Genomic DNA, 144,179 nt, shown 5'->3' on the forward strand with positions numbered 1-144,179 from the left:
GAGATGTGTGAGTTTCATGGTAATGTCAATGGCATTATGAAGCAACGTTAGTGGGCGGTTGTAGTGTGGAAATATCGTGCAGTTATACGAGGCTGAAGAGAGTAGGTGAAAGAATGTTGTCCTGAGTAACACTGTTAGAGAAGCTTCCTGTTCATGATGACGTATCCTGGAGTAATCCATGTGCTTGTCTTCCAAATAAGAAACTGGCAAACCAGCATTTTGTGTTGCTCTTCATGTCTATGTTATACATTTTTAGCGATTAGCCTGCATCGAGGGATGGCATGAAAGGCTTTACTAATGGTTGTTGTTGTATGAAATGAACTTTCTTTGTGTCTCACGGAGTTGATGCATCAGGTGCGTGTTGTGTGAGGTTGGTTACTAAGGCGTTTGTTAAGGTCAGTGCTCTAAAGACGTACTGTGGAGAAACAAGCAAGATAAGCTGAGATGTGACATGGTTAATAAAATAGACACCGAATAATCTTGGATGGCGTGCTAATTGGTGTTACGGACACTGATAAAGAAGGGTGTCTTTAAAAAGGATAGTGATGGTTGTTCCACGTTTCCGGCTGTTGGGAAGGCTACAATGTGCGTAACAGTTGTTGTGGATGTTTGTGATAGCCTAGAGGCTGTTTCAGATGTAGATTGTTGATGTCATCCGGCCCTGTGCTTGAAGAGTTTTGTTTTCTTAATAAAATTACTTGTCTGTTCTGGAGTGATGGGTGATACACTGTGGTCGGGTGGAAAGTGCTGCCAGCGCAGAGATGATTGATTTTCTCAGTGCGTGTTGGTGTTAGGTCACATGCTTGTTTAGTGGATCACGTGTATATCTATTTTTTTTTTAAGTGATGTGTTGGTGTTGGAGGTGATGGTGGCATTGGTCTGGGAGGTGCTCTTTGTAATTTAATGATACTTTTGTTTTGTTGAGCCAAGAGGGATCAGTGTAGTGGGTGATTGTTGCTAGAGAGGTTTTCTGTTTTTTTTTTCTTTTTTATTATTAGTTTTATTGTGTAATTGGTGGAACCTTCTAATAATGTCCTTTGTATGTGAGCAAGAGAAGCTGTTTGAGAATGTCGCCTTGTTTTATAAAGCGAACAATATCCGGTGAAAATTTTTCTTTGCAGTGTCTTCTGTTTCCTCGTGGGATGTAATGTTTGGATGTGCCTGTCAGCGATGCTGATGAATGTGTTGTTAAGCTTGCTGAACTGATTGTTCTTTCTTCAGTGCATTTTGTCCAAACAACTTTCTTGAAGTGTGTGTTACTGATGTGTGATCGCTCTGGTTTCTCGTGTATTCTTGTAGTGATGCTGATAGGGATGTGATCTGATCTGGGATTCCGTCCGCCAGGTGGTGTGTGGGAGAGTGTGGGCGAACAGAATGTGTTGTCTGGAGAGGAGGAGGAGCACAGTGCTTGTTGAGGGATGGAGGTGTACTGTGTGGCGTCAGTTTCAGAATGTACATGCCGTCGACCTGAGCTGCATATCGTCTGGTGTCAGCTGGAACAGATTAGTGGAGATGCCTTGAATATGAATGGGTTAACTATCAGAATATATTCATTAGATCCTTGCAATAGAAATGCATTTGGTAAATTAAGGAAACCATGCCTCAGATTATATTTCTAAGGTAAACAAAACAATTCTGACTTTCCTTCTAGATGGCTGGTGATGTACAGTTCATGTTCGACCAAGAACAAGTGAATATCCTGCACGTGAAGAACACTGCGCCGACCAGGAACACCTTCTACTATATTTTTCGTCACCTTGGCCAGAGAACCCTCCTTGGACGTCTCCCCCTCCTTGAACGTCCCTCCACTGACATCGGGCGAAACTGTAAGTTCTAATTGTACTGTTTATTAGTCACACCAGAAGGGCAATCAGACAATGAAAAATGAGGCTATACTTAATATTTGACCAAATAGAATCACCTAAGGGCAGAGTAATATATTAAGTCTGTCACCTTAACAGATATTAGCCAACAAAGGAAACTGAAAAGCAGAAGAGGTGAATTACTAATCTAACATACAGTATATACTTCTGTTAACCCTCTTCTGCGAAATGATACTTTAATGCAGAATGACACCTTATTTTGCTTTTGATTATTTGGGATTAAGTTAATTTTTACGCAGTTCAAATTAAACTCTTAATTATTATTGTTTTGTGTTGTTTTCTTCTTTTACTGCCTTCATTGTATTATTATTGTTGTTCTTGTTTTCTGTTTTGGTCTTGTGTTATTTCCTTATTTAGGTATTGTTCTTTATATATATATATATATATATATATATATATATATATATCATCCGTTTGAGTATCCACTGCAAGACCGGCCTATCCCGACCGAAGTCGGGACGATACAGCCAATGTATCACTACCAAGTGGCTTAGGCTGTCTGGTAGAGATTGTATGTAGGGTCAGAAGTGCTTGTAAGTGTTATTGTAGTGTTGAGTGGTTTTGGATGTGTGCGTAGTTGTGAACCAAGTGTAATCGGCCCGCGCAAGCCAACTGGATGCAAGCATACTTTATAGTAAGCGACACTGGTTCAACCAGAGCACTCCTTGTGTCCGCCAATTCAGTACGTGGCCAGGTGATCACTACCGAAGTTTACTATCCTGGCGGGGCGCGAACCCTGGTTCACCTGTGTACGAAACGCACACTCTACCACTGTACCACAGAGGCTCCATATATATATATATATATATATATATATATATATATATATATATATATATATATATATATATATATATATATATACATATATATATATATATATATAAACACCTATTCTTCCCCATCTACTGTCTTGTGCAAGTGAACCCTAACTGTACTGTACGCAGTATTTATTATGTCCATACTCAACAGCAACCTGGGAAGCTAAAAACTAATCAAATGTAATCTTGGGTAAACAAATGAGCTAAACCATAAACGACTAAATTATTTGCACTGAGATGGATGGCTATTTGGAGGAAATCCCATCTTGCTGACTGTTTCGTTATCCATCAACTACAGTGATGAGCAAGTGCAGTTATAATCAATAATTTAGCTCAGTCTGAACAGTGACATCAACATATATGATGTAAGACCAGAGCAAAAGATAATGAAATTATTTTAGCTGTGTCAGTCCTATTGGAACCGTGTAGGGATTGGAAGTCTCACAAGGCAGGATGCTAGTCTTTTTACATTATTGTCCTGTTTCATCTATTTCACTTCGTTCAGTGGCAGAATAAGACAATACTGTGGTTCTATATCCCTTCTATAGCGCCTTTTCATAACTAGCATCACATTCTAGCGTAAATCTCTTGCTGCAAATCGGCATTCAGGATGGAGAAATGGTAATTTTATACCAAATTAGAGCGAAAAAGGTATAGTCAAAAAATTCCATTTTGCAATGCTGATAGGCAATCTAGTCAAGTGACAGATCCAGTAGCGCCTTATCGTGAGAACCTGGAGTTCGTACGTGAGGCGTTTAAAATCTTGTGGCGAATATGTGTCTCCTTAGATTCACAGGGCTCTCAATATAGGGGGAACCCAGATGCAGTCAGTCTGATTCTTCTTCTGGTTGTCCGGCAGGGGTGGCCCACGCTGATGAGTGTTTCCTCCTATTCAATGTGTCTATTTGGCTGACCTTGGAGAGGGAGGACGACCTGCGCATGAGAGACATCATCACCACACTCTGGACCAACTTTGCGGCTACTGGGTGGGTTCCAAATCTTAACTGCTTTTTTTTTTTTTTTCCAGAGACAGACGCCTCTCAGACATTCATGATATCCAGCTTACTCACCAAACAATCCTAACGGGGTTTTGTCCATCAATATTTCAACAAAACAAATTTCTGTCATTTTTGTAGTTCAGCAAAGGATTCTTTAATCACCAGGTGAAAATTTTGTGGTGATGAGTAGTTGTAAATATGCAATACTCACCGACCAAAGTTGCTCCCGCGCCACCGCAAGGGCATTCCCCGCCTCGTGCACGCGAGCAAATGGGTATGTTTTAAGCTCTGTCTAGTCACAAGAAATAAAATCTTCATTCCTCTTGTGAAAGGAAAGTGGAAGACACGGTTGGAGAGAGGCCGGCCAACGAACAGTGGCCGATTTAGTAATGTCATCACGCTTCAGTCCGTCAGAGGTTCATTAACTGAACCTCAACCTAACAGCAGCATGAACAGATATATTGAAGTTTAAAGCATATCCATTCAACAAACCCTCGGCCTACGATTTTCACTTGCAAAGATGTAATATGATCCTTGCTGCTTTGTTTCCTTCCTGAGTCGAGGGTTGGACGCTCGAGACATATTTTCGAGCAAAGACGAGATCGCAGAAGGCCCAGTCGAACGTCTGTACACAAATACAGGTATGCGTGAACTTGTAATGGTGCATGGACGAGTCTGATATTACTCCCAATACCTCATTTCCATATCCTTATTTTTTTCCTCTTCTCCTAGTGTTATGTTGCTTCCTGTACCCACAAAGTAACGCTGGCTGTGCATTGCCACGTGGACAGGTCGAACATTCCCTAAGCCCATTATTTCAGGCTTCATTCCACAACATCCCTGCCTCGATCTACTGAGCCTATCCTCGATCCAGAAAGTCTGCATGTAGACAACTCATTTTTTCTTTACAGGTGTGACCACATTGTGAGGTTTACTTCACTTTGAGTAGAGTTGTGGGCTTTTTTTTTTTTTTTTTTTTTTTTTCATTACAACTTCTGCTGGTATTTGGTTTAATTCCGTTTCCTTCACTTGGTGACTAACTCACACATTACCTACATCACTGAGCAAACTTACACAAGGGTGACTTTTCATTCATTTCCAGTGTTCTTTGACAAGTTTTCGAAAAAGTATGTCACTGCACCCTTCCAATTCATATTACTGTATTATGGTTACTACTTATTTCTGATCAGTGCCTCCTTGTTTTCCATTCTTCAACCTTTTCACAGCTGATGCTCCCATCAGTAAAGTACACCCCAGATGCAGGTTAACCTGCACTGACCATAACCATATTAACTACCATAATAACTTTGATTGGCTAGATGACTCAGACATTACACCAGTTCTACACACGAATAGGCTACACACAGACTCCATTCCAGAGCTAGAAGTAACAACAATAACATATGTAATTTTTTCATGCAGTATTGGACTGGCATGCAGTGTTGGACACTGACAGGTTACTCATTCTACAGGAATATATACAGTTTTGTCTCCTAAACACCAATAGGATTATTTTTCCTCCTGAATATCCGTGCTCCGAACAGTTTTTACTTTGCGGCACATTGTTCAATTGGTAACCACTTGCGGCTAACTTAAGTAATATTTGTCATGATAAGTGCCAGAATTGCTTTTCTTTTTCTAACAAATGATGAAACGATTCAACAACAGTTTAGTGTATAGTACCGTTTACTTAATGTATTGAATATTCTTAATGTTCAAGGAATTTGCAAATTTTTGAAAAACACATTATTTTGAGGGCATGCAATGATACACATCTCCTCACTCCACATGGGATAATTACTCATTAGACTATTTTACCTGAAAAATGTAATCTCAGGTAATTTCATCGATACAGGTTATTAACTGAACATATAGAACAACATTTATATTTCCAGAGACAATTGCAATAAAATTTTTGATTGAAACTTCCTTTAATAACTATAAATAATGATAATGTTTTTCCCGGAAAATAAATATATATGATATTTTCTAAGAAAATTAAAGAGAACTTGTGCCTGTTTTGAGGAACACAGGTGTTTAATGGCTGGTTCTGTTACATACAAAAACTCACAAAGTTCCTCATTTAATAACTTAAGATATGATTTTTTCTTTGTTTATGCTGTAAATGTTAAAGGTGATAAGCTTACTTAACACAAATTATGTTGCTGGAAACGGACACTGCATGTCAACACCACACTCGGAGATAGCTGGGTACTCTCTTTTCAGTTTTTCCCCAAAATAAGAGTATGTCTAAAGGTACTTCACCGAATATAAGTTGGAGGTTATGATCACTCGATATCCACAAATTCCTCTCGTGCCGTCTACGAGATATAAACAACTGATGCTTCAACTGCTGAAGCAAAAGGTTCATGACTGAGTAATACTGTTCTGTATATCGCAAGAGTTCCCTATCACAATATTCCTTTCCGAGTGGACAACCCATTATCAGTTTAAACTTTTAAACAAATAACTCATACACATCAGCTGCCAAGTTTCCTCTATAGACACGAGTCTCCGGGGACAGGGCGCATCACACTTACTGTCACACACATACTCCAAACGTTTTACCCATGTCCAAATGAGACAGTTCCTGCTGACGAATTCGTAATTAGCCTACTCGTATTTAAAAAAAAAAAAAAAAATACATGAAAAGGAAAAATGAACTCTAATACATCCGTTTTATTAATCCTAGTAGTAAATTGTATCTCTCATGTTCATTTATATTATTTTTAAATTACCATATTTGTATCTGATTTACCGCAGCACACAGGGAAAGTTTTGGCAGCACCCGTTTTTTTTTTTCTTTTTTCGGGTATAATTGGGCATCCAGTCATCTTGGCACCGTCAAAACAAGTGCCTCGAGAAAAGACACGGCAACGTCGCACCTTCGTTATCGCTTAAAACAAATTAAACTATTATGGTGGGTTAACGTTAAGTTATACCTAATTTGATTAGGTATAGGTTGATTTAAAGTCAAAACACAGCTTTTCTGATGATTTTGTGGTTTGATTAGCAGAATTATTTCAACTACTCCCGAGTGAAGACATGACGTGCCGAATCACTTCTCGCTAAACTCGCTCCGACGTTGCAAATATGACAGGATGCATGTGTATCCAAAAATTTTAACAGAGATAAAATAATGCTTGTGGCAATCAGTTTGTCGCGGCACACCGGTTGCAGAGCACGGCTATAGGCTGCCTTAAATGTGTACCGGACACAGTTTGTTGATACAGTTTACAGGATATGATCCTGCCTGTTTAGTATACTGTCAAATTTGCAAAATTGCAGTCGTGTACATAACTATATTGTCTTTACTCAAACTTGGCCCAAAATTGAAAGCTCTCCATCTTGACTGCCGAGTTGTAACATTTCATTGACACTAGAATATAGGGCTGTTTAGGAACAGTATAGAAAAGGTGTAGTCATAGGTTTGTCTTTTTCTGCCACTGAGGTGAGTGAAGTGAGCTGCAAAAAAGAGGAAAATCTGGAATAACTCGGAGTAAAACTGCTACACTCGTTACATTGGCGGTAAGAAAAACTCTGCATTAATGCAATCATCACTACCCAGAGGTTGAGTACGTGTAAATTTAATTTTCTAATTCCGTTGATACTTTTCACATAAAATATGGAAATACGTGATGATGGTCTTTTTAGATATTTGCTTAGACATTACCTGATAGAACTAGTGGATGGGAAGAGTCTCTTGGTTTGATTCCTTTATATTGAACTCAAAGAATTGATAACACGGCAATTCCTAGTCCAAAGTATATATATATATATATATATATATATACAAGGCCCATAAGTTAAGATGCCTTTATTTTGCCTTCAACTCCATGTACCTTTCCTTTTTAATGTTTCAATATTCTCACCACAGGAATCCAACTCCTGATGGTTCGCTGGGCTTTGTGTGGCAACCCGCCAGTCCTGGTAACCTGCAGTATCTCGCACTCACGCTTCACCCCAAGATGGAGCCCGACACAAACCAAGAGGTATTACTTTCAGTGCCTGGGAGAGGTATTTAGGGTGGGCTATGATGCTTCTCGTTATTCAAAGGTCATCTTACGAGAGAGAGAGAGAGAGAGAGAGAGAGAGAGAGTACTGCAACTTCTCTTCCCATCAAACACGAAGTCTGTCTGCCCTCTGGCCACACGGCCGTTGTTGGAGAGGCTCGCTCTTAGGGCCATTATTTGCCTGATACTGGAGTCTTCGTGTCACCTTTTCTTAAGCGATTTGTTTTCCACATTACACCTGAACATTCTCCTGTATGTTATTTATACATTTTTAATATTGGGCTAGTTTGCAACGCTAATATCAGGAGGTTATTGAGAAGTAAGGTACAGAATAAATCGCTAAGACAGAGGTGTTACAAATTTCCGGTGTTAACTTATAAGACGACCCTGAACATCAAGCCCCCGGAGCACCTACATGTCTCCAAAAACAAGGGGCGTGTTCCGCCTGCAGAAGTCCCAGTGGCTTGTGGTGCAGCTGTCTTCCCTCAGTAATAGTAATAAACATTCCCTTCAGCCTCCTTGTCATTATAGGTAAGTGCTGTACACTGTGTTTAACTCGGCCCAGGTGTTCATCCTTTTGCAGCTTATTTCATGTAGCTCAGTGGCAGAGACATTACTACGGCTCTACATCCTTCCAGAGCACTTCTTTATAACTAACATCATATTCTAGTGCTACTCTGTTGTAACATTTTTGAATTAAAGATAGAGAAATGGTAGTTTTAGACCAAGTTAGAGTAAAAAGACTACATTAGAACATTGGAGTTAATCAGGTCTAGGTGACCCCTCTCACTCATGATGATTCATTTCAGACAGGGGTATTCCTAATGATAATGATAATGATGGTGACGATGATGATGATGATGATGATAATGATGGTGATAATTTTTCTGAGTCATGGCTTTCCTTGATGATTGACTTCAAACAAGTTTTTTTCTGATGATGACGATAATGATGATGATAATTATAATTCATCTGAGACTTGGGTTTTCTTGATAATGATGATTTATTTCAGAAATGTTTTCTTTTCCCTAATGATGATGATGATGATGGTTTATATGAGATGTTTTCCTGATGATCATGATGATGATAATGATGAAGATGATGATGAAGGTGGTGGTTTTTAATGACATGGGTTTCCCTGATGATGATTATGATGAAGATGATGGTTTATATGAGATGGGTTTCCCTGATGATGATGGTGATGTTTGATCTAAGAAAAGGGTTCTTTAACAATGATGATGATGATGATGATAAGGATTTATTAAAGACATATTTTTTTTTTTCCTGATGATAATCTTCACACACGTGTTTTCCTGACAGTGATGATGATTTATCTGAGAGAGGGTTTTTCTAAAGATGATGATGATGATTTATTTTAGGCGTGATGATTTATTTCAAACACGTTTTTTTCCTGGTGGTGATGATGATGATGATGATAATGATGATTTATTTCAGACATGATTTATTTCACACGTTGTTTCATGATGGGAATGATGATGATGATGGTGATGATTTATTTCTGACATGGATTTTCCTGATGATGATGATGGTTGTGATTTATTTCAGACCCGGGCTTTCCTGGAGAGCCTTCTTACCAGGACAAACCTGCTGCTACACCCCGATAAAGTGATATATAGGAGACAACCCCTTCATCCAGCCCAGCACGGCGAGGTCGACAGTGCCCAGTCAGACCCCGGCCACCACCACCACAATGACCTCTGAGTGTGTGTGTGTGTGTGTGTGTGTGTGTGTGTGTGTGTGTGTGTGTGTGTGTGTGTGTGAACCCATTTTATCCGATGACCTACTTCCACCTGAGTCGCAAGACCCAAGGTAGCAGAGAGCAATGCTAGCTTACCTTTTTGTTGTAGAATACCTTTGGAATGCACCTTTGCTACACTCGAGTCATTGAACCTATAACACGCGTTTTAACAGGGTATAATTCCGCGGCCTCTCCCCATCCCCTACCATAGATCAAACTCATACTGTCAACTTTTCTTTTGTCTCTGCCTTTTTTTTTTTTTTTTTTACCTCCCCTCGTCAACAACTTTCATTCTTGGAAAATATTTTGAAATAAACCTTCATTACACTGAAACAACTACTCCTGCAACACTCATTTTCACAAGGTGTACGAGAATTTTCCTGAGTCAGTCTCACTGTTACCCAAATTAGCAGGTCATCCCACCCATTCTGACTCCGTGTCTTTCTTACCCCTGTTCAGCTGTTGACTTAATACGGGGGTTTTCTTCGCCCATGTGGAGCGCTCCCCACATACAGCTCTTTTCATCAGGGTGGAGTCAAAGGATTTCCATCACAACTCGCCTCCTCTTACTGACTCCTTTCCACCTCTTTCTCTTAGTCACATTGTTGCATCTTTATCTATAGCTGCATCAATGGTCACTGCTCCTCTGAACTGCCTGATGGATTCCTCCTTCATTACAACAGGCGTGTAGCAAACGTCTGCTAGCTCTCCAATGAAAGAGTTAACTACTAATCCCAGTCCTTCATGTATGCAACTGGTCAACCCCAGAACCGTCTTCTTCTCTCTGTATTCCCTTCTGCCTATGACCTCCGGTCTTTTAAATAAAGTGTGGCCAGGCATCTCAAAATGAACGTATCTTAAATTTGGCTTTTTTTTTTTTTTCACGGAGGGGGGGAAACAATTTCTCCTGCTTCTAGCCATTGGTTGTTTCTTCCTTACATTATAAAAAAAAAAAATCTTTTGCTTGCCATGTCCATTTCTTTACCCCTCCCTCAGCTGGTTCCTTAGTGCGCCGTTGACGAATTCCCTTGTTTGGTTTATTCTTGACACCCCCAGGCAATTATACTGTACTTTTTTTTTTTCACTTTAACTTGGCAATGAGATTCAACCTTCTATAATATATTCCACGTTCCCCAGTGACAGAAAACAATATTATGGCCTCACATTCATTCCACAGCACTTCCTCATGACCAGCATCATATTTTCGCGTTAATCTGTTGTCACAGTCCAGTACTGAAGATGCAGAGATCAATTTTAGGGCCAATCAGTGTATAATCCGTTTCCTTCAGATCATTTAAGCCAAGCTTGCAATAATAATGACAAAATATAAAAATTATGGCAAAAATACTAGTAATAATGGAAAAAACTTGTAATAATAACTATGCCAAAAATGGTACATAATTGCAAAAAATACTAATAAAACTGGCAAAAAATAGGAATAGTAATGACAAAAATAATAATAATAATGACAAAAATAATAAAAACGTAGTAATAATAATGACAGAAAAAGTAATAGGTCAACAACAGTAATAATGTCAATAATAGTACGGTAATAATAATGGTAGAAATAGTAAATAATAAGTTAAAAATAGTAATAAATATGGCAAAATAGTAATAAGTTAGAAATGGTAATAGATAAAATTGTAATAATAATGGCAGAAATAGTAATAATAATGACAAAATAGTAATAAGTAAAAATAGTAATAATATTGGCAAAAAGTGTAATAATTTTGTGAAAAAGGATAACAATAGTAATAAACAGTAAATAAAAGCATTAAAATAATAATAATAATAACAATGGCAAAAAGAGTAATAATAATAATGGCAAGAAACAGCAATAGTAATGAGAAAAACAGAAATATTAATGTAAAAAAAAAAAATTGTAAGAAAACATACTGAAGACATTAGCTCCTGCAGTACTTTAGCACCGTGACGTAAATTTTAAGCTTATTCTTGCTATACCCTCCACCAGCCAGCTTGTTTCTCAGGCCCCGCCCCTGCTCACCCACTGGCCAGGGAGTAGGTGGGGAGAGGTGGGACCATGGCTTCAGGAAGGAGGCGGGGCTTACGAGACAAGGTGTCTGGTGGTGGGTATACTATTAGACTATTTTATTCAATTTTGGAAACACCTCTCACAATGGGAGGCCTAATGGATGCTGAATTTTACCTATTCGGTTTGGAATGCCTCTCCAGAAGCTAGAATTATCCGACTGAATGTGTTAAGTTTCTTCTTGTACACAAATTCAGTGCTGGGTGTAGAAACCTGGTAGAAAATATTATGTTAGTTATGTACCGCTGTGGTAGAGAATGAATAACTGTGAGGTTAGGGTAAACCCGGAAGAGACGATGTATCTATAAGTCACTGTGGATATGTGCCAGGTAAAGAATATGTAACTTGCAAATCACTGTAAATATAACCACCATAGAACGAATTGGGTATATATTACTGTACGAACCAGGCAGAAAAAGTGAACACTAAGTATCACTGTGAATACAAGTTTATGTTAAATCAGGGAGAGAATCTGTTGGCCATGAAAGAGTGTGGATATAAACATAGCGAATATAATCTATGTATCACTATGGATATGAGCGCTGTGCAAGTTATATAATACTGTGGATAAGTTTTGGCAGAGAATAAAGTTTGAATCAAGGTTGTTGATATTTTAATTATTCTGGACTATCGATTTCCTCTACCATGTCTCTATTTCCTTTACCTAGCTTCTTCATCGTTGAAGATAAAAGGCAGAGAATGTATATGCCATGTAGGCCCGTAGAAATCTTGATTATTGTTGACTATAGTTTTGTTGTGTGAGGCTTGGAGTTCCATTAATCAAACGGTTTTATGGATACATATACGAAGCGACTGCATTACAGTCAATAAAACAATTATGCTCTTCTGTGCTTTACATTATGAACTAGTGTAACTTGTTACCTGCGAGCATACAGATTACCATTTCATTCTTTTTTTTTTTTTTACTAAGTTTCACAAGTTATTTACTAAAGTTATTTATCAGCTTCAACTCTGAAGCTTTCAAGATTACCAGATATGCAGAAACCCATCGGTAAATGACCATTATATGCAGTCCCATTTAGCACTAGACGATGCTTCGAATATGTCACACGATACAGGTATTTAGTTTCATATTTGGTGGGCAGTAATTAGGGGTATTTAGTTTCATATTTGGTGGGCAGTAATTAGCGAAAGCTATTATTTGCCCAGTTGACCCTTGTGCGGTGTGGTGCGGTGAGGATCTGTCCGTTCTCCCCTTTGGGGCTAAGATGCGAATGAATGTGTTTGAATGGATGAGTAAATGGAGAGTGAGTCATCCTGTCTCGGCTACCTCCCTTTCCTTGGGGGAAGCAGCCTAGGTATATAGATAGATAGATAGATAGATTATTTTGTGAGTAATTCACTGTCGCCCATTATAATAAAGAGTAGTTAGTGTTCCTACTTTCTTGTTTTCCTTTTTTCTTGTTTAGTGGATATAAATTAGCGAAGTGTGTTTTGCTGTTCAGGGGTAATTGTCACCCATTGTATCCAATAAATTTTATTTTAGTGTTCTTGCTTACATGTTTTGGTCGACCTGGTTTCTAGATAATGATAACGATGATGATACTGTAGTTTTCATCAGCCTTTACCATTGCTATAACGTTTTTACTCTAACTTGGCCTAAGATTGCCATTCCCCTCCCCCATCCCCCAGTCTTCAATGCTGAGTTGCGGTAATAGATTAGCACTAAAATATTATATTAGTCACGAGAAAGAGCTATGGAAAGAACATAGAGCTATAAAATGTACATCTATAGCGTCACTTGGCGGGTTGGTAATTCCACCATCCATTCACATTATGTAGTCCTGCCCTAGTTCTTTGCATTGAGTGACAAGGCAAATGTTCTGTAGCCCGAGAAACCTTTATTTCTCCAACAAGAGGTGACGCAGTAGGAGACCCGATCACCTTCGGGCTGCAAGGTTATGGTGTGGTTGTATTACTAATCATCGTTTTCCCGATCGATTGTTGGAACCTTAGTGTGCGTATCATCAGGAGCCCCCCCCCCCCCCGAAGGTGATGTCCCGTTGTAAAAGAATAGTTTTGTTTTTGTTTTTCCTCATGAATGTAATGGGTGTCTGTGATGCTAATATGAAATTTACAGTTTAGCAGTGAATTGGGCAGGCAGTGCACATGATTCAAGGATTTTTTCCCAAAAGCAGACTATCTACATACTGGAGACAAGTAATTACAGATATTTTCTTGTAGGTGACAGTAGCTATGCTTGCCTTTCTATTAACTTCATTTTTGGCTCCTGCTACTGATACAGAAAAACGTTACAATGCCTCCCATGCTCTAACAAGAAACTTAATAAGAAAGTACTTTGGGGATCTCAGGAAAAAGGTTTGCTGTATTATGGAAGCCAGTCCGTACCAAATTAGGAACCGCACAAAATATATATTAGTTTGCTGTATTATCGAAGCCAGTCCGTACCAAATTAGCAATCGCACAGTATATACAGTATATTTTAGCCTGTGCGGTTCTGCCTAATAAAGCGATAATGAACTGCCTTCCTCTTGATGAGCCACAGAAAATTGGTGCATTAGCTCTTGAGGATCCTAAATCAGTACAGAAAATAACCAGGCAGGTCAGCAAAGTAGGGCAGATATTGTTGACCGTTTCTTTTGGAAGATATGTTGAAACATAGTAATCTCATGTCAGTATGACTGATCAGTGAAAACTGTTTTGCACATCTGTCAGTTTGACTGCTTAGTGCAAACTGCTTTGCACATGGCACTTGTAAATATTTATAATTTCTTTTACTCTAAATCCATGTTTGAGAGTAGTGGTCAAAAAGCTTTAAGTCCACATGCACAAATTCCCATGTAAATGTGTTTCCTCCACCGGTAAACAAAATTTTGAACTACGAACAGTTCTTCTACTGAAAGTGTAATGCTAGGTGTTTTAGGTTCGGCTTCCCGTCTCGTAAACGCCTAGCGTATAGCGGGGCTCTCTTTCGAGACCGGGGTTAGACAAATATGAGAGAGGCAGGACACAAAAAGTCCAGGCAAAAACCTTACACGTGTATTGCTTAGTTGGGCAGGGGAATAAGTAGATGTTACAGGCACAAGTATACTGCGCAATTATAAACTCTTAGGTCTAGATATGGTTAGTAGTATCTCGCAGAATACTGTTTTGAGTCATAGTGAATAGCATTTGAGGCAGAGCGTTCTTAATCAGGGAAGTCCAGGGTCTCTATGCATGTGGAGTTGTTAAGGTTATTTCTCACTGGGGAGGGTTGTGTAAGGCACTGGGGTCCGATTACGATTTTAGTATTACTAGATAATTTCTGATGGTAGCGTATTTACTTTGTTACCCTCAACTCATATTTTGCTTTTAAACAGTTATTATCATTTACTCCACCACTTTCATATTTATATTATTACTGAATTATTCTGTACACTGTTCACTGTATCTATTCTTCTCTCCGACACTTTGGTATTGTCACTGACTTCCACTAGAGGGTCAATTCACCATTCTGCCAAGGCACTTCTTGATCACTGACATTGCACAATTATAGTCACTCCGGTTGTATCTGGCATCCGGGGCGCGGGCAGAGGGGCGGATACAGCTCCGCTACTGACGGGGCTGGGCACCACCAGGGGCCTCTAAAATGCAGCATAGTGCCCCTGGAACACTCAGCCACCCCCACAAGGAATACAGCATAGTGATCCAATGAACTCCCGGACACCCCCACAAGGAGCCCACAGAGGAGCAGCGGCAGCACGCAGGGACTCGGTGGGACAACGACCTAAGTCAGCCCAGGCCGCACACCCCTATGACCTGAAGCCCACCCGCCATCGCCATAGCAGGAATACTGTACTACCTTCTGGGCGAGCCTTCACCAACTAGCTAAGGGATGGAGCTGCCCATCCAGCTCCCACCAGCACCCCAAAGGATACAGCCAGTAGCCGCTCCTGCCTTCGTCAGGAGACAGCCAGTAGCCTCTCTGAAGGTTTCTTCCTCCTTGAGACGGCTGGTAGCCGCTCGCCCCCTGCTAAGGAAATGGCCAGTAGCAGTCCTGAGGGTAATCAGGAGACGACCGGTAGCCGCTCACTCCTTCACCAAGAGACGACCTGTGGTAGCTCTGAAGGTGTCCTTCCAGAGAGGGCCAGTAGCTGCTCCGAACCCCTCCTGAAGGAGTCGGCCTGTAACCACTCCCACGTTCATCAGACGGCCTGTAGCCGCTCCGAAGGTGTTCCCCCTGAGACGGCCGGTAGCCGCTCACCCCTCCTGAAGGAGATGGCCGGTAGCCGCTCTGAGGGTAATGAGGAGACAGCCAGTAGCCGCTCCGAAGGTATTCCCCCTGTGTCGGCCTGTAGCCGCTCTACACCCCTCCTGCAGAAGTCGGCCTGTAGCCGCTTCCACTTTCGTTAGATGACCTGTAGCCGCTCCGAAGGTGTCCCTTGGTGTGCTAGCAGTCACTCACCCTCTCAGGCCATGGCCAGTAGCCGGGCCTTGGCTGCTTGCAGCCACGCCCCTAGGAAGCCACAGCCAATAGCCGGGCCTTGGCGGCTGCGCCCCTAGGAAGCCACGGCCAGTAGCCGGGCCCTATGGCAGGAAGTGGCCAAGAGCTGCCCTGCCACCTAAGCTTGACACCTGTACCCCAACCCCCAGCGCAGAGGGCGTAGAGGAGTATTGGAGAGGCCCTGTAGTCTCCCCCGGCCTCTGCTCCCTATGATTGGCTCTGGAGGAGACCCACCTGACGGACCCTGATGCACACCAGTGTCGCAGCCCCCTCCTGTCAGCACGGCCCAGCCCTGGGGACTGCAGTCCTCGGGAACCCCAGACCCTCCCCAGAATGCCCGGGCGGGAACTCCCTACACCCTGCGCTTGATCCCATGCCCCCTGAGCACGGAGTCTCCAGGTGGTGCCCAGCCCCATCAGTAGCGGAGCTGTGCTGCCCCTAAGCTGCACCCTTGGCGCCAGATGAACCATAGTGACTGTGACTGTGCCATAATAGTGATCTAGCAGTGATGAGGTGGAATAGTGAATTAACAGTGATAGACTAAAGTGTTAGCAAGAAGAATAGACACAGTGAACTACCATACAGTAATAAGATAAACACCAAGACAGTGGAGTGAGTAATGGTAATTGATCAAAAGCAATCTACGAGTGGAAAATAACAAAGTGAACACACTACCATTAGACTCTCCCTCATACTACCATAAACATAATCAGATCCCAGTGGCTTACACCCCTCCCCCCAGTGAGATATAGCCCTAGCATCTCCACTCACTTAGAGACCCTGGACTATACCAATTTAGAATATTCCGCCTCAAGTGTTGTTTTCACTGTATTCCCAAACAGTATCCTGTGAGATACTATTAACCCTATCTAGTTATAAGAGTTTATAATCGCCCAGTATATCGTGTCTGTAACATCTGCTGATTCCCCTGTCTGACTGAGTAATACATGTGTAAGGTTATTGCCCGGAGTTTTTGTGTCCTGCCTCTCTCCTACTTGTCTAAGTCCCGGTCTTGAAAGAGAGCCCCGCTACACGTTAGGCGTTTAAGGAACGGGAAGCCGAGCCCAAAACACCTAGCATTACAGCTTCCATACTCAGAGGGCACGGGATCACACGCAGGGGCGTCCGTTCTCATCCAGGGCTGTGGGTGGCGAAGGGTCCCGCCCTCTCAGGGCTGGGGACAGGAGTGTGGCCCTTAGGACTGGGGCCGAACAACTGCCTGAACCGGTCGTTCAGGCTCCTGACGGAGGATGAGGACCTCTGCCATCGAGGTGTGGGGATTTTCCCCCCCGGGAGTTCTGGGGGCGGTCGGGGGTTCCCGAGGGCTGCGGTCCCCGGGGCCGACAGGAAGGGGCTGCGGCACTGCTCTGCGTCTGATGGACAGGTAGAGAGAGAGAAAAAAAGAAAATATCGATACTGAAAAGGACATAATTATACAAGATACCATAACACAGGATGGCGTAGTATGCAGAAAAAATCACCAAGGAACAGGTGTTTGGAAACATTGTAAGCAGAAAAGAGGAACGGGTACTATGAAGCATCGTAAACAGAAAAAAATTACGAAGTAGGGAGTCAGTCGTAAATATACTGGAGAATCCCACCCGGGTTCTGTACCTAGGCCGTATTTTGGGAGGATCAGGAGGCCTTGTAATACGCCTTTATTGTTGATTTATTTTTTTATGTGCACGAATTTGGGTATAGACTCAACAGCCCGTTACCTGAGGCCTGTCTCTCTTCCCACGTACTGAACACCTCCACGAACACCTCCACAAGTCCCCATATTCTGCCTTAACGAGAAGAGTGTATGTGAGTGAGGTGGAGAGAGGAAGAGGAAAGGGGAGGCCAAGGATGAGATGGAGGGATGGAGTGGAGAGGTATATGAAAGAGGGAGGGTGAGATGCGAGCAGGGCAATGAAATGGCGGGGGACAGGGTGACATGGAGGCGATTTGTTTGTGGCCACCCCTTAAGGGATTAATGCGTCTGGCAATAGATAGAGATATATAGACAGAACAATTTTTGAAATGAATATATATCATTCTCATCATGTTCTGAAATAATAACATGCAAGATACAGAGGTCCAGTGCATAGAATAACTCACTGAGGAAAAGGTGTTAGCCAAAGCCTCCTGGAGTGCCGCTGTCACTCTGTATCACCTTCCTGTTGCATCAGTCACACCGCAGATAATGTCTGTCTTGTCTAGAGCCCAGCTGTCTCATCCGACTTTGGTGTTTACTGGAGTGGCTGCTGAGAGGGTTTAGGCGCTCCAGTCGAGTGGTGGAGGACTGGTTGGTGTTCATTGCTCAAATAATGCCACTCAGGGACAAGCGAGGCTGGTCGTTATCGCTTTAAATGTCGGGACTGAGTAACGTAGTCCTTGGCCCTTACGTTGCTGATGAAGCCCAGAATGATTGGATAAGAGAGAGAGAGAGAGAGAGAGAGAGAGAAGGGTAAGTAGAGAGGTAGGTTGGTTGGCATGTAGATAGATAGACAGATAGATGGGTAGATAGACAGACAGGTAGACAGATGGACAGGTAGGAAGATAGACAAGTAGACAAAGAGACAGACAGACAGATAGACAGACAGACAGATTAGTGGACAGAGAGACATATATTTACTTTTAGGTTATTCTCATTGCCAGTAGATTTCGTATTCCCTCTTCCTTTGCGATTTATTTTGGTTATAAATTATCCTTTTGCTACAGTCAGCTTGATCGTTGTGAAAGCGTCGCTACTGAGCTGGTTACGTGTTATTTAATGGCAGAATAAGCGGGAGAGGGAGGGGGAGACCGAGGATGAGGTGGAGGGATGGAGTTGAGAGGTATATGAGGGAAGGGGGAGTGAGCTGGAGGGAGGATAGTCAAATGGTGGGTGACTGAGAGACTTGGAGGCTTTTTGTCTGCGAACACCCTTTGCTGGATTAGGGCGTCGTATATGAGGGAAGGGGGAGTGAGTTGGTGAGAGGGCAGTCAAATGATGAGTGACAGAGCGACTTGGAGGCGTTTTGTCTGCGGCCACCCTTTGCTGGATTAGGGTGTCGGGCTATAGATAGATAGATAAATAAGATAAAACCACAGCCATGCATTATTTCCTTAATTTTCATCATACCCTACAGCATTATTTTATGTAGTTGGTTGCATTCAGTTGAACGAGATTTGGTACTGAGGTAAGAATGAGTCTCCTTGGTTACTGTACAAAAAAATGGCTACTCGCACCCATTAATACTCAGTCATGGTTGCATTAAGTTCAACGAACCTTGGTCATGAAGTAAGATGATTCTCCTTGGTTTCTAGTAAAAATAAAAATACTTGGCTACCTACACACATGAATACTGAGTCGTGCTTGCATCCTGGGTTATGGGATGGAAATGAGTCTCCTTGGTTACTAGACAAACCAAACCTTCCGTCTGGCTACAACTGGCCATTAACTGAGCTGAAAAAGGCTAAGGTATATTTGTCAGGAAAGAGTAAATGCTTAAAACCTGTCTCCTTTAGCAGACCAGCATTTGATATCGAGCAGCAATTATCTGTCAGGTGAAGGTAATCCAAAATCCAAATTATGTCCCCATTTAACAGGTACAAAAATCATACATGGCAATATGAAGGTGTCACGGGCAAAACAGAGGCGTGTTTTGGAGGGATTTTTAAGTCAGAATACATTTTGACCAGTCTTGGCTTTACTGAATATGAAGTGTGTCGCAAAAACAGAAATCAGCTGATGGTGACAGGTTTCATTTTATTACATCATGCCGTATTGATTGGGCCATCCGTACCACTTATATTACGCTGATGTCCACTTAACTGTTTACTTCACCACAAGAGTCTGTATTTCACCACAAGAACCTGTATTTCACCACAAGAAACTGTATTTCACCACAAGAGCCTGTATTTCACCACAAGAAACTGTATTTCACCACAAGAAACTGTATTTCACCACAAGAGCCTGTATTTCACCACAAGAGCCTGTATTTCACCACAAGAGCCTGTATTTCACCACAAGAGCCTGTATTTCACCACAAGAGCCTGTATTTCACCACAAGAGTCTGTATTTCACCACAAGAGCCTGTATTTCACCACAAGAAACTGTATTTCACCACAAGAGCCTGTATTTCACCACAAGAGCCTGTATTTCACCACAAGAGACTGTATTTCACCTAGGAAGCTGACATGCTGCGTGAATTTACAGTAAAATTTAATATAAAATCAGTATATGTCAAAATAAGTCAGGAGCATCATTGACTAACATTGATTATACTCTAAACTAACTTGGCCTATAACTGCTATATATCTATCTTGAATGCTGCGATGTAACCACAAACAAACACAAAAATATGGTGGTAGTCATGAAGAAGTGCTACAGAAAGCATGTAGAGTCGTAGCACTGATTTTTTCCCATGCCTGTACCTTGTGAAATAAGCTGCAAGAGGACGAAAACATGGGCCAGGTTAGAGTAAATAGAGTCAATTCATTTTCAATGCTGACTGTCGGTGCACGCGAGAACAGGGATCAGCACGATAGTCAATATGGGTATCCAAGAGTAGTCGAGATATCTTGACTTTTAATACGCAAAAAGCCTCCTGAAGTCGTCAGTGAAGAATTACTACGAAGTCTGCTATGACAAGGATAAAGTTGTTTTGTGTGTTTCCGTACGACTCTCACATTGCATTACCATTCAGATTGTCATAAAGATTGCAAATCATAATAAGATAACGCCCATATCCGCCACAGCGTCATTATCTCACCAGACCTACAGCATTATCACTTGAGTCACAGTTCGTTGTACAGGTAAGGTCTAAATTCGCTTAATGAGTCTACCTGTTATTTCCCCATCAACACTACTATTTCCTCATCAACATATTTACGATCGATTCTTGTCGCTACTTAGATTTATTTTAGCAGGACAAAATAAATTATATATTTTCTCATATTTTATACATGCGTCTTGCAGGAAGAACAGGAATCATAGGAAGAGACCAGCATTCACCTAACCCTTCCTGTGAAAACAATTTGCAGTTACGACAGGGATATGATCGTAAGTATGTCTGAGAATCCTTCCCTAGACTCTAATGAGCCACACCCAGTTGGAGCGCCCTAGCCCAACAGACCACCAGGAGTCTAAATAAATACATGAAGGCAATGGCACTAACGCAATACGTCAGTGCAGCAAGGAGGTCCACACTTTCTATAATTACATGCGCCACACGACTGTCACATCAAGTGCAAAGTCGACCGTGGGTGCAGCAGTAGCAACCCAGCAGCAGCAGCAGCAGCAGCAGCATCCCAGCCGTAACGGTAGCAGCAACAGCGCCCAGCAGCTCAGCAGCCCTGCAGCAGCAGCAGCAGCAGCCCAGCAGCAGCCACAGCCCAGCAGCAGCAGCAGCAACAGCCATCCTCCCCTCTCAACATCGCACCTACGAAGTAATTCGCCTATTTCCCTGACGGGCTTCATCTGCCCTTGTCCATATTAAAACTTTTAGATGAACGAATCTAAACCAACCAAATGAAGTCCCCAAATGCGCCAGGGTTAAAATATGAATTGTCACTACCAGCTGAAATACGGCATAAAACTGAGACCCTAACCTTACGAATTCCTCTCGCTGATGACATTAATGTACCTTGCTATGTCCTAAATATATTCACAGTTATCCGTCCTTCTATATCCATTTTTGTATTACGTTGATCTCATTTATAGCACTGACTTATCTTTAGAGGATTCAGATAACATTCCCTTTTTTTTGTTTTTTAGCTGTGCTTGATGCTAAACTGGCAGCAGATGAAAGGTGCGGTAGGCAACTAGCTGAGAATTTTCAACAGAATAAGAAAATGTTCTGGAAGGAAGTGAAAAGGGTGCGAAAGGGAGAGTCTGGGAAGGAAGAGCGTGTAAAAGCAGAGGATGGAAGGATGTTAACTGAGATGGATGCAGTAAGAAAGAGATGGGCAGAGTATTTTGAAAGACTGTTAAATGTAGAGGAGGAAAGGGTGGCTGAGATTGTGGCGGATGGAAGAGTGCAAGGAATAAATGTGCTGGGAGAGTTGAATGATTCTTTGATCACGAAGGAGGAAGTGGGGAAGGCAGAAAAGGAGATGAAAACAGGGAAAGCTGCAGGTATGGATGGGTGTGCTGTGGAATGCCTGAAGGGTGGTGGAGTGACTATTGCTGACAGGTTAGTAAGATTGTTGAATGTGTGCTTTGTGAAAGGTATGGTGTCAACTGACTGGGCAAGTGCTTGTGTGGTCCCGTTGTATAAAGGCAAGGGTGATAAGTATGAATGTACAAGCTTTAGGGGTATAAGTCTCTTGAGTGTTGTAGGTAAGATGTATGGTAGAGTGTTAATTATGAGAGTTAGAGAGGGTACAGAGTGAGTGATTGGTGATGAGCAATATCGCTTTAGGAGAGGGAAGGGATGCGTGGATCAGGTGGTTGCTGTGAGACAAGTGTGTGAAAAGTATTTAGCGATAGGCAAGGATGTGTTTTGAGCATTCATGGATTTAGAGAAAGCGTATGATAGAATTGATAGGGTGGCTTTTTGGACTGTTTTAAAATTGTATGGACTTGATGGTAGGTTACTAAAAGGAGTGAAAAGTTTTTTAAGTAAATAGTAGAGCGTGTGTAAGAGTGGGAAATGCTGTGAGTGATTGGTTTCCCTTGAGAGTGGGGCTGCGACAGGGATGTGTGATATCACCTTGGTTGTTTAATATTTATATGGATGGTGTTGTAAGGGAGGTGAATGCAAGAGTGTTAGGTGGAGGTCTAAGTCTGGTGAATGTTGATGGTGGAGAGTGGAATCTGCAGTAGCTGCTGTTTGCAGATGATACTGCACTGGTGGCTGATTCAGAGGAGAGATTGAGACAGTTGGTAGAGGAGTTTGGAAGGGTGTGTGAAAGGAGGAAATTGAAAGTAAATGAGAATAAGAATAAGGTGATGAAGTGTACGAGGTTGGTAGATGGTAGGGGGATGAAAATAGTTTTGAATGGCGAGTTGCTTGAGGAGGTAGAGTGTTTTAAATACTTAGGGTCACATGTTGCTGTGGATGGATGAATAGATGCACAAATGAAGTTTAGAATGAATGAAGTAGGAAAGGTGCTAGGAGGAATGAAAAAAGTGTTTAGATGTCATTCACTTATAATGGATGTAAAGAGAAGGTTGTATGAGGGTGTTGTGTTACCGACTGCGTTATATGGGGCTGAAACATGGAATATGGGTGTAGCAGAGAGAAAAAGTTTGAATGTAATGGAGATGAGGTGTCTGTGGAATATGTGAGGAGTGACGCGTATGGATTGAGTGCAAAATGATGAAGTGCGAAGGAGAACTGAAGTTGTTCGGGAGATAGCTGGTAAAGTTGAGCAGAGGCTGTTGCGATGGTTTGGGCATATGGAGAGAATGGATAATGAGCGATTGGTGAAAAAGATAACTATATCTGAAGTGAGATGTGTAAGGCTGAGAGGGAGACCACGAATAGGATGGATGGACAGTGTGAAGAGAGCGCTGGATGCGAAAGGGATGTCTGTTGAACAAGGAAGAGTGGCTGTGCGTGACAGAAATAAATGGAGAGAAACTGTGAATGAATAAATGATGCCGTAGCCCTGAGGGGATATTTTCCCGCATTTGGTCTGATCAGCTAGTCAGGTCAGGTGCGGGCAAGGGGATGGGTCTATTATGATGTGGCAGGGGTAAACCAGCTCTGCTGTCGGGCCCTGCTCCGCATGTCACTGATTGCACTGCGCAGTTGACCCTTGTGCGGTGTGATGCGGTGAGGATCTGTCCCTTCTTCCCTTTGGGGCTAAGATGCGAATGAATGGGTTTGAATGGATGAGTAAATGGAGAGTGTGTCGTCCTCTCTCGGTTACCTCCCTTTCCTTGGGGGAAGCAGCCTGGGTGTGTAGATAGATCTTTGCTTCCCTCAGTCACATCTCGAGAAGAGTTATCTTCGTTTCGTCGCCATGAGATTAGCCTCGCTCTATCTAATTTTGTTTATCATGGTGGGCGAGTGAGTGTTACTAAGCCAGTTGAGGGGATGACACCAAGAGTCCTGGCCACTTTTCTTAGCTTCACTGGGGTAGGGGGTGTGGAGAATGCAGACTTGTATTATAAATTTACTGCAGTTAATCATCGTATTGCATAAAGGACTTGAGACTGTCGAGGAAACTGTGGTGAGGACTCCCAGCAAAAGGTACAAGAAAGAAGAAGAGCAGAGTCATCGTTACCCAGCAAGGCGTTCAGACTGGCCAGGTAGCTTCGGAAGTCGAGTCAGTGTCCATTCAGCCTCGCACTTCACACTGTCAAGAAAGCTCGTCTGTGGACTCCTAGCAAGAAAGAAGTAGGCGGAAAATGTAGAATAAAAGAAGAAACAGCAAGTCACTTTAGACAAGCCCTCACACTCTCCCAGCAAGTTTGAAAGCCTGATCACTGTTCAGTTACGCTTTAGACTTCGCACTGCTGAAAACCCGCCTTTGCACTTCTAGCAATAAAGAAGACAGAAAAAATAAAATAAAATAAAATACAAACCCTAAAATTACAGAAGACTTCACACTCCTAGCAGGTTCGGTATCCTGATCACTGTTCAATTACGCCTCAGATTTTCAAGAAAGACTGTCTTTGGACTCCCAGCATGAAGGAAGGCTGAAAAAGAAGAAGAAAAGAACCTCACTCGCCCTACGCAAAAGACATCACAGTGGAAAGAAAACTGGTGAAACGCATAGCAAACTTCAGAATAAACAAGACTAGCGGCGAAGGTCACATTTAACGAGCAAGGCAACTGAACTGAACCGATCTGTTGTAGCAGCTTTGGAAGTCTCTCCTCACTTCGACTCCTCTGAGGTCTCCAGGAGGTAAATATTAGCTGACTGTAAACCAAGGCTGTATGGTGTGTTTTATTTTGCTTTACAATTACAACCTTTCACATTAAGGACTTAACTTTAATCCTTCCCATCTCTATATGCATTCCGTCTGCACTAACCCCTCCATCTCTTCATTAACCCCTCCATCTCTTCATTAACCCCTCCATCTCTTCATTAACCCCTCCATCTCTTCATTAACCCCTCCATCTCTCCATTAACTTCTCCATCTCTTCCTTAACCCCTCCATCTCCTCATTTACCCCTCCATCTCTTCATTAACCCCTCCATCTCTTCACTAACCCCTCCATCTCTTCGTAAACCCCCCCTTCTCATCAATAACCTCCTTACCAACAACTCTGAGAGAAAGAGAGAGAGAGAGAGAGAGAGAGAGAGAGAGAGAGAGAGAGAGAGAGAGAGAGATGAATAAGAAGACTGGGGCTACGTGTGCTGTTCCCGCCTCTGTCTTGTCCCTATAGTTTTGGGCAGTGTGTCATCGTCATAATTTCACTAATTCTACAAATCATAATTTTACTCTTCTTTCTCTAGTTCTTATGTCTCTGGTTTGTGTAGTTACCAGGGTTTTTGTATGTTTTTGTTGTTTTTTTTTAAGTTGAGAGCCTCATAGTAGTCTATCTATCGATTACCAGACGCCTTAATCCCGTAAAGGATGGCCACAAACAAATCACCTCCATGTCGCTCTGTACCCCGCCATTTCACTGTCCGGCTCCCAGCTCACACACCCCTCTCTCATATACCTCTCCACTTCATCCCTCTATCTCATCCTTGGCCTCCCCTTCCTCTCCCCCCCTCCACCTCATTAAAATACACTCCTCGTTAGTCTCTCACTTTCCATCCTCTCCTTACTCTTAGTAGTAAAAGAACTAAAGAAGTGTCTGATTTACCCCTACCAGTATTAAAAGTCTCTCCTGAGCTGCATATATGAGCAAAGAGTTCATAATAAGATGCGACGCCCACATCCTACGGTCTGTCTACGCGCCGTGTGTCTGGTCATTTCGGAGACATAGTAACGCCTTTTCCTTAGCGATTGTTTTGCTATATCTTTTTTTTTCCTCTTCTTCGTGATCGCAGCAGACTATGTCGATATTCAAACGATAAATAACATACAAGAGAGTGCTAAGGAGTAATATGCAAACTAAATCGCCGTGGAAGAGGTGCTACGAAGCGTTCCACATAGAAGACGGGCCTAAAGTGGAATCTCTGACTCTTCCTGTCCTGTGATTTTGGTCTAGACTAATTGTTCTGAAGCTAATTACTCCATCATTGTCTGTCCCTTCCCTCCATTAAGTTTGGCCCATATTGGATCCAGTGTTTAAGTTGACTTTGCCCCATGACTATGGCGTTTGACCTATTGTTCTTAAAACGAAATTACTTCATCCATGGCTGACCTTCAGCCCTTCCCCAAGTTTGGTCTAAATCAGTGTTTCTCAAACTTTTTCATTTGGGATCTTTACATCCTCGTGGCGCCCCTTCAGTTTTCTCTCAAGCCCCTCACAAATAATGATGAAGAAAAACAAAAACTGTTTTGGTGTTCTCCAATTATTTCAGTGCCTACAGCTATCAATCAGACTGCATATTTTGTTGAGTATCATGGGGTGGATGCCACTGCATTCAGTCAGTCAACTAATTCAAGGCTGAGGCACTGATAACGCACATCTCATATCGGGGTCCACATCCAACCGATTTCTGCCTTCACTTTCTATGTGTACAAGGGTGGAGAAACGTGATTCACTTAAATATGTTTTGCAAAATGGCATGACGACTCTAAGTGCGATTCCACAAGACACCCTGATTTACTACTTACACTAGTCCCCTATGCCCCCCCCCCCTTAAAATCCTTCCGTGGTTCCCTTGGGGTCCATGGCTCCCAGTCTGAGAACCACTGGACTCTAAATGAAGTAAAAATTGTTTGAGATAAAAAAAAAAAAAAAAAAAAAAAAAAAGAGATGAAACTTTGACCCTGCCTTGTGACCTTTACCTTCTACCCGTTGTTCTGAAAACTAAATCACTTCATTCTTTCCTTGCCTTCATCCCTGCCATCAAATTTCGTCTAAATCAGCCCATACCAACTTGAGTTGGACTTGCGCCGATTTGCCGATTTATGACCTTGATCTTTGGCTAATAACGCTCAGGAATCATACTGGCCAGAAAATAAAACCCTAACCACACACACACACACACACACACACACACACACACACACACACACACACACACACAGTAATTCAGTCATACCAATTACGAGGTAGAGCGCTCTGAGACAAATGGAGAATGGAGATAAATATGGAGAAATAGCGTATCGGATTAAGTGTTAGAGTTTTGGTGTTGTGTTAGTTGATTGGGGATAACTTTGGGTACACAGAAACTGAATAACATAGCTAGGTTTATATAAAGGCTTAAATCATCAGTGTTTGCCAGCTACTGTTTTTATTCTTCTAATGGTCGCGTCACAGTCATGCCTACGTAGTGTTTGGTATGTTTGTTTTCATTCACACAGATACAGTCGACATCCAAAGTTCTCTCGCCTCTCCTGCTCTTTCCCCATGCTCTTTGAAAATCAGTGTGGTGACTCAGAAGCAACCGATACTGATGACACCCATGGCCTCAAATCAGTGTCATAAGCGTCCTTTGCTAGCATGTATTCAGTATGGACGTTGGGTGTTAGCGCCGAAGTGGTGACATGTGGAGGTGTGGGAGGACTATTGGGCCTTGGGATAGGCCTGGAAGCCTTTGCCCAGAGTCGGACAAATCAAAAAAAAAAAGAAAGAAAGAAAAAGAAAAAGAAAAAAAGGCAGGAGAAGCGACAGAAATTTGGCTGTGTACACAGTCACTCTATCTGCGATAATAAATAACTCATATATACATTTTGTCCTGCAGATTGGTAATACGGTATTTACTCTGATAAAGATTGGTAAGCCCTTATTTAGTGGCCTAGTGTAGTCAGATTGGAGGACTGGTAGTTATGCCAAGTGAGAAGAAACCGATAGGGTAACCAAGGAGACTTATTCCTACCTCACAGCCCAGGTTTATTGAAATCCGTACACCATAACATACTATTCAACTTGTGGGAGTTGCCCAGTTCCATCAGGCGAAAAGAAACCCACTGTAGGTTTCTCTTTAAATAAAGCCCGTACAATCAAAGAAACAACTGTCTTCCCAGCTCCGTCTTAAGAATATTTACAACTGGCGAAATACAAAGAAAACACTATCTCTGTTAGTATTTCAGACGGTTCGATTTGTCAGCCATGTATTCGTCAGATTTTGGGACGATGCTTGGATCTGTTTGTACATGAACTCCAGAACGTATCGTGCAGGAGGGCCTCACCGATAACCGAAATTATCTATACTGCTCGAGATAACCCCCAAAAGATTAATATGTTATCATCTGAAGAATTATATGATGACATTGACGAGTAAATGTCAACAAGCAAGTTATATTATGCATCTCCATGAAAGCAGGTTTACCGAGGAAGGGTAAAATTATGGGATATTCAGAAGTGGCTATCGCCCGTGGTGTCACTGTCCCGCATGAAGTGTGTACCGACTGAAGTAAGAGTACTTAACAGATCTAGCAGGACCCAGTGATACCACATATAATCGTGATCTAGCGTAACATGATGACCCAGGCTTGTTTGTCCATCGCAGTGGTTCTTAGCTGTGGAGGTCATGAGTAATTTCCAGGGGGGACTGAGGGCAAGAGGATGTAGGTAAAGTGTAAAGAATGGCTTAAACAGATGTGTGTATGACGTGACGAACCTTTTATTTATGTGGCTACGGTCTTTATTTTGTCCTCGCTTCACCCTTCCAAGCACGTTTTTCTTTATGCCCATATGATGAATTGGTTACATTATAGCTCTCTATTTGTCGCCTGGTTTCCATTCTTCTCCCTGTCTCCTTGCTCTGCCATCTCAATAGAACGACAAAAATCTCATGAATTTGATAAGTACCGAGCGATAACGACACCAAGGTTTTAAACGTCTCAATGTCAGGGTGATGCGCTGTGGCCAAACTTCATTTTCTATTTCCCAGTCATCATATAAATCTGGTCATCAATTTCCCTTTTCTTTTCCCTGCTCAAGAAGTTTCTATCGTATGTCAATAATGTCACAGTTCTTGTAATTACTAAAGGGCAAATGTGTTTCCAGCGTTAGTGAATTCCTTTATAAAGAATGGCGCTTTTGAGAAACAAAAGACTTATTATTGTCGCCATTAAGCTTCGCCATATAAATGGTGAAACTTATTGTTTTGTTCATTATTATTATTATTTTTTTCTTTGCACTTTTTTCTTAGATCTTGACATCTTCTACATGAAGGTAACCTAGGGTAATCCAAGTGCTTATACCAAATATAAATGACCCTGACCTATTTTTGAAGATCATATAATATTTTATTGCTAAAATCGCATATTTGTAATTGAAATATCTCAAAAACTAATTGTATTTGGTCGAAAATTCTAAGATAAAAAAGTTTGCTAAGAAATTTGGTTTAATATTTTTCCATTTAGCCTAGCGGATAGTTCCGAATTCAAATCTGCTTGTTGTTTAATTGTCGCACGTTTTAGAGAAAACCACAGACGCTGTAAAGCTGTAACTTTGTATAAATATAGCAGTGGCCCCTCTTATGATCAGAAAGGAATATGGTTACAGTTTAGCATACAGTTAGCCAGTTATTGAAACATGTAAAATGTACCCATGCGTTCTTCCACACCTTTGTCTTCAGATCTTGTTGATATTACACAAGAAGCTTCCTTAGGTGTATCTAAGCAAATGTTCTGAATATGAATGACTTTGAACTACTTTTAAAGGTCACAGACTTGTTTATGATGGCAAAATTTTATACCTTACACTGCTATAAATAGTCATGGCGGGACTTCCTTATTGTGGCTACACATTAAGAACAGGTAACTATAGCTAGTAGGACTCGCGTATGTTTGCGGCTGTGGTGTGGCCCGCACCTGTGTACAATGGTGCCACGTTTCCCCACCTTGCGATGTGAAACGGAAGCTATTTATGTACAAGGCATCACAAATTCGATAAATTCAGATGAATAAAACTTACACTTGTGTATTTTGATGGATGAATCAACAGTAATCTTATTATGCATAAAATATTTATACAGTAACACAGAAACATGGCATTCATATTGTACAGTGTTGCTAAAAGAAATTGTAATCACTTTTAATGGTTTTTAGCGTAGTTTTATGGTGGGTAATAATATCACAGTTATGGATATAAGATAATGAGCCTGAAAAAAGAAGAAATATGCCAATATCCAAAGTAAAAGAAATAATTCATGTAATTCTTGTGAGTGGCAACACTTATACACCCAGTCTGGCCTAAGATAAAGTACGTACCCCTCCGTAGACCCAAGCATAGCTTGTACAGGTGTTGCTAGGGAAAAATGCTCACATTTACTGGCTTTTACCATAATTTTAAGGGCGAGGAATAATCACATTTATAATCATAAGCTAATATGTAGGACAAAATAGTAGGCATATGCCAATACCAAAGTAAAAAAAAAAAAAAACATTATTTACTCGCGAGCGGCAACACTTCCACACCCAGTCGGTGGCCTTGACAGCATAGCTTCCTGGCGGTGACCTCGTGTCTGTGAGAGATAGAGGAATAGACCTATTGGGGACACCTCTTAAAAAAAGCGCGCCAAGACAAATACCTCAAGGGTGGTGTGGAAATGATGTCAAATTTACAATATATACAATATTATATAAAAGAAAATATCAAAAATGTCTCTTGCAATAAAAGAGAGAGAAAGAGAGAGAGAGAGAGAGAGAGAGAGAGAGAGGCAGGAGAGGGGCATGCATTGAATGCATTGTCGGCATCACTAAATATAACAAAACCAAATTAACAAATGAAAGCACAATTATAAATAGCTTATAAAAGAATCAAAAGTACTCAGGGTGGATCACATTTCCGCCAGGAGAGAGAGAGAGAGAGAGAGAGAGATAACAGTATAGAAAACGTGGCAACACCGTACACAGGTGCGGGCCACACCACAGCCGCAAACGTACGCGAGTCCTACTGTTATTATTATTATTATCATTATTATTATTATTATTATTATTATTATTATTATTAACAGATTAACACTAGAATATGATGCTAGTCAGGAAGATTTGCTGTGGAATGGATGCAGAGTTATAGCACTATTTTGTTTTAACCATCTAGCTACATGAAATAAGCAGCAGAAGGACAAAAATCTGGGCCATATTAAGGTACAATTAGTGTAGTTAACAAGCTTGCTACTCTTTATTTATATAGCAGAGTGTCTCAGGGTCAATGGTAGCCAGATATGAAGGAGCTAAAAAGGAATTTATTTTATGTTTGGGAGAAAGTAAAATAATTTCTTCTTACCGGTATTTCTAAATTTAAAATGTCAGTATACCTGTTGCTAGTTAAAATAAAATAAAAAAGATTCAGTTTGACTACACATGTCCATCAACTCAGCCGAAAGAGGACATGGCTTTTCATCAGATTAGGGCAAACGCGGTATATTTAAAAATTTCCGTAATCGTTATCACTGGAAAAATTGCGATCACTATGCAGGAAGGTTGAACGTACTCGAGGGTATGTTATGAAGGGAAAATGTTACGGAGCACCGAACCGGAAAAACCCACATGACTATGATTAAAGATTTGAATTCCTCTGTCAGGTAAACATTGCTTAGCTATATAACGTCGTCATCATCATCATCATCACAAAGACATCTCATTTCACAATGAGGATCGAGGTAAGGTCCTGAAAGCCAGAAAGAACCTGACAGAATGAGACACAGGCCAAAGTCTGTATGACTAAAAGAGCCACACTCCAGTTCATTCACCACTCAAACCCCCGGAATCCTGGCCCCACCTGTCAACAGTGTTAATTTTTCGGTGATTAAAACAGAAGTACAGGACAGTGTGTTACACAGAGATACTGCTGATCATTATTGCTGTTTTATATTTAGGCTATAATCCTCATGGCTGACATTAAAATTGTTCAGCTGGTGTTTTTTCTGCCATCACTGGCCTCAATACTAACAAGGCATATGGACCTGATGAGTCCCTCCTGTTGTTCTCAAGAACTGTGCTTCTCTACTTACACTCTGCCCAGGGTAAACTCTTTCGCCTTTGTATGTCAACTTGTACCTTTCTTTCTTGCCTAAAGTTTGCTCTCTTTCAGCCAGTCCCAAAGAAGGGTGACCATTCCCAACCCTCTAACTATCGCCCAATTGCTTTAACATCCTGTGTCTCAAAAGTTTTCGCGTCTATTCTTAACAGAAAAATTTTAAAGCATCTTTCCCATCACAACCTTCTTTTTGATCGTCAGTATGGGTTCCGTCAGGGAAGTTCCACAGACGATCTTCTCACCTACCTTTCAGACTCCTGGTCATCCTCCTTTCTGGCCTTTGGCGAAAGCTTTGCCATTGCACTTGACATCTCAAAGGCTTTTGACTGAGAATGGCATAAACCTTTAATTTCCAAACTGCCCTCTTACGGTTTCTATCCTTCTATCTGTGCTTTCATCTATAGCTTCCTTTCTGGTCGTTCTATAGCTGCTGTTGTAGACGGCTATCGTTCTTCTCCTAGACCTATCAAGAGTGGTGTTCCTCAGGGCTCTGTCCTATCACCAACTGTCTTCCTTTTATTCATCAATGACCTTCTAAGCTGTGCTTCTAATCCTATCCACTCATACGATGATGACTCCATCCTTCACCTTTCCATTCGGTTCCCACAACGTCTGTTTCAGCAGTTCAACAAATAAGGGATGAGGCTATGGCACACCTAATATCTTACTTCTCTCGTATCTCTGACTGGGGTAAGAGCAATCTTCTTGTTTTTAATGCATCAAAGACTCAGTTCTTACACCTGTCAACACGAAAACATCTTCCACAGGAGTACCCACTAATGTTTAATAATATCCAGCTTAATCCTGCATCATCTTTAAAAATACTTAAGGTGTCATTCTCCCGGGATTTAACTTGGAAAGATCATATTACATCTCTTGCAAAATCTGCTTCCAAGAGATTAGGTGTGCTAAGCCGACTCCACACCTTCTTTACCTCTGAACAGTTGTTGACTTTATACTCGGGATTTATTAGCCCCTGTGTTGAGTACAACTCTCATATGTGGGGAGGCTCCCCACGTACAGCTCTTCTCAACAAATGGAGTCAGGGGCTTTTCGTCTCATTAACTCTCCTCTTACTGGCTCCCTTCAACCTCTGTCTCTTCGCAGCACTGTTGCATCTTTATCTCTTTTCTATCGCTACTTCAATGGTCACTGCTCCTCCGAACTTTCTGCTTGCAATCCTCCACCTCTATGACGAGCTTTCTCATCCCTTTTCTGTCCAACTCTCTAATGGAAGCGTTAACCATTACTTCCAGTCCATCATTTATGCAACAGGATAACTTTGGAACTGTCTCCCTATGTCTGTTTTTCTTACTTCCTATGAACTCCAGTCTTTCAAATGCACCGTGTCCAGGCATCTCGAAATGAACGGATCTTGAATTTGGCTCTCTGTTGTATATTTTTTTTCTCTTGGACGGAATGGTTTGCGGCTCCTGGCCTTTAGTTCCTTCTTCCTTGCTTTATATCTCTATATATATATATATATATATATATATATATATATATATATATATATATATATATATATATATCAGGAGGGTGAATCTTATGAGAACGGAAAAGGTCATCTTATATCGATCTGACATTCAGAATAATTCCCTATATAGACAACTCAGTCTTTATTTCACTTTATTTCACTCTGCTTGTAGACGACCTCAGTAGGGTAGACTTTACCAACTAAGGCGATCTTGTACAGGGTGGCCAATATATAACGCTCCACTTCCACTCTGCCCGGGGATTTCTCGTATGTTGAGAGGACGGTTCAGTGTCATCAGTGTCTTGCAGGCGAGGGTTCAGGAAGGAGGGGTGGGTAGGCTCACCCGGCTGGCGCCACCCAGTTTGGCTGCTCAGATAAGATTGTCAGTATGCACATATCTAGGAGATAAATGCGAGGACAAGAGAATGTTTTCTTAAGTTTTCACTACCCCGCGAACGCTGGACGTAATTATTACACAACTCGCGTATGCTCGTGCCCTTGAGGCCTTCTATTTATTATGTCTACGTTGTATATCCCCGCGCTTGTTTTTCCTGCAAGTTGATACTGTTTGTTTTGCTTGGGGATGTTTTTAGTGAATATTGTCTAGTAAGACGTGAAGTTGACTAAGTATTTTTTGTAGCGAACTGGCCTGTCACGTGACCAGCGTCTGGCGGGAGAGGCGGAGGCAGGAGGTGTGTTGCCATTATAATTTATTTTCCTACATATTTATTTACTTTGAGTTGCTTACTCATTTCACCAGAAACTATTTTATTTCACTTTGCATTAACATTACCTTTAGTCATACCCCTTTGCCTTGAGGGGGCTAAGGATAAATATAGTTTGTTTTGTACTTCTGGCAAATGCACTCCTGTGCAGTGGGAATTATTATCTATTATTATTAAGGGGAAGGAAGAGCGAGTAAAAGCAGAGGATGGAAGGATCTTAATTGAGATGGATGCAGTAAGGAAGAGATGGGCAGAGTATTTTGAAAGATTGTTACATGTAGTGGAGAAAAGAGTGGCTGAGACTGTGTCGGATGGAAGGGTGCAAGGAATAAATGTGTTGGGAAAGTTGAATGATTCTTTGATCACGAAGGAGGAAGTACAGGAAGCAGTAAACGAGATGAAAACAGGGAAAGCTGCAGGTATGGGTGGGTGTGCCGTGGAATGCCTGAAAGGTGGTGGAGTGACTATTGTTGACTGGTTAGTAAGATTGTTGAATATGTGCTTTGTGAAAGGTATGGTGCCAACAGACTGGGCAAGTGCTTGTGTGGTCCCATTGTATAAAGGCAAGGGTGATAAGTATGAATGTACTAGCTTTTGGGGTATAATTCTCTTGAGTGTTGAAGGTAAGGTTTATGATAGAGTGTTAATTATGAGAGTTAGAGTGGGTACAGAGGGAGTGACTGGTGATGAGCAGTGTGGCTTTAGGAGAGGGAGGGGGTGCGTAGATCAGGTGTTTGCTGTGAGACAAGTGTGTGAAAAGCATTTAGCGAAAGGCAAGGATGTGTTTTGGGCATTCATGGATTTAGAGAAAGCGTATGACAGAATTGATAGGGGGGCTTTGTGGACTGTTCTAAGATTGTATGGACTTAACGGTAGGTTACTAAAAGGGGTGAAAAGTTTTTTATGTAAATAGTAGAGCGTGTGTAAGAGTGGGAAATGCTATAAGTGATTGGTTTCCCGTGAAAGTGGGGCTGCGACAGGGATGTGTGATGTCGTCTTGGTTATTTAATATTTATATGGATGGTGTTGTAAGGGAGGTGAATGCAAGGGTTTTAGGTGGAGGTTCAGTCTGGTGAATGTTGATGGTGGAGAGTGGAATCTGAAGCAGCTACTGTTTGCAGATGATAATGCACTGGTGGCTGATTCAGAGGAGAGATTGAGACAGTTGGTAGAGGAGGTTGGAAGGGTGTATGCAAGGAGGAAATTGAAAGTAAATGAGAATACGAGTAAAGTGATCAAGTGTACGAGGTTGGTAGATGGTAGGGGGATGAAAATAGTTTTGAATGGTGAGTTGCTTGAGGAGGTAGAGTGTTTTAAATATTTAGGGTCACATGTTGCTGTGGATGGAAGAATAGATGCAGAAGTGAAGTTTAGAATGAATGAAGTAGGAAAGGTGCTGGGAGGAATGAAAAAAGTGTTTAGACGTCGTTTGCTTAGAATGGATGTAAAGAGAAGGCTGTATGAGCATGTTGTGGTACCGACTCCGTTATATGGGGCTGAAACATGGAATATGGGTGTAGCAGAGAGGAAAAGTTTGAATGTAATGGAGATGAGGTGTCTGAGGAGTATGTGTGGAGTGACGCATATGGATCGAGTGTGAAATGATGAAGTGCGAAGGAGAACTGGAGTTGTTCGGGAGATGGCTGATCGAGTTGAGCAGAGGGTGTTGCGATGGTTTGGGCATATGGAGAGAATGGATAATGAGCAATTCGTGAAAAAAATAACTAGATCTGATGTGAGAGGTGTAAGGCTGAGAGGATGGATGGACAGTGTGAAGAAGGCGTTAGATGCGAGAGGGATGTCTGTTGAGCAAGGAAGAGTGGCTGTGCGTGACAGAAATAAATGGAGAGTAATTGTGAATGAATAAATGATGACGCAGCCCTGAAGGTATATTCTCCTGCATTTGGTCTGATCAGCTGGTCAGGTCAGGTGTGGGTAAGGGGATGGGTCAATTATGATGAGGCAGGGGTAAACCAGCTTTGCTGTCTGGCCCTGCTGCGGATGTCACTGATTGCTCTGTGCAGTTGACCCTTGTGCGGTGTGGTGCGGTGAGGTTCTGTCCCTTCTCCCTTTTGGGGCTAAGATGCGAATGAATGTATTTGAGTGGATGAGCAAATTGGGAGTGTGTCGTCCTGTCTCGGTTACCTTCCTTTCCTTGGGGGAAGCAGCCTAGGTATATAGATAGATAGCATAATGGGGGAATTAGGGTCGATGAAATGAGTAAAAATGGATCTGGAACGGTTCTGGAGTGAATACCGAGATTATAATTTTGCTTTACGAATGCTAAGTTGTGTGTGATTCCGGAAGCACAGCGACAAGCAAAACAGAAACGGCTTAGTGGCATGTGACGCTAGAAGGAGCAGTGGAAGAACAGAGGAGGCGGCGTGGGTGGATTTAAGAAAGAGGGTTAGTCGAAGGCATGAGGGAATACACTGAAAGTAAGAACACCTGAACTATAGAATAATAGGAAATGAGTAAGACGTTGTGAAAAACGAGAAAAATGCAACTGAAATACTGGAAAAAAAAAAATAAATAAATAAAAGGAATTTTTCTGGTAAGAAAAAGTGAAAATGTAGATATAAAGATGAAAAGGTCATAATGTGGAGACTGGAAGTGGAAGTCCATAAATAAATTCAAGCAAACTAAGTAGCTGACTGACAGAATATACCAACAGGCTGGCGAACGGGAATGGTGAAAGCAGAGCAGAAATAGACATGACTGATTAGATGACATGCACAGAAGGAATATAACGTTTAAGAATGTGATTTTGAAAGAAGTGGAATAATGTTGTGAAATATTAGAAGAATGGGAAGAAATTAGGTGTTGATGAGGTATATGTGATGATAAACTGCAGTAGATAAGGCGGAAAGATGTGTATGTTGGAATGATGTTAGAAAGTTTGTATGATTGAAGTTTTACCTTTGTAGTGAGAAAAATGTGTTTGTTGTAATGTGCAGATGAAAATGTAATCGGAGTACAAGAATTTTTCCAGGATAAGTCTGGCGAGTGTTGTATAGGAAAGGTATAGGAGGCAATAATGGTAAATGTAGGCTATATATATGGGTATCTGGTGAGTGATGAAGGCGGAGGAAACATGTGAGAAGGTAAGTAAGATGTTTATGGTGTTACGGAACAGAGAAAACTGTCCCGCAAAGTTCAAGGTTCAAAACAAAAGATTTAGGTAAAATTAGAAGTTAAAGTTTAATGCTCAAACTAACAACAAAACATTCAGGACTCATAAGGATAATGTAATGGCAAAAAACAGGTTAAATATATGGTTAACTGCAATAGCCTCTATTAACACGAAATTAGCAAGAGTAAATTTATCTAAGTCAGCCCTGATAAAATGAGAAAGCCGGATAATACTCAGTGAATGCAAGATATATTAATACAGATACAAAATATTATCAAAAATGAGTGACATAAAAACACATGAATCACAAAAACGTTACCAGGCCCAAGAATTAACACATTATGCTACACAGTACAAGAAAAAATGCAATAACAGTTATACTCAAATTACACAGCTGCTAGATGGTTGGAGACTTCCTGAGCACTCACAATAATAACAACTGTACAGGGGAGGACAGAGATGTGAGCAAAATGAGGAGTAGATCTAAGTGGCAACAATGCAGAGACCGAGCTCATCATATAGGGGCCGGCAGAGCCCGACACAACCTGCAAGAAGAACGCGCAAATGAAGCCATGGGGACAAAGAGTTGACAATCCTGCTCTGAACAACAGAAAGAACGACTCACTCCACTACAAGGGAGGAGGGGGGGAGTGAGGCAGAACACGCTCGTGATCAAACATGCAGCACACTGTACGTCAGAATTCCACAAAGGATGATGAAATCATAGGCTATGTAACATCTCCCCACAAAGAAAAAGAAACAATCTGTCTAAAGTCTAGGTAAGCAATCTGCAATAACATTTTCTTTCCCCTTGACATGTTGTATGTCTAATGAATACTCCTGAAGAAGTAGACTCCATCTTGTCAATCTCTGATTTTTATCTTTAAACTTACTAAGGAATTTCAGTGGGTTATGATCGGTATAAATGACTATGGGGTCAAAACCAGAACACAAATAAAATGAAAAATGCTGTAAACCCAAAATCAAGGCCAAAAGCTCTTTCTCAATAGTTGAGAAGTTCTTTTGAGGTGGAGTGAACTTACTGTAATAAGATACAGGGTGTTCAATACCCTGATCATCCTCTTGCAGCAAAACAGCCCCAGCTCCTGTATCACTTGCATCAACAGCCATCTTAAAAGGCTTAGCAAAATTTGGAGTAGCAAGCACTGGCTGACTTAATAGGGTAGCTTTAAGTCTGCTGAAAGAGGATTCACAGTTATCGGTCCAGACAAATTTAACTCCCTTTTTCAGTAGGTCTGTAAGTGGTGATACAAGAATTGAAAAGTTAAGAACAAATCTCCTGTAATAACCTACCATTCCCAAAAATCTTTGTAGCTCTTTCCTACTTTTAGGTCTGGGAAGATCACTTTTAACCTGAACCTTAGCTCCTGGTGGTGCAACATGTCCATCACCAATTACGTACCCAAGGTACTGAACTTTAGCTTGACCAAACTCACACTTTGATAAATTAGCTACAAGATTAGCCTGAACCAAACGCTCAAGAAATTTACTGACATGGGATAGGTGATCTTTCCAGTTGTCACTGAAGATTAATACATCATTAATATAAACAACACACCCTGCCAAACCCTCTGTTACAACATTCATGAGCTTCTGAAATGTGGCTGGTGCATTCTTCATACCATATGGCATTACAGAACATGCAAAAGTCTTTCCTAGTGTTACAAAACATGAGATCTCCCTAGCACGTTCAGTCATAGGTACTTGCCAGTATCCCTTTAACAAATCAAACTTACTTATGTACCTAGCCTTTCCGATCTTGTCTATGCAATCTTCCACACGAGGGAGAGGGTAAGTGTCTGTTTTGGTTATCTGACTAACACGTCTGTAGTCGATGCAAAGCCGCTGTGACCCACCTGGCTTAGGGACTAGAGTGACAGGAGAACTCCACTCGCTCTGACAGGACTCAATCACCTTGTGATCCAACAGGTAGCCAAGCTCCTTCTGGATGAGAGGAACTTTCACTGGATTCACACGGTAAGGAGGCAGTTTAATTAGCTTTGCATCTCCAACATCGACATCATGCATCAACACAGTGGTTCTTCCTGGAGTAGCACTGAAAACTTGCGGGTACTCCTGCAGTAATGCCGAAAACTCCTGCCTTTCCTCGGGAGGTAGATGAGAAAGCTTAGTCTGGAGATCATTCATGATATCAGGATTCTTCCCCAAACTATCACTCAGGCTCATACTGCATGGGAGAACTTCACTTGCAGACTCGGGTGGAACAGCTACAGTGCAGACTGGGTTATTTTCGTCCCGCCTGTGATATAACTTTAGCATGTTGATGTGACAAAGTTGCTTGTTCTTTCTACGATCTGGTGTGGCGATGACATAGTTGACATAACTGAGTTTCTTCTCCACGAAATAAGGACCACTAAACTTGGCTTGAAGAGGTTGCCCATGCACCGGTAGCAGAATCAAAACCTGATCTCCTGGCTGAAAGTGGTGTAACCTGAACTTCTTATCATACCAAGTCTTCATCTTCTCCTGAGCAGCTCCTAAATTCTCTCTCGCCAGCTGTAAAGCAGTGGACAGCCGTTCTTTGAACTTCATCACATACTCCAGCAGGTTGATGTCATCTTCCTCCGACAGCCAGCATTCCTTGAGTAGCTTAAGGGGTCCTCTTACTTCATGGCCAAACAGTAGTTCAAAAGGTGAGAAGCCGAGTGATTCATTTGGAGATTCTCTTGTGGCAAATACAACGAATGGAAGACCTTTATCTCAGTCTTTCTGATGTTCCAAACAGTATTTCTTGAGCATCGATTTGAGTGTTTGATGATATCTCTCCAACGCTTCTTGGGTCTGGAGATGGTAAGCTGAAGACGTGATCTGGGTGATGCCCAACTCTTTCAGAGACTGCTTGAAAACATTTGACATGAAATTACTTCCCCGGCCTGACTGTACCTCCTTGGGCAGACCAAACTTTGTGAAGAACCCCAGCATTTCCTTAACCACGTTCTTTGCTGAGATATTTCTAAGTGGAATGGCTTCAGGATAACGAGTAGCCATATCAATCAGGATCAACACATAAGAAAATCCTGAAGAAGTCTTAGGAAGAGGGCCCACAATATCCACCAACACACGGGTGAATGGCGCCTCAAAAGGAGGAATGGGAACTAGAGGTGCAACCTTTTCGGTCTGATTACACTTCCCCCAACTTGACAAGTGTGACAAGACTTACAATACCAGGAAACATCCCTGAAGATACCTGGCCAGTAGAAGTGTTTCAAAATGCGTGCCAGTCTTCCTCACTCCAAGGTGTCCTGCCAAACTGGAATCATGAGCCACTCTAATGATATCCTGCCTACAAACACGAAGGATGAGAACTTGATGTACAACCTCCCACTCACAGTCGGCTGATGCTGTTGAGGGTCTCCACTTCCTCATAAGTACTCCTGACTTTATATAATAACAAGTAGAAGCACCAGCTGACTCTTCCTCACTGCAAGCAGAGTTAGCTAGACCTTTCAACTCAGGGTCAGCAACCTGCAACTCAACCAACTCTTGACGAGACAAATTATCAACACTACGGGGTACTGCCTCATCTGGTGAGTGGTCCAAATTAGCAAGAAAAGTGTCAGCTAGGATAACACCATCATCATCATTATCCTCTAAGTCACCAGTAACTTTAGACTTAGCCCTAGTGACAGCACATGCAGAGAACGCATCAGGGACATGACAATCCTGGGTCGCAGCCACTGGCTCACTAGATAACTGAGGAGCTGGACACACTTGACTTCCACCAATATCATTTCCAAGTAAGAAAGTTACACCTGACATTGGGAGTGTCTCAATCAACCCAACCATAACGGAACCATTAACAAAACCAGACTCTAAATTCACTCTGCACAGAGGGACAGAGAAGTAATTATTCCCTATACCTTGTAAGATTACAGTTTCATCAGAGGAATTAACATTAGAGCCTAGAACACTGGTCAGCATAAGGGATTGGCAAGCACCTGTATCACGATATATTTTAACTGATTTCCTGTCATTACTGTCCAGAGGACTGACAAAACCATCAGACAGGAAATTAGCACATGAACTCTTGAGAGTGTCACCCATGTCACTGCTCAAAAGAGGAGCTTCATCATGAGGATTTAATTTACCCCTTAAAGCAGGTTCAGTTAACTCAGTTAAAGAATTCTGGGAACTCTCAAGGGTGGACACTAGACCAATTGACTGAATATTTAAAGACTCCTTTTTGTTCACATCACGCTGTCTCCTGAAACATCTCTCCGTAGTATGACCAAGCTTACTACAATAAGTACATTTACATTTCTGAAATCTAGAGGTGAAGCTGGTATTTACTTCCTGAGAAACATCATCTTTATTCTCTTTCCTGTTACCTGTACTCTGAGTAGAGGCAACGTACTTACTCTCAGTTTTCCTTTTTTCTCTAGAATATCTCTTGTGAGTGAGAACATATTCATCAGCTAAAACTGCAGCATCAGACAAATTATCTATTCTTTTCTCATCAAGATATAGGCTTACATCTTTATTAATACACCTCTTGAAGTCCTCCAGCAAAATCATCTGCTTAAGTGTGTCAAAATCAGAATCCACATTCTTAGAATTTAACCACTGCTCTAACAGATCTTCTTTGATTTTTGCATACTCAACATGGGATTGCTTATCTTGCTTATAAGTTGTCCTAAATTTTACTCTATAGGCTTCAGGAACAAGCTCATAGGCCTTAAGAATCAAGCTCTTAACTACATCATAATTATCAGACTGATCCTGAGGCAAAGATGCATAAATTACTTGAGCTTTACCAGTGAGAACAGTTTGAAGGAGTACTGGCCAATACTTTTTAGGCCAATTAAAACCTGTAGCTACCCTCTCAAACAACTGAAAATACTTTGTTAAATCAGATTCATTAAAAGGAGGAACAAGTTTAACATTTTTAGCCACATCAAAATCATCAGAGCTAGATGATCCAGTTCCACCTTGTTTCATGCGATACTGATGGTCTGCCTGAATCCTAGCAAGTTCAATTTCTGCCTGAGCCTGTATCTGTGCCTCCTGAATACGAGCCTGAGACTCCGCCTCCTTAGCCTGAGACTCAGCCTCCTTAGCACTTGCCTGAAATTCAGCCTACTTAACACGAGCCTCCTGAAGGGCTAGCTGTAACTTAGCTATTTCAATCTGCGTTTGCCCATTTGGAGGAGTTACATTAAACAAGCTTTTATTAATCATGCCAACAATCTGATCTTTAGAATGATGAGAGTGAACTGCAATTCCCAATTGTTGAGCAACAAGCTTAAGTTCATTCTTTGTTCTGTTTTCTACATCACACACTGTTTGCACATTTGACAAAAAATCTTTGGCTTCATCAAGAGTAGTAATAGTAGACATCATGAATAAATCACAGTCACAAAATATCAAGCAATATCCTTATGATAATATCCTGAATATCCTGATAAGAGGTCGTCAAATTTATGTTACGGAACAGAGAAAACTGTCCCGCAAAGTTCCAGGTTCAAAACAAAAGAGGTAAAATTACAAGTTAAAGTTTAATGCTCAAACTAACAACAAAACATTCAGGACTCATAAGGATAATGTAATGGCAAAAAACAGGTTAAATATATGGTTAACTGCAATAGCCTCTATTAACACGAAATTAGCAAGAGTAAATTTATCTAAGTCAGCCCTGATAAATTGAGAAAGCCGGATAATACTCAGTGAATGCAAGATATATTAATACAGATACAAAATATTATCAAAAATGAGTGACATAAAAACACATGAACCACAAAAACGTTACCAGGCCCAAGAATTAACACATTATGCTACACAGTACAAGAAAAAATGCAATAACAGTTATACTCAAATTACACAGCTGCTAGATGGTTGGAGACTTCCTGAGCACTCACAATAATAACAACTGTACAGGGGAGGACAGAGATGTGAGCAAAATGAGGAGTAGATTTAAGTGGCAACAATGCAGAGACCGAGCTCATCATATAGGGGCCGGCAGAGCCCGACACAACCTGCAAGAAGGACGCGCAAATGAAGCCATGGGGACAAAGAGTTGACAATCCTGCTCTGAACAACAGAAAGAACGACTCACTCCACTACAAGGGAGGAGGGGGGGGAGTGAGGCAGAACACGCTCGTGATCAAACATGCAGCACACTGTACGTCAGAATTACACAAAAGGATGATGAAATCATAGGCTATGTAACAATGGCATGAATGGATCAGGAAAACGTGAACGACAAGATACATAAGGTATGGATAGAACGATGATGAACACTGTATTGATTTATGACGATGGTTGTGAAGGATCTGTATCGGAAACGTTTCTGGACTGGTGGGTGATATCTACACCACACACACACACACACACACACACACACACACACACACACACACATACACACACAGACACACACACACACACATACACACACACACACACACACACACACACACACACACACACACACACACACACACACACACACACACACACACTCACACACACCATTAAAATTATCCAGAAATAAATTGAAATATTTTCAGTTTGAGAAAGTCACAAAAAATAATAACAATGTAGAGGATTTGTTACCCATGTGATACGGAAGCAAGGATGCCCGTCTTTGAACAAAAAAAGTCCTGAACTTACTAATGAATGAATGAATTAAGCTAAGTATCGTTGACAGGCTAGCTCGAAACAAGACAACAACGAATTACAAATTTAAGGTGCATTGCTTTGTAGATGATTAACGAAGGTGTAAATTCACAGATGAATAGAGTCTTTTAGTTCGTAAATTTGCTCCATCGTTGCTGATATGTAAAACTTCTGAAATCGCCCACATTGCAAGAATGACCCATATCAAAACAGTGACTCCTAATCATACAGAACTGAAATAAAATTAAAAAAGTATAATTTCATCATATTTTTCAAAGGATTTTCATTCTTTTGCTTCTCAAATGTTTGAAGAAGCATTTGGTTTTGGTCTACGTTCTTTGTTGTAGTCCTGGACCAACTTCACACCACGTTCATCAGCATCGTTGACGCATCTGATCCCTTGAATGATTTCTTTTGCCCCTCTGCATGCTCGTGTTGCTGTCCAGTCCCGCATACCATCGTTCTCAAGCACCGGAATTCCTAGCGGGCCAAATGTCGATTTTGTTTTTTTAGAAACGAAATCTTCCAGCTGTAGTTGTTTTTTGTCCAGCTTCTTGTCGTTAGGGGTCACCATTATTGTTTTTTTTTTTTTTTTTTTTTTTTTACTCATCCCTGTTCAGCGCAGTTCTCATTGCCTCTTTTTCTTCTAGGGCAACTCGATCATCGAAAAAGGCAAATACAATGAGCTCTTCCCCGAGGTACCACAAATGTCTTTTCAGGGCGATGCTTGCAAGTTTTAAGATGTCTGGACTGGGGTACTGACCGAGGTCTTGCAGGAAATATAAGTCGTTGAAAGCAGCCTGAATGGTCCGTGGAGCCATGAACCAATTCTTCATGTAAAGGAGACCAGCTAATTCACAGATCTCTTCAATGGCTTTCGTTTCTCTGGCTGTGATTTGAATTCATCTGTCAACTGTTTCCGTAACAAATACATCTTCATATAGCACAGCAGCTGTTACATCCAACGAGCTTGGTGATATGCCCCTGGTCCTCGTTGGTTTTTCCTACAACAGTTTTTCCAAGCATAGCATCGATAAATGAAGTAATTCGAAGTAGTCATCCCGTGCATGACTCTCTTGAAACTGTTCTCTGGCAAAACATACTGATTCATCCTTCCACTTCAGAATAACATCTGGACTGTCATCAAGTATGAGCTCCGTTATGAAGTTGTACTTATCAATTTGACCCCAAGCCTTCTGGAAAAGTTTGAACACATGAACATCTGGACCTGTGCTTGGAGGAAGAAAGTGAGGCAACACATCGTTGAGGATTATTTCCATAATATGACGGTGACGACTGAGATTAAGGAGATGCTTCCTTAAGATTCCTTCCAACATAAAGCTTCGCTTCGACGGCCGGTGTTCACACTTGTAGTGTCAAAACAACATACCCACAAGATGTTCAGTTACATTCCATTTTTCTTGAACCTTCGGTGTTGCTTGCGCAACTGATTCCCCTGATGCACTTGCCAGTCACAGAATATCAGTCATACTTCATCTGTGAAAAAACAAGAGAAATGATTAACATTATTATAAATGATTAATATTAATATCAACAAGTTAACACTTAACTGGGAACGGGAAAAGTGGACGAGTGGGCCGTACCCCAGGGACCCACAGAGGTCAAACCTCAACTGAAGTTCGTGGACCCTAAATAAATTCGAATTGACTTCAGATTTTGCTTGGAATACTTTTTCTCACCTTCAAACCAAATGGGAACCTTGGAGAAAAAATTTAGCACGTTGTAATTTTTGGACCACCCTAATATATATATTATAGAAAGCTATACTGCATAGAACATGGAAGTAATATATGTTCGAACACAGTGGTAAATTCAAAACATGATGTCTCAGCAATATTAGAATTCGTGACTGCACAAAATGATATCACATTGTATGACCGTGATGCAATCCGATCCTCTTTAATTCCCAGTCTTGTGTGTGTATATGGATTGTTGGGAAGTGTAGGTAAAAGGGTCCACTGAACTGCAACATCTTTACTGTGGACAAGCTTTGTACAGGTAACGGGCGTCGTGAGCTTCACTTCTCAATTGCTTGAAAAGCTGGCGCGCTCCATTACTGCTATCTCCCGAGGCTACGAGGTCAGCAAAACCGTGGTGGTGCCACAAAGGTCAACGATGTCAGCATGCATTCCATCACGTTCGCCACTCATGGTTACACATTACTATATAATACAGTAACATACATCAACATTTACACAAGACTGAGCAAAGAGAAAAAAATATTATAATGCCTAGTTTACAACAAAGAATATGTAACATGTGCACCTCACCCTCCTGTCTCCCTCCCTCATCCCTAGCCCGTTCTATCACAGAGACACCTACTGTAAACCCGTCTATCATCTATATTAGTTATAGTAGGTCAATATGACTTTGATCAGAGTTAAATAAAAGCCAGGAAATAGTTTATTGCCTTTTAGCCAAATGAGATACTATGACCGTAGTAGGCAATCCCAGTTACTCAATTTGAACTATAGGAACTTGAGACTGATTTCTGTCCACTGAAGCATTGCATGATAACAGAAAATATCATCGAGTAGAATGCTGAGTGAGGGCTACTGGAATTAACAGCTAGACAACACTGTAACCTCGCCTGTCCTCCCATTCCTTCCATCTTTAATCCCTGAAACCTGAGTGACATACTTTTTGGCTTACTCTTACGTCTACCAGGCGATAATATTCAGTTTGGGAAAGGTATTTCATAGTAAAGGGTTTATTAATCCTCCAGTCTAAACATTCCATCCTAAGTTGAATAAAAGAAAGAATAAAATGAAAAGACGTCTCCGAATTCAATGGGTCAGCTAAACCCATCACCACCAGACCAACTGTGTGTCAGCCCTTTAAGTACGTTGGCGTCTTTAGTTTGCTACCATCAAGCGGCTTTGCTCAACATTCATAAGACTTCTCATGCATATGTGATTAATTAGAACAATTATTATCTAACCCCTTCAACTCTGAAAGTTTCTCCTGTGATCAATATAATCGTCCTGAGATAAGGCAAGATTAAGGTACATGTTGTCACTTGTCAGTGCTAGTTAGGTCTTTTCTCCATTTTTTCCATTCTTCTAAATTCTTTCTCAACTTGGAGCCATTCCTTTATTTCTTCAACAATTCCATTCAGACTTTGCACCATTATTCCATTGGCCCAAGACATATTTTTTTATTTTTTTTTTATTTACCCATTTTTGAAGAATTTATAAAATCTAACGTGAAATTATATAAGCATGCAAATTTTTTGATCTTGTGGTTTTGTACGTTCATTTATCGTCATAGCAATTTGCACAGAATCATGCTGGTGCAATGTCCTTGTGTGGAGACCATCTTGCATTCCCCTGGTTATCTTGTCATTATTGCCTTTTTTCCATCTTACTGCAGTTGCTTTCCTAGTTGTGGTATGCAGTGAGGTAAGGGAACAATGGATGGATAACGTATCATAAAGCGGATGTACACACACTCAAAAACGTATCGTTACACCTTCTGCGCGATACAAACTGACACCACGAATGAAACGTTTGATAACACACTTCCTCCAACCCTGCCGAGACAGCTGGAGTGTTCAGTCTGGAACTCATCGGACCCCCTTTAATGATACTTTTTTGAGTGTGTGTACAGGGTTAATCGTCTGACATAGGATCAAAGCTGCGTAGCTAACACCGGGAAAACATTGATAAGAATCGCTATTTTATTACATTAGCGTTTGAGCTTAGTAGAATGATGTTATGTTTTGCTAGACGTTGTGTGTGTGTGTGTGTGTGTGTGAACAAAATAAATTAATTTTTAGCTGATTCTAACCGTATTTGGTATAAATGTTGAGAGTCAGACAAAAAACTGACCTATTGCTTTTGGAACAATTAATCAAAGGTCAAGGTCATAAGGCTTGGTCAAAAATTGCACTAAAAAGGTCTTTCTTAATCTGTTTTTATATGACATCGGCCAAAGCTAGAATGGCTGAGAATAAGGCAAGAACGAAGGAGTTGCTTTTAAGGATAAGCAAAGGTCAAGGTCACAGGGCAGGATCATAGTTATCATCTTTCGGTCTGTGTGTCTGTGCGGAAAAATTTTTGATCTGATTTCGAACTTGGTTAGTGGAAAGGTTGAGGAGCAGCCAAGGAGCTGAACTATTGTGGTTAAGAACAATAGGTCAAAGGGCAAGTTCACATAGTAAGGTCAACTTCAAGTTCTCATCTGATTTAAAACAAACCTTGTGGAAGGGCTTAGACTTGAGTATAGCAAGATCAAAGGCATCCAGTTTTGACAACAATCAACCAAAGGTCTAGGTCAAACAATAAGGTCAACTTAAACCGTTTTGACCTGATTTGAGCCAAGGTTAGTGGAAATGTTAAAGGTCGGGTAAGAATGAAGTTATTCCATTTTTAGAGCAATTGGTGGAAGATCAGGTTTACAGGGCATAGTCAAATGTTTGGTCCTTAGCCCAGTTTATGACCAAGGGTTTTCCACTCTCCTTGTTTATTTATTTATTTAATTAAAGAGTAGAATTGGGTAATCCGAGAGCTGCTGCGGTGGTGCTATGTGGAGAGCTAGAGAAGCAGATGAGGACGATCATGAGCTTTGTGTTTTGTGGACGTGGATATGCAAGAAAGTGTTTTGAGAAGTACCATGAGATGGTGTGGCCAAGAGGAGAGAATGGAGAGGGACAAACTGACTGGGAAAGTACATGTGATTCTGGTGGAGGTGGAGAGCGGGTGAGGAAGACCAGGGCTCAGATGGAGGGATGGGGTGGAGTTGTATTGATGAGGGTGGTGAACACTTGAGGAAGAGAGGCCTGATGGCAAAGAATAGGGCGACATAGAGGCGATGTGCTCGTGACCATCCACTACGGGATAAAGGCATTTGGCAAGTAGAGGCTTCACCAAACCCTGTTTCAGAGGTCTGCCACCAGGTGGTCTAGCGTCGCCCAGCCTCGATTAAATATTTTTGCTGGGCTTTAAAGACCTGTGAAATTGTACCTAATATTAAGTTTATAATAATATTGCTATTTATAAGAATCTTTTTTCCTATTCAGTGCAGCGCATACTTATATACCTAGAAAGAAAAAATAACCAGGCTCTCATAGAATCTTAGCTTGAGGACTAAAATAGTGTGCTGTCTATTTACATATATTTGAATAAATCGTGTGCATTTAGTAAAAGGAGATTACCTTCAGGACTTCTGATGTGTGTATTTTAGCATGCTTTAAAAAAGTAAGCAGTTTCACTGAAAATAATGTATTGAACGATTGCTTAGTCGGTGAATCAGCCATATTAATCCAAACAAACGGGAGTAAGGTACGACACTATAACCATAGCAAAGTACGAGGAGTTGAAGTGTAAACTTACTAAACTGTGCAATGAAGCCAGGGAAACATTTAAAAACATTATTGATGTCAGAATTTAGGTACCAAGATGGTCAAGACGTCTAACAGGTTCATATTATTATGAAAAGTCATACGTCAGGCAGGGCAGTATATCGAAAGGTGCTGCTAACCTGCGGCAGCATATCTACTTTCTTTTGTGGATACTAACGAATGACAAATATTTTAATCACTGTTATCCTGTTTTATGGATGACTAGTAAAATTGCCTAGGTTTCGTCTCTATGTTATGTTCACAGAGATGAGTAAACTGACGAAAGTTGAGGTTACACAATGACACCTATAATACATTATATATAATCAAAAGGCTCCCATACTGTAATTTCTTTGTAGCATATCATGCCAGCTCAGTAATTTCATCAGTAAAATCTGTTTTGGGGTGTTTTACTTTGTGTCAAAATTAAAAAGAAATTACGCACTGGCTTTTTCAATGCCTACCCCGCATCAGAGCTGGGCGAGGGAAGCGAACCTAGTGGCAGATTTCTGAAGCAGGATTTGGTGAAGTGTCTAATTGACAGACAAATTCAAAAATATGAAGCATGAAAACGTAAACAGTGACCATCTCCGCTACGCATCAGACATCTGTTACTTCGATGTGATGGTGAAAATTAATAATGCTTATCTAGTGTATGTAGTGCAGAAATGACAAGGCACTGATAGAAGAGTCTGACGTTGTCCTTACGGAAAAAATTCATATTGAACTCTTTACTGAAGAATTAGTTAAAAAATTATATTTCGTCTGAAAATTGTTTTATTTAGATGCTGTTTATGTAATTTTCTGTTATCAGTCTAAAATGTTAGAATGTAATGCATTTGGCGGATGAATATTCTATCTATCTATTGCCAGACGCCTCAATCCCGTTTGGGGTGGCCACAAACAATTCGCCTCCACGTCGCCCTGTCCCCCGCCATTTCACTGCCCTGCTCCCAACTCACACCCCCCTCTCTCATATACCTCTCCACCCCATCCCTCCATCTCATCCTCGGCCTCCCCCTCCCTCTTCCCCCCTCCATCTCACTCACATACACTCTCTTCGTCAGTCTCTCACCCTCCATCCTCTCCACATGGCCAAACCACCTCAGTGTGTTCCTCATAACGCTTCCTATCACATCCACATCCACACCACAACGTTCCTTTATATCCTCATTCGTCAGCCTGTCTCTCCATGTTTCCACTGCTCTCACTCTTGACTTGTGTCCTTCCAGCAACGTCCAAGCTTCACTTCCACATGTTAGAGTTGGTATCACAATACTGTTATGTAGTAACTTTTTCACTTCCATGCTCACTTCCCTGTTTCTTATCACTGCTTTCAAGGAACCAGCAACCTTTCAAGCACTTCACCCTCCAAACCTCCATCCTTACTCATCACACTACCCAAGTACTTAAACGTACTCACATTTTCCAATTCCTCACCATCCAACCTCGCTGTACATTCACTGACTTCACCTCTCTCAAAGACCATCATTTTACTCTTCCCTACATTCACCTTTAGATTCCTTTTCTTACACACTCTCCCAGACTCATCCACCAAGCCTTGCAGCTTCCCTTCGTCTTCACTCAACAACACAGTATCATCTGCAAACAACAGTGCAGGGATTTTCCAAACACTATCCTCTCTCACCAGGGCCACTCCAACATCCACTACCCTGCCTTGTACCTCTTTTATTACCCCATCCATGTACAGATTGAACAACCATGGAGACATGACACATCCCTGTTTCAACCCAACTTTAAAGAGAAAAATTTACTTAGTTCACCATCCACACGCACTGCAGCCTTAGCACCATCATACATACTCTTCACAGCATTCAACAACTTCCCATCTACTCCATATATTCTTAATACTTTCCACAATCCTTGTCTATTCACCCTGTCATATGCTTTCTCCAAATCCATGCAAGCCGCATACAACTTCTTTCCCTTCTCTAGAAACTTTTCCACTAAAGATCTAAGAATGAATATCTGATCTACACAACCTCTTCCCTTCCTAAATCCTCCCTGTTCTTCTCCAACTAATTCCTCTGTTCTTTCTTTAACTCTGTGAATAAGTATCCTACCATACACTTTTCCTATTATACTAAGAAGACAAATGCCCCTATGATTACCAAACACTTCTTTTTCCCCTTTTCCTTTGTACAAGGGAATAATTATACCTGACTTCCAATCCTCCGGGACCCTACCTTCCTGCCATGCCAATCTGCACATCTGCCACATCCATTCTACTACTATCTCTCCCCCATGCTTCAGCATTTCACCACACACTCCGTCATTTCCTGGGGCTTTCCCCAATTTAACTTTCTTCATTGCTTCTACAACTTCTATCCTACTGATGAATATTGCTCCATTTAAACAAAATGCTTTTAACTCTAGAAGAGGATAATCCGGTGTTTAACCCGCCCCATCCCGACCACTTTTCCACCATTGACTCCCCCCAGTCCGGACCATTTTTTGAAAAAAAAAAAAATGGCTCAAACCTCCGCTTTTGGTGAGAAACATCGAAAAATCATCGAGAAATCGCTCACCTGAGGTTTAAAATAATACAGGTAGCAGAACCTCCTCACTTTACTGTGTTTTCTATCAGGATGGCTCCAAAGAAAACGAGTTCTATGGGAGGGTAACCATTCCACACCACTCATAAACGGTATTTATTTATTTATTTGGTACGAATTTATATGTAGTACGAGAGAATATTGGTTTTCACACAGTAATATAGGCAATATAAGCATTGTTTCACTCACGATACACATCAACATACCTGACTTTTTTTGGCGACATTGCCTGATCATCATTTCTGACTGTTTCTTCCTGAAATGTTATGTAAAGCTTGTCCTCCACATTGTCATCGATTGGTGAATCACTCTGGTTATCGATTGGTGAATCACTCTGGTCCTGAATCTTGTACCGTGGCACGACATGTCTTTACTGGCCAGGTCACTGGTAACAGGTGCAGAGACAATGGCGTCTGGGAGGGGGGGAGGTCATGCTGGGTAAGGTATTGTCCCTGCCTGGCATCTTGTAGAGGAAGGTGTCCCGTGTATACGTACCAAAAATCACCAGCGAAAATTGAAAATTGTGCAAATTAGGGACCTTGCAATTGATTCGCGTTTATGTACAGTTATGGACATATCAAACAGAAACACCCCGTCCACCAGCGAGGTGGTGTAATGCTCTCAGCATCTGGTAACACTGATTTCTATGGAACTTCACCAGGTTTCGTTCAGTCACGAGGACGAACCGAACACGGCGATCATTGCCGTTGTGCTTAGTTATTGGTGATAAAACATGAGCACTGTTCCGTCAGAAAATATACTGTTGATAGCAAGTTTTTAAATATTATGTCACACAATACACCCTCAACATAATGGAAGTTATTATGAACTACACGGATTTCATGAGTGCTTTAGTTTCGAGTCATGAACCATGTAATAGTTAATAATTTTTCATATAAGTAATAGTTATCAGCTTCCCCACAACTATCAGTGAACAGAAAATTATCGTGAAGCCCATCCTCCCTACCTTGAACCTGACATTGGTAGACCTCTGAAATCGAAGCAAGTTCGCTACATACAGGAGATGGCTCCACAGGGTGCAACAGGGTGGGGGTGGGGGGCCTGGGAGACAGAAGGAGTGAGGTGGATGAGGAAGGGGACACTAGTGTTCGAACTGGGGGCTAGAGGAGAGAGGTGATGGGGTAGGGGAAGGTGGACTTTGGTAGACGACAGGAGCTACAGTGGGAGGGATAGATTACATGGTGATGACTGGGCGAAATCAGTGTTTCATGGAAATATGGAATGTTTTAGTCGGACCATGAACCGTTATGTTGGCGTTGCCAAATGTTGTTATTGACCGTTTTGGTTTGTAATAATTCACGACACACTTTCCACTGGGTGCCTCAGTAGGCCTACCCTTGTATTATGGGTATGGTGACTATTTGTTAATATGCAAATATATTACACGTCCCTACAGTTTGTCAACTGTTACAGATGTTGTCATAGTGATTGGGAATTACCCTTGTAGCTTATTACGTGGTATCATCATGGATGACGACTGATATCGCAAACAGAGTAGGGATAGACCTATGTAGATTTTTCCCTTATCACCGGTAAATATAAACAGTCTGACAGTAATGATGGTCCCTATAGCTCTCATTAATGTCTGTAAAGCACCAGTGTAAAATAAAGGTGGATTTACTTAACCCAGGTACTGTATAACTGTGTTACCGTTTTCTATATGCCATGTTTGGCTGTTGATTTTACAGATTTGCCAGTGGTTATTAAATATTTTGGTTCATATTGAGCAACTGTCGTACGCCATAAACATTCCTTCAAAGACCCTCGAGCCAACAACGGTGGAACAGGGTTGTAATGTCTGCAGTTATCCAGTCTGAGCACGTACATATTACATCAACTATGCCATTAGTTACAGAAATCGCTTGTATTAAGTGCAAACACACACTTCATCTGCATTGTGTTTTGTCATGCTAGGCAACCGAGTGGCGTTCGCACTGTATGAAACAGTCAGGATAAATATAAATACAAGACCATTGCCCAGTTCACGGAGAGCAACTACTGAGCCACATATCTCAGCGGTGTCCGAACATGGAGCTGTTGCCCTGGCTACGTAACTGTGTATATTGCAATCCACTAAAGAAAACAGGTGAACCACTGAAGTTGATGTATAAACATGTGATTTGCGGTTCATAGTGTTGCAGTCAAAACGGCCATGTCCCCTCCCCGTCAGTACCCATGTCTGAGTGCATGCAGATGTCGGGAAGAGGGAAGGGGGGGACAGTAAACTGGATACTGAGATTGTAAATCAGATTGTTTAACAGTTACACGTCCTTTTCATACCACATTTATTCTATCACTCTAGGGTTAACAGTACTCCGACATAAAAATCATATAATACAGCTGATAAGGCATCTCTCTAACCAACTATTAGCCTATCGCAGTATCACCACCTATTTTCTGGGACCCAGTCCATCCCCCCCCCCAACTTAATCACGTGTTGGTTTACACCGGTGCCATATTAACGAGAACCACAGGCACGAATCACCACTGTTAACTATTATTTATTGCAGCAAGAGAAAATTCCTCCCTCCCCCTACTCTGCTTTCGATATCACAGTCGTCATCCACGATGTTACTACGTAATCACAACAAGAATAGTTCCCAGTTGCTGTGACAACAGGTGTGACATCAGGCAAACATTCTAGGGACGTTTCATATCATAGTCATCATACACAAATAATGCGGGGTTTGTGTACTGTGCCACCCCATGGGGAGTAGATCGTCCTTTAGACAATATAACAAAACATGCTAGTAGACTGCGTAACGTGGCAAAGTTTGCATAACGTTTAACAGCCTGACCATCAAATTCCATAATCAACATTAAAGTATAGCTAATTTGGCACCATGTCACCAGCGTATCTTTTATCCATCTCATCTTGCTTTCCTGCCAGAGTCCACTCTCCCCTACCACATCACTCATCTCCTGTAGAGCTCCCCTTCCACCAGCCAGACCAGTGTTGCCCCCACCTCACCCACATCCCTCCTTCTGTCTCCCAAGGGCCCCACCCTGCCTCCTCCCGTGGCACCACCTAAAGAGGTCTACCAGTTTCAGGTTGACGGTCAGGGAGGAGGGGGTTCACGGTAATTTTGGGATTACTATGATAGGTGAGGGACTGCAGACTATGTCATAATGGTTTATGCTGACCGTCGGTAAATGTTATATGGCTCGTGATGTTTGTTGAAAGTTGCACTTACGAAACATGTGTTCCATGTGATTAAATTACGAATATTTATTGTGTGATAATATATTAGGGTACTAAATTCACAAAACATTCTTATATTCAGTACGGTATATTGTCAGGAAGGACATTGTTTATATATCATCAATAACTGAGCACAGTGGCAATGATCACTGCGTTCGGTTTGTCCTAGCGCCTGAACGAAACCTGGTGAAGTTCCATGCCAATCAGTGTTACCAGATGCGGAGAGCATTACACTACCTCGCTGGTGGACAGGGTGTTTCTGTTTGATATGTCCGCAACTGTACATCAACGGGATTGGCAGTGACAAAACGTATGGACGTTCATTCACGTCAACGGGACGCGGCGGGTTAAAGTTCCCACACATCACTTCTTGACTGAAATTGTTTTTTATACAACCCTACTTTCCCTAATGGAGAAGTCACTGCTTATACTGAAAGCAAGTTGTGTAGCAGCACAGGTGTGGGAGTGATGCTGTGGCTGGTGGTGTGTGGGCTGGTGGCGATGATGGCCAGCTGTGATGGTGACCGCCTGGTGGTCACCACTAAGCAAGGAAAGATCTCCGGCCTGAAGCAGACCTCCACAAAAGGCCGGCACTTCTATGCCTTCCAGTCCATCCCTTATGCCATGCCACCTGTTGGACGCCTGCGACTTAGGGTAAGAATATGTGTTTTCAGTTAAAATGACAACTTAGTTCAGCTTTCGAATTATTACAGTTTTTTTTATATACCGCATATACTTCAAAAGAAGAACATTTTTAGATATAATGCATGCAATTGTATATTACCTCATCATTATTACACCTGCGGGTGCTGTGTGTACACTTTAACTCAAACAGCTTTTATCCAGTTTTAGCAAACTTTGCTGACAATGTTGAAGGTCGGCCTAGGGGTAAACGTACTGTTTCTGAGAACAAGAGATGACGGAATTACGTGGCATAGTTAACTGACAAAAGTTTTGACCCACTTGAGACCAAACTTAGTAGAAAGATGAGGGTAAAACAAGAACAATAGAAGTCCATCCCGAGAGCAATCAGCTAAATGTCGAGGTCAAAGTGCAATGTCAACTCTTAACCCATGTGAGACCATTTTTATTCAACTTACACCAAATCTGGTGTAAGGGTGTAAGGTAGGACAAGGCTGACCGATACGACTCAAAAAAAAAAGAAAAAAAAGTCAAGGTCACTCTGCAGTTTTGATGTGATTTGGAGATCAGTCAGTCGGAGGTCAAGGTCACAGGGCAAGATCAGCATTGGACTTGTGTGTGTGTGTGTGTGTGTGTGTGTGTGTGTGTGTGTGTGTGTGTGTGTGTGTCTGTCTGTCTGTCTGTCTGTGTGTGTGTGTGTGTGTGTGTGTGTGTGTGTGTGTCTGTGTGTGTGTGTGTGTGTGTGTGTGTGTGTGTCAGGGAGAGAGAGAGAGAGTGTATGTGTGTTCTTACCTAATTGTTCTTACCTAATTGTATCTTTACAGGAATGAGTCAAGCTCGTACTGTCCCTTGTCTTAAACCATATTTATCGTACATATCCTTAAATTTGTGAATTGTTTTGGCACACACTATTTCATTCGGTAGTGCATTCCATTGATCAGTTGCTCTGTTTGGGAAACTGAATTTCCTTACGTCTTTATCACCTCTCTTCTTATGCAGTTTTTTGCAGTGTCCTCTTGCTGATGCTTCTCCATATGTTAAGTAATCATTTATGTCTATTTTCTCCTTTCCTGATATGCACTTATACAGCATTATCATGTCACCTCTTTTCCTTCTCTCCTGTAGTGTTGGTAGATTCAGTTTATTTAGTCTTTCTTCGTAGCTTAGGTCCCTTAAGCTTGGTATCCATCTTGTAGCGGCCCTTTGAACTTTTTCAATCTTGTCTATATGCTTTATGAGATGAGGACTCCAGACTATTGATGCATATTCCAGGGTTGGTCTAATGAATGATGTTATTATCCTTCTTAGCATGTCTTCATTTATGTATGTGAATGTTATTCTCATATTTGCAAGCAGTGTATACGTGTTCCGTACCTTCTCGCTGATGTGGTCAGCCGGAGATAGTCTGTTATTGATAATCACACCTAGGTCTTTCTCTCTTTCTGATGTGTATAGGGTTTTATTTCCTAACTTATAATCCCAATCAGGTCTTTTTCCACTTTTACCAAACTTGATTACATGACACTTGTCCACATTGAATTCCATTTGCCATGTACTACTCCATTCATGAAGTTTATTTAATTCTTCTTGTAGCTCCCTACAAGAGTCTGTGCTAGTAATTCTCCTTTGTATTTTTGCATCATCTGCAAACATATTCAGATAGCTCTCATTTCCAGTGTTACTGTTTATATCATTTATGTACACTAAAAACATGATTGGTGCCAGCACCGAACCCTGTGGTACTCCACTAGTCACTTCTTTCCATGATGAGTAGTTTCCTCTTAGTACTGTCCTCATTTCTCTTTTTATGAGAAAGTCTTGCATCCAACAAAACAGTTTGCCTCGAATTCCTCCTTGATGGTACAGCTTCCATAAAAGTCTTTGGTGTGGTACTGTGTCAAAAGCTTTCTTGAAATCTAAATAGATACTGTCCACCCATCCTTCCCTTTCCTGTATTGTGTTTTTTACTCTGTCGTAGTAGCTCAACAGATTAGTAACACATGATTTTCCTTTTCTGAAACCAAACTGTCTTTCTGTTATCATACTGTGTTCTTCTAGATGATTTACCCAAGCTTTTCTTATAAGTTTTTCTAATACCTTGCTTACAACACTGGTCAGTGATACTGGTCGGTAATTGAGAGGATTTTGTCTATTTCCTTTCTTGAATAAGGGGACTATATTTGTTTTTTTCCAAATATCAGGTAGTTTCCCTTGACTCAAGGATTTCTTGAAAATTAAAAATAATAGTTTACTTAACTCCTTTGCACATTCTCGTAACACCCAACATGAAATTTCATCAGGACCACTTGCTTTTCCTCTGTCTAATCTACTTAACTCCTCCTGTATTACTTTTTCTGCTATTTGTATATCTGGTAGTATGTGTGGACATGCGTGTTCCACATAGTCCCTCTCAAAATTTTTTTCTTCTGTAAAAACTAATTGGAAATTCTTATTTAGTGCTTCACAAATATCTTTCTCTTGTGTATAAGTGATTCCCTCGTCCGTAATGGATTGTATTATATCTTTTACTTAGGTTTTGCTTCTGATATAGCTGTAAAACAGCTTTGGTTGATCACTACTTTTATTTATTATATCCTCCTCAAACTGTTTTTGGGCTTCCCTCCTTATTCTTGTATAGTCGTTTCTTGCCTGTTTGTAATTATTATACGCCCTTTCACTATTGTGTCTTCTGTATCTATTCCACAACAAATATCTTCTTTCTTTTGATTTTCTACATTCTCTATTGAACCATTTTTGTATTTTCTTATCTGCTTCTTTGTGCTGTGGGATGTGCTTCTGGACTCTTATTTCATAAAATTCACAAAAATTTTTATATACAGCATTTAAATCTTGTCCTCTAAGCTCATTTTCCCAATCAACTTCTAAGAAATACTTCTTTAGGTCTTGATAATTTCCCTTTTTATAGTTTAGGCTCTTTTTGTAACTGTCATTGCTGTTTACTATGTCATATGCTATCCTGAAGTTATAATTTAGTACTGCATGATCGCTTTTGCCGAGTGGAGGGTGATATATTAAACTGTCAATGTCATTTTCTTGCCTAGTAAATATTAGATCTAGCACTGAAGGTACATCAAGTCCTCTTTTTCTGGTGGTTTTCCTCACATGTTGTGTTAGGAATAACCCTTGTACGAGATCCAGGAGCTTTTGGTCCCAACAGCTTTCTTGGCTATTCATATCTAGAGTATTCCAATTTCTATTTGTATTGAAGTCCCCAGTTAGTATAATTCTTTCCGATTTCTCTTCCATTTTATGTAGCAAGGATCTTATATTCTGAATTGTACTCTCTGCCAGGTCCTCATATTCGTCTCTTTCCCATGTGTTTGATCTGGGTGGCATATACAAATTGGCTACAATTACTTTACCTTCAGATGTGTCGATCTCTACTGCAATCAGTTCTACTTGTGATGGTATATCTAGGTTTATTTCCTTGACTTTTAGATTTTTCTTAGTTAATATTATAATTCCTCCTCCTTTTTTTAAATTTCTGTCTCTTCTCCATATATTGTATTCCTCTAAGTTTAGTATGTCATTGGATATCCTTGGTGTTAATTTTGTCTCAGTTAGGCATATTATTTGTGGTTCATTTTCTCTGACATAATCATTCATCTTCAGTAATTTAGATACCATTCCATCCACATTTGAGTACATCGTCTTTATCATCTTGTTTATATACTTGTCATGACATGGTTCTACTAACTTCCTCCTTTTTCTTCCATCCTGTTTGTGTACCACTTTCGTACCTGCAATCCTATTACTTTGTAAAAAAAATTTCTTCTTGTCCTCTTCTGATCTTCCCTCATTTTTTGTTTTTGCTTCCTCCCTTTTCTCTTTCAGTAATTCCAGTTTCTCTTGTGTTAGGCATCTTTTTATCCATACATTTTTGAATTGCTCTTTTTCCATAAGATTCTTTGCATTTTTTAGTATCTCTTCCACAGTGTTTACACTCTGGAAAGTCACCTTTAGAGGTCTTGTCTTGCTTTTCTCGCGTTTCCCTAACCTTTTGTGTTCCTCTATGTCTTTACTACAGATTTCCTCTGATACTTCTTTCAGTAAGCTCATTACATTTGCCATCTCCTTTTTGTCTCTAGTGATCTTGTTTTTAATTTGTTCCTCTTCTATACCAGTGATTACTATTGATTTATTTATTTCTACTGAATCTTTGACTAACTTTGGATTGTTTTGGATTATTCTTTTCACTTCCTTTTTAATGTTTTTTTCCTCCACCCTTGTTTCTAAGTCTTTCTTTACTTTCACCATTTCAGCATACGTGGTTTCTACATCATTTTTGTAGCTTTGCACAGCTTCATTCACCTGTGTTATCTTCTCAATATCACTGCTCTGGTCCATAAGACTGCTTGCTTGTCTAATTGTCTCTGTGTCATTTTTTAACTCTTCCATAACACTCTCGTGATTGACTACTGTACTTCCCATTTCACTCACTTTCTTCCTAAGCGTACTCAATTCCACTGTTAGTTCACTGATGGTTGTGTCTTTCTTATTGGCCTCCCTTCCCAGTTTTTCTATCTCTTCCTTTTGCAAGTGCATTTGCTTCTTTATTTCATCAATTTCATTTTTGAAAGCCATTTCTAGTTTGTGTACACGTTCAACCAGTCTATTGTGAGTCTCCACTTCAACCAGTTCTTGGTAGAAATCATCATTTTGCTTTTTACTTTTCTCCCTTTTCTTTTCCAAATTTGTTTTACTGAAGTATGGATCCATTTTGTAATACTAAATGAACAGAGTATGTACTTACAGAGTATGCACGCTTTCCCCGTGTTGCTGTAGTATAAACAAACCCAGCTGACTCAACGCATCGTGGTTCTTTGTTGTTTGAACCAGTCTTATTTAAACTTATTATTTCTTTACCTTTTAATAATGAAAAATCATTTAGTCTAACCTGGTACAGAGCTTGACTCATTCAAAGATACTAACTTAGGTAATTGCCACTGGCCGTGTTGTTTTGGTACGGAGCGCCGATGTCCGACGTCTGCATCTGATGACTCCCTGTGTGTGTGTGTGTGTGTGTGTGTGTGTGTGAGGGAGAGAGAGAGAGTGTATGTGTGTGTGTGTGTGTGTGTGTGTGTGTGTGTGTGTGTGTGTGTGTGTGTGTGTGTGTGTCTGGGAGAGAGAGAGAGTGTGTGTTTGTGTGTGTATGTGTGTGTGTGTGTGTGTGTGTGTGTGTGTGTGTGTGTGTGTGTGTGTGTGTGTGTGTGTGTGAACAAAATAGCTGACCCAGATTTGGTATGAATTACTGTATACCAAACTCTGTAGCTTAGGTTAAAGGTCAAGGTCAAGCTGTAGGATGTAGCTGTTTCTTGCAGGAAGATAGGAAGAGCAGTGTAAAATCTTCCCTTGTCCATTTTCTCCTGTATAAAGATTATTTTACTGTACGACAGGGAAGCGATCGTAAATATGAGTATCCGACAGCTAACTGTTATGGTCAGGAGCTGGAAAGAATGTTAGCAAAAAAATTCCCAGGATCTGTGCGTTATATATCTGTCCTAGGGGAAGTTCAAGAAAAAGTTGCAAGAAGAGATTGAAGTAACATGATGGTAGTGCAGATGTTAAGGGTAAGGCTTTGCAGGACCCCGTAGCTGCCGAGGCGTGGGAGGGAGTGCGGGATGGTGGGCCCCATCCTCCCATGTGCCCACAGTTTCCTCTTTTTGGAGATCCAGTATACACCGGGGAGGAGGACTGTCTCTACCTAAGCGTTTACACCCCTAAGGTAACTGTGGCAGGGTGGTTGTAACCTGAGAGAGAGAGAGAGAGAGAGAGAGAGAGAGAGACCTAAGCGTCTACACCCCTAAGGTAACTGTGGCAGGGTGGTTGTAACCTGAGAGAGAGAGAGAGAGAGAGAGAACCTAACGTTACCCCCAACAACCTAACATAGTTTAACGTAGCCTAATCTCAATAAAACGACCTATAAAACAAACAGCTTAACCTATCCCAACCCCAGCAAATTAATCTAACTTGTCCCAGACTTTGTTGGAAAGATAAAGCGTCGTGAGTAACTATTGTTGGTAAATTTTCAGCCTGGTGACGAGGATGCTGCCTTGCCTGTGATGGTGTACATATTTGGCGGTGCATTCAGACATGGGACCGCCTCGCACTACACTGGGGAGGTGCTTCTCAACCATGACGTGGTGCTGGTCATTGTACAGTACCGTATTGGTGCCTTGGGTTAGTCAACACCTGTTTTACTCTCTCTCTCTCTCTCTCTCTCTCTCTCTCTCTCTCTCTCTCTCTCTCTCTCTCTTATCCAGGAGTGTCGACGTAGGTTATGTTTGTTTTCTCTGTGTCAGATTAAGTTAGTCTATAAATAAATTAATCCGTCATATTAAATTAAGATAGGCTAAGAGAGAGTAAAAAATAAAATAAATAAAAAATGGGAGAATGAACGTCCTGGCACAACCAAATTTAGCGCGTCGTGCAGAAATGGCACACAGACCCAATCCTTCTTCTTCGACCTTTTTTGTTTTTGTTTTTTTAACCTTTTCTTGTTGTGCATTAGAATTTACTGGATGAAATGCAGTAACCTGTGTGAAACTGGCGTTTTATGAATTTGATCCTGCTGATGAGGGTTTATACATGTAAACTAAACTGCTTTAATGTGTTCACTGCTTTTATTATTACTACCGGTACGAATTTTGAACGCATGATTATCAACTGGTAAAAAAGGGGAAAGTTTTGAACTACCAAATGTTAGTTTCTCCCTTATTATTTATACAGTTTGCATCCTTATTTCAGACACAAATAGGGATGATAGAATCTGAATTTCCCGAAATTTTGCTTACTCTTGATACTACAGATTCGGCAACATGGAACGAGCTACGGTTATCTAGAGTATTAATAACTTTGCTCGGCATGGCCACCATAAATCTATTTCTGTTCCCACTCAGTTAACAGGGGTTCATGAAAGAATATTTGAAATATGTTCCGAAAGTGTGCCAAATGCCAATTCCTTAATAACTGTATCTAGAATTCATTGTGATATCGCTATTTTCAGATTTGTTAGTTTTCATGCAGCATACGTAAGTTTTATTACTAACAATTGCCGTAATGATAAAAAGTACTTAAAACTTCGTGCATGTCCATAGGTAATGCTGTTTATCTCTACCGATATAAAGTAACATTCCTTGGCCACGTGAATCAGTTGCCTGCCACTCATGTCAGGCGTGTTCAAACTGCGGTACAAACACTCAGTATTTAAACGCTGTCAATTACAGGGTGGTTGTCAACTGAAGACTCTATCATCCCTGGCAACTTTGGCCTGAAGGACCAGACGCTGGCCCTCCGCTGGGTCCAGGCCAACATACGCAGCTTCGGTGGAGACCCAACCAAAGTTACTTTGTTTGGCCACAGCTCGGGGGCAATGTGTATTCATGCCCACATCCTGTCTCCACACTCACGAGGTATGTCACACACATACACATACACATACTCTAGATATAAATAGCCAAGAAAGCTGTTGGGATCAAAAGCTCCTGGATCTCGTACAAGAGTTTTTCTTAACGCAACATGTGAGGGAAACCACCAGAAAAAGAGGACTTGATGTACCTTCAGTGCTAGATCTAATATTTACTAGGCAAGAAAATGATATTGACAGTTTAATATATCACCCTCCACTCGGCAAAAGCGATCATGCAATACTAAATTATAACTTCAGGATAGCATATGACATAGTAAACAGCAATGACAGTTACAAAAAGAGCCTAAACTATAAAAAGGGAAATTATCAAGACCTTAAGAAGTATTTCTTAGAAGTTGATTGGGAAAATGAGCTTAGAGGACAAGATTTAAATGCTGTATATAAAAAATTTTGTGAATTTTATGAAATAGGAGTCCAGAAGTACATCCCACAGCACAAAGAAGCAGATAAGAAAATACAGAAATGGTTCAATACAGAATGTAAAAAATCAAAAGAAAGAAGAGATTTGTTGTGGAATAGATACAGAAGACACAATAGTGAAAGGGCGTATAATAATTACAAACAGGCAAGAAACGACTATACAAGAATAAGGAGGGAAGCTCAAAAACAGTTTGAGGAGGATATAATAAATAAAAGTAGTGATCAACCAAAGCTGTTTTACAGCTATATTAGAAGCAAAGCCAAAGTAAAAGATATAATACAATCCATTACGGACGAGGGAATCACTTATACACAAGAGAAAGATATTTGTGAAGCACTAAATAAGAATTTCCAATTAGTTTTTACAGAAGAAAAAATTTTTGAGAGGGACTATGTGGAACACGCATGTCCACACATACTAACAGATATACAAATAGCAGAAAAAGTAATACAGGAGGAGTTAAGTAGATTAGACAGAGGAAAAGCAAGTGGTCCTGATGAAATTTCATGTTGGGTATTACGAGAATGTGCAAAGGAGTTAAGTAAACCATAATTTTTAATTTTCAAGAAATCCTTCAGTCAAGGTAAACTACCTGATATTTGGAAAAAAGCAAATATTGTCCCCTTATTCAAGAAAGGAAATAGACAAAATCCTCTCAACTACCGACCAGTATCACTGACCAGTGTTGTAAGCAAGGTATTAGAAAAACTTATAAGAAAAGCTTGGGTAAATAATCTAAAAGAATACAGTATGATAACAGAAAGACAGTTTGGTTTCAGAAAAGGAAAATCATGTGTTACTAATCTGTTGAGCTACTATGACAGAGTAACAAACACAATACAGGAAAGGGAAGGATGGGTGGACAGTATCTATTTAGATTTCAAGAAAGCTTTTGACACAGTACCACACCAAAGACTTTTATGGAAACTGTACCATCAAGGAGGAATTCGAGGCAAACTGTTTTGTTGGATGCAAGACTTTCTCATAAAAAGAGAAATGAAGACAGTACTAAGAGGAAACTACTCATCATGGAAAGAAGTGACTAGTGGAGTACCACAGGGTTCGGTGCTGGCACCAATCATGTTTTTAGTGTATATAAATGATATAAACAGTAACACTGGAAATGAGAGCTATCTGAATATGTTTGCAGATGATGCAAAAATACAAAGGAGAATTACTAACACAGACTCTTGTAAAAAGCTACAAGAAGAATTAAATAAACTTCATGAATGGAGTAGTACATGGCAAATGGAATTCAATGTGGACAAGTGTCATGTAATCAGGTTTGTTAAAAGTGGAAAAAGACCTGATTGGGATTATAAGTTAGGAAATAAAACCCTATGCACATCAGAAAGAGAGAAAGACCTAAGTGTGATTATCAATAACAGACTATCTCCGGCTGACCACATCAGCGAGAAGGTACGGAACATGTATACACTGCTTGCGAATATGAGAATAGCATTCACATACATAAATGAAGACATGCTAAGAAGGATAATAACATCATTCATTAGACCAACCCTGGAATATGCATCAGTAGTCTGGAGTCCTCATCTCAAAAAGCATATAGACAAGATTGAAAAAGTTCAAAGGGCCGCTACAAGATGGATACCAAGCTTAAGGGACCTAAGCTACGAAGAAAGACTAAATAAACTGGAACTACCAACACTACAGGAGAGAAGGAAAAGAGGTGACATAATAATGCTATATAAGTGCATATCAGGAAAGGAGAAAATAGACATAAATGATTACTTAACATATGGAGAAGCATCAGCAAGAGGGCACTGCAAAAAACTGCAGAAGAAGAGAGGTGACAAAGACGTAAGGAAATTCAGCTTCCCAAACAGAGCAATTGATCAATGGAATGCACTACCGAATGAAATAGTGTGTGCCAAAACAATTCACAAATTTAAGGATATGTACGATAAATATGGTTTAAGACAAGGGACAGTACGAGCTTGCCTCATTCCTGTAAAGATACAATTAGTTAAGAACAATTAGGTAAGAACACACACACACACACACACACACACACACACACACACACACGGAAAGAGAGAGAGAGAGAGAGAGAGAGAGAGAGAGAGAGAGAGAGAGAGAGAGAGAAGGAGCACTCAGGGAATGCAATACCTGAGCACGCCAACTCTTCTAAAGGCCGAATATTTGACTTTGCCCTGTCACCTTGACTTCTGACAGATTACTCTCAAAATCAGATTATTTCATTCTTGCCTCACCCTCAATGCCTCCACGAATTTGGGTTCAAATCACAGCAAAGCTCACTCGACGTTGCCCAGTGACCTAGATCTTTGATTTTTTCCTGTGCCTTTGACCTTCGACTTATTTTTAAATCGAATATCTTTTTCCGTGTTTTAGCCTGAACCCTTCCACAAAATGTAGTGTGCATCAGTTAAAAATTTTACCTTGACCTTGCTGTATGAGCTTGACTTTTGACCGACTGGAATAAAAACAGGTTTACCTCTTGGGCGACTTCCACGAAGTTTGGTCCACAATCAGGTCAAAATTTTTTTAGCTATTTTATTCATACACAGAAACACTTGTCCAGTTTTGACCTTGCCCTGCAACTTTTATCACTGACAGTTTGTTCTTAAAATGTAATCCCTTCTTTCTTGCATGACCCTTAACACTTTCAATAAATTTAGTACCCATGAGATAACAAATGATGGAGTTAACCTTGCTGTGTGAGCTTTGCATTGATCTTTTACTGTGAACTGGACCGTCGACTCTTTCTCATAATCTAATCCTTTCATCCAATATATTACCAATATGTCGGGAATCGAACCCGGGACTCTTACGTGAGAGCCAGGCAGCATACCACTACACCACGACCAGGTAAAAGTTATCTCATATTGTCCTAATCTTGTAACCAATGTCCCTCCGCCCCCACTGTGGGCCTGAAGAGGATGAGAATGCCCGAGGGGACGGGTAAACAGATAAGTCGCTCCATGACAGGATTGTGATTCCCACTGAATCACATGGAAGCAAAGCTTGGACCTTGTTGGAAGGGCACAATTCAATAATGAAAGCAGTATTTTTTTTTTCTTTTTTGAGAGGAGCATGTGGGTTACATGGAGAGACAGACACAAATAAGGAAGTGAAGGAGCGCTGTGGTGTGGGTGTGGATGTGATAGAAAGCATTAGGAGAAATACAGTGAGGAGATTTGGCCGTGTGGAGAGGATAGAGATGGAGAGACAAATTAGGAGAGTATGTGAATGAGGTGGAGTTGGGACGGGAGGGGGAAACCGAGGATGAGATAGAGGGGTAGAATAGAGAGGTATATAAAAGGGGGGGGATTGGGTTGGGGGAAGGGCAGTGAAATGGCAGCGGACAGGACGACAGGGAGGCGATATGTTTGTGGCCACCCCTTACTGGATTAAGGTGTGTGGCTATAGACTGATAGTAAAACATTAATTAAATCACAGAAACAAAATGAACATAATATTTTTTAAGAACAGTCTCCTCTCACCCTTGTTCTCCATCGGCGCATCTCACCTCCGTCAAGAAATTGGACGATAAACCGATCACAGGCTTCAAGGTTTCATAGGATTCAAGGCAAGATAGTAAACTTGGTTAGGGATGATTCGAACAGTCGGTAATACTTCCTGCACAGTGATGATTTCTTTCTCTGGTTTGGTTTTGCTATCTTCACATGATTTATACACATTACTAGAGTTATTTGCACTGTAGGGGTTACACATTGCATTCCATAACCCCTCCAATAAAGAGGGTTTTCCTTTGTTCCCTACAGTAATTTGACGGTAAATTAAGACGGATCTAGAGGCTTCAAGGGTTCAGAGGCTTCGAAGTAGGATGGTGAACTCGGCGAGGGGGAGCATCAAGTGGCCTATACTAACACCCTTACTGCTATTACTTCTTTCTATATATGTTGTTCTTTGCTACCTCCATAGGATATTTTGAACTGCATGGACTTTATAAAACGTTCATCAGCCCATAAACTATATAAATCCTTTGAAAACATTGATAAAGCCGTCAGGATGGTGAATTTGACAACAGTAGGTTTAAACAATTGACATTTATTCTTTCTCTGTTCTTATTTTTTTTCTTGCATTTTATTCATGATATCACTAGGGATACGAGACTTGTTTTTAGGACAATAGTGTGGCAACATGGAGCTAGTATTAGTAATTTATTATCATCATACATGCAATGGCTTCAGATCTTAGCTGACTTTGCATGAATATAAATTTTGGGTTTTCGGAAATCGGATTTTTGGACCTGAGAGATCGAACAGTAAAGTTACTGAGGAGGTGCAACTATTTCGGTCCAATATGAATCCACTCCAGGCTCACACCATATCAAAATTGTGTTTGCACAACTTATCCAAGTGGATAATGATGACACTGTGAAGAAACATGCATCATCATCATCATCACTGTAATAACTTTTTTCTCAGTCTAAGAGGCACCAATAATTTAATAGTTTTCCCTTATTGCAAGAGTCACAAAAAATTGTCATAACCTTTGATAGGCAAGTCGTACCTCTATTAACCACTCTCAGTCCTAACTAATTCACTATATTTATTAGCCAATAAAATTAAGTGACCCCACAATAAAACAGAGTGATACTTAGTGGGATCGATCTAGACGATGATGGACGACCAGCGAGTGTGTTTCGTGCTTTATAAGATCAAGTGAGCCAAGCGTCCAGGATGTGTTTTCCTTGCTCTCCGCACAGACAATTCAGAAGGGAAAAATGGCAGCAGATCCAAGCCGTCGGAGTTGTCACTTATCACTTTAATAATTTACCAAGTCAAAACTACATTTTATTATTTCATGAAATTAGAAATATAAACATAACTTCATGAACGTATTATAGTTTTATATGAGATTACTGCCAGTTTCAATATTGATATTGTTGGAGCTTTAGTCGTTCTCTTACTGGAAAGCTCCACGTCCACCTATGCTCATACGCGAATTTTAATGCATAGATTTTACCTCCAAGCACTATAATAATAATTTCACTCCATTTTATGCAAATTATAATTTTATTTCCAAGTATAACGTCAGAAGCAGTATCATTTTATTTTATGGTATTCATATGGGACCATTAACCTGCAAAGCAACTAGCTCTTGTGTTTAGAAACTAAATAGAACCATAATTTAGCGATTATATTTTCTGCTCCCACCTTAAGACAAATATATTTTAAGAGGTACGTATTTACCATCTCACACTGGACATCTTAATGGGGGAAAAGTTTCGACAACCATCATCACCATGATCATCATCATCATAATTCAAACTACATTTCCTCAGTAATCGTGAACTGGGAGTGATGAGAGCACAGGATTATAGGAAGAAATTCAGTGTAGAAGATTCGAAGTGAGAACAGGATACACCCACATTTCATCATCCCCAAAGCCCTCGCCAGCCACGCAAGTTAATATCTATTTCACAACAGTTCTAGTTAACAGGAGGTAATATAATATGGGAACCGATAGAAGAGTTTAACCACGTAGGTATAAAATGTTTCGATGATGCAAGTGTCAGTCTCAGTTGGATCATTTGCAGGTATGAAAGGAGAATGAGTGCGTATATAGCAAGGTGAGGGAAAGAGGTGGAGAGAAGGTAGGGAGGGTAGAAGAGAATGAAGGAAGGGAAGTGGAGTAAGCTGTTGGGATAAAGGAGAGGGAAGATAGGTGTGGTAAGAAGAGAAAAATCAAGACAGGGAGACGTGCTGCAGTGGGTCTAGGACAGAAGTCAGCAACCTTTAAAGCTAAAAGAGCCATTTATTTTAGTTTCATAAAAATGCAGTACTCTCAGAGCCACAATACAAAAACTTCTCAAAAGCCGAAATCTGCAGTACTTCTAAATCTAAACAAAACATTGCAGTGATATAGTTTGATCTACGTATAGTATAAATCTTTTCAAAGTTGAAATAAAAATCTAATGTTGCCCTGCATGTGCTGTATGATTCCTTCATTCTGAAAGAATAAATGATTATTTATTAAGCTCCTGGAGCCGCAAATGTGTCCTAAAAGAGCCGCTGATTGCCTACCTCTGGTCTAGGAGGTGTTTTTAACATTTTTTTAAGTTACTTATTTTGCATGTTACACCGTATTATTGTTTAGAATGTCGTAGCACTGTACAATATAGTTTGCAATAATTAAGTGAAATTCACGTGTCATGTGCACATACCAAACTGGTTAGGAATAGTTCTAGGGAGCCTCCTTAACTAACCACAATACGACCTATAACAATGTACACTTTCTACTCCAGGACTGTTTATCAGAGCAATTCTTCAGTCCGGCACACTGCTGAACTCCCATATGCTAACAAGATCTCAGAGGGAGTTGGCGTACTCCACTGGCAGGTTTCTGGGATGCCCACACACCCGGGGGATGAGGAACGACCGGGCCAGTCAGTCACTTCTCACTTGCCTGCAGAATATCGATGTGAAGAACCTTACCCTCTCTGAACTCAACTACTTGGTCAGTCTCTCTTTACTGCTGGTATTACAGTACATGGGGCATTGCTTCATCCTCTACCTGCGTTTCACTGACCTCTGCTCTTCTCTTTCCACTGCAGCAGCAGTTCTCACTAAATATCCCTGGTATATGTTAACTTATATCAGAAGTCTTTTATAGAGAACACGGGTCATCTCTGGAACTATCTTCATATACTGTATTTGTATTTCCCTTGGCCTATGGCCAATGTGTGCATCACGAAATAAAATGTCGTTGGTATTAGATTTTTTTTTTTTTTTTTTGCAGGTGATATGGAATTTTCATATTCTTTCTGAACCTTAAAACCAGTTATATGGCTAGTCGGAATCGCCTAGAGAAGAGTGATGGACTTGGTAGGTATCTATTACTCTCCATATGTAATGACAGTATGTGAAGAGTATTAAGATGCAAAGCCGTTAGCGATGATTGCTATCTAATACTTGTCAAAGAAGTAGAGGGACCTCCCCTATGTGTATCGATAGTACCAGCAGGAAACAAAATAATGACACTAAATTGCCAACATTCATGAAAGCATGTAAGATGGCCTCACAGATACAGTACCCAAACATGCTGCTGTGTTAATTGCCTTCAGGATTAACCCGCCCCATCCCGACCACTTTTCCACCACTGACTCCCCCCAATCCCGACCATTTTAGGAAATTTTTTTTTTTGGCTCAAACCTTCGCTTTTGGTGAGAAACATCGAAAATTCATAGAGAAATCGCTCACCTGAGGTTTAAATACTCATTACAGGTAGGAGAGCCTCCTTACCTTACTGGGTTTTCTATCAGGCTGGCACCAAAGAAAACGAGTTCTATGGGAGGATAACTATTTCACACCACTCATAAACGATATTTATTTATTTACTGTTACGAATTTATACGTAGTTCAAGAGTATATTGGTTTTCAAGCAGTAATATAGGCATTATAAGCATTGTTTCACTCACTAATACCTGACCTTTTTTTGCCACATTACCTGATCATCATTTCTAACTGTTTCTTCCTCTAATGCTATGTAAATTTGTCCTCCACATTGTCATTGATTGGGGAATCACTCTGGCCCTGAATTTCGTACAGTGGCATGACATGGCTATACTGGCCAGGTCACTGATAACAGGTGAATTGCTGAGACAATGGCATGCAGGGGGGGGGGAGGAGGTCATGCTGGGTAAGGCACTGTCTCTGCCTGGCCGTTGAGGAAGGTGTCACGTGTATACGCACCAAAAATGACTCGCGAAAATTGAAAATTGTGCAAATTAGGGACCTTGCATTTTTTTCGCGTTTATGTACGTCGATGGGATTGGCAGTGACAAAACGTGTGGACGTAAAAGAACGTCGACGGGACGCCGCGGGTTAATGAACATGCAAAAACGTGATCTCAAAATTTCCGTGTTTATAAACTTTGACATTTAACCCAAAAATATTCTTAAAATACCAAATAACTGGGGTATCTGAGACTATTTGCTTAATGAAACCAAAAAAAAAAAAAAATTTGAAGTGAACTGAATAAACAAAGGAATGGTGCCAAGTTGAAAAGCACTTGGAGGAAAGAAGGAACAACCAGAGAAAACACCACAGTAGCTCTCCAGATACTGTAACTAGAAATTTTGAGTATGAAATAATGACTAAAGATTTTATAAACACACACAAGGTAATCCTGAGTCAATAACAACGTTAACAAACACTTATCTCTATTTCACGCATTCTCTACATGTGCTTTACATATCACACAACGTACCCCACTACATCGCAGGAGTTGACGTCAGCAAGGGCACGCGGCCAGAAAATTTTGCCCTCGCTACCTAGTGACGGACCTATTGAGAGGAGGTATGACGCGGGCTCCGCCAGTGTAGTTTGGGGGACTGGGATGGGATGGGGCATGGATCTGTGCTAGAGGGTAGGGAATTGCGGTTCCCAGACTGCTACTTCTGCCCAATAGAGAGGGGCCCAAACCCGGGAGCAACACTCCAGGAGGCTGCCCTGTCAGTGGGTGTATAATGGCGGGGCAGTTACAGAGACAAGGCGCACTTGGAGGGTTTCCCTGTAGCTGTCCTGGCAGGGTGTCTCTAGGCCACTGCCACAGCCACTGGTAACGGCTGCTGGGCTGTGGGTCCCAGGTCCCAATCCTGGACTAGGGACTGTGCAGGTGGGTGGGGCCTGTGGTCTGTCTCTCCCTCTATTTAAACTTAATGGCATGGCAAAAAATGGAAAAAGCTAATGCCTGACGATGCTAAATGAGCCAAGGGGATCAGAGTGGCATCATGGAACTGGGGTAGTTTGAAGGGCAGAGCAAGAGAAGTGGTCGAAGCAATGAGTAAGATGTGGGTGGATGTTGGCTGTGTACAGGAGGATCAGCCAGAGTGATTGCTGGGAGGGATAGTTGGTACAAGATACTGTATTTTGGCAGGGAAGGGCAAATAGATATAATGTTGTGGGTGTGCTGGTTTAGGAGTGATGTCATCAAAGCAGGCACAGAATCTTCAGTTCATGAGAAAATAGCTGATAGTGGCACACCAGCCTATGGAAGCTTTCCACGGGGACGGGTTTCTGTGCCACATACTGCAGGCCAAAATATCCAGCCCAACAAGCCCTATAATCACCTACATCCAGCACGAACTATCCTGCATCTAATGTTTATGTCTAACATCGGAGGTAGCCTTGACACAGATATTCTTCAGTGTTTGAAAGGCAGGTCAGAGGCCATTTGCATGGAAGTGACTCTCCTGCCTTCTCAGCAATTTATCCAACATATCCCTTCTTGTCCCTTCTCCTCCGGCAGTTGAATACCAACTCTAGTGGTAAAGACCTGGCTGCTGGAACCAGGATCTAGCATATATAAGACGAAAGCTTGGTACTCCAGCTTTCTTTATCCTAGCGAGATTATATTTCAAATAAATAAGTAAACAGGTACTTAAATACGGTAAATATAATATCTGTCTATCTATCTATCTATATCCATCTATCTATCTATCTAACTATATCCATCTGTCTATCTATCTATCATCTCCCTCTCTCTCTCTCTCTCTCTCTCTCTCTCTCTCTCTCTCTCTCTCTCTCTATTGTTACATAGCCTATGATTTCATCATCCTTTGCATAATTCTAACGTACAGTATGCTGCATGTTTGATCACGATTCGCCTCGTGGCTTCCATAGTGACCAGGCTTGCGTGTTCTACCTCACTCCCCCCTTCTCCCCCTTATAGTAGAGTAAGTCGTTCTTTCTGTTGTTCAGAGCAGGAGTGTCAACTCTTTGTCCCCTCTGGTTTCCTTTGCGCGTCCGTCTTACAAGTTGTATCAAGCTCTGCTGGCCCCTATATAATGAGCTCAGTCTCTGCATTAATTGCCACTTAGATCTACTCCTCATTTTGTTCACATCTTTGTCCTCCCCTGTACTGTATAGTGTATTATTATTTTTGTGAGTGCTCAGGAAGTCTCCAGCCATCTAGCTGCTGTATAATTTGAGTATAAGTGTTGTTACCAGTTTTCTTGTAATGTATGGCCTAAGGGGTTGGTTCGTAGGCCTGGTGTTTTTTTTTTTTGTGATTCATGTGGTGTTTTTGATGTCAGCCATTATTAATAATATTTTGTATCTGTAATAATATATCTTGCTTTAACTGAGCATTATCCGGTTTTCTCATTTATCAGGGCTGACTTAGATAAATTTGCTCTTCCTAAATTCATGTTAATAGAGGCTATTGCAGTTAACCATATATGTAACCTGTTTTGCCATTACATTATCCTTATGAGTCATGAATGTTTAGTTGTTAGTTTGAGCATTAGACTTTAACTTGTAATTTTACCTAGCTCTTTTGTTTTGAACCTGGAACTTTGCGGGACAGTAGTGATTTTAGTATTCTCACATGAAGTGTTCATTATCTCTCTCTGTTCCGTAACATATTATATATATATATATATATATATATATATATATATATATATATATATATATATGTGTGTGTGTGTGTGTGTGTGTGTGTCTTTATTTATTAATTTATATAATATAGGTACATATATATATTTATACAATTAATATCCTAGGTGTTACTCTAAACCCAAACCTAAGCTGGACAACTTATGTTAAATCCCTTGCTAAAAATGCCCCCCCCCAAAATTGGAACTTTTGTACAGAGTTCGTGAGTTCTTCACTGACGAGCAGATGGCCACCATATACAAAAGTCATGTGCGTTCTCAGATCGAATACTGTTCACCACTGTGGAGTGGATGTGGAGCGGTTGCATTGAAGCAGTTGGACAAAATTCAAAATAAAGCCTTTAGATTAATGAATAATCCTGCCATCACGCAAGACCTTCCTTCATTATTAGTACGTAGAGCTGTTGCTTCTTTAGCATTATTTTATAGATATTTTTACCGCAAGTGTTCTAACGAACTGGCTTCAATTGTGCCTCCCCTTCACATTTTCTCCTGAAATACTCGGGCAGCTGGGAGCGCCCTTGAACTCACACTCTTTAACCCACAATGCAGAACCTCTGCTTATCAAAATTCATTTATCCCCAGAACTACTACTCCCTGGAATTCACTTCCTGGGAGTTGCATCCCACAAACATTTAATCCACTTCAATTCAAATCCAGTTGTTATAAATATTTTATGAATGGAGGATGCCTTTAGGCACATGGACTCATTTTTTTTCCCTTTGTTTTTCCTTCCTCCATTCATTATCTATTAAGAAAATATTAAATATATATTATAGATAGATAGATATAGATAGGTGTGTGTGTGTGTGTGTGTGTGTGTGTGTGTGTGTGTGTGTGTGTGTGATAATTGTGGCTGGGTTCAGCTGGTAATTGGTTAATACCGGCCTCTTCACCTATACTTCAATTTTTGTTTGCACAAATTCAAATTATTCTACAGTTGTTATAAATAATAGTTTTGATTTCCATTTCAGATGGTATAATAACAAGTTTTTCCAATTCGATTAAGTATGTAGATGCCAACCTTTCCTGACATCAGTACACATACCAAGTTACTTTGTCCTTACAGATGTACCCCTTCGCAACGCTCAGGTATGGACCTCGTGTCGATGGTGACTTCCTGCCTGACGAGCCTGCGGTGATGATGTCAGAAGGGCGATACAACCTGGTGGATCTCATGTCCGGAGTCGCCGAGCATGAGGGAGCAATGGAAGTTTACCGTGAGTAAACCTAATTTTTATCTGCGAGTCTCAGATTCGATTCCCAGAACACGATTGGTAATATAGTTAGATGATTTTTCCCGGGTTAACAGGGTTTCCCTTCATCAAAATATTACTAGATTCTCATCATGTTCTAGCAAAGCGACTATTGACTAACGCCTTATTCCGTATGGGAGAGACCGTTATAATGTCATTTGAGTATTTTTTCATTCCTCATAGCAACATGCCTTCCTCCACTGCACTCATGTATAACCCACCTATTCCACCATCGTGTTTTTCCGACTGGTTCTTAGACAGATTATTCTCCTACCAACATTTCTCTAATAATATCATCTGAACAGAATCCTTAGCCGACTTATCATTCCTGGTGAAATATTTACTCTTACAGCTTCATAAACTTAATACATATACTTAAAGCACTGCGTCAGTATTATTGATATACGAGTATATTACCTCAAAGAACACTGTCAAATGACACTTTTTACTAGGGAATGCATTAGAAAATCATGTAGGTGTCTTGTTTAGAAATAAGACACTTAATCCCTACACTGTACTGGATGAAAAGGATCTCATTAATTGACCTCCTTTACTTTATTCTAGAGTTGGTATGTAAACTGAAATATTCTTACATTCTTGATCAGCACCTCTCCAACAGTGTGGGCTGAAGCAAGATGACACGCTTGCATCATTTCATCTTTCGCCAGTGCTTATATTTCTTCTCGTGATGATGAGCTGTTTCATGATTTCTGCAATATAATACACATATAACAACATACTGCATCATTTTATCTGTCTCTGCTTTTAGTTTTATGCCATACTATCAGTCGGAAAATTACCGGATGTCTAACTGTTCCATTTCGCATCACTAACATAAGATTCCTCGCATCATCATCATCATCATCATCATCTTCATCACATAATCCTAAGTAAGGGGTGTAGGATCCTCGCGGAGATAATAGAAAAACACAGATACTGAACAATGGCCAGGGAATACAAGCCACATATCCATTCACATATCACTAAAGCTTCTCAGTTCATAAAGGAAAAAATATGAGCCTGCCTCGTTACCTTACGCTGTACTCTTTTAGGGATTGTCTTACCAATTTCTATACGATTACATTGTTTTATTACATTCATGCTATATCAAGATGATTTTTTTAATATTTCTTAAGGCATTAAATTCTTGTCCTTCCTACCACCGGGGTTTGCCTTGGTCTCAGTATTTCATCCATAGACTGAATGGCCTGACAGTTACGCCGCATGTAGCTGGGCAAAGTATCTCTATACAGCCTTTCTAGAAATTGCAGTTCAGGAATTCAAAATTATTCTATTGCCCAAAAATGTACAACGACAAGTACAAGGCTACCAGAATGTATGCTGAACCACGGGATGCTTTACAAAAAAATCGTAATAAAGGCACGTGTTTTATTCGGCTTTACAATACTGACTGAATTCAGTTCGAAAATACCCTCTACTTTGTTTGTTCTTTGGTTCTTACCACATTGTTCACAAATACAAGCGAATATACATAGGCTACCCAGCGATGTCTGTTTATCTGTCAATTTAAATGTGTAAATGTGGATATATAGATAATCACATCACGTATCTTTGTGGTCGTTCTACTGTATGATTGCTAATGTAATCTACCAATACTCTTTCAGGAGACAACTGTGTTCCATATTGGTGGTTCTGTTCCATCACCAGATATCCTTGTCTTATTCGTTAACTACTTTCAAAACTAATCATCAAGCCCTATCCACCCCTATGCTGATGATCATACACCTTTCACTTTTCCACTTGCTTCTCACAGCATCTGTCATCTCACTTTCTTGAACATTCACAGGATGATACTTGGGCAAACACGGTTCTGAACTGTGTCTTATTTATGATTAAGCTAAAAGAAGGTACTAAATGAATCAAAAACTAAGCTCGTGAATCTTTCAGTATATGTACAGAACTAAACTGACTTTCCTTAACTGTATATGAGGTCACAGAAGTGGGTCTGGATGGACGTACTCTGACGTGACCGGACTTTATCTAACCTAAAGAAAGATGAATATCCTTCACCTGACTCAAACTGATCTAACTGGATCTGAGGAAAACTTATTTTACTTAAGTGAACAAAAAGGACCGGAGTTTAATAGAAATGGTGTGATTTGACAAGTGATCTGTCAGGCAAGGGTTTGGGGGCATGGGGACATACACTCCCAATTTTGGCTGACCTGTGATTATTTGTAATAAAAAGGACTATATTATTTACCGGAATAATGCAAAAAGTTACTTGTCAATGTTTTCTTTTATTCACTTCAATGAAAAGATGGATTTGGTATTAAATTTTGAGAAATTTGGTATGAGTCAAAATAAGTCCATACGTGTGGTATTTCTGGAAGATATCACGTTCCAACACCTGTTCCAGATATTGAATCTGGTCATGGTGGTATAACATTGTGCTTCGCTTACCAGGTTGCAAGGAAACTAACTGAATCACAAGGCAGTTTGCTTAATCCTTAATTCACAGAGTAAAAACCCCTAATTTTGACAGTCACTCTGGTTATTACATATGGTCAGCCTGCAACACATACTACACAATACCTTCAGCAACCATATAGGGAGGGCAGATACGTTCCACCAATGCTAAGCACTTTAAAAATCATCGTCAATATTTTCCAGTCAACATCTCTCTCTCGATTTCAGGTTTATGCAAACGACCCGAGATCCTGTGGAGCATTAACCTGCTTGCTATCCAGGGAGCTGTATTATTCAATTTCAACTATTGTTGTTCTTCTTGAACTATTACTCCTCTGTTTGGACTATTACTATTCTGTCTCAACTGTTTTTGTTCTGTTTCAACTTTTACAGTTCTGTGTCAACTACAGTTGTTCTGTTGCAAGTATTACTGTTCTGTTTCAAACATTACTGAGTGTGAGTGTATGAGTGTGAGTATATTAGACTAAGAATGTTATCACTGTCGCCTTTATTCCTTTCGGGGTGAGTACGTCTCCTGTGTTGTACTCCAGCCAACGCCACAGTACATGAGTGTTGACCACATTACAAACTCTGACAGAACTGTTTGAAAATGAGGACAAGCAATGGAGTCTCTTCAATAACTTCGATGTTCAGGCACCCGACTTTTTGCAATTGTCCCAGGGACCCTTCCCGTCTCAGCTGGACCATCAGCTCTTCGAGCACTATGTCGGTGGTGTCAAGATCAGGGAGGAGGACGCTGACAAAATCTGCAAGGTAATTAACCTTTCACTACCGTGCTTTCTATAATACTTTATTCCACTTAGCCGCAGACGATTTTATCTAGCTAACTAAGTTGTAAGGCTCTGAGTCATAAATCTGTTGCTGTTAGCTTTCACGTGCTCAGGATAGCTTTAGTACTGTATGCCAGGTAACACAGATGATTTTATTCCGCTGGGAGACAGTCATTACAATTCTCAGAACGATATTATCATCAACATACTCCTCTTGCTTGTACCTGACATTTCTATTCACCTTTGAGGCAAGTTTTCGATGTGGATGGATTAGATTTAGCTTTCATTAACCTCTTCAATGTTAGACATCACTCTGAAGTTGGATATAACCATTTGGACATATCAAAAAACAATATAAAAATACGAGAAAGTATGATTCAGGTTATTGTTGTTGTTACTGTTTAAGATGACAATGCTTTACGCCAGTCCATCTGGTAAAGCAGATCCGTCGACCACACGTAAGCAACTACCCCTATGAGATCGTTCCATAGGTTCCTTTCACTGTTGATAACGTCTCTGCGTCTTATTGTGACAGGTACTATGCAGTGTTCCACTAGGTGTGTTATGTTGTGTGGGCCTGTTACATGTGGGACACGTGTCATCTACGATTCCACCCAATCCAAATCTGAACTTATACCGGTAACTGAGGAGGGTTGGATACTGTCCTCATCCAAGCCTAACACGAGTATCGACCAAGTATACCTGTAATGAGTGGATGTTGGCAAGGAAGCTTCTATTACAGCGTTCTGATCGAGGTGTTGTATTGTTGTAAGCGTAAAATGGGTATGTGAGTATTTCTGCATTGCCAATGTTGGAATATCTTAGGATGGGAAGTTTTGAACGGAATTTGGTAATGTTCCTATAGAAACTATTTTATGTGTCTAGTTGTGGTGTGTGGATATATCACGCAATGACAGGGGTGCTGTGTTAGCTCACACTGTCACCTAGAATTGTGTGCCTTTCATGTCAAGATACTGACATGTTCCTGTCCCACATTGCCACAGACTCCAACGGCAGTAGTTCAGTGTAAGAAGGACGTTGCCTGGTGAGTTGTTTTTCCTACGGTCAGCCTTTCGGTGTGCAACAACGAGATCAGCTCAGGCGTCCTAAATAAACCCTGACTTCTTAAGTTCACTGTCTTTATTTTCCAAATAATTACACTTAAAGCTTGCACACTATGCTTCATTGTTTTCACAAGTACCAGTGCTATACTATCTTCACTAACTGCACTGACACTGAACTAAACTCATACTGATCTGAAAAACTCCTGTAGTCCCTTCCCCATCCTTATATAAGCTTCCTGTTTATTAGAATGATCTACTACGTTCTCGGAGAATCACAGTTACCAACTCGAAGACATCCAAAATATACAGAGTTTTCTTACACTGTGTAACACTTTAAATTATTTAGCATAAAAACTGAGATACAATTTCATAGCTTAACAATCACATAAATAAAACATAAAGAAAAAGAGCACAAAAATTAATGTACAAATTAAAAAATACCTCTGCTCACAAACAGCAGGCTAACTGGCAACTCTGACATGTAAATGAAAAATATGAGAAATACTGAAAATCTTCCAGCACTTCCCATCTAACAAATCTAGCTTCTCAACACTACCCCCTCCCTAGTCCTTTGTCATCCCAACAAAACTACACAATGTATACAAACATAATCCTTCGTCCAAACTAAACATTTAATTATACACAAAATAATCCTTCAAGTTAACAGGTCATCTCCTATGCCACTTCTGATGATGTCCCTGCCCTCCACACAGTCCACTCTTCCTGGAATGTCATGGTCTTCTTCCTGATGCATTCCTCTTGGGAACCTGTCACCATCCTCTTGTACTTCAGCTTCTTGGACCTCCTCAACATCCTTGGCTGCGGGAGAGCACGATTCCTTGGAGATGTCCCGGCTGTACTGTCCCGGCCCAAGGTAGTGCCACAGATGATTCACGTGTACTGTACCACCTTCGGGCTAGACTTCTGGCCCCCCCAAATCTGGTACGTTAGGTCTAATAGGCAGTCCAACACAGTATAAGACCCGTCCCACAGGCTCAGCAGCTTCGGTGACTGTCCCTTCTTCCGCTGAGGATAGTATAACCATATATTTTCACCATCCTTAAAGCTCACCTCACTTGCCTTGGCATCATACTTGCACTTCATAACCTCTCCTGAAAACTTAAGGGCTCCTTGCACTTGATGTACCTCAGGCAGCCTTTCCTGAAGATGCTTCACATAGTTGAAGGTGTCTGTAGGCAGCTGTTCTCCAGGTGGTCAACAGGTAAACGTAACTCGTGCCCCAGCATCAGTTTTCCAGGGGTGTAGCCGGTAAACTCATGGGCTGCAGACTGGTATGCCATCAGCAACACAGGTAATTTCTGGTCCCATTCCATCTGTCTGTTTACACAGCACTTGGCCAGTTCTGGTCCCAGGCTTCGGTTGAATTTCTCCAACATCCCATCTGACTGTGGCCTTAGTGGGATCATCCAGCTGTTCTTGATCCCTAGTAACTTGCAGCACTCGCAGAACGCAGCAGACTCAAAGTTTTTACCCTGGTCTGAACGTAGCTCCTGTGGCATCCTAAAACAACAGAAGAACTGATCAACCAACACCTGAGCAACAGTCACAGCCTCTTGTTTGGGGATGGCATAGGCTTCTGGCCACTTTGTGAAGTAGTCCATGGCGACACATATATACTGTTCTCCTCTTTCAATGAGTGGTAGAGATCCAGCAATGTCCGCTGCTACTCTTTCCATCGGTGCACCCACCTGTAACAGCTGGAGAGGGGCACAACCACGTTTCTTGGGTCCCTTCTGGGCACAGCATACATCACAGGCTTGAAACCACTCTTCAATGTCCTGACACATGCCAGTCCAGTAGAACCTCTGTTGCAGCCGACTTAGAGTTTTCTTCACTCCTAGGAGTCCACTAGTGATCTGGTTATGAGACTCATTCAAGATCTCAACCTTCGTATTCTTCAGAACCATCAGTTACGAATACTTGCTGAGGCCATCAGGTGTCTCCCAATAACACTCCAGTAGTCCATTCTTGAAATGAACAAGGTCCCATTGACTCCAGTAGCTCTTAGTCGCAGGGCTGAACCTGGAAGAGTCTTCACAAGATGGTCGCACTGTACTCTGCTGCAGCTACTCTTGCACTGGTTGTAAATCTGCATCCTCCAACTGCATCCTCTTCAGGTCTTCTTCAACTGACACTGGCCCTGTCACCACAGTACAGTTGCATTTCTTGCTCTGATCTTCTTTTTTACTACACTGCCAGCACTCTGCATCACAAGGCCAATGACTCAAGCTGTCAGCATTGCCATGTACCCGAGCCAGAGTGCTAGTTGTCCTTCCAGATTCTTTAAGATCTTCAGCCGCTTGAATGCTGCATGGTCTGTCCTGATGATGAAGTAGGACCCATACAAGTAGGGATGGAGGAAATCAAGGCTCTTCATCACTGCCAAGAGCTCTGTATGGGCCACACAATAGTTCTGCTCCTGTGGGCTGAGCTTCTTGCTGTATTAAGCCACCACATACTCTTTTTTGTCCTTCTTCGACAGGACTCCACCAATACCATGGCCAGCAGCATCACAGTCCAGGATGAATGACTGACTCTGACCTTGGAACGGCAATACTGGAGAGCTTACCAATGCATGCTTGAGTTCATCGAAGGCCTTCTGGGTCACTGCTGTCCACACAAACTCCTGCCTCTTCCCCAACAGCTTGTGCAGAGGTGCAGCTATCATTTCAAAGTCCTTGACAAAATGCAGGTAGTAGGTACACAAACCCAGGAAACTCTGTAGCTCCTTCACACAAGTTGGAACCAACCAGTTTTTCACAACTGCCACCTTCTCTTGATCAATACAGACGCCACCCTTGCCTATAATGTGTCCCAGGCACTTCACTTCCATCTGAAACAAGTAGCACTTCTTGGGGTTTAGCTTGAGATGTGCCTCTTGGATCCTGTTGAACACCTCCAACAACCTCTCCAGTTCCTAGTCGAAAGTCCGTCCAAACCAATTACATGATCTAGATAGATGAGAGAGGTTTGCCAGTGCAGGCCTTCCAGTACGCAATCCATGAGATGCTCAAAAGTAGCTGGGGCATGGCATAGGCCAAATAGTTTCATTTAAACTCTATAAACCCAGCCTGTATGAAAACACTGTTTTCTCCTTGTCCTTCTCCGCAACTTTGACCTGATAATATCCTGCTTTCATATTTAGGGTGAACTAATTGTCACCTGACAGAACATCCAGTGTGTCATCAGTTCTCGGCAAGGGGTATTCAACCTTCACTGACACTTCATTCAGGGCTTGATAATCTACACAGCACCTTACCGAGCCATCCTATTTCCTTACCACTGCTTGTGGCCAAGGACTGTTGGACTTTTCTATCACTTCTTGACTGAAGATTCTCAATCATCCACTCCATTTCTTGCCATTGGGCTGGCACCATCCTCCTTGCTGGCTGTTTAAACGGGTGGTGATCCCCAGTGTCGATACAGTGTTCCGCCAAATCAGTGCACCCCAGGTCTAGGTCTCTGGTGGAAAAGCCATAAGCAAACTTCGTTAGCAACTGCCTCACCTTCAGCACTTGTGAGTCAACCAGGCTTTGACAACTCCTTGAAAATAGGTCTTGTAAGTGGTCTGGCAGATACACATCTTCTCTGACTATGCTCCTTTCACAGGCCTTCCTCTGATGCCACTTAACCCACCCCATCCCGACGTTTTCTGGGCAGCGGTATGCCCCAGTCCCGACATTTTTGGACCTTTTTTTTTTTTAGGCTCAAACATTCGCTTTTGGTGAGAAACATCGAAAATTCATAGAGAAATCGCTCACCTGAGGTTTAAAATACTCGATCCAGGTACGAGTACCTCCTTACATGACTGGGTTTTCTAACAGGCTGGCACCAACGAAAACGAGTTCTATGGGAGGGTAACTATTTTATCCACTCATAAACAGTATTTATTTATTTACTTGGTACGAATTTATATGTAGTACAAGAGTATATTGGTTTTCAAACAGTAATATAGGCATTATAAGCATTGTTTCACTCACTAACTCATCACCATTCATGACCTTTTTTTCCCACATTACCTGATCATCATTTCTGACTGTTCCTTTCTCTGTTGCTATGTAAACTTTGTCCTCCACATTGTCATCGATTGGGGAATCACTCTGGCCCTGAATGTCTTTATTGGCCAGGTCACTGGTAACAGGTGAATTGCCGAGACAATGGCGTGCAGGGGGGGGGGAGAAGTTATGCGGTGTAAGGCATTGTCCCTGCTTGGCATCTTGTAGAGGAATAGAGGAAGGTGTCCCTTGTATGTGAGCCAAAAATCACTTGTGAAAATAGAAAATTGTGCAAATTAGGGACCTTCCAATGTTGCTGCGTCAATTTACATCTCCGGGATATGAGTGCACATCATGTGAGGACGTGAATTCACGTCTCCGGGACAGGGCGGGTTAAGGTCCACCACTTGGCCCAGTTCCACAATTTCTCCCTCGTTGATTTTCTGTGTCTAATAGGAGAAATTGGCCACCACAACTGGCACTTCATCTGCACTTATTTCCACCAAAATCCTCCCAACCATCGCTCTAGCCTTCATCTTCCATCTTGCACCATCCATTACGCTCCACCACCCCGAGACAGCTGTCAAAAAAGCCACTCACCTTGCACTGGGGCAATAGTTCTGATTCTGGGGGTATCACTATAGTGCATAGTGCCCTCACCTTACCACTGAAATGGTGCATCTCACTGCCTTGATGGGAACCGAATTTCCTCAGACCTTGAGTCTCATTTTTTGTTTTTATGCAAGGAAGAAGGAACCAAAGACCAGGAGCCCACAAATTGTTCCTTCCAAGAAAAAAGACAAAAACAATACAAAACAGAACCAAATTCAAGATCCGTTCATTTCAAGATGCCTGGACACACTGCGTTTGAAAGAGTGAGATCATAGGAAGTAGGAATTACAGACAGAGTGAGACGGTTCCAGAGTTTACCTGTTGCGTAAATGAAAGACTGGGAGTAACAGTTAATTCGTGCATTAGAGAGTTGGACAGAAAGGGGATCAGAGTTTGTTGCTAGACATGTGCTACGCACCTGTCATAGAGGTAGAGGGATGCATGCAGACAGTTCAAAGGAGCAATGACCATTAAAGTAGCGATAGAAAAGAGATAAAGATGCAACAGTGCAGCGAGAAGACAGAGGTTGAATGGAACCAGTAAGAGGAGGAGTGTTAATGAGACGAAAAGCCTTTGACTCCCCCCTATTGAGAAGAGTTGCATATGCTGAGCCTCCTCACACATGAGAGTTGTACCCCACACATGGGTGAATAAAATCCGTGTATAAGTCAACAACTGTGCAAGGGTAAAGAATGTACAAAGTCGGCTTAGCACACCTAATCTCTTCGAGGCAGATTTTACAAGAAATGCAATATGATCTTTCATAAGATAATTCCCGAGTGAATTAAACCCAAAGCATGTTCAAGGATGATGCTGGATTGAGCTGAATATTATTAAACATCAGTGGGTACTCCTGTGGAAGAGTTTGTCAGGTTCATTGGTGTAAGAACTGAGTCTTTGATGCATTAAAAACAACAAGATTATTTTTTCCCTAGTCAGAGATACGAGCCAAGTCAGACTTTAGGTGTGCCATAGCCTCATTCCTTGTTTGTTGAAGCAGCTTGAGATGGACGTTGCAGGAACCGAATGGAAAAGTGAAGGGTGGAATCATCAGCATACGAGTGGATAGGGTTTGATGTACAGCTTAGAAGATCAATGATGAATAAAAGGAGGAGAGTTGGTGATAGGACGGAGCCCTGAGGAACACCACTGTTGATAGATCTAGGAGAAGAATGATGGCCATTTACAATAGCAGTTATATGTCACAAAAGACTTTGTAACGTTTTGTAGTGGAGTTTTGTAGATTAGTTATATTATACTTGTGGACGAGCGGTTGTTATACGTAAGTAGCTTTGTAAGTAGATAATCTTGGTTCCCATTTGTCATGAAATGACAGGAGAGGCAAAGATGAGTATGAGACTATTTTTATTTGTCTTGGAAATATTAACAAAGTCTCTCACACACGAGTGAAGTTAAGTAGAGATCCGCGAGCTACCTCCTGTCTCTCTCTCTCTCTCTCTCTCTGTCTCTCTCTCTCTCTCTCTTCCATGTTGCTAGGCTCGTTCTCCCTACTACCTGCCGGTTCTATGGCCTGTCTCCTTCTGAGCTCTGCTTCCTAAATTCTGGTGTAGCAGGGGTCGTGTCACGTGTGTTACACTGTGGTTGAAAAGTTCTAGAAACCTGTGTGTATGTGTGTGTATGGTCACGAGGCACTGTCATGTGCCTATACAGCATTCCTTGAGTTAAGAGTGTGTAAGCATGTTTAGCATTGCTCGATTCTCGCATACACAATACCTTCTCATCATCTGACTTGCTGCTTCTATCTGTCTCTCTGTCTATCTATTTATCTATTTATCTATTATGATCTGTAATTATAATATGGAGTCCTAACATATGCTCGGCCACGCCGCTGGAGGTCCTCCGACAGCAATCATCATTGACTTATGCTAATCTATTAGTACATAATATTGATTATAATATTGTATACATATAATATTCATAGTAAATTGCAATGATCTAGTAATATTACATTTTAACCAAGTTATATACATATTTGAATAAATGCCATTGTTGTTGTATGACATTTTGTAAGATGCGTATGTATAACAGACATACGCATATAATTGTGCAATGGTAATACTGTTAGGTTATTACACTACATATTGAGTTATCCCTTTAGTAATGTCTAATATTTCACCTAACTTGTAAGATGATTCTGGTAATACAGAATTATGGTATAATTGTATGACTTTTAATATTGTAGTAATATTGTGGTAATACATAATTGTAACATTGTGAATTGTTACATAATTATATTGTAATTGTTACATTGTAGTAACATTGTAGTAATATATAATTGTAACATTTTATGAATTGTTACATAATATTGTGGTAATGCATAACTGTGTTGGCTTTATGATTGTAATTAAAGTTACATAAAAGTTACATCTTGTTAATGCAACTTTTACATAATTGTTACATATTGTTTGTAGTTACATAATTGTAGTTAAAGTTACATAAAAGTTACATCTTGTTAATGCAACTGTTACATAATTGTTACATATTGTTTGTAGTTACATAATTGTAGTTAGTTACATAAAAGTTACATCTTGTTAATGCAACTGTTACATAATTGTTACATATTGTTTGTAGTTACATAATTGTAGCAAGTGTAACATAATGCAATCGTTTGTCGTTACATATTGTTTGTAGTTACATAATTGTGGCAAGTGTAACATAATGCAATCGTTTGTCGTTACATGATTGTTACATATTGTTTGTAGTTACATAATTGTAGCAAGTGTAACATAATGCAATCGTTTGTCGTTACATACTTGTTACATATTGTTTGTAGTTACATAATTGTAGCACGTGTAACATAATGCAATCGTTTATCGTTACATAATTGTTACATATCGTTTGTAGTTACATAATTGTAATAATTGCAGTCCTAACATTGAATCCGGTCATGCTGCAGTCGATGATATGATGTGCCATGCCACTAGCTTGTGGAGACAACAATTTGCTTTTTGTTTGTAGTTTATGTGGTATTTTGGCATTTGAAGTAACATTTACACTTATTTTCATTTGTTTGTTATGTGATCTTACTCTATTTCTTTTTCTTTCTTTTTTTTTTTTTTTTTTTTTATTTATTGATTTTCTACAGTTTGTTTTTCTTCGTTTATCTACGCTTTTTCTATGTTGTTCATGGTTACATAATTGCTGGCTAATTCCCTTAGGACCCTTTTTTAAGGTTTGGTTTATATTGTACAGATATTACTGAAAATGATATTATATAGTTCCATATTTTGTTATTTTATAAAAAAATATATATATACACTATATACAGTATTAACTATATACACTGATTTGTTGTTCACTTGTACCTATCGTGGGCAATATATGTGTCAGCAATGTGTGGAAATCTTTGTCTTCACGACTGTGTTGAAGATGTTCATTCTTGCTAACATCATTTGTGTTGGCCATTTTTTTTTCTTTTTTTTCTGGTTTTCCTTATAACTTAATTTATATGTTTGCACTAGGTAGCTTTAATTAATAAATGTTTAATACAGTTCTTTTAATCGCTGACTGAGTAACTGTGATGGTATATTTTCTTTATCACTTTGTAGATGTAATAATGTATAGCTGTATGTATGAAACACGTATTTTATGTAGGTATAAATGGTAACACTCGTTGGTAGTAAATAAATGCTATAATAAATGAATGAATATATACAGTGTAGAATATTTATTGTTGGTGCAAGTATTTAATGATTGAATTATGAAGATAATTGATGTAGGTATATGTATTTAAGTTGTAACTATACAGCACGTTTTATATGTTTGTGCAGAAGTTTTTTGTCTATCACTGTGTATTGTATAAATGAAGTAACTATGTAACTCACTAAATTTTTACCGTGGTGGAAATGGTGTGAGTAGTGTTGCACGTGGTGATAGTGTTGTCCTTCGCGGGTTGATTAACGTGTTGTCGTCTCAGCAAGCACGCATGATGACGTTGACTTCCCCCACTGGTAGCTGTGGTGAGTAAATGAGTAGCGTTGAGTAACTTGAGTGAAGATGAGTGAGTAAGATGAGTTGTGAATATGGGCTTGGTATTTGCTTCGTTGTCTTGACCTCTTCACTCCTGCGTCAGCGGTGGAGGATGGGTGGATGTAGCAGAGAGAGGAGGGTGAGGTCTGGTGGTTGTGAGTCGTGTCTCGCTCTTCGTTTGTTTGTTTTGTTTTTCTTTCTCGATGCATTCGCAGTCCTTTGTTCTTGTGATTTACTCGTTGTGGGATGAAGACTGCCGCTACTTGTAGGAGCGTGTAGAAGATTATACAGATGCATCATAGAGTTGTTACTTGTAGTTGATTGTAGATGGTTGTAGTTCGTTGGTTCGTCGTAGAAATTGCAAGATTGTTTGTATCAGTACTTTGTTAAACTACTGGCAAGGCGTCCTGTGACCTCTTCATCTCTACATCGGCGTGATGATCGTGAAGACGGAGGGGGGGTTGGGGAGAATATTGTCAGGAGTTGGTTGTGAGTTGTTGCATGTGAGAGGTATTTTTTGTTTTCAATCTTGATATTTTGTAGGAATTCACTGTAGATTCGTAGACGAGGTTCATACGTTCACTGCCGCCATATCTCACAAAAACTTTGTATATTCTTGTAGAGAAGTTTTGTAGTTCAGTTGTATATATATTTTACTCGTGGACGAGCGGTTGTTATACGTGAGTAGCTTTGTAAGTAGATAATCTTGGTTCCCATTTGTCATTAAATGACAGGAGAGGCAAAGATGAGTATGGGACTATTTTTATTTGTCTTGGAAATATTAACAAAGTCTCTCACACATGAGTGAAGTTAAGTAGAGACCCGCAAGCTACCTCCTGTCTCGCTCTCTCTCTCTCTCTCTCTCTCTCTCTCTCTCTCTCTCTCTCTTCCGTGTTGCTCGGCTCGTTCTCCCTACTACCTGCCGGTTCTATGGCCTGTCTCCTTCTGAGCTCTGCTTCCTAAATTCTGGTGTAGCAGGGGTCGTGTCACGTGTGTTGCACTGTGGTTGGAAAGTTCTAGAAACCTGTGTGTGAGTATGTGTGTATGTGTGTGGATGGTCACGAGGCACTGTCGTGTGACTATAAAGCATTCCTTGAGTTAAGAGTGTGTAAGCATGTTTAGCATTGCTCGATTCTCGCAGACACAATACCTTCTCATCATCTGACTTGTTGCTTCTATATCTCTCTATCTATCTATTTATCTATTTATCTATTATGATTTGTAATTATAATATGGAGTCCTAACAATAGAACGACCAGAAAGGAAGCTATAGATCACAGCACAAATAGGAGTAGAAGTCCAGCTCACATCCAATGGACATCAGATAGTCCAAACCAAGAAGGCAAGGATCCTCCGTGTCGGCCACATAGATTGGAAGCATTGCCTCTTCCCCTGCCCCTTCAGTACGGACATCCAGGGGTCCCCTCAGTTCTGCGCAGTGCCCAGTTACACCACACAATTGTTCTGATGACTCAGGCAGATACCAATAATGTAACACATCAGGCCTAACAAAACTCTGCTCTGAGGCTGAATCAATCACCGGCGAACACTACTTGACGTCTATTCTTCCATCTACATGCACACTGTCAATTGCTGACCTCTTGCATTTTCGCAGAGGTGGAGCTTCTTTGGAAAAACTGGCTGGTTACTGTCTCTTGTCACCAGCCTTTACTAATTTGCCCTCATCCTTCTCGTCTTCTGCAGCCTTCTTGTTATTCTTCTCATTTGGACAATCATAGCTAGTGTCCCACCTCACCTCATGTCCAACACCCATTTTTTGCAGTCGTGGGTTTCTTTTCACTGTTCCGTTCTTGCTCCTTCTTCCATTTGTAACAATCCACCTTCTTGTATCCTGGCTTCTGGCAGAACCAGCAACCTCCTCTGATCTTCTCCTGTTCGCTCTTCCACTTGTAGTAGTTCACTTTCTGATGTCCTGGCATTTCACAATACCAGCAACTTCCTCCAATTTTTTCAACTTCACATACTTGCCTCTTTCTTGCCTTGAATCCTGCATTATGACCTGCCTGAAAAGTGGACATAATGGACTTGACATAGGACTCAAATTCTACAGCCCTGGCTAGTGCTTTATGCATGCATTTTGGTTGTGCCTGTTTCACTTGCTTTTAACTCCGCACTATCAAAAGCATCGATGAACTGGTCCCTCAGTAGAATAGCCAACAGGTTAGGTGCTGCACCAGGGTACGCCCTGCAAGCAATACTCTCCAGATCATGAGCAAGCTGCTGTAGGGATTCTCCTCGAACTTGTACACGGCTCAGGAATCTTGCCCTGTAAACCTCAGTCCGGTACATGGTTCCGTATCTGCACTCCAGTACTTCTACTAAGGACTGATAATTCTTCCTCTCCTCTACTGACATCTGGACAAGAATCTCCATTGCTGCACCCTTAAGGCTAGTAGCCAGCTGCACTGCCTATAATCCCAACCATTCTGATCAGCAGGTAACTCAAACTGCGCATGGTAAGCTTCCCAAGATACTTTCCCATCAAATTCCTGAGGTATCTTTTTAATTGGACCCCCATTACAGCCATGCACTTCACTGGCATGGGGCCTAAAAACTTGGCAAAAACTTTGCCATTGCACTTGACATCTCAAAGGCTTTCGATCGAGTTTGGCAAAATCTTTAATTTCCAAACTGGCCCCTTACGGTTTCTATCCTTCTATCTGTGCCTTCATCTCTAGCTTCCTTTCTTGTCGTTCTATAGCCACTGTTGTAGACGGCCATTCTTCTTCTCTTAGATCTATCAACAGTAGTGTTCCTCAGGGCCCTGTCCTATCACCAACTCTCTTCCTTTTATTCATCAATGATCTTCTAAGCTGTACATCCAACCCTATCCACTCATACGCTGATGACTCCACCCTTCACCTTTCCAATCGATTCCTGCAACGCCCATCACAGCAGTTACTTCAATAAACAAGGGATGAGGCTATGGCACACATAATGTCTGACTTGGCTCGTGTCTCTGACTGGGGTAAAAATAATCTTGTTGTTTTTAATGCATCAAAGACTCAGTTTTTACACCTATCAACCCGACAAAATCTTCCACAGGTATACCCACTAATGTTTAATAATATTCATCCTAATCCTGCATCATCCTTGAACATGCTTGGCGTTTCATTTACTCAGGACTTATCTTGGAAAGATCATATTACATCTCTTGTAAAATCTGCTTCCAAGAGATTAGGTGTGCTAAGCCGACTCCATTCCTTCTCTACCCCTCCACAATTGTTGACCTTATGCACGAGTTTTATCCGCCCCTGTGTGTAGTACAACTCTCATGTGTGGGGAGGTTCTCCACATACAGCTCTTCTCAATAGGATGGAGTCAAAGGCTTTTTGTCTCATTAACTCTCCTCCTCTTACTGACTCCCTTCAACCTCTGTCTCTTCGCTGCACTGTTGCATCTTTATCTCTTTTCTATTGCTATTTCAATGGTCACTGCTCCTCTGAACTGTCTGCAGTATACCCTCCACCTCTACAACGGGTGCCTAGCACCCGCCTAGCAGCAAACTCTCATCCCTTTTCTGTCCAACTCTCTAATGCAAGAGTTAACCGTTACTCCCAGTCCTTCATTTATGCAACAGGTCAACTCTGGAACTGTCTCCCTCTGGCTGTATTTCCTACTTCTTATGATCTCCAGTCTTTCAAACGCAGTGTGTCCAGGCATCTCGAAATGATCGGATCTTGAATTTGGCTCTCTCTTGTATTTTGTTTTTCTCTTGGAAGGAACAGTTATTGTGGGCTCGCGGCCTTTGGTTCCTTCTTTCTCGCATAGAAAAAAAAAAAGTCCGGGACTTCTGATTATTCAGCACTGTAATGCTACCTTTAGATGACTGGGATCCATCAAGATTCACCATACACTGTACATTTTATCATATGCTCCTTGTACACTAACCTGAGGCTCAGCAGTGCAGCCTCAATTTTCTCACTAATTATCTTCATATGGTCGACTACATGCTTCAGCTGGTTGTCTACATGCTGTCTGCACTACATCACTATTCCCTCACTAATCTTCAACTGGTTGTCTGCATCCCGTGTGTACTCCATCACATTATTAATTACATCGTACATCTGCTGCCGTAGCTCAGCATATACTTCCTTCTTCAACTGTTCCCGTTCTTCCTTCATTTTTCCCCCATGAAAGCATCTAGCTGTCATTGCATCCTCAGTTGTAACACCCTCTGTTGCTCCTGTAATACCTCTTGAAGTTGTTCATACCGCTCTTTCTGTTCTTCAGTTTGTGTCTGTAGTTGTTCTTTTATTTCGTCTTTGAGCTCCTTCTTTTCGTCACTTTGTACCTCTAGCTGTTCACTTTGTGCTTATAGTTCTTCATTTTGTGCTTGTAACTGTTCTTTGAGTTCTCTCCTTCATTCTTTGCTTGTAATAGCTTCATGATTACTGCCAGACATACCTCCTGTTGTCTAGCTTGGCCTCTTGTCTGTACACCTTCTGCCTCCATGTTGAAGGTTAGACTTATTGCAGCACTTTTCTAATGATCCACAATCCTGACACTACTGTCGCTTCCCCGTCCCACATTACCACAGGCTCCAACAGCAGCAGTTCAGTATAAGAAGGATATTGGCCAGTGAGCTGTTCTTCCTTTGGTCAGCATTTCAATGTGCAACAACGAGATCAGCTCAGGCGTCGTAAATAAACACTGGCTTCTTAAGTTCGCCGTCTTTATTTTCCAGATAATTACACTAAAAGCTTGCCAACTACACTTCACTGTTTTCATAAGTACCGGAACTATACAATCTTCACTAACTGCACTGACACTTAACTAAACTCAAACTGAACTGAAAAACTCCTCTAGTCCCTTCCCCATCCTTGGATACGCTTCCCATTTACTAGGATGATCTACTACATTCTCGGAGAATCACAGTTACCAACTCGGAGACATCCAAAATATCCAGAGTTTTCTTACGCTGTGTAACACTTTAAATTATTTAGCATACAAACTGAGATAAAACTACATAATTTAACAATAACAAAAAAAAATGTTATAAAGACCACAAAAACTAATGTACAACTTACAAAATACCTCACCTCACAAACAGCAGGCTAACTGGCAACTCTGACACATAACTGAAAAGCACGAGAAACACTGAGAACCTTCCAGCACTACCCATCTAGCAAATCCCGCTTGTCAACAATATTCTCTAACAGAGAGGAAATTAATTTCAAAGTGTGAGTGAACCGTGGTAAAGGTTTTGGTGTAAGCAGTTATGATGCATGAGGCGTAATTTGATATGGCTCAGAAGGTGTTGTAGTGGGTTTTAGATAGGATGAGGGCCCATGCCGGAGAGTCAAGGGGCGTCACAGATCTGATATACTGTTTATAAGGTAGGGGAGTGTTTCTTTTTTCTTATTCTTTTTTTTTTTAATTGCCCAATGTTTGTCTTTACACATGCCCTGAATGCATTGAGTTTGGGGGTACACAGCCTCATTTTCTCAAGTATGTGTCCTACAAGGTGAGTGAAGTTTCATATGTTGATGGAACAGTCTTACTGGAGAGGGGATGTAGCACAGGTAAATTTTTAACTATGATGTAAGGTGTACAAATGTGCTAATGTTTCCTTCTGCTGATGAGTGTGGTGATGAATTTATCTCGAGCGATCGTCAGCTTGTTTTCCTCGACCCATACCTGATGTGTGTTGAGAGGTCTTGTTGCAGTATATAGGTTGTGTTTATGATGAGATGTGTGAGTTTCATGGTAATGTCAATGGCATATGTAGCAACGTTAGTGGGCGGTTGTAGTGTGGAAATATCGTGCAGTTATACGAGGCTGAAGAGAGTAGGTGAAAGAATGTTGTCCTGAGTAACACTGTTAGAGAAGCTTCCTGTTCATGATGACGTATCCTGGAGTAATCCATGTGCTTGTCTTCCAAATAAGAAACTGGCAAACCAGCATTTTGTGTTGCTCTTCATGTCTATGTTATACATTTTAGCGATTAGCCTCCATCGAGGGATGGCGTGAAAGGCTTTACTAATGGTTGTTGTTGTATGAAATGAACTTTCTTTGTGTCTCACGGAGTTGATGCATCAGGTGCGTGTTGTGTGAGTTGGTTACTAAGGCGTTTGTTAAGGTCAGTGCTCTAAAGACGTACTGTGGAGAAACAAGCAAGATAAGCTGAGGTGTGACATGGTCAATAATATAGACACCGAATAATCTTGGATGGCGTGCTAATTGGTGTTACGGACACTGATAAAGAAGGGTGTCTTTAAAAAGGATAGTGATGATTGTTCCACGTTTCCGGCTGTTGGGAAGGCTACAATATGCGTAACAGTTGTTGTGGATGTTTGTGATAGCCTATAGGCCTAAGTGTTTCAGATGTAGATGTTGATGTCATCCGGCTCTGTGCTTGAAGAGTTTTGTTTTCTTAATAAAATTACTTGTCTGTTCTGGAGTGATGGGTGATACACTGTGGTCGGGTGGAAAGTGCTGCCAGCGCAGAGAAGATTAATTTTCTCAGCGTTGGTGTTAGGTGACATGCTTGTTTAGTGGATCACGTGTATATCTACTTTTTTTTTTTTTTTTTTAAGTGATGTGTTGGTGTTGGAGGTGATGGCGACATTGGTTTGGGAGGTGCTTCTTGTAATTTAGTGACACTTTTTTGTTGAGCCAAGAGGGATCCGTGTAGTGGGTGATTGTTGCTAGAGAGGTTTTCTGTTTTTTTTTTTCTTTTTATTATTAGTTTTATTGTGTAATTGGTGGAACCTTCTAATAATGTCCTTTGTATGTGAGCAAGAGAAGCTGTTTGAGAATGTCGCCTTGTTTTATAAAGTGAGCAATATCCGGTGAAAATTTTTCTTTGCAGTGTCTTCTGTTTCCTCGTGGGATGAATTGTTTGGATGTGCCTGTCAGCGCTGCTGATGAATGTGTTGTTAAGCTTGTTGAACTTATTGTTCTTTCTTCAGTGCATTTTGTCCAGACAACTTTCTTGAAGTGTGTGTTATTGACGTGTGATCGCTCTGGTTTCTCGTGTATTCTTGTAGTGATGCTGATAGGGATGTGATCTGATTTGGGATTCCGTCCGCCAGGTGGTGTGTGGCAGAGTGTGAGCGAGCAGAATGTGTTGTCCAGAGAGGAGGAGCAGCACAGTGCTTGTTGAGGGATGGAGGTGTACTGTGTGGCTTCATTTTGAGAATGTAGTGTACATGTCGTCGACCTGAGCTGCATATCGTCTGGTGTCAGCTGGAACAGATTAGTCGAGCTGCCCTGAATATGAATGGGTTAACTATCAGAAAACATTCATTAGGTCTTTGCAATAGAAATGCAGTTGGTAAATTAAGGAAAACATGCCTTAGATTATATATCTAAGGTAAGCAAAACAATTCTGACTTTCCTTCTAGATGGCTGGTGATGTACTGTTCATGTTCGACCAAGAACAAGTGAATATCCTGCACGTGAAGAACACTGCGCCGACCAGGAACACCTTCTACTATATTTTTCGTCACCTTGGCCAGAGAACCCTCCTTGGACGTCTCCCCTCCTTGAACGTCCCTCCACTGACATCGGGCGAAACTGTAGGTTCTAATTGTACTGTTTATTAGTCACACCAGAAGGGCAATCAGCCAATGAAAAATGAGGCTAAACTTAATATTTGACCAAATAGAATCACCTAAGGGCAAAGTAATATATTAAGTCTCTGAAACCTTAACAGATATTAGCCAACAAAGGAAACTGAAAGGCAGAAGAGGTGAATTACTAATCTAACATATATACTTTTGTCAACCCTCTTCTGCGAAGTGATACCTTAATGCAGAATGACACCTTATTTTGCTTTTGATTATTTGGGATTAAGTTAATTTTTACGCAGTTCAAATTAAACTTTTCTTTTATTATTGTTATTATTGTTTTGTATTGTTTTCTTGTTTTACTGCCTTCATTGTATTATTATTGTTGTTCTTGTTCTTGTTTTGTGTTTTGGTCTTGTGTTATTTCCTTATTTAGGTATTGTTGTTTATATATATATATATATATATATATATATATATATATATATATATATATATATATATATATATCAGCCGTTTCAGTATCCACTGCAGGACCGGCTTATCCCGACCGAAGTCGGGACGATACAGCCAATGTATCACTACCAAGTGGCTTAGGCTGTCTGGTAGAGTGTGTATGTAGGGTCAGAAGTGCTTTAAGTGTAACTGTAGTGTTGGAGTGGTTTTGGATGTGTGCGTAATCTGTGAACCAAGCGTAATCGGCCCGCGCAAGCCAAGTGGGTGCAAGCATACTTTATAGTAAGCGACACTGGTTCAACCACAGCACCCCTTGTGTTCGCCAATGAAGTACGTGGCGGGGTGAACACTCCCAAAGTTTATTATCCCGGCGGGGCGCGAACACTGGTTCACCCGTGTACGAAACGCACACTCTACCACTGTACCACAGAGGCTCCATATATATATATATATATATATATATATATATATATATATATATATATATATATATATATATATATATATATTGCCAGACGCCATAATCCCGTATGGGGTGACCATTTAACTCTGAGTTATTTGTTTTACAGGGAGGGGCACTAACCCTCCACCAACCCACTTGACACGTAGGGAGCACGTATGGTTTGGTTATATGGTTACCACCCAGCGTTGTAAATGGTTTCTTGGCTTACAGGAAACCATTTGGCTTCTGTCTCAATGTAAAGCCACCTGTAACGGAAAGAAAAGCATTAAGTAGTGACAGGAACGATGGGAGTAATAGGAACAGAGTAGGGTAGGCACAGAAAAAGAATGATAAAAGCTAAGGAAGAAGTAGGCAGCATTACATCAAGTGAGTGGATGATGGTCGCCACCATCTACCACTAATTTATAAATAGATATATATATATATATATATATATATATATATATATATATATATATATATATATATATATATATATATATATATATATATATATATATATATATATATAACACCTATTCTTCCCCATCTACTGTCTCGTGCAAGTGAACCCTAACTGTACGGTACGCAGTATTTATTATGTCCATACTCAACAGCAACCTGGGAAGCTAAAAACTAATCAAATGTAAACTTGGGTAAACAAATGAGCTAAACCATAAACGACTAAATTATTTGCACTGAGATGGATGGCTATTTGGAGGAAATCCCATCTTGCTTACTGTTTCGTTATCCATCAACTACAGTGATGCACAAGTGCAGTTATAATCAATAATTTAGCTCAGTCTGAACAGTGACATCAACATATATGATGTAAGACCAGAGCAAAAGAAAATGAAATTATTTTAGCTGTGTCAGTCCTATTGGAACCGTGTAGGGATTGGAAGTCTCACAAGGCAGGATGCTAGTCTTTTTACATTATTGTCCTGTTTCATCTATTTCACTTCGTTCATTGGCAGAATAAGACAATACTGTGGTTCTATATCCCTTCTATAGAGCCTTTTCATAACTAGGATCAAATTCTAGCGTAAATCTCTTGCTACAACTCGGCACTCAGGATGGAGAAATGGTTATTTTATACCAAATTAGAGCGAAAAAGGTATAGTCAAAAAATTCCATTTTGCAATGCTGATAGGCATTCTAGTCAAGTGACACGTCCAGTAGTGCCTTATCGTGAGAACCTGAAGTTCGTATGTGGGGCGTTTAAAATCTTGTGGCGAATGTGTCTCCTTAGATTCACAGGGCTCTCAGTATAGGGGGAACCCAGATGCAATCAGTCTGATTCTTCCTCTGGTTGTCCGGCAGGGGTGGCCCACGCTGATGAGTGTTTCCTCCTATTCAATGTGTCTGTTTGGCTGACCTTGGAGAGGGAGGACGACCTGCGCATGAGAGACATCATCACCACACTCTGGACCAACTTTGCGGCTACTGGGTGGGTTCCAAATCTTAACTGTTTTTATTTTATTTATTCATTTTTTTTTTTTTTCAGAGACAGACGTCTCTCAGACATTCATGATATCCAGTTTATTCACCAAACAATCCTAACAGGGTTTTGTCCATCAACATTTCAACAAAACATATTTCTGTCTTTTCTGTAGTTCAACAAAGGATTCTTTAAATGTGTACTGGACACAGTTTTTTTATTATACAGTTTACAGGGTATGATCTTGCCTGTTTAGTATACTGTCAAATTTGCAAAATTGCAGTCGTGTACATAACTATACTGTCTTTACCCAAACTTGGCCCATCTTGACTGCCGAGTTGTAACATTTCATTGACACTAGAATATAGGGCTGTTTAGGAACAGTATAGAAAAGGTGTAGTCATAGGTTTGTCTTTTTCTGCCACTGAGGTGAGTGAAGTGAGCTGCAAAAAGAGGAAAATCTGGAATAACTTGGAGTAAAACTGCTACACTCATTACATTGCCGGTAAGAAAAACTCTGCATTAATGCAATCATCACTACCCAGAGGTTGAGTACGTGTAAAATTAATTTTTTAATTCCGTTGATACTTTTCACATAAAATATGGAAATACGTGATGATGGTCTTTCTAGATATTTGCTTAGACATTACCTGATAGAACTAGTGGATGGGAAGAGGCTCTTGGTTTGTTTCCTTTATATTGAACTCATAGAATTGATAACACGGCAATTCCTAATCCAAAGTGTACATATATATATATATATATATATATATATATATATATATATATATATATATATAAGGCCCATAAGTTAAGATGCCTTTATTTTGCCTTCAACTCCATGTACCTTTCCTTTTTAATGTTTCAATATTCTCCCCACAGGAATCCAACTCCTGATGGTTCGCTGGGCTTTGTGTGGGAACCCGCCAGTCCTGGTAACCTGCAGCATCTCGCACTCACGCTTCACCCCAAGATGGAGCCCGACACAAACCAAGAGGTATTACTTTCAGTGCCTGGGAGAGGTATTTAGGGTGGGCTATGATGCTTCTCGTTATTCAAAGGTCATCTTACGAGAGAGAAAGAGAGAGAGAGAGAGAGAGAGAGAGAGTACTGCAACTTCTCTTCCCATCAAACACGAAGTCTGTCTGCCCTCTGGCCACACGGCCGTTGTTGGAGAGGCTCGCTCTTAGGGCCATTATTTGCCTGTTACTGGAGTCTTCGTGTCACCTTTTCTTAAGCGATTTGTTTTCCACATTACACCTGAACATTCTCCTGTATGTTATTTATACATTTTTAATATTGGGCTAGTTTGCAACGCTAATATCAGGAGGTTATTGAGAAGTAAGGTACAGAATAAATCCCTAAGACAGAGGTGTTACAAATTTCCGGTGTTAACTTATAAGACGACCCTGAACATCAAGCCCCCAGAGCACCTACATGTCTCCAAAAACAAGGGGCGTGTTCCGCCTGCAGAAGTCCCAGTGGCTTGTGGTGCAGCTGTCTTCCCTCAGTAATAGTAATAAACATTCCCTTCAGCCTCCTTGTCATTATAGGTAAGTGCTGTACACTGTGTTTAACTCGGCCCAGGTGTTCATCTTTTTGCAGCTTATTTCATGTAGCTCAGTGGCAGAGACATTACTACGGCTCTACATCCTTCCAGAGCACTTCTTTATAACTAACATCATATTCTAGTGCTACTCTGTTGTAACATTTTTGAATTAAAGATAGTGAAATGGTAGTTTTAGACCAAGTTAAAGTAAAAAGACTACATTAGAACATTGGAGTTAATCAGGTCTAGGTGACCCCTCTCACTCATGATGATTCATTTCAGACAGGGGTATTCCTAATGATAATGATAATGATGGTGACGATGATGATGATGATGATGATAATGATGGTGATAATTTTTCTGAGTCATGGCTTTCCTTGATGATTCACTTCAAACAAGTTTTTTTCTGATGATGACGATAATGATGATGATAATTATAATTCATCTGAGACTTGGGTTTTCTTGATAATGATGATTTATTTCAGAAATGTTTTCTTTTCCCTAATGATGATGATGATGATGGTTTATATGAGATGTTTTCCTGATGATCATGATGATGATAATGATGAAGATGATGATGAAGGTGGTGGTTTTTAATGACATGGGTTTCCCTGATGATGATTATGATGAAGATGATGGTTTATATGAGATGGGTTTCCCTGATGATGATGGTGATGTTTGATCTAAGAAAAGGGTTCTTTAACAATGATGATGATGATGATGATAAGGATTTATTAAAGACATATTTTTTTTTTCCTGATGATAATCTTCACACACGTGTTTTCCTGACAGTGATGATGATTTATCTGAGAGAGGGTTTTTCTAAAGATGATGATGATGATTTATTTTAGGCGTGATGATTTATTTCAAACACGTTTTTTTCCTGGTGGTGATGATGATGATGATGATAATGATGATTTATTTCAGACATGATTTATTTCACACGTTGTTTCATGATGGTAATGATGATGATGATGGTGATGATTTATTTCTGACATGGATTTTCCTGATGATGATGATGGTTGTGATTTATTTCAGACCCGGGCTTTCCTGGAGAGCCTTCTTACCAGGACAAACCTGCTGCTACACCCCGATAAAGTGATATATAGGAGACAACCCCTTCATCCAGCCCAGCACGGCGAGGTCGACAGTGCCCAGTCAGACCCCGGCCACCACCACCACAATGACCTCTGAGTGTGTGTGTGTGTGTGTGTGTGTGTGTGTGTGTGTGTGTGTGTGTGTGTGAACCCATTTTATCCGATGACCTACTTCCACCTGAGTCGCAAGACCCAAGGTAGCAGAGAGCAATGCTAGCTTACCTTTTTGTTGTAGAATACCTTTGGAATGCACCTTTGCTACACTCGAGTCATTGAACCTATAACACGCGTTTTAACAGGGTATAATTCCGCGGCCTGTCCCCATCCCCTACCATAGATCAAACTCATACTGTCAACTTTTCTTTTGTCTCTGCCTTTTTTTTTTTTTTTTTTTACCTCCCCTCGTCAACAACTTTCATTCTTGGAAAATATTTTGAAATAAACCTTCATTACACTGAAACAACTACTCCTGCAACACTCATTTTCACAAGGTGTACGAGAATTTTCCTGAGTCAGTCTCATTGTTACCCAAATTAGCAGGTCATCCCACCCATTCTGACTCCGTGTCTTTCTTACCCCTGTTCAGCTGTTGACTTAATACGGGGGTTTTCTTCGCCCATGTGGAGCGCTCCCCACATACAGGTCTTTTCATCAGGGTGGAGTCAAAGGATTTCCATCACAGCTCGCCTCCTCTTACTGACTCCTTTCCACCTCTTTCTCTTAGTCACATTGTTGCATCTTTATCTATTATCTATAGCTGCATCAATGGTCACTGCTCCTCTGAACTGCCTGATGGATTCCTCCTTCATTACAACAGGCGTGTAGCAAACGTCTGCTAGCTCTCCAATGAAAGAGTTAACTACTAATCCCAGTCCTTCATGTATGCAACTGGTCAACCCCAGAACCGTCTTCTTCTCTCTGTATTCCCTTCTGCCTATGACCTCCGGTCTTTTAAATAAAGTGTGGCCAGCATCTCAAAATGAACGTATCTTAAATTTGGCTTTTTTTTTTTTTTCTCGGAGGGGGGGAAACAATTTCTCCTGCTTCTAGCCATTGGTTGTTTCTTCCTTACATTATAAAAAAAAAAAATCTTTTGCTTGCCATGTCCATTTCTTTACCCCTCCCTCAGCTGGTTCCTTAGTGCGCCGTTGACGAATTCCCTTGTTTGGTTTATTCTTGACACCTCCAGGCAATTATACTGTACTTTTTTTTTTTTCACTTTAACTTGGCAATGAGATTCAACCTTCTATAATATATTCCACGTTCCCCAGTGACAGAAAACAATATTATGGCCTCACATTCATTCCATAGCATTTCCTCATGACCAGCATCATATTTTCGCGTTAATCTGTTGTCACAGTTCTGTATTGAAGATGCAGAGATCAATTTTAGGGCCAATCAGTGTATAATCCGTTTCCTTCAGGAGATCATTTAAACCAAGCTTGCAATAATAATGACAAAATATAAAAATTATGGCAAAAATAATAGTAATAATGGAAAAAACTTGTAATAATAACTATGCCAAAAATGGTACATAATTGCAAAAAATACTAATAAAACTGGCAAAAACTAGGAATAGTAATGACAAAAATAATAATAATAATAATGACAAAAATAATAAAAACATAGTAATAATAATGGCAGAAAAGTAATAGGTCAACAACAGTAATAATGTCAATAATAGTACGGTAATAATAATGGTAGAAATAGTAATAATAAGTTAAAAATAGTAATAAATATGGCAAAATAGTAATAAGTTAAAAATGGTAATAGATAAAATAGTAATAATAATGGCAGAAATAGTAATAATAATGACAAAATAATAATAAGTTAAAAATAGTAATAATATTGGCAAAAAGTGTCATAATTTTGTGAAAAAGGATAACAATAGTAATAAACAGTAAATAAAAGCATTAAAATAATAATAATAATAACAATGGCAAAAAGAGTAATAATAATAATGGCAAGAAACAGCAATAGTAATGAGAAAAACAGAAATATTAATGTAAAAAAAAATTGTAAGAAAACATACTGAAGACATTAGCTCCTTTAGTACTTTAGCACCGTGACGTAAATTTTAAGCTTATTCTTGCTATACCCTCCACCAACCAGCTTGTTTCTCAGGCCCCGCCCCTCCTCACCCACTGGCCAGGGAGTAGGTGGGGAGAGGCGGGACCATGGCTTCAGGAAGGAGGCGGGGCTTACGAGACAAGGTGTCTGGTGGTGGGTATACTATTAGACTATTTTATTCAATTTTGGAAACACCTCTCACAATGGGAGGCCTAATGGATGCTGAATTTTACCTATTCGGTTTGGAATGCCTCTCCAGAAGCTAGAATTATCCGACTGAATGTGTTAAGTTTCTTCTTGTACACAAATTCAGTGCTGGGTGTAGAAACCTGGTAGAAAATATTATGTTAGTTATGTACCGCTGTGGTAGAGAATGAATAACTGTGAGGTTAGGGTAAACCCGGAAGAGACGATGTATCTATAAGTCACTGTGGATATGTGCCAGGTAAAGAATATGTAACTTGCAAATCACTGTAAATATAACCACCATAGAACGAATTGGGTATATATTACTGTACGAACCAGGCAGAAAAAGTGAACACTAAGTATCACTGTGGATACAAGTTTATGTTAAATCAGGGAGAGAATCTGTTGGCCATGAAAGAGTGTGGATATAAACATAGCGAATATAATCTATGTATCACTATGGATATGAGCGCTGTGCAAGTTATATAATACTGTGGATAAGTTTTGGCAGAGAATAAAGTTTGAATCAAGGTTGTTGATATTTTAATTATTCTGGACTATCGATTTCCTCTACCATGTCTCTATTTCCTTTACCTAGCTTCTTCATCGTTGAAGATAAAAGGCAGAGAATGTATATGCCATGTAGGCCCGTAGAAATCTTGATTATTGTTGACTATAGTTTTGTTGTGTGAGGCTTGGAGTTCCATTAATCAAACGGTTTTATGAATACATATACGAAGCGACTGCATTACAGTCAATAAAACAATTATGCTCTTCTGTGCTTTACATTATGAACTAGTGTAACTTGTTACCTGCGAGCATACAGATTACCATTTCATTCTTTTTTTTTTTTTACTAAGTTTCACAAGTTATTTATCAGCTTCAACTCTCAAGCTTTCAAGATTACCAGATATGCAGAAACCCATCGGTAAATGACCATTATATGCAGTCCCATTTAGCACTAGACGATGCTTCGAATATTTCACACGATACAGGTATTTAGTTTCATATTTGGTGGGCAGTAATTAGCGAAAGCTATTATTTTGTGAGTAATTCACTGTCGCCCATTATAATAAAGAGTAGTTAGTGTTCCTGCTTTCTTGTTTTCCTTTTTTCTTGTTTAGTGGATATAAATTAGCGAAGTGTGTTTTGCTGTTCAGGGGTAATTGTCACCCATTTTACCCAATAAATTTTATTTTAGTGTTCTTGCTTACATGTTTTGGTCGACCTGGTTTCTAGATAATGATAACGATGATGATACTGTAGTTTTCATCAGCCTTTACCATTGCTATAACGTTTTTACTCTAACTTGGCCTAAGATTGCCATTCCCCTCCCCCATCCCCCAGTCTTCAATGCTGAGTTGCGGTAATAGATTAGCACTAAAATATTATATTAGTCACGAGAAAGAGCTATGGAAAGAACATAGAGCTATAAAATGTACATCTATAGCGTCACTTGGCGGGTTGGTAATTCCACCATCCATTCACATTATGTAGTCCTGCCCTAGTTCTTTGCATTGAGTGACAAGGCAAATGTTCTGTAGCCCGAGAAACCTTTATTTCTCCAACAAGAGGTGACGCAGTAGGAGACCCGATCACCTTCGGGCTGCAAGGTTATGGTGTGGTTGTATTACTAATCATCGTTTTCCCGATCGATTGTTGGAACCTTAGTGTGCGTATCGTCGGGAGCCCTCCCCCCCCGAAGGTGATGTCCCGTTGTAAAAGAATAGTGTTGTTTTTATCTGATATGTAAACAGGACGAAATTGTTGCAGTCCGATTGATTAGGAAAAATAATGATTAACCAATGGATCAACAAAAAAACATCGGGAACGAAGTATTTCTTATATTTGAAGAAGATGTGGATACCCATGAAAATGTACGACCATAACAACAACTCCCCCACCCGAATGGCTTATATATTTGAATAAGACAACCTTCTAAGCATAATTTGAAGGCATTTAGTAACATCTACTGTTTACCTGCATCATTTTTATATGGCAATACTTCATCTGACAGTGCACTTTCAACATTAATACCATCGTGAAGCTCACATCATGGGTAGCCAAGTACAGCTACCCTGCTCTCGGTTTTTTGCCCTAGCATGCAAGCAAATATTACTATTATTAGCCAAGTACGAAATCTAAGCAGAGCAGGACCACTTAAAGAATTAACTGTTAGGCTAGAAAATACGCTTGTCTCCAAGAATGAGGTCTCCAACATCTATTTAATTATTGTAGTGGGCACTTACTCTAGTATCAACCAGGGGCCAAAATTTGTCACATAGCAGAAGGAAAAAATAAAACTACTCTAAATACTGTATCGGTGTAGGATTTTTTTTTTCCCTCATGAATGTAATGGGTGTCTGTGATGCTAATATGAAATTTACGGTTTAGCAGTGAACTGGGCAGGCAGTGCACATGATTCAAGGATTTTTTTCCCAAAAGCAGACTATCTACATTCTGGAGACAAGTAATTACAGAGGGTTTCTTGTAGGTGACAGTAGCTATGCTTGCCTTTCTATTAACTTCATTTTTGGCTCCTGCTACTGATACAGAAAAACGTTACAATGCCTCCCATGCTCTAACAAGAAACTTAATAAGAAAGTACTTTGGGGATCTCAGGAAAAAGGTTTGCTGTATTATGGAAGCCAGTCCTTACCAAATTAGGAACCACACAAAATATATATTAGTTTGCTGTATTATCGAAGCCAGTCCGTACCAAATTAGCAATCGCACAGTATATATATTTTAGCCTGTGCGGTTCTGCCTAATAAAGCGATAATGAACTGCCTTCCTCTTGATGAGCCACAGAAAATTGGTGCATTAGCTCTTGAGGATCCTAAATCAGTACAGAAAATAACCAGGCAGGTCAGCAAAGTAGGGCAGATATTGTTGCCCGTTTCTTTTGGAAGATACGTTGAAACATAGTAATCTCATGTCAGTATGACTGATCAGTGAAAACTGTTTTGCACATGTGTCAGTTTGACTGCTTAGTGCAAACTGCTTTGCACATGGCACTTGTAAATATTTATAATTTCTTTTACTCTAAATCCATGTTTGAGAGTAGTGGTCAAAAAGCTTTAAGTCCACATGCACAAATTCCCATGTAAATGTGTTTCCTCCACCGGTAAACAAAATTTTGAACTACCAACAGTTCTTCTACTGAAAGTGTAATGCCTAGCGTATAGCGGGGCTCTCTTTCGAGACCGGGGTTAGACAAATATGAGAGAGGCAGGACACAAAAAGTCCAGGCAAAAACCTTACACGTGTATTGCTTAGTTGAGCAGGGGAATAAGTAGATGTTACAGGCACAAGTATACTGCGCAATTATAAACTCTTATGTCTAGATATGGTTAGTAGTATCTCGCAGAATACTGTTTTGAGTCACAGTGAATAGCATTTGAGGCAGAGCGTTCTTAATCAGGGAAGTCCAGGGTCTCTGTGCATGTGGAGTTGTTAAGGGTATTTCTCACTGGGGAGGGTTGTGTAAGGCACTGGGGTCCGATTACGATTTTAGTATTACTAGATAATTTCTGATGGTAGCGTATTTACTTTGTTACCCTCAACTCGTATTTTGCTTTTAAACAGTTATGATCATTTACTCCACCACTTTGATATTTATATTATTACTGAATTATTCTGTACACTGTTCACTGTATCTATTCTTCTCTCCGACACTTTGGTATTGTCGCTGACTTCCACTAGAGGGTCAATTCACTATTCTGCCAAGGCACTTCTTGATCACTGACATTGCACAATTATAGTCACTCCGGTTGTATCTGGCACCCGGGGCGCGGGCAGAGGGGTGGATACAGCTCCGCTACTGACGGGGCTGGGCACCACCAGGGGCCTCTAAAATGCAGCATAGTGCCCCCTGGAACACTCAGCCACCCCCACAAGGAATACAGCATAGTGACCCAATGAACTCCCGGACACCCCCACAAGGAGCCCACAGAGGAGCAGCGGCAGCACGCAGGGACTCGGTGGGACAACGACCTAAGTCAGCCCAGGCCGCGCACCCCTATGACCTGAAGCCCATCCGCTGTCGCCATAGCAGGAATACTGTACTACCTTCTGGATGAGCCTTCACCAACCAGATAAGGGATGGAGCTGCCCATCCAGCTCCCACCAGCACCCCAAAGGATACGGCCAGTAGCCGCTCCTGCCTTCGTCGGGAGACAGCCAGTAGCCTCTCTGAAAGTTTCTTTCTCCTTGAGATGGCTGGTAGCCGCTCGTCCCTCGCTAAGGAAATGGCCAGTAGCCGTCCTGAGGGTAATCAGGAGACTACCGGTAGCCGCTCACTCCTTCACCAAGAGACGACCCGTGGTAGCTCTGAAGGTATCCTTCCGGAGAGGGCCAGTAGCTGCTCCGAACCCCTCCTGAAGGAGTCGACCTGTAACCACTCCCACCTTCATCAGACGGCCTGTAGCCGCTCCGAAGGTGTTCCCCCTGAGACGGCTGGTAGCCGCTCACCCCTCCTGAAGGAGATGGCCAGTAGCCGCTCAGAGGGTAATGAGGAGACAGCCAGTAGCCTCTCCTGCCTTCGTCAGACAGCCAGTAGCCGCTTCGAATGTATTCCCCCTGTGTCGGCCTGTAGCCGCTCTACACCCCTCCTGCAGAAGTCGGCCTGTAGCCGCTTCCACTTTCGTTAGATGGCCTGTAGCCGCTCCGAAGGTGTCCTTTGGTGTGCTGGCAGTCACTCACCCTCTCAGGCCATGGCCAGTAGCCGGGCCTTGGCTGCTTGCAGCCACGCCCCTAGGAAGCCACAGCCAATAGCCGGGCCTTGGCGGCTGTGCCCCTAGGAAGCCACGGCCAGTAGCCGGGCCCTATGGCAGGAAGTGGCCAAGAGCTGCCCTGCCGCCTAAGCTTGACACCTGTACCCCAACCCCCAGCACAGAGGGCGTAGAGGAGTATTGGAGAGGCCCTGTAGTCTCCCCCGGCCTCTGCTCCCTATGATTGGCTCTGGAGGAGACCCACCTGACGGACCCTGATGCACACCAGTGTCGCAGCCCCCTCCTGTCAGCACCGCGCAGCCCTGGGGACTGCAGTCCTCGGGAACCCCAGACCCTCCCCAGAATGCCCGGGCGGGAACTCCCTACACCCTGCACTTGATACCATGCCCCCTGAGCACGGAGTCTCCGGGTGGTGCCCAGCCCCATCAGCAGCGGAGCTGTGCTGCCCCTAAGCTGCACCCTTGGCGCCAGATGAACCATAGTGACTGTGACTGTGCCATAATAGTGATCTAGCAGTGATGAGGTGGAATAGTGAATTAACAGTGATAGACTAAAGTGTTAGCAAGAAGAATAGACACAGTGAACTACCATACAGTAATAAGATAAACACCAAGACAGTGGAGTGAGTAATGGTAATTGATCAAAAGCAATCTATGAGTAGAAAATAACAAAGTGAACACGCTACCATTAGACTCTCCCTCATACTACCATAAACATAATCAGACCCCAGTGCCTTACACCCCCCCCCCAGTGAGATATAGCCCTAGCATCTCCACTCACTTAGAGACCCTGGACTATACCAATTTAGAATATTCCGCCTCAAGTGTTGTTTTCACTGTATTCCCAAACAGTATCCTGGGAGATACTATTAACCCTATCTAGTTATAAGAGTTTATAATCGCCCAGTATATCGTGTCTGTAACATCTGCTGATTCCCCTGTCTGACTGAGTAATACATGTGTAAGGTTATTGCCCGGAGTTTTTGTGTCCTGCCACTCTCCTATTTGTCTAAGTCCCGGTCTCGAAAGAGAGCCCCGCTACACGTTAGGCGTTTAAGGAACGGGAAGCCGAGCCCAAAACACCTAGCATTACAGCTTCCATACTCAGAGGGCACGGGATCACACGCAGGGGCGTCCGTTCTCATCCAGGGCTGTGGGTGGCGAAGGGTCCCGCCCTCTCAGGGCTGGTGACAGGAGTGTGGCCCTCAGGACTGGGGCCGAACAACTGCCTGAACCGGTCGTTCAGGCTCCTGACAGAGGATGAGGACCTCTGCCATCGAGGTGTGGGGAGTTTCCCCCCCGGGAGTTCTGGGGGCGGTCTGGGGTTCCCAAGGGCTGCGGTCCCCGGGGCCGACAGGAAGGGGCTGCGGCACCGGTCTGCGTCTGATGGACAGGTATAGAGAGAGAGAGAAAAAAAAGAAAATGTCGATACTGAAAAGGACATAATTATACAAGATACCATAACACAGGATGGCGTAGTATGCAGAAAAAATGGCTAAGGAACAGGTGTTTGGAAACATTGTAAGCAGAAAAGAGGAACGGGTACTATGGAGCATCGTAAACAGAAAAAAATTACGAAGCAGAGAGTCAGTCGTAAATATACTGGAGAATCCCACCCGGGCTCTGTACCTAGGCCGTATTTTGGGAGGATCTGGAAGCCTCGTAATACGCCTTTATTGTTGATTTATTTTTTTTATGTGCACGACTTTGGGTATAGATTCAACAGCCCGTTACCTGAGGCCTGTCTCTCTTCCCACGTACTGAACACCTCCACAAGTCCCCATATTCTGCCTTAACGAGAAGAGTGTATGTGAGTGAGGTGGAGAGAGGAAGAGGAAAGGGGAGGCCAAGGATGAGATGGAGGGATGGAGTGGAGAGGTACAGTATATGAAAGAGGGAGGGTGAGATGCAAGCAGGGCAATGAAATGGCGGGGGACAGGGCGACATGGAGGCGATTTGTTTGTGGCCACCCCTTACGGGATTAAAGCGTCTGGCAATAGATAGAGATATATAGACAGAACAATTTTTGAAATGAATATATATCATTCTCATCATATTCTGAAATAATAACATGAAAGATAGAGAGGTCCAGTGTATAGAATAACTCGCTGAGGAAAATGTGTTAGCCAAAGCCTCCTGGAGTGCCGCTGTCACTCTGTATCACCTTCCTGTTGCATCAGTCACACCGCAGATAATGTCCATCTTGTCTAGAGCCCAGCTGTCTCATCCGACTTTGGCGTTTAATGGAGTGGCTGCTGAGTGGGTTTAGGCGCTCCAGTCGAGTGGTGGAGGACTGGTTGGTGTTCATTGCTCAAATAATGCCACTCAGGGACAAGCGAGGCTGGTCGTTATCGCTTTAAATGTCGGGACTGAGTAACGTAGTCCTTGGCCCCTACGTTGTTGATGAAGTCCAGAATGATTGGATGAGAGAGAGAGAGAGAGAGAGAGAGAGAGAGAGAGAGAGAGAGAGAGAGAGAGAGAAGGGTAAGTAGAGAGGTAGGTTGGTTGGTAGGTAGATAGACAGATAGATGGGTAGATAGACAGACAGGTAGACAGATAGACAGGTAGGAAGATAGACAAGTAGACAAAGAGACAGACAGACAGACAGGTTAGTAGACAGAGAGACATATATTTTCTTTTAGGGTATTCTCATTGCCAGTAGATTTCGTATTCCCTCTTCCTTTGCGATTTATTTTGGTTATATATAATCCTTTCGCTACAGTCAGCTTGATCGTTGTGAAAGCGTCGCTACTGAGCTGGTTAAGTGTTATTTAATGGCAGAATAAGAGGGAGAGGGAGGGGGAGACCGAGGATGAGGTGGAGGGATGGAGTTGAGAGGTATATGAGGGAAGGGGGAGTGAGCTGGGGGGAGGGTAGTCAAATGGTGGGTGACTGAGAGACTTGGAGGCGTTTTGTCTGCGGCCACCCTTTGCTGGATTAGGGCGTCGTATATGAGGGAAGGGGAGTGAGTTGGTTAGAGGGCAGTCAAATGGTGAGTGACAGAGCGACTTGGAGGCGTTTTGTCTGCGGCCACCATTTGCGGGATTTGTGCGTCCGGCTATTGATAGATAGATAGATAAGATAAAACCACACCTATGCATTATTTCCTTAACATTTCATCATACCCTACAACATTATTTTATGTAGTTGGTTGCATTCAGTTGAACGAGCTTGGTACTGAGGTAAAAATGAGTCTCCTTGGTTACAACACCAAAAAAATGGTTACTCACACATATAAATACTAAATCGTGGTTGCATTAAGTTCAGCGAGCCTTGATCATGAAGTAGGATGATTCTCCTTGGTTTCTAGTAAAAATAAAAAATGCTTGGCTACCTACACAAATGAATACTGAGTTGTGCTTGCATCCTGGGTTATGGGATGGAAATGAGTCTCCTTGGTTACTAGACAAACCAAACCTTCCGTCTGGCTACAACTGGCCATTAACTGGGCTGAAAAGGGCTAAGGTATATTTGTCAGGAAAGAGTAAATGCTTAAAACCTGTCTCCTTTAGCAGACCAGCATTTGATATCGAGCAGCAATTTTCTGTCAGGTGAAGGTAATCCAAAATCCAAATTATGTCCCCATTTAACAGGTACAAAAATCATACATGGCAATATGAAGGTGTCACGGGCAAAGTAGAGGCGTGTTTTGGAGGGATTTTTAAGTCAGAATACATTTTGACCAGTCTTGGCTTTACTGAATATGAAGTGTGTCGCAAAAACAGAAATCAGCTGATGGTAACAGGTTCATTTTATTACATCATGCCGTATTGATTCGGCCATCCACACCACTTATATTACGCTGATGTCCACTTAACTGTTTACTTCACCACAAGAGTCTGTATTTCACCACAAGAGTCTGTATTTCACCACAAGAGCCTGTATTTCACCACAAGAAACTGTATTTCACCTAGGAAGCTGATATGCTGCGTGAATTTACAGTAAAATTTAATATAAAATCAGTATATGTCAAAATAAGTCAGGAGCATCATTGACTAACATTGATTATACTCTAAACTAACTTGGTCTATAACTGCTATATATCTATCTTGAATGCTGAGATGTAACCACAAACACAAAAATATGGTGGTAGTCATGAAGAAGTGCTATAGAAAGCATGTAGAGTCGTAGCATTGTTTTTTTTTCCATGCCTGTACCTTGTGAAATAAGCTGCAAGAGGACGAAAACATGGGCCAGGTTAGAGTAAATAGAGTCAATTCATTTTCAATGCTGACTGTCGGTGCACGCGAGAACAGGGATCAGCACGATAGTCAATATGGGTATCCAAGAGTAGTCGAGATATCTTGACTTTTAAAGACGCAAAAACCCGCCTGAAGTCGCCAGTGAAGAATTACTACGAAGTCTGCTATGACAAGGATAAAGTTGTTTTGTGTGTCTCCGTACGACTCTCACATTGCATTAACCTTCAGATAACGCCCATATCCGCCACAGCGTCATTATCTCACCAGACCTACAGCATTATCACTTGAGTCACAGTTCGTTGTACAGGTAAGGTCTAAAGTTCGCTTAATGAGTCTACCTGTTATTTCCCCATCAACACTGTATTATTTCCTCATCAACATATTTACGATCGATTCCTGTCGCTACTTAGATTTATTTTAACAGGACAAAATAAATTATAAATTTTCTCATATTTTATACATGCGTCTTGCAGGAAGAACAAGAATCATAGGCAGAGACCAGCATTCACTTAACCCTTCCTGTGAAAACAATTTGCAGTTACGACAGGGATATGATCGTAAGTATGTCTGAGAATCCTGCCCTAGACTCTAATGAGCCACACCCAGTTGGAGCACCCTAGTCCAACAGACCACCAGGAGTCTAAATAAATAGATGAAGGCAATGGGACTAACGCAATACGTCAGTGCAGCAAGGAGGTCCACACTTTCTATAATTACATGCGCCACACGACTGTCTCATCAAGTGCAAAGTCGGCCGTGGGTGCAGCAGTAGCAACCCAGCAGCAGCAGCAGCAGCAGCAGCAGCATCCCAGACGTAGCGGCAGCAGCAGCAGCAGCAGCCCACCAGCGGCGGCAGCCCAGCAGCAGCAGCAACAGCGCCCAGCAGCTCAGCAGCCCTGCAGCAGCAGCAGCAGCAGTCCAGTAGCAGCCACAGCCCAGCAGCAGCAGCAGCAGTAGCAACGGCAACAGCCATCCTCCCCTCTCAACATCGCACCTAATTCCCCTATTTCTCTGACGGGCTTCATCTGCCCGTGTCCATATTAAAACTTTTAGATGAACGAATCTAAACCAATCAACCGAAGTCCCCAAATGCGCCAGGGTTAAAATATGAATTGTCACTACCAGCTGAAATACGGCATAAGACTCAGACCCTAACCTTACGAATTCCTCTCGCTGATGACATTAATGTACTTTGCTATGTCCTAAATATATTCACAGTTATCCGTCCTTCTATATCCATTTTTGTAATACGTTGATCTCATTTACAGCACTGACTTATCTTTAGAGGATTCAGATAATATTATTATTATTATTTTTTTTAAGCTGTGCGTGATGCTAAAGTGGCAGCAGATGAAAGGTGGGGTAGGCAACTGACTGAGAATTTTCAACAGAATAAGAAAATGTTCTGGAAGGAGGTGAAAGAGGTGCGAAAGGGAGAGTCTGGGAAGGAAGAGCAAGTAAAAGCACAGGATGGAAGGATGTTAACTGAGATGGATGAGGTAAGAAAGATATGGGCAGAGTATTTTGAAAGATTGTTAAATGTAGAAGTGGAAAGGGTGGCTGAGATTGTGGCGGATGGAAGGGTTCAAGGAATAAATGTGCTGGGAGAGTTGAATGATTCTTTGATAACGAAGGAGGAAGTGGAGAAGACAGTAAAGGAGATGAAAACAGGGAAACCTGCAGGTATGGATGGGTGTGCTGTGGAATGCCTGAAGGGTGGTGGAGTGACTATTGTTGACTGGTTAGTAAGATTGTTGAATGTGTGCTTTGTGAAAGGTATGGTGCCAATTGACTGGGCAAGTGCTTGTGTGATCCCGTTGTATAAAGGCAAGGGTGATAAGTATGAATGTACTAGCTTTAGAGGTATAGGTCTGTTGAGTGTTGTAGGTAAGGTGTATGGAACAGTGTTAATTATGAGAGTTAGAGAGGGTACAGAGGGAGTGATTGGTGATGAGCAATGTGGCTTTAGGAGAGGGAGGAGATGCGTGGATCAGGTGTTTGCTGTGAGACAAGTGTGTGAAAAGTATTTAGCAAAAGGCAAGGATGTGTTTTGGGCATTCATGGATTTAGAGAAAGCATATGATAGAATTGATAGGGAGGCTTTGTGGACTGTTTTGTAACTTGCAATACTTTGATGATAGAAACTCCGTGTACAAACAGCTAGTTAAGGAGTTTATTACGAGCTCTGACAAAAATAGTCTGCCCTTTTTGAGTGTCTGCTCAGAACTGACGCAGTAATGCCTTCGCCCAGGCTTGGGCTCTGGGAAGGCGTGCTTGGTCAGCAAGTTTAGTGGGGACATGTATGCATTGGGGGGGGGGCATATATACATCGGGGGTAGACATATTGTGTGGGGGGGTACACTACTCCCCCAGGTAGCTGAGATGGTGTCTCCTGACACCAGGAGTTATATGGTGTTTGATTATATTACTAAGGCAGGGTCAAGGAGGTTTGTTCAAGGGATAAGTATGATACAGGTGCAGTAGGGGAGACATGGCCATGTTTAGGGGAGGTAATTAGAAGGATATATATATATAAGATATACAAGGATTAATTGATAGGTATGTGCCCAGTAAAGGTCGAAGGTATACATAGACATAATGGGGATTATACAATAATATCTTGATACATGATAAACAAGGAGTAGATATGAGAGTTCTTGTGTATTTCTTCATTCATTTTTTTTTTTTTATAGTTTCTGTAGTGACACTCAATAATGCATGCAAGAAATACCATCATTTTCTAGTAGGAAGAGTTCTTTTCACAATTTAGTTAATTGTCAGATGGCATTGGTAGTCACTGAATGTGAGGGCACTAAGTTTGGGGAGTTTCTACGTCGTGTGTAGGGCGTACTATGCCTGTAGCGACTCTGATTTCTTGGAGTCGGCGTTCCATTTTCCTGACACAACAATGCACTGCACATATGATGAGTAGAAAACCTATGAAAGCGATAATCACAGGGGGAAACACATCTGTTGGATGAACCCATGAACGGCTGAAGGCCAGAGAAAATTGATCCATAATGAAGTCACTGTCATTGAGGAATGTTAGCATGCGCAAGTTAGGGGAGGTGACGGTAATGTTGGCAGATGGCAGGGTTGAAGGCATGTCGATTGGTTGAAAGATGTCATAAGAGTGTTTACGGACAGCTTGGTGATAGCGAGTGGCATAAGTGATGACGGACTCTGATTTGACGGTACAATAGTCTGTGCTTTGTAGAGACCACTAGTTGGGACGGATTGAACCGAAGAACCAGGACACATGATTGTGACAGAGATGGGAACAGCAAAGAAGAAGTACTGGACACGGTTGAGGTGAGCATGGTGGACCAGGAGTTCAGGAGCTGGTACAAAGGAACAGGCCGAGTGGATGGAATGGTTGCGAACTAAAGCAGACTCACAGGGTGTAGCGCTGCTAGGGAAGATAGCGAAAAGGTAGGCGGCACAGAGACGAGAGGTCGGAGTAAGAGAGGAACATTTCTGGAGGTCTGTGGAAGAAAGGAAGGCAACTGAAAGACGATGATGGGAGAGGAGAAAATATTCTGAAGGAACAGATACTTGTAACAAGGAGTTGTTGAGGCGGAAAGGGAAGGGAATGATGTGGAAAAGGTTAAAGGTTATGGCAGAACGGAGAGGAATATGGACGACGATGTATTTGGTGAGAAGAGTGGCATCGAGAACAGGACAATAATATTCGAGGGAGGAGTAGGGGAGGAATGGGGATAGACCGAAGGTGGAGTGAGCCCATTCCAGGACAGAACGGAGAGCTGATACAGGTACTAAGTCGGCAGTGACACGTCCATTTATAGCATCGACCAGGATACGAACCAAGGTAGAGACTTGAGAGAGGTGAGATTCAATGGCCAGTTGGAGACTATCCATGTTGAGTTTGAGGTAGATGAACTGAGAGATAACGTTGAGATCTGAAAGGTGTTGTCATAAGATATTGGTGAAGTTGTTTAGAGTGGACGTTACTTCATTTAGGTGGGCCGTAATCTTCTGTAACATAGTGTGTTGGAATTTGATGACTCGGCATTGGGATTCTAGGGCTGAAGCTAAATGAGCGAGATCAGATTTGAAGCCAGAAATGTCACGGGCTGTAGCAACGCCAAACAAGCCACTTAGAATCTCACCTCTGAAGTCGAAGAGACCTCGTTTCACACGAGAACGACCAACAGGTGTCTGAATGGAAAATGTGTCATTGAGCTCAGTGAATTTGTTACTTATGTATTGCAATTGCCAGGAGAGTGGTAGGAAAAGGTTATAGAGATACTGATTTGGGTTGTGTGTCCCCATGATGGCCGTGAGATGGGTCTTGATTCCTTGGAGCTGGTGCGCGTAGGCAGGTAGGGCAATGGCTATGTCGGCCAAGGGCGCAAGATCGTAGCGCAGGGAGACTACCTCGCCTCCTGAGCCGACCAAGGCCACGGGACGTACTCCACCATCGTCCTGACCCGACCCAGACCCCAGGAGGGTCAGCACTGCCAGCAGGTAGATCACTAACATCGTACCTAGAAAATCAGGGTAGAGTTAATGGGAGAGGTCCTGAAGAAGTTGATGGGCAAGCGCAGTTTGGACCGATATTGATTGGTTGATGAATGAGTAGGTGTAGGTGGAGATGATGGAGACTGAGGGATAGGTGGAGATGGAGGAGATTGAGGGATGTGTGGAGGGGAAGGGGGGTCAGGAGGTTGTGTAAGTGACTCTTCCAACACGAGGCCACGGGGTGCTCGCTTTAAGTCATCAACGTGGACCCATCTGATGTCCTTAGTGGACAGGTCCTGGAGGTGAAATTTGTTGCCTTGTTGAGTGAGGATGCGGTGGGGCCCTGGAAATTTGTTATCCAACTTAGAGGAACGCGTATAGGAATGAGCAAAGACAAGATCGCCTACATTGATAGTGATAGGAGAGGCGGATTTATGTTGGTGCTGCAGCATGTCCTCCTGAGAGGAAGCCAAAGTGGATTGGACATACTGGTGGATTGTCTGGAAGTTGGCCAATTTTAGTTTAACATAATCATCCATGTTGTAGATGTCTTCTGGCTTTGAGGATAAGAGAGAGTATGGGAGGTCCTTGTCAAAACCAAAGAGGATGAAGAAGGGAGATTCGGCAATGGAAGCATTGAAGGAGCTATTGATTGAGGATGCCACTTGGGGTATCCAGTCATCCCAGGACAAACTATGGGAGACTAGATGTCTAAGGCACTCCAAGATTTTTCCTTTTTTTTTTTTATGCGAAGAAGAAGGAACCAAAAGGCCATGAGCCCGCAGTAACAGTTCCCTCCAAGAGAAAAACAAAATACAATAGAGAGCCAAATTCAAGATCCGATCATTTTGAGATGCCTGGACACACTGCGTTTGAAAGACTGGAGATCATAGGCAGCATGAAAGACAGACAGAGGGAGACAGTTCCAGAGCTGACCTGTTGCATAAATGAAAAACTGGGAGTAACGGTTAACTCTTGCATTAGAGAGTTGGACAGAAAAGGGATGAGAGTTTGCTGCCAGACGGGTGCTACGCACCCGTCGTAGACGTGGAGGAATGCAAGCAGACAGTTCAGAGGAGCAGTGACCATTAAAGCAGCAATAGAAAAGAAATAAAGATGCAACAGTGCGGCGAAGAGACAGAGGTTGAAGGGAGTCAGTAAGAGGAGGAGAGTTAATGAGACGAAAAGCCTTTGACTCCACCCTATTGAGAAGAGCTGTATGTGGGGAGCCTCCCCACACATGAGAGTTGTACTCCACACAGGGGCGGATAAAACCCCTGTATAGAGTCAACAATTGTGCAGGGGTAAAGAAAGAGCGGAGTCGGCTTAGCACACCCAATCTCTTGGAAGCAGATTTTACAAGAGATGTAATATGATCTTTCCAAGATAAGTCCCAAGTAAATGAAACCCCAAGCATGTTCAAGGATGATGCAGGATTAAGCTGAATATTATTAAACACTAGTGGGTATACCTGTGGAAGATTTTGTCAGGTTGATAGGTGTAAGAACTGAGTCTTAGATGCATTAAAGACAACCAGATTATTTTTACCCCAGTCAGAGATACGAGCCAAGTCAGACATTATGTGTGCCATGGCCTCATCCCTTGTTTGTTGAAGTAACTGTTGAGATGGGCGTTGCGGGAACCGAATGGAAAGGTGAAGGGTGGAGTCATCAGCGTATGAGTGGATAGGGTTAGATGTACAGCTTAGAAGATCATTGATGAATAAAAGGAAGAGAGTTGGTGATAGGACAGAGCCCTGAGGAACACCACTCTTGATAGATCTAGGAGAAGAACGATGGCCGTCTACAACAGCGGCTATAGAACGACCAGAAAGGAAGCTAGCGATGAAGGCACAGATAGAAGGATAGAAACCGTAGGAGGGCAGTTTGGAAATTAAAGATTTATTCCAGACTCAATCGAAAGCCTTTGAGATGTCAAGTGCAATGGCAAAGCTTTCGCCAAAATCCCGAAAGGAGGATGACCAGGAGTCTGAAAGGTAGGTGAGAAGATCGCCAGTGGAGCGTCCCTGACGGAGCCCATACTGACGATCGGAAAGAAGGTTGTGATAGGAAAGATGCCTTAAAATTTTTATATTAAGAATTGACTTGAAAACTTTTGAAATACAGGACGTTAAAGCAATTGGACGATAGTTGGAGGGTTGGGAGTGGTCACCCTTCTTTGGGACTGGCTGAATGAGAGCAAACTTCCAGCAAGAAGGAAAGGTACAAGTTGACAGACAAAGGCGAAATAGTTTGCCTAGGCAGGGTGTAAGCACAGAAGCACAGTTCTTGAGAACAACAGGAGGGACCCCATCAGGCCCATATGCCTTGTTAGTACTGTGGCCAGTGATGGGAGAAAATACATCAACTGAAGAAATTTTAATGTCAGCCATGAGGAAGTCAGAGGGGGGAAGTGATGGAGGAACAGCACTGGAATCGTCTAAGGTGGAATTGGAGGAGAAAGTCTGTGCGAAGAGATCTGCTTTATCAGTAGAAGAAATAGCTACAGAACCATCAGAGTAGAAAAGAGGAGGGAAGGATGATGAGGTAAAGTTGTTAGAAAGATTTTTGGCAAGGTGCCAGAAGGAGTGGGAAGAATTCGAGTTGGAGAGTTGAGAGCATTTAGTATGGATGAAATTATTTTTAGTAGAGCGAAGAACAGACTTAGCACGATTCCGGGCAGAAACGTAAAGATGATGTGATTCAGGGGTGGGTTGGCTCCGGTACCTTTTGTAGGCCTTCTCCTTGTTGCGGACAGCATTAGAACAAGCGTGATTAAACCAAGGCTTTCTTGCATTAGTCAAAGGATATGAGAAAGGAATGTATGCTTCCATGCCCGAGAAAATAACCTCCGTAATGTGCAAGGCACACTCAGATGGCTCACGGCCATGGAAGCAATAATCATTCCAAGGAAAATCAAAGAAGTACTGCCTGAGGGCCTCCCAGTTCGCGGCTCCAAAATGCCACAGACGACGTTTCCCTGGAGGGTCCACAGGCTGTAACGAAGTGATAGGACAGGTTAAGGTAATAAGGTTGTGATCGGAGGAGCCCAACGGAGAGAAAAGATTAATAGAGTAAGCAGAAGGATTAGTTGTGAGGAAGAGGTCAAGTATGTTGGAGCTCTCTCCAAGGTGGTCAGGGATACGGGTAGGGTGCTGTACAAGCTGCTCTAGGTCATTAAGGATAGAAAAGATTTAGGCTTGTTCACCCGGTGGATCCGTGAAAGGAGAGGAGAGCCAAAGGTGGTGGTGAACATTGAAATCTCCTAGAATGGAGATTTCGGAGAAAGGAGAAATGGACAGAATGTGTTCCATCGTAGAAGTAAGATAGTCGAAGAATTTTTGATAGTCAGTAGAATTAGGGGATAAGTAAAGAGCACAGATATATTTAGTCAGAGAATGACAGGAAAGCCGAAGCCAGAGTGTGGAGAATTCAGAAGAATCAAGTTCAGGAACACGAGAGCAAGATAAGTCGTTGCGTATGTATACACAACAGCCACCTTTGGCTTTGAAATGAGTATAGAGAAAGTAGGAGGATACAGAAAAGGGTTTGCTGTCAGTTGCCTCAGACAGCTGAGTCTCTGTTAGAAAAAGAAGGTGAGGTTTAGAGGAGGAGAGGTGGTGCTCAACAGAGCGAAAGTTAGATGAAAGGCCGCGAATGTTGCAGAAATGAAGAAGAAGAGAGTCAGACAGTGGTTCCAGGCACCTCGAGTCGTCACCGGGAGAGGGGCAGATGGTGGGGGCATTTATGGTCCCCCCCCCTGGAGACTCCGAGGCTTGATGAATCGACACCATTTTTGATGAATTTTGAATAGGAAGTGTAGTGTGTACTGTGCATGTAGTTTGGTGAAGATAGTTAGAGAAATTTGTACTGGAGAGCATGCTGGCCTACTCTCTGTGTAACTGAGACACTGAAAAAGTTCAGCAAAGGGGGATGGTCAGGAACTAGTCCTGAGGGCTGATGAAACGGGAGCTCCAGCACTCTCTGTCATCAGCTTTCCATCCACCTCAGGAGTACTGCCCTGCTCGACTGGTGCTACACTCTACAAGGTCATTGGAAGCCGGATGGTTAGGCACGACATTCCACTTACTGATATGAAAGCGGTGACAGGTCTCATCTAGAAGGCTATTGTTGAACTCTGTACCGTTGTCAGTAAGAATGGTATGAGGGGTACTGAACGGGCAAATTACGTGATCTACAAAGGCACGTGCAACGCTCTTCGCGGTCTTGTCGGAGAGGGGTACGAGGACACAGTAGCAGGAGAAGTGGTCGACCGCTACGAACAAGTACTCAGCGCCGGATTCCGTGAGAGGTAGTTTTAAGAGATTGATTGAGACAGTTTCCCATGGTCGTGACAGGATTGGGTATTGTAAGAGCGGTGCGGGTAAGCCGGTTGATCATTTGTGGTGGTGGCAGGAGAGGCAAGAGTCACAGTGGGCATTGATATCGCGGCGCATGGTTGGCCAATAGTATTTGAGACGTGCTTGGCGCAAGCATCTGTCTTTATCTGGATGGGAAGCTTGAGGGGTATTATGAACAATGTGAAGAACCGTTGGTACAAAGGCAGTGGGGACAACAAGTTGGCGTACTTCGTGATTGGGCATGTCTTTTCCTTTTAGTAGTGTTTTCCTGTACAAGAGATCATCATCTAGCATGAACTCATCTAGTGATACTGGCAGAGTAGGTAAGGTCGATGCATCACCAGATTCTAGGAAATAAATGACTTTGGACCATATGGGGTCCTGGCGCTGAAAGTTTCGAACAATTTCTGACGTTAGTGTAGTGTTTTCAGTTACTTCGGGCTGCAGTGATGTTAACGCTGCTGCTACGTGACGCGAGAGTCCGTCTGCGACTACATTCAACTTGCCTGGTACATATTGAAAAGTGGGATTGAAGTCCTGGATGATGACGGATTATCTAGCTAGTCTACCTGTTAGGTTGCGGTTCTTGAACAAATCACATAGTGGAAGGTGGTCTGTGTGGATATGCACTGGATAACCATAGACTATATCTCTGAAATGTTTCAAAGACCAGACCACCGCCAGCGCTTCGAGATCTGTGACATTGTAGTTACGTTCAGCGGTTGTAAGGGTGCGACAAGCATACGCTATTACACGCTTCCTTGGTGCTTCATCGAGTTGCATCAAAATGGCACCAAGTCCAGTGCCTGAGGCGTCTATGCAGAGAAGAAAGGGTTTGGTATAATCAGGGAATGCTAGAACAGGGGCATTTACAAGAGCTGTCTTTAGCTTTTGGAAAGCCTGTGACTGGTCGTTAGTCCAAACAAAGGGCACATTCTGCTTGAGTAAGTGGTTCAGACGAGCGGTGATCTTTGCATAATCTTGTATGAATCTACGATAATAGCCACTGAAGCCAAGGAAACTTCATACAGCTTCGGTAGTGGTAGGTTCTGGGAAGTTAATAATCGCTTTAATTTTATCTTCATTAGTATGAATGCCTTGTGCATCTACGACATGGCCTAGGAATTTGATTTTCTGCAGGAAGTCACATTTACTGAGATTGATTTTCAGACCCGCGAGCTGGAGGCGTTCAAAGACTTGGTGAAGCTTGGTAAAATGGTCAGGGATGGATTTACTCACAACAATGATATCATCTAGGTAAGCAAAAAGAGAGTGTCCCATCATACCACTGAAGACTGAATGGATAAGTCTCATGAACACGGAAGGAGCATTTCTCAGACCAAAAGGGTGTCTCTTAAACTGAAAATGTCCGGAAGGGGTGCTGAAAGCTGTAACTGGGCGAGAGGACTCTTCCATTTCGACCTGCCTTTAACCACTGAGGAGGTCTAAAGATGAAAAGACTACATTATTTTCACTGAGGGATTCTAGCAAATCAGTGAGGACGGGTAACGGGAAACGGTCTGGAACAGTGACAGAATTGACCTTATGATAGTTGACTACTGGTCTAAAGTTTCCGTCCTTCTTTGGGACTAAGAAAAGTGGGCTATTCCATGGACTGACGGAAGGTTCAATAATGACCTGGTCTAACATGTTCTGTACCATTTGATCTGTTTGCTTTCTCTGGCTGTGAGGAAATCGATACGCTGGTATGTAAATTGGCTGAGTTCCTGGTAGTAGTTCAATCATATGTTTGACAAGGTCTGTTCTGCCCATTGGTTCACCGGGTAAGGCAACCACGTGTCTGTACGAGGTCAGAAGGTCGAGGAATTGTGGCGTATTTTCTGGGAAATCCATGCAAGAGAGATGTGAGAGCATATCGGGTGAGTATGTCGACGCAGATCCCATAGAGTTAATAGTACATTCACCGATTGGCGTACTATCATCAGTCTGAATAGTAGGAATTGAGGAATCCTGGCACACCTTTACGGCCATTGGTTATACTAGGAAGTCTCCAATCTTTACACCACTTTTAAGTTTTAGTGGAGCATTTGTGACATTGAACAAGTACAGGTAGTATAAACTGTCCTATAAGACAGTGCACCACGCTGACTCATAAGTCAAGCCATTCACACAACACGTCTCAGGTAGTGTTAGTACATCCACTCCTTCTTTCGCACTGGCAACACAAACAGAGACTTTGGTGAACTCATGCGGTAACAAAATTGTGCACGTTTTCGTTAATGCACGTTTCGTCTCTGCGTGTTGGAGAAGATCATTCACACTGTGTGAGGTAGGTAACTGAGACATGTCTGAGTAAGCAATAGTGTTGTCGGGAGAGGAGGTAAGAGCCATTTCCGAAGGCTGAGAGGATGTATCAGTAGACATTGAGGAATTTATGTCCTAGCTCGCAGTCAGTAAAGGAATGATCTCTGTATTCTCAGATGATGATGGTGGTGATTTGGGCTGGTCTGGACTTTTTAAAAAGGTAGTGGTAGGGACAGAGGTAACTGAAGGACTGATCTGATCGTAAGAACATGATGGGGACATTCCATACTGTATACTGGGAATCCAGAAATGTCGAGTACCACAGGCAGGTAATAATGCAATAGAGTGTTGTGCCATGGTGGAGAAACCAATAAGGGCATCTGCGGGATACTGCAAGTCATTAGTGACATGAAAGTCAATTGGGATAGGGGGCAAATCTCTGTGTAGTTTGACTTCTAGGGTGACTCTTCTCTTAACCTTAAACTCTGAGCCTTCGACACCACATAGGCGAATGTCTGGTGGTTCTAGGAAACTGACGTGGTTGTGATGTCGTTGAATAATATGTAAGGAATTGTTGGAGATTAGATTTCCTATAGATCCTGTGTCCAAGAAGAATGACGTTGGTATGTCATGACTGCATCCGAGAAAGACTAAACCCGAGGATGTTATGGGACCAACATGGTGGATGGGGAGTTGGGTTTCTGGTTCTACGTGATATTGGGCCGATACGGGCGCGGTGCATCCCTCGACTGGTGGTGGTTGAGGTAACGACATTCCTCAGTGGTGTGAGTTGTGATGGATTTGTGGTACTTGCACGTAGGACGACTGGAGCAGGAAGGCGTACGCTGTCTGGTTTGGGAGTGAGGACGTCTGTATTTATGGTCGCAACTGGGTTCTCGATGCCCAGGATGACCACAGTGCCAGCAAAGAATCGAAGATTGTCTGTTCTGTCGGATGCTAGATTGATCACGACCTGCGGTAGGAGAACGATGCTGCCAGGTCTGCCGCATGTGGTGGGATGGGAGCGAGATTGGTCTGGGGTATTGGAGGTGTGACAGACTGAGGAGGCCAAGGGTTGGGTGGTGCCCTGACGTGTGTAGTTCGAACCTGTTCTTTCATGAATGGCTTTAGTGACCTAAATAATTTTATCTCCTGGATTGAAATCTATTTCCAAGGCTAGCTCTTGCTGTGTAGGAGTAAGCCAGTGAAGGAATCTCAGGTAACCGATTAAGTCAGCAAAGTTGGTGAGTGAAACCACTGGAATGCCATTTATGTCTTCTAACCATTTCGTGCCTACCATTAATTGGAGCATCTCGCTACTAGTTGCTTTCATGGCGGCGGCAGCTTCACGGAGCTTGGCATGTTGCGCTGGGACCCTCAAGTCCTCATCCATTTGGTTGAGGAGATTAATGAAAGCCATGAGACGCTGTATTTGAATGCTGGCAACAAAGGCTGATGAAAATCAGCAAAGGTAGTAATGCTATCGAATGTCCTGCACGGATCGTGGATCCGATGTCCGATTTGCCGTGGTGGCGACCCATGAGGTAGGCTACTTTGAGCGATTCATCGGAAATCCGCCGATTGCGGATGTCGGTTTCGACTTCTCTGAGGAAATCATAGACAGACCAAGTTGGGTCCTGGCCGGTAAATTTGGGACGATTGGCATCGTCGAGATAGATAGACTGTGGAGGGGTGGTCATGGCTGGAAGTGCGGAAGTGGCAGAAGGAGAGGAGTGGGAGAGAGAGAAGGTAGTGGTAGTTAAAGGCGAGCAAGACGGGGTATGAAGTGAGGCAGGAGAGTGAACGATAGGGGAAGGAGTAGAGGAAGAAGAAGGGAGTGTAGAGGTAGGGGTAGAGGAGGAGGTATCTGGATTTACGAGTGTAGGATGGGTAGTAAGTGGTTCTGCGGGAAGTGAAACGGGAGTCTCAGGTACAGGTCGGTGGTATTCTTTGCCACTTCTTAAGTGAGTGATCGTGTTAGAGTCGGCAGACGGTGTATGATCAGGTGATGTTTCCGGGTCGAGAAGGCTGGTGTTAAGCGGTTGATGGAAGATGAGATGAAGGATGAAGATGGATATGTAGGTGGAAATGTATAATATAAAGATGAGAGAATGTAATACATGAGTAGGTGTGAAAACGAATGAAGGTGAAGGGATGGAGGGTTTAAATAGAAGGCGAAGGATGAGGTGGATAATAAATAACGTAGGTGAAGATGAAAACGGGGTAATGGAAGTGAGATGGAATATTTACAAAATATCCAATCTGTAGAGAAAATCGAGGATAATCTCTATAGAAAGGTAAAGCATACTATAGTTACACAGTAGAGACGGGATTGACGAGATGTATCACGTGCAGGTGTGGCTGGGCGTAGCGGGGCTGGGGCGGGGGGGGGGGCGGGGCGGCACTGGAGGGACAGCTGGTTGGAGAGGAGAGTGGCTGGGGACGAGACTGGAGCGATATGTTGGATGAGTCTTAGAAGATGCGGAACTACTTGCTGGGCTTAAGTCGAACGGGAAGCGACGCTCCGATGAGTCACCGGCAGGGAGTTGCGGTCCTAGGGGGCTCACTTAATTCAGACCATATGTAAGGGCAGGGTGTGGCGGTGTCGGGGCCGGTGGTGGAGGTGAGGGTAGATGTTGGTACAATGCAGATGTAGAGCTGTTGAGTTGCAAACTCAAAGAAAGGCGGTGGGCAGACAGTGATAAGTGGCACCGTGGGGACAGGATTTATGATGAGTTTGGAACAGGTGCTGGGAACAGGTGAAACAGGTGCATAGGTCGGCGATGGTGACACTTGCGGTCAGGAACAAGGTGTGTGGGTGGGGTTGTTTGAGAGGGGAATACTGGTGAGACAAATTGTACACCTGGAGGCACAGCCGGTTATTACACCACGAGAGGCACTGAGGAGGGGTGAGGCTGTGACATGCAGGACGTCGTGTATCTGTTGGTGTCACAAAATAGTGTAGGAGGCGGTCAGAATCTGATGGTCTGAAACACCACTGCTACCAAATGTAACTTGCAATACTTTGGTGATAGAAACTCCGTGTCCAAACAGCTAGTTAAGGAGTTTATTACGAGCTCTGACAAAAATAGTCTGCCCTTTTTGAGTGTCTGCTCAGAACTGACGCAGTAACGCCTTCACCCAGGCTTGGGCTCTGGGAAAGCGTGCTAGGTCAGCAAGTTTAGTGGGGGCATGTATGCATTTGTGGGGGGGCATATATACATCGGGGGTAGACATATTGTAGGGGGGGAACAGTTTTAAGATTGTATGGACTTGATGGTAGGTTACTAAAAGGGGTGAAAAGTTTTTATGTAAATAGTAAAGCGTGTGTAAGAGTGGGAAATGCTGTGAATGATTGGTTTCCCGTGAGAGTGGGGCTGCGACAGGGATGTGTGATGTCACCTTGGTTGTTTAATATTTATATGGATGGTGTTGTAAGACAGGTGAATGCAAGAGTGTTAGGTGGAGGTCTGAGTCTGGTGAATGTTGATGGTGGAGAGTGGAATCTGAAGCAGCTGCTGTTTGCAGATGATACTGCACTGGTGGCTGATTCAGAGGAGAGATTGAGACAGTTGGTAGAGGAGTTTGGAAGGGTGTGTGAAAGGAGGAAATTGAGAGTTAATGAGAATAAAAGTGATGAAGTGTACGAGGTTGGTAAATGGTAGGGGGATGAAAATAGTTTTGAATGGTGAGTTGCATGATGAAGGTAGAGTGTTTTAAATATTTAAGGTCACATGTTGCTGTGGATGGAAGAATAGATGCAGAAGTGAAGTTTAGAATGAATGAAGTAGGTAAGGTGCTGGGAGGAATGAAAAAAGTGTTTAGATTTCGTTCACTTAGAATGGATGTAAAGAGAAGGCTGTATGAGGGTGTTGTGGTACCGAATGCATTATATGGGGCTGAAACATAGAATATGGGTGTAGCAGAGAGCAAAAGTTTGAATGTAATGGAGATGAGGTGTCTGAGGACTGTGTGGGCAGTGACGCGTATGCATCGAGTGCAAAATGATGAAGTGCGAAGGAGAACTGGAGTTGTTCGGGAGATGGCTGGTAGAGTTGAGCAGAGGGTGTTGCGATGGTTTGGGCATATGGAGAGAATGGATAACGAGCGATTGGTGAAAAAGATAACTAGATCTGATGTGAGAGGTGTAAGGCCGAGAGGGAGACCACGAATAGGATGGATGGACAGTGTGAAGAGAGTGCTGGATGCGTGAGGGATGTCTGTTGAGCAAGGAAGTGTGGCTGTGCATGACAGAAATAAATAGAGAGAAATTGTGAATGAATAAATGATGCCGCAGCCCTGAGGGGATATTTTCCCGCATTTGGTCTCATCAGGTAGTCAGGTCAGGTGCGGGTAAGGGAATGGGTCTATTATGATGTGGCAAGGGTAAACCAGCTCTGCTGTCGGGCCTTGCTGTGGATGTCACTGATTGCACTGCGCAGTTGACCCTTGTGCGGTGTGATGCGGTGAGGATCTGTCCTTTCTCCCCTTTGGGGCTAAGATGCGAATGAATGGGTTTGAATGGATGAGTAAATGGGGAGTGTGTCGTCCTGTCTCGGCTACCTCCCTTTCCTTGGGGGAAGGAGCCTAGGTATACAGATAGATCTTTGCTTCCCTCAGTCACATCTCGAGAAGCGTTATCTTCGTTTCGTCTCCATGAGATAAGCCTCGCTCTATCTAATTTTGTTTATCATGGTGAGCGAGTGAGTGTTACTAAGCCAGTTGAGGGGATGACACCAAGAGTCCTGGCCCCTTTTCTTAGCTTCACTGGAGGGGGGGGGACATAACAGACTTGTATTATAAATTTACTGCAGTTAATCATCGTATTGCATAAAGGACTTGAGACTGTCGAGGAAACTGTGGTGAGGACTCCCAGCAAAAGGCACAAAAAAATAGAGCAGAGTCATCGTTACCCAGCAAGGCGTTCAGACTGGCCAGGTAGCTTCGGAAGTCGAGTCAGTGTCCATTCACGCCTCGCACTTCACACTGTCAAGAAAGCTCGTCTGTGGACTCCTAGCAAGAATGAAGTAGACGGAAAATGTAGAATAAAAGAAGATACAGCCAGTCGCTTTAGACAAGCCCTCACACTCTCCCAGCAAGTTTGGAAGCCTGATCACTGTTCAGTTACGCTTTAGACTTAGCATTGCTGAAAACCTGCCTTTGCACTTCTAGCAATAAAGAAGACAGAAAAAATAAAATAAAATAAAATACAAACCCTAAAATTACAGACGACTTCACACTCCTAGCAGGTTCGGTATCCTGATCACTGTTCAATTACGCCTCAGATTTTCAAGAAAGACTGTCTTTGGACTCCCAGCATGAAGGAAGGCTGAAAAAGAAGAAGAAAAGAACCTCACTCGCCCTACGCAAAAGACATCACAGTGGAAAGAAAACTGGTGAAACGCATAGCAAACTTCAGAATAAACAAGACTAGCGGCGAAGGTCACATTTAACGAGCAAGGCAACTGAACTGAACCGATCTGTTGTAGCAGCTTTGGAAGTCTCTCCTCACTTCGACTCCTCTGAGGTCTCCCGGAGGTAAATATTAGCTGACTGTAAACCAAGGCTGTATGGTGTGTTTTATTTCGCTTTACAATTACAACCTTTCACATTAAGGACTTAACTTTAATCCTTCCCATCTCTATATGCATTCCGTCTGCACTAACCCCTCCATCTCTTCATTAACCCCTCCATCTCTTCATTAATCCCTCCATCTCTTCATTAACCCCTCCATCTCTTCCTTAACCCCTACATCTCCTCATTTACCCCTCCATCTCTTCATTAACCCCTCCATCTCTTCACTAACCCCTCCATCTCTTCATAAACCCCCCCTTCTTTTCATTAACCCCCTTATCAACAACTCTGGGGGAGAGAGAGAGAGAGAGAGAGAGAATAAGAAGACCTGGGCTACGTGTGCTGTTCCCGCCTCTGTCTTGTCCCTATACAGTAGTTTTGGCCAGTGTGCCATCGTCATATTTTCACTAATTCTACAAATCGTAATTTTACTTCTGTTTCACCAGTTCTTATGCCTCTGGTTTGTGTAGTTACCAGTTTTTTTTTTTTTTTAAGTTGAGAGCCGCTTGGTAGTCTATCTATTCATTGCCAGACGCCTTAATCCCATAAGGGTTGGCCACAAACAAATCGCCTCCATGTCGCTCTGTCCCCCCATTTCACTGCCCTACTCCCATCTCACACACCCCTCTCTCATATACCTCTCCACTCCATCCCTCCATCTCATCCTTGGCCTCCCCCTCCCTTTCCCCCCTCCACCTCACTCACACTCTCCTCGTTAGTTTCTCACTTTCCATCCTCTCCATACTGTTAGTAGTAAAAGAACTAAAGAAGTGTCTGATTTACCCCTACCAGTATTAAAAGTCTCTCCTGAGCTGCATATATGAGCAAAGAGTTCATAATAAGATGCGACACCCACATCCTACGGTCTGTCTAGGCGCCGTGTCTCTGGTCATTTCGGAGACATAGTAACGCCTTTTCCTTAGCGATTGTTTTGCTATATCTTTTTTTTTTCCTCTTCTTCGTGATCGCAGCAGACGATGTCGATATTCAAACGATATAAATAACACACAAAAGAGTGCTAAGGAGTAATATGCAAACTAAATCGCCGGGGAAGAGATGCTACGAAGCCTTCCACATAGAATGCGGGCCTAAAGTGGAATCTCTGACTCTTCCTGTCCTGTGATTTTGGTCTAGACTAATTGTTCTGAAGCTAATTACTCCATCATTGTCTGTCCCTTCCCTCCATTAAGTTTGGCCCATATTGGATACAGTGTTTAAGTTGACTTTGCCCCATGACTATGGCGTTTGACCTATTGTTCTCAAAACGAAATTACTTCATCTTTGATTGACCTTCAGCCCTTTCCCAAGTTTGGTCTAAATCAGTGTTTCTCAAACTTTTTCATTTGGGATCTTAACATCCTCGTGGCGCCCCTTCAGTTTTCTCTCAAGCCCCTCACAAATAATGATGAGGAAAAAAACAAAAACTGTTTTGGTGTTCTCCAATTATTTCAGTGCCTACAGCTATCAATCAGACTGCATATTTTGTTGAGTATCATGGGGTGGATGCCACTGCATTCAGTCAGTCAACTAATTCAAGGCTGAGGCACTGATAACGCACATCTCATATCGGGGTCCACATCCAATCGGTTTCTGCCTTCACTTTCTATGTGTACAAGGGTGGAGAAACGTGATTCACTTAAATATGTTTTGCAAAATGGCATGACGACTCTAAGTGCGATTCCACAAGATACACCCTGATTTACTACTTACACTAGCCCCCTATGCCCCCCCCCCCACCCCGTTAAAATCCTACCGTGGTTCCCTTGGGGTCCATGGCTCCCAGTCTGAAAACCACTGGACTCTAAATGAAGTAAAAACTGTTTGAGAGAAAAAAAAAAAAAAAAAAATGAAACTTTGATCTTGCCCTGTGACCTTTACCTTCTACCCGTTGTTCTGAAAACTAAATCACTTCATTCTTTCCTTGCCTTCATCCCTGCCATCAAATTTCGTCTAAATCAGTCCAGACCTACTTGAGTTGGACATGTGCCGATTTGCCGATTTATGACCTATGATCTTTGGCTAATAACGCTCAAGAATCATACTGGCCAGAAAATGAAACCCTAACCACACACACACACACACACACACACACACACACACACACACACACACACACACACAGTAATTCAGTCATACCAATTACGAGGTAGAGCGCTCTGAGACAGATGGAGAATGGAGAAAAATATGGAGAAATAGCTTATCGGATTAAATGTTAGAGTTTTGGTGTTGTGTTAGTTGATTGGGGATAACTTTGTGTACACAGAAACTGAATAACATAGCTAGGTTTATATAAAGGCTTAAATCATCAGTGTTTGCCAGCTACTATTTTTATTCTTCTAATGGTCGCGTCACAGTCATGCCTACGTAGTGTTTGGTATGTTTGTTTTCATTCACACAGATACAGTCGACATCCAAAGTTCTCTCGCCTCTCCTGCTCTTTCCCCATGCTCTTTGAAAATCAGTGTGGTGACTCAGAAGCAACCGATACTGATGACACCCATGGCCTCAAATCAGTGTCATAAGCGTCCTTTGCTAGCATGTATTCAGTATGGATGTTGGGTGTTAGCGCCGAAGTGGTGACATGTGGAGGTGTGGGAGGACTACTGGGCCTTATGATAGGCCTGGAAGCCTTTACCCAGAGTCGGACAAATAAAAAAAAAAAAGAAAAAGAAAAAGAAAAAAGGCAGAAGCGACAGAAATTTGGTTGTGTACACAGCCAAAGTATTTGCGATAATTAATAACTCATATATAAACTTTGTCCTGCAGATTGGTAATAAGGTATTTACTCTGATAAAGATTGGTAAGCCCTTATTTAGTGGCCTAGTGTAGTCAGATTGGAGGACTGGTAGTTATGCCAAGTGAGAAGAAACCAATAGAGTAACCAAGGAGACTTATTTCTACCTCATAGCTCAGGTTTATTGAAATCCGTGCACCATAACCTACTATTCAACTTGTGGGAGTTGCCCAGTTCCATCAGGCGAAAGAAACCCAATGTAGGTTTCTCTTTAAATAAAGCTCGTACAATCAAAGAAACAACTATCTTCCCAGCTCCGTCTGAAGAATATTTACAACTGGCGAAATACAAAGAAAACCCTATCTTGTTAGTATTTCAGACGGTTCGATTTGTCACCCATGTATTCGTCAAATTTTGGGACGATGCTTGGATCTGTTTGTACATGAACTCCAGAACGTATCACACAGGAGGGCCTCACCGATAACCGAATTTATCTATACTGCTCGAGATAACCCCCAAAAGTTTATTATGTTATCATCTGAAGAATTATATGATGACATTGACGAGTAAATGTCAACAAGCAAGTTATATTATGCATCTCCATAAAAGCAGGTTTACCGAGGAAGGGTAAAATTATAGGATATTCAGAAGTGGCTATCGCCGGTGGTGTCACTGTCTCACATGAAGTGTGTACCGACTGAAGCAAGTGTACTTAACAGATCTAGCAGGACCCAGTGATACCACATATAATCGTGATCTAACGTAATATGATGACCCAGGCTTGTTTGTCCATCGCAGTGGTTCTTAGCTGTGGAGGTCATGAGTAATTTCCAGGGGAGACTGAGGGCAAGAGGACGTAGGTAAAGTGTAAGGAATTGCTTAAACAGATGTGTGTATGACGTGACGAACTTCAACACTACATAGTTCATTCACACTCAGACATCCATTTACAAAGTCTAATATCTCTACCTCTCAACTCAGTACAGCCATCTCCATAAATCAAGATCTATCTACAATCAGTGAATGGGGACAAAACAATCTGTCTCTTTTAATGCTAGTAAAACTAAATATATACAATTTACTAATAGACAGATATTACCAGATTCGTACATTACCTTCAGTGCTACAAATATTCCCATCTCCAAAAATATTGAAATTCTTGGTGTCTCACTTAACAGTGCCCTCAGCTGGACCTCTCATGTCAGATCACTTGCTAAAACCGCCTCAAAGATACTTGGATTATTGTACAGAGTCCATAACTTCTTCGCCGATGAGCAGTTAGCTACAATTTATAAGAGTCATGTGCGCTCTCAGCTTGAATATTGCTCACCCTTGTGAAATGGTTGTGGAGAGGTTGCATTAAGACAACTAGACAAAATTCAGAATAAAGCTGTTAGAATCATTAACAACCCTGCCATTACATATAAACTACCTCCCCTGCAAGTAAGAAGGAATTTGCCTCCCTTGCATTATTTTACAGATATTTTTTTGGCAAATGCTCAGACGAAGTTGCGTCCATGGTGCCACCTCTCCATGCCTTCCCTCGTGCTACACGGGCATCTGGTAGCTCTCATGACTGGAATGTCACTCAACCATATTGCAGAACTTCTGCCTATCAGAATTCTTTCATCTCTCTGGAACTCGCTTCCCCAGAGTTGTTTTCCTCCAAATTTCAACCTACAACTGTTCAAGTCTAACTGTTACAGATATTTTATGAACAGAGGACACCAGTAATCTGGTGTATGGATTATTTTTTTTCCCCATTTGTTTTTCCTTCCTCCGTTCTGTTATTAAAGAAAAGAAAAAAAAATGTGGCTACGGTCTTTATTTTGTCCTCGCTTCACCCTTCCAAGCACGTTTTTCTTTATGCCCATATGATGAATTGGTTACATTATATCTATTTGTCGCCTGGTTTCCATTCTTCTCCCTGTCTCCTTGCTCTGCCATCTCAATAGAACGACAAAAATCTCATGAATTTGATAAGTACCGAGCGATAACGACACCAAGGTTTTAAAAGTATCAATGTCAGGTGAAGCGCTGTGGCCAAACTTACTTTTCAATTTCCCAGTCATCATATAAATCTGGTCATCAATTTCCCTTTTCTTTTTCCTGCTCAAGAAGTTTCTATCGTGTGTCAATAATGTCACAGTTCTTGTAATTACTAAGGGGCAAATGTGTTTCCAGCGTTAGTGAATTCCTTTATAAAGACTGGCGCTTTTGAGAAACAAAAGACTTATTATTTTCGCCATTAAGCTTCGCCATAGAAATGGTGAAACTTATTGTTTTGTTCATTATTATTATTATTTTTTTCTTTGCACTTTTTTCTTAGATCTTGACATCTTCTACATGAAGGTATCCTAGGGTAATCCAAGTGCTTATACCAAATATAAATGACCGTGATCTATTTTTGAAGATCTGTCTATCTATCTATTGCCAGACGCCTCAATCCCGTTTGGGGTGGCCACAAACAAATCGCCTCCAAGTCGCCCTGTCCCCCGCCATTTCACTGCCCTACTCCCAACTCACACCCCCCTCTCTCATATACCTCTCCACCCCATCTCTCCATCTCATCCTCGGCCTCCCCCTCCCTCTTCCCCCCTCCACCTCACTCACATACACTCTTTTCGTCAGTCTTTCACCCTCCATTCTCTCCACATGGCCAAACCACCTCAGTGTGTTCCTCATAACGCTTCCTATCACATCCACATCCACACCGCAACGCTCCTTTATATCCTCATTCGTCAGCCTGTCTCTCCACGTGACTCCACAGGCTCCTCTTAAATAACTCATTTCCACTGCTCTCACTCTTGACTTGTGTCCTTCCAACAATGTCCAAGCTTCACTTCCGTACGTTAGAGTTGGTATCACAATACTGTCATGTAGTAACTTTTTCACTTCCATGCTCACTTCCCTGTTTCTTATCACTGCTTTCAAAGAACCAGCAACCTTTCTTCCCTGCTGTACCCTTTCAAGCACTTCACCCTCCAAACCTCCATCCTTACTCATCACACTACCCAAGTATTTAAACGTACTCACATTTTCCAATTCCACACCATCCAACCTCGCTGTACATTCACTGACTTCACCTCTCTCAAAGACCATCACTTTACTCTTCCCTACATTCACCTTTAGATTCCGTTTCTTACACACTCTCTCAAACTCATCCACCAAGCCTTGCAGCTCCCCTTCATCTTCACTCAACAACACAGTATCATCTGCAAACAACAGTACAGGGAGTTTCCAAACACTATCCTCTCTCACCAGGGCCACTCCAACATCCACTACCCTACCTTGTACCTCTTTTATTACCCCATTCATGTACAGATTGAACAACCATGGAGACATGACACATCCCTGTTTCAACCCAACTTTCAAAGAGAAAAATTCACTTAGTTCACCATCCACACGCACTGCAGCCTTCGCACCATCGTACATACTCTTCACAGCATTCAACAACTTCCCATCTACTCCATATATTCTTAACACTTTCCACAATCCTTGTCTATCCACCCTGTCATATGCTTTCTCCAAATCCATGAAAGCCGCATACAACTTCTTTCCCTTCTCTAGAAACTTTTCCACTAAAGATCTAAGAATGAATATCTTATCCACACAACCTCTTCCCTTCCTAAAGCCTCCCTGTTCTTCTCCAACTAATTTCTCTGTTCTTTCTCTAACTCTGTCTATAAGTATCCTACCATACACTTTTCCTATTATACTAAGAAGACAAATGCCCCTATGATTACCACACACTTATTTTTCCCCTTTTCCTTTGTACAAGGAAATAATTATTCCTGACTTCCAATCCTCTGGGACTCTACCTTCCTCCCAGGCCAATCTGCACATCTTCCACATCCATTCTACTACTATCTCTCCCCCATGCTTCAGCATTTCACCACACACTCCGTCATTTCCTGGGGCTTTCCCCGATTTAACTTTCTTCATTGCTTCCACAACTTCTATCCTACTGATTTCTTCCTGTCTTCTCACCTCCCTCCTTCTCCCAGCCATTCCCCAGCCACTTATACTCGCATTACTTCCATCCTCTATATTCAACAATTCCTTAAAGTGTTCTCTCCATCTGCTCACTTTTTCTCCCTTCTCCACTAGTAACCTACCATTTTTATCTTTCACCCTGCTAACTTCACTCCCACCCTGTCTTACTCTTTTCACTTCTCTCCAGAACATTTTCTTACAGTCCCTCCACTTTACACTCAAATTCCTTCCAAATTCCTCATCCACTCTCTTCTTACTCTCTCTTACTAATCTTTTCACCTATCTCTTTCTTTCCACATATAACTCCCTCTTCCGCCTCTCAACTTCTTCCACGCCCCTATTTCTCATCCATTCATTGTATGCTTTCTTCTTTTGTGCCACAGCCTGTTTCACCTCTTCAGTCCACCACGCTGTTCCTTGCACCCCCCTCTGTCTTCTCTTCCTTCCACACACCACATCACATGCTGCACATATTTCTTCTGTAAATATCTTACACACACCTTCCACGTCTCCCATCTGCTCCAATTCATATTTGCCCAATCGTTCCTCCACTTCTCTCTTATACTCTGCCTTTTTCTCATCCTCTTGTAACCTTTCCACTCTCCTTGCAACTACTCCTTCCTCTCGTCTTTCCCTTCTTCTATTCCTCCATCTTACTTGCATTCTAATTCTGGCCACCACCAAGTAGTGGTCAGAAAGTCCACTCCCCCAACCTCTATACACTCTTGCATCCTTTACACATCTTCGCATCCTTTCATCCACACACACATAATCAATCATTGCCTTCCTTTCATTCAGTTCACCACCCACCCTTCTCATCACTCGCCATGTATACCTGTGGATCATTTTATGCCTGAAGAGGGTATTAGCTATCACCAACCCCCTCCCAGCACACATGTCCACTAACGCACTCCCATTCTCATCTACCTCAGCAGGCACACCCCACTCACCAACTATTCCATCCACCTTCACATTTCCAACTTTACCATTCATATCACCAACCAAAAACACTCTCTCATTCCTTCCAAACTTTTCCATGCACACTTCCACATTTGTCCAGAACTCTTCTCTCACTCTTCTAGCATGATCTTGCATTGGCGCATACACACACACACACACACACAATCGCCCACATTTGTATTCCAACTTTCAACTTTACCCACACAATCCTTGACCCAACTGATCCATATTGTCTTATGCTCCTCTTCCATCTTTTACTCACAACTATACATACTCCTTCCTTTGCCCTCTCATTCTCACCTACTCCTGCACATATACCCCATCCATACTCCCATTCTCTCACACTTTCTCCTCTCCATTTTGTTTCAGTTATTCCACATACATCCACTTTCGCACCCTCAAGCACCTGGACAATCTCTCTCTCTTTCACCTCATCATTCGCTCCTCTTACATTCCATGTACTCATTACCAAGTCCTTTGTCCGGTCCTGGGTCGTCATCGTTTGATCAGTCCTTGTCCGAGGCTTCTTGTTTGTTTTTTTAGTTAGTTGTTTTCCGGGGAGGGGCATTAACCCTCTGCCAACCCTTTTAGTCGCCTTTTACGACAAGCAGGGATACTGGGGGAGTATTCTTGAAAACCCCCCTACCCCCAGGGGGGTTTGAAGATCATAGAATAATATTTTTTTTTGCAAAAATCACATATTTGAAATTGAAATATCTCAAAACCCATTTGTATTTGGGCGAAAATCCTAAGATAAAAAAGTTTGCTAAGAAATTTGGTTTAATATTTTCCCATTTAGCCTAGTGGAAAGTTCCGAATTCAAATCTGCTTGTTGTTTAATTGTCGCACGTTTTAGAGAAAACCACAGACGCTGTAAAGCTGTAACTTTGTATAAATATAGCAGTGGCCCCTCTTATGATCAGAAAGGAATATGGTTACAGTTTAGGATACAATTAGACAGTTATTGAAACATATGTAAAATGTACCCATGCGTTCTTCCACACCTTTGTCTTCAGATCTTGTTGATATTATACAAGAAGCTTCCTTAGGTGTATCTAAGCAAATGTTCTGAATATGAATGTCTCTGAACTACTTGTTTATGATGCCAAAATTTCATACCTTACACTGCTATAAATAGTCATGGCGGGACTTCCTTATTGTGGCTACACATTAAGAAGAGGTAACTAGTTATTGATACTGTTATTATTATTATTATTATTATTATTATTATTATTATTATTAATTAACAGATTAATACTAGAATATGATGCTAGTCAGGAAGATTTGCTGTGGAATGGATGCAGAGTTATAGCACTATTTTGTTTTAACCATCTAACTACATGAAATAAGCAGCAGAAGGACAAAAATTTGGGCCATATTAAGGTACAATTAGTGTAGTTAACAAGCTTGCTACTCTTTATTTATATAGCAGTGTGTCCCAGGGTCAATGGTAGCCAAATATGAAGGAGCTAAAAAGGAATTCATTTTATGTTTGGGAGAAAGTAAAATAATTTCTTCTTACCGGTATTTCTAAATTTAAAATGTCAGTATACCTGGTTGCTAGTTAAAATAAAAAAAAAATTCAGTTCGACTACACCTGTCCATCAACTCAGCTGAAAAAGGATATGGCTTTTATTCAGATTAGGGCAAACGCGGTATATTTAAAAATTTCCGTAATCGTTATCACTGGAAAAATTGCGATCACTATGCAGGAAGGTTGAACGTACTCGAGGGTATGTTATGAAGGGAAAATGTTACGGAGCACCGAACCGGAAAAACCCACATGACTATGATTAAGAGATTTGAATTCCTCTGTCAGGTAAACATTGCTTAGCTATACAACGTAGTCATCATTATCATCATCACAAAGACATCTCATTTCACAATGAGAATGGGCGAGGTAAGGTCCTGAAAGCTAGAAAGAACCTGACAGAATGAGACACAGGCCAAAGTCTGTATGACTAAAAGAGCCACACTCCAGTTCATTCACCACTCAAACCCCCGGAATCCTGGCCCCACCTGTCAACAGCGTTAATTTTTCGGTGATTAAAACAGAAGTACAGGACAGTGCGTTACACAGAGATACTGCTGATCATTATTGCTGTTTTATATTTAGGCTATAATCCTCATGGCTGACATTAAAAACTGTTCAGCTGGTGTATTTTCTGCCATCACTGGCCTCAATACTAACAAGGCATATGGACCTGATGAGTCCCTCCTGTTGTCCTCAAGAACTGTGCCTCTGTGCTTACACTCTGCCCAGGGTAAACTCTTTCGCCTTTGTATGTCAACTTGTACCTTTCTTTCTTGCTGAAAGTTTGTTCTCTTTCAGCCAGTCCCAAAGAAGGGTGACCATTCCCAACCCTCTAACTATCGGCCAATTGCTTTAACATCCTGTGTCTCAAAAGTTTTCGCGTCTATTCTTAACAGAAAAATTTTAAAGCATCTTTCCCATCACAACCTTCTTTTTGATCGTCAGTATGGGTTCCGTCAGGGAAGTTCCACAGACGATCTTCTCACCTACCTTTCAGACTCCTGGTCATCCTCCTTTCGGGACTTTGGCGAAAGCTTTGCCATTAGACTTGACATCTCAAAGGCTTTCGACTGAGAATGGCATAAACCTTTAATTTCCAAACTGCCCTCTTACGGTTTCTATCCTTCTATCTGTGCCTTCATCTATAGCTTCCTTTCTGGTCGTTCTATAGCTGCTGTTGTAGACGGCTATCGTTCATCTCCTAGATCTATCAAGAGTGGTGTTCCTCAGGGCTGTGTCCTATCACCAACTGTCTTCCTTTTAGTCATCAATGACCTTCAAAGCTGTACTTCTAATCCTATCCACTCATAGGATGATGACTCCATCCTTCACCTTTCCATTCGGTTCCCAGAACGTCTGTTTCAGCAGTTCAACAAATAAGGGATGAGGCTATGGAACACCTAATATCTTACTTCTCTCGTATCTCTGACTGGGGTAAGAGCAATCTTGTTGTTTTTAATGCATCAAAAACTCAGTTCTTACACCTGTCAACACGAAAACATCTTCCACAGGAGTACCCACTAATGTTTAATAATATCCAGCTTAATCCTGCATCATCTTTAAAAATACTTAAGGTGTCATTCTCCCGGGATTTAACTTGGAAAGATCATATTACATCTCTTGCAAAATCTGCTTCCAAGAGATTAGGTGTGCTAAGCCGACTCCGCACCTTCTTTACCTCTGAACAGTTGTTGAACTTATACTCGGGATTTATTAGCCCCTGTTGAGTACAACTCTCATATGTGGGGAGGCTCCCCACGTACAGCTCTTCTCAACAAATGGAGTCAGGGGCTTTTCGTCTCATTAACTCTCCTCTTACTGGCTCCCTTCAACCTCTGTCTCTTCGCAGCACTGTTGCATCTTTATCTCTTTTCTATCGCTACTTCAATGGTCACTGCTCCTCCGAACTTTCTGCTTGCAATCCTCCACCTCTATGACGAGCATTCTCATCCCTTTTCTGTCCAACTCTCTAATGGAAGCGTTAACCATTACTTCCAGTCCATCATTTATGCAACAGGATAACTTTGGAACTGTCTCCCTATGTCTGTTTTTCTTACTTCCTATGAACTCCAGTCTTTCAAATGCACCGTGTCCAGGCATCTCGAAATGAACGGATCTTGAATTTGGCTCTCTGTTGTATATTTTTTTTCTCTTGGACGGAATGGTTTGCGGCTCCTGGCCTTTAGTTCCTTCTTCCTTGCGTTATATATATATATATATATATATATATATATATATATATATATATATATATATATATATATATATATATATATATATATATATATATATATATATCAGGAGGGTGAATCTTATGAGAACGGAAAAGGTCATCTTATATCGATCTGACATTCAGAATAATTCCCTATATAGACAACTTAGTCTTTATTTCACTTTATTTATTTCACTCTGCTTGTAGACGACCTCAGTAGGGTAGACTTTACAGACTAAGGCGATCTTGTACAGGGTGGCCAATATATAACGCTCCACTTCCACTCTGCCCGGGGATTTCTCGTGTGTTGAGAGGACGGTTCAGTGTCATCAGTGTCTTGCAGGCGAGGGTTCAGGAAGGAGGGGTGGGGAGGCTCACCCGGCTGGCGCCACCCAGTTTGGCTGCTCAGATAAGATTGTCAGCATGCAGATATCTAGGAGATAAATGCGAGGACAAGAGAATGTTTTCTTAAGTTTTCACTACCCCGCGAACGCTGGACGTAATTATTACACAACTCGCGTATGCTCGTGCCCTTGAGGCCTTCTATTTATTATGTATACGTTGTATATCCCAGCGCTTGTTTTTCCTGCAAGTTGATACTGTTTGTTTTGCTTGGGGATGTTTTTAGTGAATATTGTATAGTAAGACGTGAAGTAGACTAAGTATTTTTTGTAGCGAACTGGCCTGTCACGTGACCAGCGTCTGGCGGGAGAGGCGGAGGCAGGAGGTGTGTTGCCATTATAATTTATTTTCCTACATATTTATTTACGTTGAGTTGCTTACTCATTTCGCCAGAAACTATTTTATTTCGCTTTGCCTTATTATTACCTTTAGTCATACCCCTTTGCCTTGAGGGGGCTAAGGATAAATATAGTTTGTTTTGTACTTCTGGCAAATGCACTCCTGTGCAGTGGGAATTATTACCTATTATTATTAAGGGAAGGAAGAGCGAGTAAAAGCAGAGGATGGAAGGATCTTAATTGAGATGGATGCAGTAAGGAAGAGATGGGCAGAGTATTTTGAAAGATTGTTACATGTAGTGGAGAAAAGAGTGGCTGAGATTGTGTCGGATGGAAGGGTGCAAGGAATAAATGTGTTGGGAAAGTTGAATGATTCTTTGATCACGAAGGAGGAAGTACAGGAAGCAGTAAACGAGATGAAAACAGGGAAAGCTGCAGGTATGGATGGGTGTGCCGTGGAATGCCTGAAAGGTGGTGGAGTGACTATTGTTGACTGGTTAGTAAGATTGTTGAATATGTGCTTTGTGAAAGGTATGGTGCCAATAGACTGGGCAAGTGCTTGTGTGGTCCCATTGTATAAAGGCAAGGGTGATAAGTATGAATGTACTAGCTTTAGGGGTATAAGTCTCTTGAGTGTTGTAGGTAAGGTGTATGGTAGAGTGTTAACTATGAGAGTTAGAGAGGGTACAGAGGGAGTGATTGGTGATGAGCAATATCGCTTTAGGAGAGGGAGGGGGTGCGTGGATCAGGTGTTTGCTGTGAGACAAGTGTGTGAAAAGCATTTAGCGAAAGGCAAGGTTGTGTTTTGGGCATTCATGGATTTAGAGAAAGCGTATGATAGAATTGATAGGGAGGCTTTGTGGACTGCTTTTAATATTGTTTGGACTTGATGGTAGGTTACTAAAAGGGGTGAAAAGTTTTTTATGTAAATAGTAGAGCGTGTGTAAGAGTGGGAAATGCTGTGAGTGATTGGTTTCCCGTGAAAGTGGGGCTGCGACAGGGATGTGTGATGTCGCCTTGGTTGTTTAATATTTATATGGATGGTGTTGTAAGGGAGGTGAATGCAAGAGTTTTAGGTGGAGGTTGTGTCTAGTGAATGTTGATGGTGGAGAGTGGAATCTGAAGCAGCTGCTGTTTGCAGATGATACTGGACTGGTGGCTGATTCAGAGGAGAGATTGAGACAGTTGGTAGAGGAGTGTGGAAGGGTGTGTGCAAAGAGGAAATTGAAAGTAAATGAGAATATGAGTAAAGTGATGAAGTGTACGAGGTTGGTAGATGGTAGGGGGATGAAAATAGTTTTGAATGGTGAGTTGCTGGAGGAGGTAGAGTGTTTTAAATATTTAGGGTCACATGTTGCTCTGGATGGAAAAATAGATGCAGAAGTGAAGTTTAGAATGAATGAAGTAGGAAAGGTGCTGGGAGGAATGAAAAAAGTGTTTAGACGTCGTTTGCTTAGAATGGATGTAAAGAGAAGGCTGTATGAACGTGTTGTAGTACCAACTCCGTTATGTGGGGCTGAAACATGGAATATGGGTGTAGCAGAGAGGAAAAGTTTGAATGTAATGGAGATGAGGTGTCTGAGGAGTATGTGTGGAGTGACGCATATGGATCGAGTGTGAAATGATGAAGTGCGAAGGAGAACTGGAGTTGTTCGGGAGATGGCTCATCGAGCTGAGCAGAGGGAATTCCGATGGTTTGGGCATATGGAGAGAATGGATAATGAGCGATTCGTGAAAAAAATAACTAGATCTGATGTGAGAGGTGTAAGGCTGAGAGGATGGATGGACAGTGTGAAGAAGGCGTTAGATGCGAGAGGGATGTCTGTTGAGCAAGGAAGAGTGGCTGTGCGTGACAGAAATAAATGGAGAGTAATTGTGAATGAATAAATGATGACGCAGCCCTGAAGGTATATTCTCCTGCATTTGGTCTGATCAGCTGGTCAGGTCAGGTGTGGGTAAGGGGATGGGTCTATTATGATGTGGCAGGGATAAACCAGCTCTGCTGTCGGGCCCTGCTGCGGATGTCACTGATTGCTCTGTGCATTGACCCTTGTGCGGTGTGGTGCGGTGAGGTTCTGTCCCTTCTCCCCTTTGGGGCTAAGATGCGAATGAATGTGTTTGAGTGGATGAGTACTCGTAAATTGGGAGTGTGTCGTCCTGTCTCGGTTACCATCCTTTCCTTGGGGGAAGCAGCCTAGGTATATAGATAGATAGCATAATGTGGGAATTAGGGTCGATGAAATGAGTAAAAATGGATCTGGAACGGTTCTGGAGTGAATACCGAGATTATAATTTTGCTTTACGAATGCTAAGTTTTGTGTGATTCCGCAATCACAGCGACTAGCAAAACAGAAACGGCTTAGTGGCATGTGACGCTAGAAGGAGCAGTGGAAGAACAGAGGAGGCGGCGTGGGTGGATTTAAGAAACAGGTTTAGTTGAAGGCATGAGGGAATACACTGAAAGTAAGAACACCTGAACTGTAGAATAAGAGGAAATGAGTAAGACGTTGTGAAAACGAGAAAAAATGCAACTGAAATACTGGGGAAAAAAAAAAAATAAAAGGAATTATTCTGGTAAGAAAAAGTGAAAATGTAGATAAAAAGATGAAAAGGTCATAATGTGGAGACTGGAAGTGGAAGTCCATAAATAAATTCAAGCAAACTAAGTAGCTGACTGACAGAATATACCAACAGGCTGGCGAACGTGAATGGTGAAAGCAGAGCAGAAATAGACATGACTGATTAGGTGATATGCAGAGAAGGAATATAACGTTTAAGAATGTGATGTTGAAAGAAGTGGAATAATGTTGTGAAATATTAGAAGAATGGGAAGAAATTAGGTGTTGATGAGGTATATGTGGAGATGATAAACTGCAGTAGATAAGGCGGAAAGATGTGTATGTTGGAATGATGTTAGAAAGTCTATATGATTGAAGTTTTACCTTTGTAGTGAGAAAAATGTGTTTGTTGTAATGTGCAGATGAAAATGTAATCGGAGTACAAGAATTTTTCCAGGATAAGTCTGGCGAGTGTTGTATAGGAAAGGTATAGGAGGCAATAATGGTAAATGTAGGCTATATATATATGGGTATCTGGTGAGTGATGAAGGCGGAGGAAACATGTGAGAAGGCAGCAAACTCTCATCCCTTTTCTGTCCAACTCTCTAATGCAAGAGTTAACCGTTACTCCCAGTCTTTCATTTATGCAACAGGTCAGCTCTGGAACTGTCTCCCTCTGTCTGTATTTCCTGCTGCCTATGATCTCCAGTCTTTCAAACGTAGTGTGTCCAGGCATCTCAAAATGATCGGATCTTGAATTTGGCTCTCTATTGTATTTTGTTTTTCTCTTGGAGGGAACTGTTACTGCGGGCTCATGGCCTTTGGTTCCTTCTTCCTCGCATTAAAAAAAAAG

General features: G+C 41.7%; 1 protein-coding gene across 1 annotated transcript; it reads left to right on the forward strand.

The window, feature by feature from the left end:
• The first annotated feature begins 55,586 nt into the window (after positions 1-55,586).
• LOC145412897 (carboxylic ester hydrolase-like) lies at positions 55,587-108,223 on the forward strand. The gene is made up of 13 exons (XM_080282694.1): positions 55,587-55,772; positions 61,366-61,506; positions 61,814-61,961; positions 63,008-63,193; positions 69,888-70,099; positions 75,112-75,262; positions 78,327-78,502; positions 80,934-81,087; positions 97,958-98,084; positions 98,958-99,072; positions 100,663-100,722; positions 106,886-107,041; positions 108,053-108,223. The coding sequence occupies exons 1-13, from the start codon at positions 55,587-55,589 to the stop codon at positions 108,221-108,223; spliced, it is 1,983 nt and encodes a 660-aa protein (XP_080138820.1).
• Positions 108,224-144,179: the final 35,956 nt, after the last annotated feature.

Source organism: Coenobita brevimanus, chromosome 94 (assembly GCF_032717465.1).
Source record: "Coenobita brevimanus isolate Jiangsu-jjx chromosome 94, ASM3271746v2, whole genome shotgun sequence".
Classification (NCBI taxonomy): domain Eukaryota; kingdom Metazoa; phylum Arthropoda; class Malacostraca; order Decapoda; family Coenobitidae; genus Coenobita; species Coenobita brevimanus.

Bases quoted from the DNA above. Each gene is read 5' to 3' on its own strand.
- LOC145412897 (XM_080282694.1), top strand. From the start codon at position 55,587: ATGCTGTGGCTGGTGGTGTGTGGGCTGGTGGCGATGATGGCCAGCTGT. The intron at 61,507-61,813 runs GTAACTGTGGCA...GTAAATTTTCAG, and splicing joins TAAGCGTTTACACCCCTAAG to CCTGGTGACGAGGATGCTGC. The intron at 75,263-78,326 runs GTGAGTAAACCT...AAACTCTGACAG, and splicing joins GGGAGCAATGGAAGTTTACC to AACTGTTTGAAAATGAGGAC.